The sequence below is a fragment of the Pinus tabuliformis genome, chromosome J (assembly GCF_031772625.1).
Source record: "Pinus tabuliformis cultivar Carrire ecotype Pingquan chromosome J, CPIR1, whole genome shotgun sequence".
NCBI lineage: Eukaryota > Viridiplantae > Streptophyta > Pinopsida > Pinales > Pinaceae > Pinus > Pinus tabuliformis.
In genome coordinates, this window is record NC_142295.1 from 724,204,552 (window position 1) to 724,348,730 (window position 144,179).

Below are 144,179 nucleotides of genomic sequence, written 5' to 3' on the forward strand. Positions count from 1 at the left end.
CAACATACTTCCTCTAGTTTAACAAGAGCTTCCTCTTTGCCCGATCTCTTTTAATTTCCATGTCCAAAATATAGTTTGCAGCACCAAGATCTTTCATGTCGAATTTGAAGGACAATTGGGTCTTCAAATCCTAGATAATTTCTTTGTCATTTCGAACTAGCAACATGTCATCCACATACAAGACTAGATAAATAACCCAGTCACCAATTAATTTAAAATACACACAATGATCTGATTTTCTTCTGGTGAAGCAAAGTCCCTGTATAAATGTATCAAAGTTCTTATACCACATTTGTTTAGCCCATACAAAGACTTCTTTAACTTTCATACCAGTTATTTCTTACCCTTCACCGCAAAGCCTTCAGGTTGCTTCATGTAGATCTCCTCTTCTAGATCCCCGTGAATAAATTTTGTTGTCACATCCATCTGTTCTACCTCAAAATCAAAAGCAACAGTAACATATAAAAGTAATCTAATAGAATCTACCTTGGCAACAGGAGAAAAGATATCACCAAAATCAATTCCCGGCACTTGGGAATAACCTTTTGCTACCAACCGAGCTTTGTATTTATCCACCTTTCCTTCTGTCTTTGTCTTCTTCTTGAACACCCATTTTTTGCCAATGGGTTTCCTTCCAGCCGGAAACTCCACCAGATCCCAAGCCTAATTTTTGTGTAAAGATGCCATTTCATCAACCATGGCCTCTTTCCAGAGTTATCCATCCTCTGAATCTACTAATTCCTTTACAGTTATAGGATCATCATCAGTAATAGATAAAGAAAAATTTGAATAGATAAAAGATGGACTATACCTTTTTGGTTTCCCTCTTTCTCGAACTAATCTTCTCACAACTAGAGTTTGTGGCTCTTCATCTTCTGATTGCTCTTCTGATGTAGAGTCTAATTATTCCTCCTTTAGCTCAAACTCTATCTTCTCAGGTTCCTTTGATGGGAATTCATGTTTAATAACATTTTTCACATCTCTGAACACCACATCTCGGTTGTATACAACCTTCCTTGTTACTGGTTTCCAAAGCTTATAACCCTTAAACCATCTTTATACCCAATAAAGATGCACTTTTCAGATTTACTATCCAACTTTGTTCTTTTCTCCTTTGGAACATGTACATATGCATCACGTCAAAATACCCTCAGATTTGAAAGAGAGGGCTTCTTACCAGTCCATACCTCTTGTGGAGTCTTATCCTCCAATGCTGATGAAGGTGATCTGTTGACCAGGTAACATGCTGTCTCCACCGCCTCTGCCGAGTTTTCCTGTCCTAACCCGACACCAATGAGCATGCTTCTTGCCCTTTCCATCAACGTCTTGTTCATTCTTTCTGCAACCCATTTTGTTCAGGTGTGTATGGAGTAGTCTTTTGTCATGCTATACCACACTTACAGAATTCTTCAAATTCCTTGCTGCAAAACTCTCCACTGTTATTTGTCCTCAGCACCTTTATCTTCTTCTCAGTCTGGTTTTCCATAAGAGCCTTAAATTCTTTAAACCTGTCAAAGACTTCAGATTTATTCTTGAGGAAATATATCCATGTATTCCTTGAGAAGCCATCTATAAAGGATACGTAGTACATAGACTTACCTAGTGATGGAAACTTCACAGGTCCAAACACATCATTGTGCATGAGCTCTAATATCTATTTCGCCCTCTTACCACCAGAGGGGAAACTCACCTGATTCTACTTCCCATATACATAATTTTCACAAAAATAAAAATCGAGAGAGCTATTAGTCATACCTTCTACCATACCTTTACCATGAAGTATTCGAAGGCCCTTTGTTGGGCGCGGGATCCCCTAAGGAAAGTTTTGGGGCTTAAAGCCCAATTTTTGGTAAAAAGTTGTAAGTCCAATGTAAAGACTCTGCATTTTGTGGGTGCGGAGCATGAAGTTGTAAATGAATCATAGGGTTGTCTGCCCTCAATTTTGTAATGTAATGTCAGCTTCAGAGATCTACCCATGGTTCATGGACCATAGGATTGTATAAATAGAGTGAGGCTCTAAGTAGTTGAGAAAATAGAATTAGAAGGAGTGATTATGGAATAGAAGGATAGTGGAAGATCTAAGCATAGAGGTGAGTCTTTGGGTCGTAGAGTAGGAGAAGGCTTTGCAACTAAGTGCATAGAGGCCTAGTAGTCTGCAGCTGAGTGCGCGTACCCTCGAGTCTGTAACAGTTGAAGCATTAATAAAGAGAAGTTTTACATCAATTCTATGTATTTATTTGATGTTTTATGTATCGAATATATTGGGTATAAATTGCATTTCTGTTGTCTATATGGTGTGCGAACATATCTTATTGTGTTGATTAAGTAAATGTGAGATAAGGTATCTGTTTACGTGAAGTTAACTGACAATTGTAAGAAGATAAGTAAGATACGCGATGTGAATTGGGGAAATAGCGTAAATCACTACCCTAGCAACAAAAAATCATCTCAGCCCCTTGTTAGGGCTACGTGAAAGGCGATCCTAACAGATTGTGAAGGTCTCACAGTTCAGGACAGTGTATGAAGCAACCTGCATGAAGGTAGGCACAGTTGGATTAAATTGACCCCTCAGACATCTCCAGGGTGCAAAAACTTGGTTCCAGCATCCCCCCATACTATTTTGAGTGAGAGTTCAGTCCATGCAACATGGGCTAATACCGAAAGGGCCAATAGTGTATGGATTTGTTTGGCTAATTAACTCCGAACCTGGGTCAGGCCCCCTCAAGCCAACAAATTATTGTATTTCCGGGACCAGAATCTACATAGAGATGTTTGATGTTGTATCATTGGAATCCAACTAAGAAGGAAATTGAAGGTTGATTGGACAGAAGGATGTATGAGTTCGCAGCACAAGAGAATGGGAACCTGCGACTGAAAAAAGAAGAGTGGTTAGACTACTACCTATACATAGATATCCACAAAATCTTCTTCGCATCTTTTCCTACTGAGTTGTACGAGTGGATCGCGAAGCTAGCAGATAGCCAAGGAAGGTGGAAACTCGACAATCCTATTGTGTGGACCCCAAAGTTAGTGCGAAGTTTGGAAGCATCGGAAGATAAGATCGTGTGCACCGTTGATCATTGGCTCGATTGGATTATAGGAGGATTCATTACTTAGTTCGCGGTTGACACCTCAGTTAGCTACAACAAGGCAGAGCGATGCTTTCTCAAGGGACCGCGAGGTAAGTACGTAAAGTATCTGAATACTTGGATTAAAATGTTATTGTGTGAAAAGAGGGTTATGCAATTACCTTGATGTTCAGGGCTACGTGAAGTGGAAAAACTTACAGGAACAAAGGAAATAAGGGACCAGAAACTATCCCCTTGATTTCACCTCCACAAGGGGATGAGGACAAACTCGCGAAGGTCTCATCGTGAAGTGAAATCCATCTGATAAGGCAAAGAATTCCATGAATACCACCCCCACCCACACCACCACTAGCTTCACTGCCTTCACCTCCATCTTCACCCGTACTGCCTCCGCCACCACCGCGAGTCAAAATGGCAAGCACGATAAAGTTGTCTATTTTCAAGGGATTGGGAAATGAGGATCCAGACCAATTTTGGTTTGTGGTAAGAGCCGTATGGGAAGCACATGGAGTTATAGATGACAATATAAAGAAAGCGACACTGGTTAGCATCCTCTAGGACCGCGTGCTGACCTGGTATATTAAACACTCCAATGATAATCCAAATGCGTGAATCACGGATATCCAAGCAGCGCTAAATAGAGAGTTTAGCAGGTCAAAGTCTGAAGCACAGTCGATCATTGGATTCAAAGAAATCATGATACTACTGGGCGAGACTCCTTGGGAGTTGGATCAGAGGTTGAAGTGTATGATTCGAAAAGCTAATATGAAACTAACGGATGGACAACACCGCTAATGGTTTGTAGCATCTCTAATGCCACACTTAAGGAGCGCGCTATCATAGCAGAAGCTAACGAACCAGGCAGAGGCCTTAGAGATTGCGATGAGGCTTCATGAGACCCCAATGTAATATCCTAACTTGGGAGTTTAGCGGATCCATGCGCAGTTGAAAAATTTATGCCTGGAGATGCAGAGTCTAAAACAGGACAGAACAGTTCGACTAGAAGTGCGCGAATAAGTGTGGTGTGTAAAATGCAAGGGGTAGGGTCATGATAAGGACCACTGCCCAGTGTTCAAAAATTACCTCGTGGGAGGAGGACCAATGTTGTTAAGGTTGGAAGCACAGGTAGGACCTAGTGCGGTGCCTGCTTTGTGGTGGCGATTTTTCAAATAGGAGGGAAACACGCTATAGACAACTGCCATATGTTACAGAAGTATACACAAAGTTCACAGCAATTGTTCTGTAACTATTGTAGGTCAGTGGGACACGATGAGCACACTTGTAGGAGCTATGAGTTGATGATGCATAGAAATCCCACCTATAGAGTTCAGGCCGAATCGCGACCCCTAGACCAGAATGCAGGAGTGGTGCGAACCATATTTCAGGGGCGTGGATGAGGCCGAGGTGGAGGAGGACCTAGAAGAGGTCATGGTCAGTTGATATGCTACAACGCAGAGGGCCAGGACATTATGCCTGTGATTGTATGAATCCAATGCAACCCTCATGTTTATATTGCACCTTGTTTGATCATGAGACGGAAGATTGTCCTACGCTGATAGCTAGGATATGTGACAAAGGAGTTCTACCACCTCCCCCAAATCAGAACCTACAGATGATGAGGTCTAAGCCACGCGAGGAAGATCCAAATGTAAACTTTGTGCTCCAAAGTGGAATCGTGACAGGAGATGACAAAGGAAAACAACCCGAAGATAGTACTTGGGTTTGCGAAGCTCCAGCAAAAGAAGCAGAGTTTGATTTGGATCGTGCTCAGGAGAACTTCATGGAAGCTAAGAAGAGCTTCACTGATGCCTCCACTTCAGGAAGCAAAGATAGACCAGAGTCGGAGATGGACCCATCTATGCTCACGACGTTCCTGGAAACACGCATGAAGTTATTACATGATAGTAAGGATGTAAAGGATTACAGGAACTCATTAACTGATGCTCTGGGACTGTGCCAAGAGAACCACGCATAGTTCAAAGGATTGGAAAGCATAAGACAACGATGGGAAGAGAAATGAGGTTAACCATGCAGATTGGATAATATGAGATGGACCAAGTAATTCTGGATTTAGGATCAGACGTGAATGTTCTGCCGAAGAAGACATGGGAGTGCATGGGGAGGCCTACGCTGTAGTGGTATCCTATTTAGCTACGAATGGTGAACCAGCAAAAAATAATACCCATGGGGAGATTGTAGGGAATTGCTATGGATATTGAGGGAGTAAGTGCGCTAGCAGACTTTGAAGTGATAGAGATTGTTGATGACAACAATCCCTACCCCGTGCTCTTAGGAATTGATTGGGTCACTGACATGAACAGGGTGATTAATCTGAAGAAGTGCAAGATGATTTTTGAGAAGAAGAAGTCACTACGCGTAGTTATTCCTCTGGACCCTGCTGAAGGATTGCGTTATATAGAGCCGGTGTGATACTATGAAAGCGATGATGATTTGGACTACATTTATAAGATAACAACATGAAACCAGGACTGGGTGAATTCCACTGTGGATGGGCAACTTGCATGGGAGTGCGAGAGCTCTTGTACTTCTAATTCGAATGAGGAAACAGAGCGATATCAGAATCGGTTACATGAGGTGACTACACTGAATTGTAATATGATGACAAGGTCACTGTGCTGCATATCGATAAAAGTAAGAGACTTGCCTACTTATGATGGGATAAGTGAGGTAGATACCTTCTTGGATAGATTTGAAAGAGAAGTGTCGGAAAATCAACGCTTCCAGGCTTTGAATTGGGTACTGAACGCTATGCCCAAGAGGTGGTGGGGTACGCATAAAGGGAGATTTGAGAACTGGCGCAAATGCAGGAGAATGATGTGCACATGTTTTGGGAAGCCTAAGATGTGACTAACAGACAAGTATGATGGACGTGATGATCCGTGCGTACATCTAGCTAGGTGGATACAGGCATATGGAAAACAACCTATGCGGATGCACATGAACTCCGCGTTGAGAGGTATGGTCAACAAGTGTGTGTTGGGGGGACATATATATGGTTGGCCCTTAAGGTTGGATAAATAACATGTGGGAAGAAAAATCATGAAGAAGGTTATCCATGCGAAAGCATTCGATAAGGTGTGCAACGCACTGGACAAGGTATGCAACGTGTAACGAAGTGATTGGGACCTGCGCGCACCTAGAGAGATGTCTTTTCGGCTGGGTGATGGAATAGAATCTGTAATGCCTATGGAGTCTATCATGTCTAGACTGCATAGACTCCACATGGCTAACAGACCATGGATCCTTGGAAGAAAGGCTCGCATCGTTGGAAGCACTCATAGAAGAATGGTTGGGACTTGATAAGGAGATCCAATAGGGTGATCTCAAGCTCGAAGAACTCATGAATGAAAGAGTTTGGTTGAGGGAGAAAAGTGCCATGGTGGAAGTGGAAGTCAAGAAGATTGAGGAAGGAATAAAGAAGGAATTTCTTGATAGGAAGACCATAGTGACAAAGCAGGATGAGCTCGATTACATTGACAGACTTGGGGACCACCGCCGAAAGTTTCTCAGTTTGCTGGATGGGATGGGACCGTATGTTATTAAGGAAATCATAGATGGTGGCGTAGTGCAGTTGGTAAAGTTAAAAGTCAAACTCTTCCTAGGAAAAGTCAATGGTAGTCGTTTGAAGATATACACAAGTGGCCCAGCCACTTGTTAGGATATTCCGACACATAGGATATAGTTAAGTTCAACTTGGTCTAGTATAGAGTTAGGTTAGAGTTAGGTAAAGTGTGTTTCTTTATCGTTGTACATTTTGTAACTTACAATCCGACGGTCACGATATGTAGTGATCCGACGGTTCACTCTCACCTCGGTATTACCGACACTTGATCCGTGGCTTGACACCCGATTGGTCCATGAGTTCTATTTAAAGCGCATGGAGGGTCATTGTTCGGGTAATCCGTGCATGAGAGAAGCTTATGTAAATTTTCATTCTTTGATTAATAAATTGTCTGTACCCACGTTGGGACAGGCCGTGGACTGTTTCCCTCCTTGCACTCTGAGGGTTTTAACCACGTCAAAAATACTGGTGTATTGATTTGAGATCTGGTTGTGAGCGGTGTCCTCTTGGTATTCTTTCTGAGGAACTTACCCTGTAAATTCCTACATGGTATCAGAGCTATTTGAGGGCCGCGTCCGTTGGTGATCCAAATCTGAAGCCGGTAGAACTGCATGCGGCTGTCGTTTCCTAGATCTGCTGTTTCTGACTGCTTTCGGGCCGAGAGGACTGCTCTGTTGCGTTCAGAGCATCTGTTTCAGTGAGGAACCCCTTTCGTTTCACGCGAAAAGGTTTCCGGTAGCCCTAGCTGCGTCATTTTTCAGATCGGGAGGTATACAGTGTTTTTTTTTGCAGTTTACTGTCATTTTCTCTCTGCTTATTTCGGTTTCGGTTTATTTAGCCTTTTTTTTTTTCCGGATCTATACCTTTCATTTCTGCGTATGCTCTTTGCCCTGCGAATCTGTGCGATCTGGGCAAATCAGAAACAGAAAGAAAGGATTTTTCTCATGCGTATGCTCTTTTCCCTGCACCTTAGTGTGATCTCGGAAAATCAGAAACATTGAGAAAAATATTTAGTTTTTCGGCTAAAAGCTAACTTTGAGATTTTTTTTTTTTAAATTTCTAGTTTTTTGGCTAAAGCTAACTTCGAGCCGTAAGGTTCGTTTTTCTTTGGATATTCGTGTTGGGTTTTGTGTTTTGTGTTTTGTAGGGGAAAAGAGTCTTCCCAAGGCAAGCACGCAAATCGAGGCCCCCCCCCCTCTCTCTCTCTCTCTCTCTCTCTCTCTCTCTCAAATATTTTGTATAGATCAATTGGTTCAAAGACCTTTTAAGAGAGTAGAGGTCTTGGGTTCAAGTCTCCATTTTGTGGGGGCGGATTTTTTCATTCCCGCACATTCGCGCACTTTGCCGGCAACGTCAACAATTTTTTTTCAAAAAGCCATAACTTCTTCATCCGGAAGCCTTTTTCAGAGCCGTTTTTTTTAAAACCGCCTATTTTTTCGAGATCTATCCATTGGACCACTTACTTTCAGCATCTTCAGCTTTAGTTGTTTTTCAAAAAATGGAAAGTCCATGCCAAGTCATTCTTGACAGCACTAACTACTTCCAATGGGTAGCCTACATGGGAGATTTACTTAGAAGTAAAGGTCTCTTCAGAATAGCCACAGACCAAGAGAAGAAACCCAAAGATGAAGACAAGGCCGAAAAATGGGAAAATCGACAAGATCAAGCACGTGGTTTGATAGGAATGTCTGTTTCTCCTGATCTTAGATTCCACATTGCAGAAATTGAAACTCCTCATGAAGCATTAGAAAAACTTGCTAAAGTTTTTGGGATTAAAAATGAAATTAGAGCCCATCAACTTGAGAATGAGTTGCTTACTTTGGATCCTAATAATTTTTCTTGCATTGAAGATTTCTTGTCCAAATTCAAGACCCTTAGATATCTCTTGGAAGGTGTTAAAGTTAAGAAAGAAGATGGTAACCTTATTTATTCCATCCTTACTAAGTTGGGACCAGCCTACTCTGTATTTGTTTCCACTTTCCATTCTACCAGGGAAGCTTTCATTTGTCAAGGCAAAGACTACAAGCCCCCTTCCTTTGACTCCTTTTGTGATTCCTTAATAAGAGAACAAGAAAAACTCTTACACCTTGGTCTTCTTAATCTTGGAAACTCTTCCTCGAAAGCGTTAGCCGCCCAGCAGCAACCAAATTCAAAGAATCCTAAGAAGTCTTATCCTCAAAGGAATGGTCCTAAACCAACTCAGCCTCAAGATGAAAGATCATTTCAGCAATATGACAAGACCAATAAAAACAAATGGAAGAAGACTGACAGACATTGTAACTTTTGTAATCGAGATGGCCACTTAGAATCTAAATGCTTTAAGAAGATGGAAGCCTTGGAAGCCGCAATGAAGAAACATAACATCCATCTGGAGCCTACTTCAACTTCAACTTCCGGAACGGCATTTTCTGCATGTCATCGTCAATCATCTCAGTCTGGTTATGCATTAAATGTATCTTCTTCTTCTTCTCATTCTCATGAGTGGCTCATTGATTCTGGAGCCTCTTGTCACATGGCCAAAAACCAAGCCATGTTTTCTTCTTTAAATGATTGTAACACCAAAAATATATATGTTGGTGATGATAGATCTCTTAATGTTGTAGGGACTGGAACTGTTCATCTAGACAATGGTCAGTTCAATGATGTATTATGTGTTCCAAACTTATCCTGCAACCTTCTATCTGTCTATCAGATAACTCATTCAGGTGAAGGTAAAATTGTTGAATTTTCACCTCATGATGTTGTAATCAAGGATCTAAAAGATCCTAAACAGATTCTAGCTACTGGTCTTGCTGATGATTCCAAAAGGTTGTATAAGTTTCACAACTTTGGGTCATCCCATCTTCCCTCAGTATTTGTTGCTCATAATGATGAAGTGAGCAAACTTTGGCATGAGCGGTATGGTCACTTAAACTATCGCTCCCTTCAGCATCTATGTAAAGAAAACATGGTGACAGGTCTTCCTATGGTATCTTGCAAAGATGGTGTTTGTTCCGGATGTGTACTCGGAAAACATCATCGGGACAGTTTTGACAAACGTGCCTCTTGGCACGCCTCAGCCCCTTTACAGCTTGTGCACAGTGATTTATGTGGTCCTCTTCCTGTTGCTTCATTCTCTGGCTGCAAGTACTTCTTAACTTTCATTGATGATTTCTCCAGACGCACTTGGGTATACTTCTTAAAACTCAAGAGCGAAGTATTTACCACCTTTTTGGCCTTCAAAGCATTCGTTGAAAAACAATCTGGACATCAAATTCTTAAGCTAAGAACTGATAATGGTGGAGAATATGTTAAAAATGCATTCATCAACTTTTGCACCGAAAATGGAATTCAAATGCAACATACTGTTCCATACACTCCACAACAAAATGGTGTAGCTGAAAGGAAAAATCGCACCTTAAAGGAAATGGCTAATTGTATGCTGCAATCTAAAGGACTCAGTCTTAGTTTTTGGGCCGAAGCAATTAATTGTGCAAATTATATAATCAATCGCACTCCTACTAAGGTTCTAGAGAATATCACTCCAGAAGAAGCCTGGAGTTCCATTAAACCAGATGTAAGTCACTTTCGTGTGTTTGGAAGTGAAGCATGGGCCCATATTCCAGATGAAAAGCATAAAGCCTTAGAACCTAAGAGTGAGAAATGTACTTTTGTTGGATATTCTGAAGATGTAAAAGGCTATAGACTTATTCCATTTAAGTCCCAAAATGTTATCATTAGAAGAGATGTAAAATTTGATGAAAATAAATCGGCCTGCGAGCCTAGTCCGGCGGATGTGCCACCTCTTCCTATCTCTTCTATCTTTGAAAACATTTCTTCTTCTGATGATGAAAGCGAGGATGATAATCCTTCCCCACCTTCTCAGGATCCTCAACTTCCAAGATGGGTCCGTGCTACTCGGGATGCAGCAGGTGATCTTGCCGGTGATCCTACAGATCAGCGACGTACACGTTCTCAGTTTGAAAGAGCCTCTTCTTTACTGGCTCAAGCTCCAGTAAATCATGATCCTGACACTTTTGCAGAAGCTTCAGGCCATCCACATTGGGAAACAGCTATGAATGAAGAATATCATTCATTGATGACAAATGATACATGGGATCTTGTTCCTCTACCAAAGGGACGCAAACTTGTTAGATGCAAATGGGTTTACAGAACCAAGTATGGACCAGATGGGAAAGTTGATAAACATAAAGCTCGTCTAGTTGCTAAGGGCTTTTCACAGGTTGAAGGCATTGACTACACTGAAACCTTCTCTCCAGTTGCCAAAATGAACTCTATCCGCCTTGTTCTTTCCCTTGCTGCCTCTTTAAAATGGGAAGTCCATCAAATGGATGTTAAATCTGCCTTCTTGCATGGTGACTTGCAGGAAGAAATCTATATGGAACAACCCATTGGCTTCATACAAACAGACTCCAGCCTCGTTTGTCGACTTAAGAAATCCCTTTATGGCCTCAAGCAAGCTCCTCGAGCTTGGTATGCCAAAATGGATAGCTTTCTTTTAGAATCTGGCTTTTCTAGGTGTCATTCTGACAATACTGTCTACACCAAGAAAGTGGGCAACTCTCTCATCATCCTTGTTCTTTATGTTGATGATCTTATTCTTACTGGTAGTGATCCCAACCTTATAAACCATGTGAAGTCCAGCCTTAAAAAGAAATTTGAAATGACAGACTTAGGACACTTACACTATTTTCTCGGTCTTCAAGTCTTGCAATCCCAAGAGGGTATTTTCCTTTCCCAGTCCAAGTATGCTTGTGATATTCTTCGTCATTTTCACATGGAAGACTGTAAGCCAGCCACTTCTCCCTTTCAGTCTGGAGTCAAACTTTCAGTCTCTTGTACTTCTCCTGAAGTTGATGCTACCTTATACCGTCAACTTGTCGGAAAACTCTTGTATTTAACCCATACTCGTCCTGATCTTTCCTTTGCTGTTGGCGTTGTTGCTCGTTTTATGCAAAACCCCCGTGAAAGTCATTGGAAAGCAGCTAAAAGAATACTTCGTTATGTTCGAGGTACAGTACAGTTTGGGATTCATTACAGTGCCAAAGCAGCTCCTCTGTTAGTTGGTTTCACTGATTCTGATTGGGCTGGTGACCTTGATGATCGGAAGTCTACTGCCGGTTATGTCTTCACTCTTGGTTCAGGACCTATTACATGGGCTTGTAAGAAACAGGCTGCCATTTCTCTTTCATCAGCAGAAGCAGAGTATCGTGGTGCCGTGGAAGCTAGTAAGGAAGCCTTGTGGCTTCGTCAGATCCTATCAGAGTTTGGCTTTGAGCAGCAGCATCCAACCACACTTTGGTGTGATAATCAAAGTGCCATTCAGCTATGCAAAGATCCAGTCCAGCATCAGCGCAGCAAACACATTGAACTACACATGCACTTCATCAGAAAGCTCATTCATGACCATGTTCTTGAAGTGCAATATTGTCCAACAGATGATCAGGTTGCAGACATCTTCACAAAGGCTCTCACAGAGGCGAAGTTCACTAAACTTCGATATATGCTTGGAGTTCAGGAAGTTGTCACTAAGGGGGGATAGGCTCTAGTGCCTCCTTCCTTCTCCTATTGTGTCATATTTGTAAATCCTTCAATCCTATCCCAAGTTGTTCTTAAGGGGGGATGTTAGGATATTCCGACACATAGGATATAGTTAAGTTCAACTTGGTCTAGTATAGAGTTAGGTTAGAGTTAGGTAAAGTGTGTTTCTTTACCGTTGTACATTTTGTAACTTACAATCCGACGGTCACGATATGTAGTGATCCGACGGTTCACTCTCACCTCGGTATTACCGACACTTGATCCGTGGCTTGACACCCGATTGGTCCATGAGTTCTATTTAAAGCGCATGGAGGGTCATTGTTCGGGTAATCCGTGCATGAGAGAAGCTTATGTAAATTTTCATTCTTTGATTAATAAATTGTCTGTACCCACGTTGGGACAGGCCGTGGACTGTTTCCCTCCTTGCACTCTGAGGGTTTTAACCACGTCAAAAATACTGGTGTATTGATTTGAGATCTGGTTGTGAGCGGTGTCCTCTTGGTATTCTTTCTGAGGAACTTACCCTGTAAATTCCTACACCACTTGACTAGCCGAAGGAAGGATAGTCTTAGCGCTCCAGGCAGCTAAAAGGAGGCGCGAGACTATAAACTACTCTGCCTGAGAGTTGTGGGATGTTAGGACTGCGTGCAGTAGCGAGGTGTCATAGGGTCTGTGATAGCGTAAGGGTAGTTGTGCTAAAGCATGGGTTGGTTGGAAAGTGAACGTTATAGTCACTATTCATAATGTGATGCTTGGTTTGAGACCAAATGGAGTAGGCGACAGGCATTTAAGGCAAACTTTATGGGCTAGATTTGGGAAAATCTACTGCCAAGGGAGCATTAATGGATCGAAAGTGGGGGGAATAGTCGAATTCAAATTCAAAAGGCGTTATAAATTACAGAGGATTGTTCAACAAACAACACTTGTCCATTTGAGAACTGAGCTATTGCGCATCCAGAGATTTATGAACCCAGATCTGTTTGATCTTTTGAAGTCGAAGGTGTTGTTTGAAAACTTACCTGAGTCGTTAAGAGATTTGTGGAACAACAACATGACAACGTCTTAAGAAGCCATGGATATTGGAGAGATGACTGTTAAAGAGGCCGCGCAAGTCATGACGATAGGCGATGCCCCAGATAGCATCAGGATAGTCACAAAAATCCCTAAATCGCTGCGCACGCCAAGACCCAAGAAAGACAAGTAGACTATGGTTCCAGTGCGCATCTCCCTAGAAACCCGCTGAGAACTAAATTTACCATGGAAGAAAAAGGGAAGGTGATGAATTTGGATGTTGATGGGGAGGAGGAATATCTTGAGGAAATACTGGTGGAAGAGGAGGACGAAGAAATGGAGGAAGAAACCCACGGTGTGGATCCTCTAACCAGGTTGCCCGCATTTGTTCCTCCACGGAAGGGGAAAGCAAGGGTGTCAAAGGACCTAGATGAGAGCAAGAGCTCTCTGCAGACTTCGTTGCTACTCGATGATATCGTTTTTGATGGAGTGCACTTGGGATAGGTGCCAGTTCTAAAATTTCAAGACTAGGATGTCGTGGACCATGCGAAATTCCCACATCTGGTGACCACGCAGCTAATGTGGCTGAAGAAAAATACAATGACGAGAGTCATAGAGTTGGAACCACACAAGTGGTTGTGAGGAGTAGAGAAAGCAGGGTTGTTAAACCTGCTCTAGGTGCCGCATTACCATCGTGCCCTAGTGACTATCTTTGTCATTAGGAAGCTGCTCTACCTGGTGCATGATGGGCGTTTGTGGTGAGAGGAGACCATCCCCATCACGAACCACCTAATTCACAAAATTACCCAGCTCCCTTACAAAGGGGAGGATCCAGTAAGCATATCCGAGGGTAAAAGTGATGATTTGGCTATCACGGAGGCCATGAAGAAAAGGTTCAAGATGGAGAAGAAAAAGAGAGGGTATGTGATCTCTAGTATCAATAACACTGCGTTCAAAGTCATGACATAGATATTGGCCAGAAAAGTAATGTGGAAGTGTTGCGCGGATGAGGTGCCGTGCCGGTGGTTTCACTTTCCGTGCAGTGTGCAAAGGGGGTCCAATTTAACTGGGCCAATTACTTGTGCTGAGAATTCCAGGAAAATTGTTGTGAAGCACAGGAACAAGGGAAGACTTTCCACTATGCATGGCTTTTGTTGTCCATAGTGCTGGTGGCTTAGGAATTGCCTGAGGACAGCCAGTTGCCAATGATTGCGAAGGATCTTCCGGAGGCAGCGAAGTACACTTCGCTGTGGGCAACTAAAGATGTGCAAAGGATCAGAGACAACATGATATTCTGGGTGTTCATGGAGATGAACATCAGAATGGGGATTAATCGGAAGCTGCGGTTATCGCCCACTGTGTATAACAGTTTGCAGAGCTTCGTGGAGTTCAAGGTAGACTTCCATCATGTATATATCAGGGCATGCAAGGACCCCACAAAAAAACGGAATGATCTACCTTACCTGGCCACAGACGATGTCATATTCACCGTGCTTGAGTTGTGGCCACTGGAGTGGTGCGATCCCACCATATCTGCAGTGGAATCAGAGAAGTCTGCTACACAGAGGAAGAAGGAGGAGGCAAAACTATGGATGGCGTAGTTGGTAGAGAAGAGGAGGAATGAAGCAGTAGCAGCTAAGGTGTAGGAGGCATGCAACACTGTGAAGGCGGAAGAAGAGCAACAACAAGCAGCTGAGAAGGACCACGAGGGAGAAAAGTCACCTTCGCCCACACATGAGATAGATCTAGAGGAAGGTGGTGCGGACCCGCAAACAACATCCACACAACTAAAACGATAATGCTTGAGAGGGCAGGTGGGGCCGTGAAATAAGTCAAAAGCCTCCAAGACTTCTTTCAACCCGATCACCCTCACTGAGGTGGATCTCCATGACATAGGGGAGACAGTGTGGGATGTCACCCCGGAGGCCCTCCAGCAGGTCACGGAGGAAAACTAGATGGTGTTAGGGGCCCTCTGGACACAGATACAGGAGTTGCAGGTGTGCACTCCTCAGGCTGGTACTTTGTCAACCAGCCTCGCAGTAGTTACGACCGTGGCTAAGGAAATGGTACACGATCACATGACCAACACCATAGTGCTGCCAGAGGGTGCACTGGTATAGAAAATGAGGCCAACAGGTCTATGGTCAGTGCGCTGAAGGGAGTTGGGATAAACATGGTTGTGCTCCCTTGGGAGATGCTCTATGTTTTGCAGGATGGAGTGACTGTAGAACTACGGGCTAGGGAGGGCCGCGCACTCCAGGTGATGAGAAAGCAACGTATTAATATAAAATAATTAAGCCTACAACATGATGAAGTCATGACACAAAATAGAAAGCTAGTGCAGGTGGTTGAGGAAGGCTTCTAGATGGTCCCTGAGTTGGCCATCTCAACTGAGGAACCAACAGAGGCGCGCATCCAAAGAGTAGCAGCAGGGGTGCGCGAGGATAAAGAATAAATGGCTAAGGTTAAGCTAGAGTTGAACCTTCAGATAGCTGAGCTTCAATTGAAGGCGCAACCTTCAAATCTGCCTGAGGTGAAGGAACCGCGCACCAGCAGCATTACAGCAGGAATAACGGAGATCAGCAGTGGAGTGAAGGACTGCACCAAACTGTTTGAAGATTCGTTCGAGGTCCTCACCACTCTGTAGGAGGACTCGAACATACAATGCTTAGAAACAGAGGCGTGTGAGCTGTAGCAACAATGTGATGAAATAAAACGGACCACACAAATGGTGGCCCTTACACAGAGGCTCGCGCGGATGCAGTAGGAAAAAGCGCTGAAGGAGTAGGTAGACGTTGTGCGACATAAGGAAGTTGTCTTGAAGGTGCGCATACAACCATGGATCGATGAGGTGTTCATCATTACAACCTCGATTAAAGCCAAGCTCATGCAAATGTAGGGAACGCAGGAACAAGTGCAGGGCAACAGTTCAACTACAACAGTCTTTGAACAACACGTCCAGGAAGTACAACAGGAAACTGCTCAGTGCGCTGTCGATCTTGTAGCAGTCCAGGAAGAGTTGGGAGGTCTCCACACGGAGATCTCTGCACCGACATAGTGGCTCGAGGGCAAGTCACAATGTTTGTGTTGGGGGCCTATTGGGCGCGGGATCCCCCAAGGAAAGTTTTGGGGCTTACAACCTAGTTTTTGGTTAAGAGTTGTAAATCCAATGTAAAGACTCCGCATTTTGTGGGCGGGGAGTGCGAAGTTTTAAATGAGTCATAGGGTTGTCTACCCTCAATTTTGTAATGTAATGTTGGCTTTAGAGATCTACCCATGGTCCGCAGACCATGTGATTGTATAAATAGAGCGAGGCTTTAAGTAGTTGAGAAAATAGAATTAGAAGGAATGATGATGGAATACAAGGATAGTGGAAGATCTAAGCATAGAGTCGAGTCTTTGGGTCGTAGAGTAGGAGAAGTTTCTGCAGCTGAGTGCGCAGTGGCCTAGTAGTCCGTAGCTGAGTGTGCGGACCCCTGCAGCCGAGTGCGCAGGGCGAGTTGAGTCTATAACAGTTGAAGCATTAATAAAGAGAAGTTTTACATCAATTTTGTGTATTTATTTGTTGTTTTCTGTATCAAATATATTGGATATAAATTTCATTTATTTTGTCTATATGGTGCGCAAACATATCTAATTATGTTGATTAAGTAAATGTGAGATAAGGTATCTGTTTACATGAAGTTAACTAACAATTGTAAGAAGATAAGTAAGATACGTTGTGTAACTTGGGGAAATAGCATAGATCGCTACCCTAGCAGCACAAAAGCATCTCAGCCCCTAGTTAGGGCTGTGTGAAAGGCAATCCTAACAGATCGCGAAGGTCTCGCAGGTCAGTGCAATGCACAAAGTGACCTGTGAGAAGGTAGGCACAATTGGATTAAATTGACCCCTTAGACATATCCAGGGTGCAGAAAATTGGTTCCAGGATCGCCCCATACTACTTCGGATGAGACTTCAATCCGCGCAACACGGGCTGATGTCGAAAGGGATAGTAGTGTAGGGATTTTTTTGGCTAATTAACTCTAAACCTCAGTCAGGCCCCCTCAAGCCAACACCCTTCTCTCCAATATTTCCAAGCCTTTGATGCCATAGCATGGTGTTTTCTCTAGAAACCACTAGATTTTCTGCTCCACTTTCAGGAAACACATAACTGTTGCACCCATCAATAAGAGTGCTACCTTGCAGCTTGTACAAGGTTCCAATCCGAACTCCCCACATCAGTACCAATGATCCCCAAACCATCTTGCAGGTATCTTTCTCGAACACTGTTTTTACACCTTCATCATCTAGCTTGCTTACAAAAATCAGATTTCTGGCCAATGTAGGAATATGCAGAACACTCGGAAGTGTTATAACCCTTCCACCTTGCAACTTCATCTTTACTTTTCCATGACCAACAATTCTAGCCTTCCTATCATCCCCTAAGAAGACCTCACCACCATCATATTTCTCATACTCGTAGAACCACTCTCTATGGGGAGTGAAGTGAAAGGATGCACCTAAGTCAGTCAACCATACCTCATGATCTACATGTGTAATTGAAGAAGCCAAGTGTTACACTGTAATTTGTCACTATCTTCACTCCAGTCCTTCTACTGTGTCATGTGTCCAAGTCAACCATGCTCAAATGCTCTCTTGTGCTGCCAACAGACCCATTTTTCCTAAGTTATCTGCCTCATCGCGTCTATGGACTAAATATACGTGCTGACAGGTTCTCATAAATAGTCCAGCTACGCTGCCATCATGGAAGTACATCTAATTCCCACGATGGCCCGATTTCATGCTCCAGCGCAAGGTCACTTGTTATCTTTAGTGATGATCTGACTAGCTACATTTCTCACTTGTGATGTCAGTGCTAGATCCCAGTTATCCACCCGCGATGATCCAGATTGGGTGAATTTGTTCCAACAGTCGGCCTTCCAGATGACTCCAGACCTGGTTGTTGGCATAGTTTGTATCGCCCTCCTTTCTTTGGCATGGAAGTTCCATCAATTGTGCTACCTTCCTTTGGGATAAGCTCACTCTTCCACCTTTCATGGAGACTCCTTCTCCTATTTAAACTCTCACCATTGCTATGCATTGCTCGTTTCTGATAGTTGGCTAGTTGAGTAGTGTTGTTAGTGTTTGTGGGTTTGCTAGATAGTTGGTGCGAGTGTGACAAGTGTGGGATTGTTGATAGCTTGTGGAAGGTTGTGAAGTGCCCTTAATCTTGTGTAAAACTTATGAGTGAGAGAGACTTGTATCTTGGGAGATCCATCTTCAAAGAGTGAATGCTTGAGGAACATGCTGGCTGGATCCCTCTGAGAAGGCTTGTGACATCAAGACTTTGGTTGTAAGCTTACTCTTATTTCATTATTAATACAATCAATGATGTTTTCCTATGTCTTGTATGTAATTTACTTGATAGCTCCTGACTTCTTGACTTTGTGAGTAAACAGATCATTGTAGTTTCCGGTTACGTGCTTTGTTGTATTTCCTTTGCATTGTTTCAGGTTGATCATTCATTAGGAGAAGGAAACGGAAGCTGGAGTAGCGCAACGGAACTCCATCGACCATTGGTTGAGGTAGGCCTCCAACTATGACTGTTTAAGGAAAACAATTGTTGATCTGTCCTTGTTTGTGACTAGACCCACTCTAGGGCTAGAGGGGTTTCCTCTGTCCTCAGAGGGAACACTTTCCTGCATCACACCAAGTATACATCCCCACCTTCATCTGAGGTGGTTTTCACCTCTACAGAAGGAGCATCATCAGATCCCTTTCCTTTGTCAGGAGCTTTAGATTTATAGTCCCTTTTGTAGTTCCCTTCATTTCCGCATTTCCAACACACCTTTACAGGTTTTCCTAGAGATTTAGATCTCCCTCTAGATTTAGATCTCCCACTCGATGACTTATTTTTGTTTCTATTCTGGGACCGTCCTCATACAGACAAGGCATCACCATTTTTGTTGTCCATATTTTTTCGTCTCATCTCCTCCATCAGCAAGGATGAGACTATTTCATCAAACTACAAGGCAATTGCATTGCTACCTATTTCCATAACCAAACTATCCCAAAAATCTGGTAGAGAACACAACAAACCAATGCACTTATCTTCATCTAAAATTTTAATATCAACATATAATAACTGACTTACAATAGTATTAAATGCGTTCATATGCTTTGTCACCGAGTCCCCATCTTTCATCCTCAGGTTATACATCTTTTTCCATAGGAACAATTTATTCACCATAGACTTAGATTGGTACAAAGTTCCTAACTTGACCCACAAAGCCTTAGTCATGGCTTCCCCTGGTACATTCAACAATAGTGAATTTGAGACACATAATTGTATTGTGCTCTTTTCCTTCTGATCCAACTTCTTCCATTCATCAAACGCTCCCGTTGGTTTATTACCCGAATCTACCACAATCCACTGATCTTTATCTACCAATAGATCCTCCATCTTGAGTTTCCATAACTCAAAACTCTGACCATTAAATTTCTCGATCTCTATCTTTCCACTGCTCACCATCTTCTTTCACCACTAGAATCGATCCCCCAGATCTCCCGCTGAATAGGGTCTACCACAGGCCTAAGCGAAACCCCTCAGCGAAAAAGGCATCCCCTTGAAGCCAAAACAACTCTGAAACCAAATTTAGGTTTTAACCACATACAGAAATTACCTGCATATGAATTCTAAAAAATAGAAAATAAACAAAGGCGAGAGCATAACACAGAAAACAATATACACAGAGATTTTCCCTTGGATCCCAAAACCAGGACTACCAACTTGATTTTTCATTATTTTTTTTTCAATGTTACAATACATATATATACATGCCAAAGCATCCAATACCATGGGCTGAAAACCATCGTGCCCAAAACCATGTGCGAAAACCATGCACAAAACCATAGGTAGGTTCGCCCTACCTAGTATAGGGTCCAGTCCTTTTTCCCCGGGGCGCTACCTTGGACCCTGTAGAGGGGGGCTGTTTTCCCCCCTAAAACCCCCTAGACAAGGGGGGTTGCCAACCCCCCTGTGACCCCCTCACTGCGCAATTGGCGCAATGAAAGGGGGGCTCCGGGCCCCCCTCTAACCCCCCGATTAACTAGGGGACATAGTCATGGAAAGAATATAACACAACCCAACAGTTTACTTGTTGTCCTATGTGAATGATGGCGTAAAGGTTGATTTTCTTCCACGATTTCTAATTGATTTTATTATAAAAATAAATAAACAAAAAGAGGTTAATCTAGGCAAAAGAATTACCAAGTAACTGTGAACTGCAATATACCGCCTCAGAGGAGTCAAGGACTTAACATACGTGCAGGTAATATCCTCGAATGTTGTTTTTAGTGTATCATAGTATACAATGCGTCCAACTCAATTACCTATCGATGGATAGAAACCTAATGTAGTCCTCTCAAATATACCTAAAAGTACGTGAGGCCCAATCCGTGTTAGCACTGTCTAATGCGAAACCGTAGAGTGAGAGCATTCCCTTATACTTTTCGTACTATAATACCAGCCAATATACCCGAAAGTACGTGGACGAGCTACGATATACTTACATACATGGAATGAGGTATCATACTCGGAATGTATCACAGATCATTAGCGACATCTGCTATGTTTAACGATGTTGGAACACGTCTCTAGCCTAGACCTCTAAATGTTATGCGTTAAGTTACAATGCTCCATTAGGTTAATTGAGATAAATTTTATTTGATCTTGTTTAAAAATTTTCCTTTCATGTTCACCACGTGATGTTTTTGAAACTCCTAGAATGCAACTAAGATGGGAAACACTCTTTTCATTTGATTTAAACAATGAAAACCATAACTAAAAAGGATAGAGAAATTAGAATATTTAAACAAAGAGCATACAACACATCTAATGCAACTTTTCCTATACCATTCCTACAAGCACATACAAACTTCTAAATGCATTATGCATGTTTTCCTTTTCATTCCTTTAATGTTTAGATGAACATAAAGAAACTAAATTCACAAATGATCAATCAATACTTTTCACAAGAAACAAAGACTTTATGGCAATTTCTTTTTTATAAAAGTAAAGACTAATCAATGTAAGATTACTTTGGGATTGATTCGACAATGATAAAGAAATCATAAAGAAAAATTGAACAAACAAAGCCAAAGTGGGCATGGTAAAGAAATGCTAATTTTGACTTCAGGGACAAAGAAACATTGACCATTCAACAAATAATATGTGAAAGAGTTTGGAAAAAATCAAGCAAAAGGATGGGTTTTTGACTTGACAGGGACCATCGCAGCCCTGGGTGGGAGACAATGCATTGCATAGCACTATCTCTAGGCTAAGGCTGCTCTGCAATGCACTATGTCAAGAATAAAAATGCGTTGATGCTAGAGAGCACTATCAACACACAAATAAGCACACATTTTGACCAAACAAGCTTCAAAATGTCTGAATATAGGTAAATGAACTCAAGAAAAGTCTACTGGTGCTGCTAAGACAAGGGATAACTACCAGGAATGATGGTCGTTCCCTAGTATGGTCACCAATTTGTTATACGAAATTTATAACTATGGATAAGTATATCTTCCCTAAGTGGGTAGTTACACTTAGAACAATTGAAGTAAAGATGTTTAACATTTTCCTACAATAAACAGATAAGATTAAAAAACCTACTTGTGATCATTCACTTCCTTTGATCTTCTTTGAGTTGCTGCTGTCGCTCCCGCTCAAACTAAATTCGCTCAATTAGTACCTACCAACATAAATGGAAGACGACAACAATCAAAGAATATGATCTATTTATTGTAAACAAAGGGAAACAACAACATTTTAACATACATTCATCATAGATATAGACAAAAGTATTGGTAAAGGAACAAACAACTTTATTTATTGATAGAAGAAGAAGTTACACCCAATGTGGTTCGATCTCGTGTCACTCATCCAGCTTAGTCCAAACCATCATCACACCAATAGCAACATCAATCCAACAAAATAACATTACTTTGATAATGATTTCAAGTATCTAAACCAACAGTATTTCTCTATAATATCCAAGCTCTCTGGCTCTATGATGGGAGGCCAATTTATAGATGAATGAAAGTGGTTTTGTCATTAATATTGCATTGAATAGTTTTCCATAATTGGATGATTAGTTTCCATGTTCAAAGGGATGAGAGGATAGAGGATTAGATAATCCAAGGCTATCCTAGGTCGAGTTCATCTTGATAGGATAGGAGCTGGGTTCCTTCTAGAAGGCTCTAGAAAGGAGGAATATACTCAGGATCCAATGAACATTTTGAGGATTGTTGCCCAACGTAGGCTTGAGTGGGCTTAGGCACTCTACAAAACAGCCTTGAATGGGGCTACCCGCTCTGCAGAGCACTTACCCCTGACCAGGGGTGCGCTGATGACCCAAGGAAGCACTTCAATAGGGTTTGAAGTTAGGAAACTCTCATGGATGAAAGCACTCAATGAGGTGGCATATAGAAACTAACTTAGAATTTGATAGACCCTATTTACACTGATTTGATCGTTGAGAGTGATGTGCCCAAATAGACCTATAACAAGGATTCAGAAAATGGGAACACATCCGTGCAAAATCGTGTCATGCATGTGACAATAGTGAGATGCAAACAAAAACTGAAACGATGCTTCTACAAGAAAATATACATTAAAACGACAACAAGCGTTCAATAAAACCAAGAAAACTACGTTCATACAAAGCGAAATATGAAAAGTGAGAGAAAAGTAGCAAATGACATGGAAAGGAGACTTACTCGGAAACAACTGATCTGAATGTGCCGAAGACTCCTAGATGTGTTGTGGTATGTTAGAGCTCCAAGATTGATGTGGGGAATGAGATATGCAACATCGAATAAATAAGTTTGAGGCTTATGACGCACATGCCACAAATTTGGGAAAAAGCGACACTTGGAGGGAAGTTTCTAAAACGATCTTTGCATGTAACCTCTAACTACTAAAAATAGATCCCTAAAATTTAGGTATGTTTTTTGCATGTTGTTTTTGTTATTTCGGGAAAAATTAACCCATGCATGCAAATCAGGATTGCTCAGTCCCGAAGGGAACTGGTCAACTTGAAGGCACATGCAGTAGTTTACAAACCTGGGAAAGGGATTTGCGTAGTTCGTGGGCTCGTGTCCCTCAGGCATTACGCAATTTCTAGGGTCATCTGATCTAGGTGGATTTTGGTGGCCACCCACCTATCCCACTTGGACCCCCACAACTATCTCTTTTAGTTTTTTAGTTTTCGTAATTGTAGCACAATTTACTATTTTTAGCAGTTTTTTGGTCTTGAACTTCCGGAGCTGTTTTGAGGCCATAAACGACGTTTTTTGTGAAATATGGGAGCAACATGGGTCCATGGACTGATGTTTGTCTTCCCAAAGTTTTAGTGCTCGAATAGATATTTCTAACAAGCTATTGTACATGTCAAATGAATAGAGGGTGCCAAAGTTACGACCCAGGGAAGTTGATGTACCAACTTACCCAAAATAGGACCCACAATTTGGTGTTTCTTCTTCTAGGGTTAGGTTTTGGGATGTTAAGGGTTTTCCATTGTTTCTCAACAATAAATAGGCCTTCGAGCCTCATTGTAACACAATTCAGAGGCATGTAGCCGCCACATCTCTTCTAAGGGATAAGCTACCATCACCCTAGCTGGTTTATATCCATTTCTGTTTGTAAGCATATTTCAGTATTTTACATTAATGAAATGACGTATTATTTCCATTGCATCTCTGTGTTTATGGTTATCTCTGTAATTTATTGTGTTCCTGTTTAAATCTGGATCAGTGGTGGAGCTAGTTATCGTCGGGTTGGAAAGACGCCTAGCCCGTAAGCAGGGGCTATCCCCTGTTCACTTCGATGACCTATACTTAATTAGGATTTGTCACGCGCGATATGCCGACGACTTACCACTGGGAATCGTGGGTACCGTAGAGCTCATAAGAGGAATCCAGAAACGTATCACCCACTTCCTACAATCCGGCCCGAACCTTGAGGTAGGCTCTGCAGGATCAACTTACATAGCTGCACGGAGTACGGTAGAATCCCCCGGTACGGTCATTCGGGAAGTCCCTTCGAGGGCGACTCCCATACAATTCTTGCGAGAGCTGGAGAAGCGCCGGAGAGCAAAGCACCGTATCCATATCACAGCTTCCCACCTACGCTCCGCCATCCATTCCAAGTTGGAGGACCTAGGGAGGAGTATCCCGATCCAACAGCTGACGAAGGGGATGGAAACAGGGAGTCTACAGGACGCGGTTCAACTAGCGGAGACTCTTGGAACAGCTGGAGTAATAAGTCCCCGAGTGAGCGTGGGCGTATTATGGGAGACCGTCAAGCACATCCGGCGAAGATTAGGGGAAATCTCGTGCCGGAGCAACGTGCCATCAGACGTTCAACAGGCAGTCTCACGATCAGGCAAATCGTTGAGCGTCTGGGAGTTGTCATTGTATACTCCCAGAGAAGCGCTGGGGGGTGAGTGATCTTCTTTTTCTCTGTTTTTCTTTGCATGTCGCCAACAAGGTCAGGATATAGGGAGTTAGGTCTTGAATTGGTCAAACTTTTGCAAGACCAGCCTTGAAATTCAAGATGGCCTCCCATGGCGAATGAAAATAAAGATGAGGGGGAAAGAGATCCTACCAAAATCTTGCTCGAAGAATCCCTTGAGCGGTAAAGGAACACGATGATGGATAACTTTTCCCAGATCCTTCAGCGGCTACCTAGAGGTGACACATTTGCTTCCAACAACTACTCGAGAAACGTACACCCTTTAAGGTACAAGTTAATTTTGAAATCCCCATATTCGAGGGTAAAATAGACGTAGATGTCGTAGATAAATGGTTAAATATGCTAGAAGGGTATTTTTTTATTCATGATTTTTCTAGTCGGGAAAAGATTATTTACGATCTTCTCAAAGCAGCCCCCCACGTCAAGGACTGGTGGGAACCTACTGCAAGTAGAAGGATGAAAGTACAGGCTCACTATTTTCGGTCGCACCCACTTGGAATTCATTCCGGGATGCCATCAAGGAGCAGTACTACCCTGTCAAAAGCTACGAGGACAAATACATAAAGTGGACCACGCTGCGGTAGGGAAGGGACCAAGATGTGCTGGAGTTCATGAAAATTTTTCATACCCTTCACACAGAGTAGGGTATCAAGGACTCTGAGCTGCATTTGCTACTCAAATACCATAGCTGCCTACATAAGTACATCTAGGAAGAGATGGAGTTCCTGAACATCTCCTCTCTCGGCGCAGCGTACCGATACGCTATCAAAATCGAGTAGAAGTTCAAGCAGAAGAAGTAAGAATTTGGATCTGCAAATCTGAAGACCAAAGGACAAAGCCAAAGAAGGGTGACCCAAGACAACCCATCGAAGCCACAAGAAAAGAAAAACACCACGAAGTCGAAGAAGGACATAGGAAAGTGGTGTGAGTTCCATAAGAGCCCCACTCATAGCACAAGTGAGTGTCGGACCAAGCAGTCGCTGGTGGCCGAGTTAAAGGCTTCATAATTAGATGCATGTTTTGACCCAGAGTCAGGACCCGACAAGGGGAATGGAAAATGGAAGCAAATCATTGATGTGGAGCCCAACGCTACTGTTGCAACCACCAAGATCTAGAAGAATGAGCACGAAGACCCAGAGGAGGGGGAGCATCTTTTCCACTCACAAATGTGGGTGAAGGGTTCGCCACTATAATTCATTGTCGACAGTGGTAGCCAAAAGAACCTCATTTCAGCAGAGGTAGTGAAGTGGTTGGGCATATCGACTGCACCACACCTGCAGCCGTACAGTAATCGGTGGCTACACCAAGGGAAAGATATTCGAGTTCGCCAGCAGTGCGCCTTCCCTACAGCCTCAAACCCTTCACAGATGAGGTATTGTGTGATGTTACACCTCTGGATGTTTGTGATGTATTATTAGGCCAACCATACTTGTGGAGGTGACATGCTGTGTATGAGTCAAGGCCTCGTGTTTTTATTATTTCTTTGGGTAATTCATTATACAGGATACCAGAGGTAGCCCCACCTACCGCCACCTCTTTGATCGCTGCTAAGAAAGGCAACAAGCTCATCTCACAAACTATGAAATTTATTTTCTGTCTGGTTCACTCCCAAAGTAAGGGGAAGATCGTTGCCACATCCATGACCCCCACAAAGGGTTCCTCCACACAGCAGCAACAAAAAAAGGATACGGTTATTACAGAACATAGGAACAACTTCTCCTCACCCATAGGGGTACCACATAAGTTTGAAGTGGGCAAAAAAGTTTGGTTACATCTGCAGAAAGAACGCCTTACAAGAGCCCATCAGAAGCTCAGACCACTCTGACATGGTCCTTACAACATTACCAAGGCTGTGGGAAATAATGATTTGGAGCACATCATTCCTCTATTCCTTTTCTTGCACTAAGTGTTCAATGTGGAGCACCCTCGACCATGCTTCCCACCATTACTGGACACATCCGTGATTGCAGAACAGCGCACTAGGGACCAAGTTCAGGAGATGGAGGAACTCAATGCAATGGGGACCATTGCTTCTAAGGAGGGAGGAATGATCCACGTGGATGTTGGTGGCCACCCAACTATCCCACTTGGACCCCCACAATTGTCTCTTTCAGTTTTTTAGTTTCCATAATTGTAGCACAATTTACTATTTTTAGCAGTTTTTCGGGTCCTAAACTTCTAGAGCCGCTTTGAGGCCCTAAACGACGTTTTTTTTTGGAAATCTGGGAGCAACATGGGTCCATGGACAAATTTTTCTCTTTCAAAAGTTGTAGTGCTCGGATATATCTTTCTAACGAGCTATTGTACACGTCAAATGAAGATTGGGTGCCAAAGTTACGACCTCGGGAAGTTGATGTACCAACGTACCCAAAACGGGGCCAACAATTTGGTGTTTCATCTTCTAGGGTTAGGTTTTGGGATGTTAAGGGTTTTCCATTTTTTCTCAACAATAAATAGGCCTTTGAGCCTCATTGTAACACAGTTCAAAGGCATGTAGCTGCCACATCTCTTCTCAGAGATAAGCTACCATCACCCTAGCTAGTTTATTTCCATTTCTATTTGTAAGCATATTTCAATATTTTACCTTAATGAAATGAAGTATCATTTTTGCTACATCTCTATGTTTATCCTTATCTCTGTAATTTGTTATGTTACTATTTAAATCTGGATCATCAGCAGGTCACTGCCTCCCAAAATTATGCAATTTATGGCTTGAAGCCCGGTGTTGAGCTAGATTGTGCAATTTTGGAGCCCAACAGGATTGCACAACTTCTAGAGGTAAGGCTAGTTCCCCTCTAGAATTGCACAATTTTCTGAGTGAACATTTCAACCCGAAAATTACCTAAATCTGGAATGGCAGCCTTTGATGGGAGATAATCAAGTTGACATGCACAAGCTAGCAAGCCACTAAACCTTAGTTGAAGCCTATGTACTTGACAGTGAAAGACATGGTGCTAAGGATGGTTGGTAGGGAGGCTCCAAAATGAAGCTAAGGAAAAATTTTGGAGGGTGGTTGTAGCCACTACAACACTTGGCAACACACTGGTAGACTCCAGCTCTCTGCACGAAACTTGCCTCATGAAAAGCAAGTCTAATACCTGCAGAAGTATTGTTCAGTTCTTTGATCATCTTGACTCCTGCACTAGCTTAATTGAAAGATGTGGCATATGCCATGCTATTGGTTGGTCAACATATATTCCAAGCCAAGTCAACACAATTGTTTCGATAGTGATGAAGGGTATATTGGTACACAATAAATATGATAGTCAGAGTTTAAGTTTCATCTATGGTGTTGCTTCACTACCAGTAGGCTCGGACAATACGCCGACAGAGTCATGCAAGAACACAAGCATCGCTCCACGACCAACGAGCTTGGTCAGTACCCCAACGGAGTTACTTGCATCACCCCTTTATGCAAGAAGCCTTTCTCTTCTTTCGCCTTATTCTTTTTTCATGTTTCAAAAATTTTCACATTTTCATTTTTCATTTTTCATTTTTCATAATTGTGAATAACACTTATTCATTTCAGAGGGGGAAGAGGGATCCCAACTTATTGAGAGTAGAAGAGGTTGTTCCTTCAGAGAAGTATTTTATGTATACCTCTGACATACTTGTTAAGTTTTCCCCCCTCACCTTACTCTACTTGACTGAGCTAACAATGGTTAACCTAAAACCATTGACTAGAGTAGGTGATACTAGTTAGCACGCAAGCATTGTGTTTTCATCAAGGTTCACTTCGAACATCACATATTTTCCATTGGCATATCATGGAATGAATATAACCAGTTCTACATACAGAGATAAGACAACAAATAACCAAGTATTGATAACTGTACAAGTCCTCTTGCACTTTACCCTCGCTTGTTTCAAGAGTCATACATGGTTTCATGCGAAAGTAGCCTACAAATGTAAACAAGCAAAAAAAAGCCTAAAAGAGGAATGAGCAGAAGCAAATGTGAAAGCAAAGCGAGTAAGAAAACAATCAAGAAAGAAAACATAAACACAAGGCAAGAAGAAAACATGCATGTAAGAAAAGAAGACAAGAATAAAACACTACTCCTACTCCTAAGCTAATGGTACATGGACCTGTACACGTGAAGTGATATTTCCAATGCAGCCATCGGTGCATTTGTTGACCCATGTCGGTGAAGGCATGGTTCGTGAACAACATAGTTGCATGAACTAGCAAACATGAAAGATAAAACAATGAAGACAAACACACTCTGAGTCTAAATGCATCGACAAAACATAGATGAGTGTAAGTGCATGACATGAAATCCGTGGACTTACCATGGTGTTGTGCGACACTGCGTGCAGATGTTAAGCATATGCATTCTCTTGACTATGACATGCAAGAAAACAAGAGAAACAAAGAAAACTTGTGTCACGCACGTGTGCTTGCTGCATAAGATTCCTCCAATGCATGAGCTATGGGATCATGTAGTTCGAGTGGAGGAAGCGAAATATGTGTGTAGGATTGATCTTCAATGCATACAAATGAGTGATGAGGAGCCTTAGGTGTTTCAACAATTTCCTGACCAAAAGTGAAACCCACCTAAGGACTGTGAGGACCTGACATAACCATCGGCTCAGGCTGAAGTGCCTCGACACTCTACAGGGTTCTGACTTCATCGATAGATAGACCATCATAAATAGGTGGCTTGGAAATATCAACAATGACAAAATCAACATCGTGATTGAATATGGGAATAAAGAGATCACAAAAACTATGCGCATAAGAATCAATGATTTCGTTGGCATCCTCATGATCAGATAAATCAAACAGAGGGGTAGATGAGAAGCAAGAGTGTTCACACTCTGCGTTTCCAAAAAAAGAAGATGAAAAATCAAGTGGATTTTCAATGCAGTATTTGTTCTCTCCACTATCGAATGATGGACTGACATCCGTGTGTTTTGTGAATGATCAATAATAGGTGCATCCATTGATGGGGATGCACAAGGGAAATCAGAGATAGAAAAATCACCAAAGATGTCAAGAAAAAGCAGAGGAGGCATAGACAAAAGGAGATCATCCTTCACCGTGGGTTGATGTTCAGGTTCCCAGTCATACTCATCATGAATGATAGTGTAGGTTGGTTGTGCAACACCAACTCTGTCGATGGCTTGATCCTCATTCACAATAAGTGTAGAGTCTAGAATGGAAGAACACAAGAAAATGCAATCTGGAGGATCAACAGAACACGAAGATTGAGGCTGTGGTAACAAATTCATGTGACAACCCATGGGCTTCGCAACAAAATTTGCGTGAAAATTGACAGAAGTGATGTTGGGAGGATTTGACAGCTGAACACATGTGTGTGCATGTTCTCCCACATCACTTTGTGGTGGTGAAGTTGTTTGATGAGGGTATGGTGGACAGTCACTTGTGACAGCGTTTGTGTTTGTCGGTGATTGCATGGCTCCATCACTGAAGTATGCTGAGCGGGGTTTGAACTTAAAATTCATCTTGGGATTGACTGATTTGTTAAGACAATGTTCGAATCTGTCCCAAAGATGAGAAACTTCATCTGGCCTTTTGGAGCTTAAAACTGCAATACACGAAAGTGCTGCCAAAAATCCATGGGTGATTCTTGCAAAGTCTTCCATTGTTTTAACAATTTTTTGTCAAGAGTTTCTGAATCAAAATGAGGGAAAGTGGATATAATGAGATCACAGAAGTGGTCAAGTGATTTCATGCTTTCAGGTGGTCGGCTACTACACCATCGTTGTGGGGATTCACAAAGTGTGCGTGAAAGAAACAAGTTGGCCTCTTCATCAGAGAAGTCATCTCCATCATCAATAAATACATAGAAGTCTTGCAAGTACTCAGACCAGGCCACTTCGCCTTCTCCATAATACGTGAATTCCAACATGAGATCAAAAAAATCCCTCGTGATGTCGAGATGTTCAGCATTAGAGAAACATTGTCGAGAGTTGAGTCTAACAGTATCCATGATAGATATGCGAAGATTCAAAACAGGATGGGAGGAAAAAACTTATCATCTAGCCCTCCTTCTAGTGCAAGAAATGTTGACGGTGTTGGACCCACCAACATGTCAGGGGATCCCCCCAGTAAGAAGTCCCAGCTAGACCTCCTATTGTTTGGTGTAGGAGTCCTAGCAGTGGGTTGTAGAGTATCACCTTGACCGCGGTTGCGCGCAGAGGAAAGCAGGATGTCCTTGTTGGTAGCAAGGGTGTGACCAATGCAACAAGCCAAGGAAGGTATATGACGGGTTCTAACGCACAGGAAGCGGAATGAGTGCACCCCTTGGAAACTTGCCAAAACATATGGCTTGGAAGGAAACACACGAGAAAATATATATCACAAGCTGGAAGGTAGGTGAACCAATGATCGAATGTGATGGTTAAACCAACGACACATCTCAATAACATTCATACATACATATATAGAAAGAGTCCATATATATATGTGTAAGAAAACAACTACATACATCATTAGAGTAACCAAGACAACTGAAATAAAATAATAAAATATGCATGAAATATGCTAGCTGTGTTATATTAAGAGTGAAATATCCAATCATATAGTAAAACCATGACCAACCACTAGTTCCAACAGCAAAATGTTACAGTCACTATCGCCTGCTCCTCCAAAGAGACGTACTAGCTCTGCACTGTGGAGAAGCCAAGGCTCATTACAATACACTGAAATATTTCTTTAAGATACACCTATAGGAAGCTTGGATCCCAAAAGCCTATACAATGAGTTATGAGGTTCTATAAATAGCAAAGGGTGGGGTGACCCTTAACATTCCCCTTTGTGACTCTTCACCTACCTTCATGACTCTTCAACTACTACATGACTGTTACATTCAACTATCAAAACTTGGTCTTTCACTTTCAAAAGATGTTACATTACAATATGCACATGTACCCATGCGAGACAAAATAGGCTTGAGAAAACCATGCAAGACACTACTTACAACTCAAACAACTGTGGGAAGACCAACTCTTCGACATCCTCTTGATGGTCAACGATAGCGAACTAATGCCAAGCTTGGTATTCCGTGATGGTGTCTGCGTGCTCAATGGTGACATCCTTCTGAAAGAAAACTCTTTCCTTTGTTGCATCTAGGTACACTAATCTAGAACCTCTGTCCAATTCATCTGCTAACATGTGCATCATACCCTTGAGTGTAGCCGAAAGAGAAGCATATTGATGCACAGTGTCTGTTTTGATCTCTAAGTCTGCATTGGTGGCTACACACATCAACTTGTCAAAGTATGTGTCCAACTCTGTTCAGACTTGGATCTTTGAATTTTCTTCGGTGAGTGTGCCAATAGATGGGATCGTGTGCATGCACACAACAACATCCATGCTTCTGAACACCCTTGCATGCAAAGCCTGAAAGCTGGTGATGAGCTGCGGGAGTTCCTCATTACTTTGGATCTGACTCCTGATGTGTGCCTTCAAATCTACTTCCCTGGGCTTCATCATCTTTTGCAAGTGCAATTGGGCTCCTTTGTACCTCATTGTCAATGTCTGCATGTGGTCAAAAACAGTGTGTAAATTTGACAAGATGCGTGCTCTCCTAGCACAATATTGCTGTGAACCGTTGGGATGGACAACTTCTTAATGAACGATGCCGAATCTGGAAAACAAAATTCGCATGACTGTTTCAAGGGATGATACCTCATCCATATCACTCTCTTCAACTCTGATATGGTGGATGATGTAACCTATTATCCTCCTTTCTTGGCCGCTTGTAATTCCTTGGCCATGCACGCATTCTCTACTATCAAGAATCGAACACTCAAGTTGGTGGCCTTGACATATTCTCTAGTAGCTTCAGCCAATGTTGTTGGATGCTTGCGCACATCAGATACGATCACTCGTTCTTCAAACTATGCAGGATATGTGTGGACATCTGGAGTAGGAACTCCGTGTGGCTACAAAAATCTATGTTGCGACTCGTCGAAAGATATGTTGTGCATCTCTGCTTCTGGATTGTCTTCAATGATATCTGTGTCTTCTTTATTGCTTGCCACTTGCTTTGATTTCAGATCCAGTGAAGCTATTGGAGCGACCTCTCAGTTATAAGGAAAAAGGTCAATATCCTATTTGGACTTCGACTGCACCACATATTTATCCATATGCTCTAGCATCTGTTCAATTTCTTGAGCTAAGTCCTGCTCCTGCAACTGCTCACCCTATCCAATCTGTGTCAGCTGCTTGAATGAGTCTATAAACTATATGGGCATAGTATCTTTGATCTGTACATGTTGCGCCTCCTACTGTGTCTATCCTTGCTATGCTTTCTTCTCTATTCTGCGTAGCTCCTGTTCTTCCCAAAGTTGCTGCTTCAACTCTTGCAACTCCTTTTCTGTTACCTCCATCCTTCATTTATCTCTTTTCCTTTGTGCTTTCCTCTTGTCACATTATCGCCTCTTAGCCTCATTCTCTAAAGATGCTTTCATCATGAGTGGATATGCCTTGAAATTGCGTCTTTTTTCTGCCTCTACACTGTCAACAACCTTTCTTTTGCCTTTGTCATGCACAGGTCTATTACCCTCTTTTGTTGATGATGATGGTGCTCTCTGAGATGCTGCTACGCTAACCATTCCACAACTATGCCGACTGGTTCATTGAGCCTGAAGAAGTTGTGACATTATCTCCATGGGTATTCCTCAGGTGAATTACATGCCCCTTGGATCCAAGAAATTTCACTCTCGCACAGTGGTATTTTACAAAGCAATGTGGGTCATATGGATTGAAAATTCTGGTGCCGAAAGTGAACCTTTTGAAATCTTCCATCTCGGCGTCAACGTGCTTGAGATTTTGTATTCCATACAACTCGATCCGCAAGGGAAGAGTGAGAAAAGGTGCCTTCTTCTTCCTGTGCAGTCTATTTGGCAACCCTATCGAGATGTGATATGACACCTCTTGCATGACGAGCTTGTCCATGGAAAACTTCGGTAAAACATGCGGAGGCTCCTCCACACTGTACATTTATATGAAGGTGCCAAGGGGTGAGGCATACCAATCTGCTATGTCAATCAATGCCTCCCTCACTTCTTGTGACAAGCAAGGTGGATCCTTCTCAAATATCATTTTGTACACCGGGGTGACAAAGTGGTCTGATAAATGTGTGATGACTACACGGAAGCTGCATTTGGACAACAATCTGCAATAAGTGCGCACAGAGGTTTCCGAAGGTGTCCATGCCCATTTCAAACCTGGGAAATGATTATGGGAATAGATTGCATCCAGAATGTAAGTGGACATGTATATCTCTCCTTGTTGACCTTTGGGCGTATACCGGGCTCCTGACACCTATTCTTTCAACCTGAGAGCCAACATGTCGGACCAATTGCATGGCCTTCCATCGCTGGCCAGTTGGTCCAACACAATCACCCAGCTCTGTAAGAAGGTCTTTATGCTCTCTTGGCCATATAAGTGGCATGAAAATATGACCGAGTAATGATATGCCTTCCGCAGTATCTTCATCTTGTAAACCAGACTGGGTGTTGTCCTGAACTTGGCTAACTCTTTCACCCAACTCTTCAAGATATCTTTGGAGTTTTTGTTGCTGCGTGTGCTGAAGGGTTTCTTCATTGTGATCACCGGCTGTGGAAAGTGGTACATTTCCTGATAGTCCTTCTCCCTAAAGGTAGGAAGCTCTATCCCATTGACATTGCTCAACATCATCATCTTAGGATCAGTGTGCGAGACAATCCAATATATCATGTTCGCACATGAAAATGTTGGATTCCTGCATGCAATCCGGTACAAGACATATTTGTGGATGTTGACATAGACCCTGCAGTCTTCTAGATATTCCTCAAATGTGTCTGAGAATGTATCGTTGATGTCTTTCCATTTAATCTTGATGTTTCTGCCTATGCACATCTTGGTGTCTTTGTAAACAGGTAGGCCCATAGACAATTGTTCAACTGCATCTCCAGTTTCACTTCCAACCTTGTCCTTTGACCCTGCTCTCTTGGAGGCCATTGTACTTGTACTGCTGAGAGACATACGAACACCTGATATAGTTGGAGACATAGGGAAACTCATGGAAAGAAATTTTTCAGTTGAAAACCAAAATATATTTGAGGACTGACATGCAACAGACCCGGGTGACTGGCAGTAAAGATTGCACAATTTTCATCGGGAGGCTAGGAGACTGACTGCAAAAACTATGCAAAGCATTATCCGGGCTGTCAGGAGGCTAATTGAATACTGGAACTATGCAAAGCACAGTCCAGCCTACTTGTTGAGGACTGATACTGCACAATGTGCAATTTGAGTCAGTAACGACATGCATGCCCAGAGACTCCATTGTGCAATTTTCTGGGTCAGTAGGGCACTGCCTCCCAGAATTATGCAATGTAATCCTAGAGGTCAGTGCTAGGCCAAATTTGCATAATTTTTGGAGGGAATGCAGAGCCTTCACTTCGAGAAATGTGCATTTCCATCTGGGTAAGGCAAGGTCCAGGCCAAGAAAGCCTAGACTTGCCAATAGGCAATTGAAAACATGAAAAGGTTTGGATGCATGGTGAGACTGAGTGTAAGCAAGAGTGAATGATCATGCATGAAAACAGTGAATACATGATTCAAAAAATGGGAACGCATTCATGTGTGTGAAACGAGTTGCCGCAACGACGAATATCCATGCAAAATAATGTCATGCATGCGACAACAGTGAGATGCAAACAAAAACTGAAACAATGCTTCTACAAGCTAATATACATTAAAATGACAATATGCATTCAACAAAACCAAGCAAACAACATTCATACAAAGTGAAATATGAAAAGCGATAGAAAAGAAACAAATGACATGAAAGGAAGACTTACCCAGAAACAATTGAGCTGAATGTGTTGAAGACTCCTAGATGTTTGTGGGATGTCAGAGCTCCAAGATCAATGTGAGGAATGATCTCTGTAGCATCAAATAAATAATTTTAAGGTTTATAGCGCGCGTGCCACAAATCTGGGGAAAAGCGACACTTGGAGGGAAGTTTCTAAAATGATCTTTGCATGTAACCTCTAACTGCTAAAAATAGATCCCTAAAATTTCAGGATGATTTTTGCATGTTTCTTTTTGTTATTTTGGGAAAAAGAAACCCATGCATGCAAATCAGAATTGCTCAGTCCTGGAGGGAACTGATCAACCTGAAGGCACATGCAGTAGTTTGCAAGCCTAAGAAAGGGATTTGCGCAATTTTTGCGCTGAGTAGGGTTGGTTGTCCCTCAGGCATTGCAAAATTTATGGGGTCAGCAGATCACTAACTCCCAGAATTGCGCAATTCATGGGCTGAAGCCCGGTGATGAGTAGGATTGGGCAATTTTCTGAGGGAGGGCTGCCTTGGTGGATTACGCATTTTTGGAGCCCAATAGGCAACCCAACAGGATTGTGCATTTTTGGAGCCCAATAGGCAACCCAATAGGATTGCGCAATTTTTGGAGGGAAGGATGGTTCCCCTCCAAAATTTCATAATTTTCTGAGTGAACATGTCAGCCAAAAAGTTACCTAAGTCCAGAATGGTAACCTGTGATGGGAGACAAGCAAGTTGACATGCACAAGCTAGCAAGCCACTTAAACTTAGATGTAGCCTATGTACTTGACATTGCAAGACATTTTATTAAGGATAGTTTATAGGGAGGCTCCAAAATGAGGCTAAGGAAAAATTTTGGAGGGTGGTTGTAGCCACTACAACAACATGGTAGGGACTATAGGGCATGCCAACACATGCTATGAGAGTTCTATGCTATGCTAGGGCCCGCCAACGTGTGCTTGGGTGTCTTAGTCATAGAAAGATGTTCTAGGTATAAAGCGGTTACAAGACATGTGAGGTGACAAGGAATGTTAGTGTGTGACAAAACATGTAAAGGTGTGCCAAGAGTGTTGAGGAGTGCCAGGTCTCTCTCATTAAAATAATTGATAGATCTTGATTATGTATTAAATAATATAGTTCTTACACACACTAGTGGAACTTTATATAAAGGGAATTTGTTAGATAATAAACCTAATAAAGGTGATTCATGTATTGAATCATAGGAAAATATATTCTCATTACTTGAGGGAATTGATACACACTAATTCCCTCTTAACAAATTGACTAACTCTAACCACTATGGGATTGGACACGTAATGAAAAATACTCCACAACAATGGTCTTAAATCGTTATCTTTTGACAAAAAATATAGTAAAATGCACATAGCGTCATAAAAAACTCATTGGAATGATCAATGATGACAAACATTTTTTGACTGTCAACAAAAGTAACCAAAAAGAGCATTGGTGAGGGTCAATAAAAGATCATCACTAGAAGTGTCACCAAAGAGAGAATTAGTGATGGGCCTTTAACAATCCTCACCAAAAGTGTCATTGAAAATGAGTTTGGTGAAAAACCTTAAAGGACCTCACCAATGACCTTTTTTGTTGTAGTGATAACTTGTACTTGTTATTATGTGTCTTTGATGGTTGTCATATAATGGTTATTATTCTAGTTATATGTTGGTTATAAGCATGGTTCCATAACAGGTTCTAGCTATGGCTATTGATATGCTTTGATTAGTTGATGAATGGTTAATGAATGCATGAGCTACCAAATGTTATTGTAGATATTATGAGATGGAATTAGACCTTCTTAGTGATTCTCATATAAGTTTCAGATCCCTATGTCCATATATGCGTTCATGACCTGCAGATTACATGTTCACCATATGTTTAATGAAATGACTGTCATGGTTTGGCATGGTTAGGTCAAGTCCTTGATCAAGTTTTGTATGAATGGATTTGTCCTGATGTTATTTATCATTCTAGAAAGTTTCAATGAGTTTTGGGTAGTGGTCTAGAGACTAGCCTAAAATGGTGGCTAAGAATCTGGACCACTCCCTCTAAACTGGACGTTTTGGGCCATAGCCAAACCCTATAGGATTATGCATGTAGTCAGAGGCCCATAACCACATTTAGGCCTTGTCATGCATGAGACGATGGGCCCAAGTCACTAAAAAAGAAATCAAACTCATGGTTTTGGCACTTGGAGTGGTTGTTTAGTTCTTAGGTATCCTGTAACTCCCAAGGAAGGTCATTAAAGTTCCATTTTATTGACTCCACTTCCTTAAATGTACTTAGGAGGTTGGATCATGTCATATTAGTACTCATATCATGTTTACCTTGGTAGGCCAGTTAAAGTGGGTAAATGTGGGAGGGGTGGTTACAGAGTGGTATCAAAGTGGGTTCCTTTCTCTTTCGGTGATATCTGATACCACATAGTGGTATCCATTAGAGAAATTTTGAGGTCTACACTAGACCTCCTAAGGAATATTATAAAATAATAGTGGAAATAATAAAATAAGATTAGATTACCTCATCAATTTTAGAGGTAAAAAAGAAAAAAACTACATTTTCAACTCATATTTTTAACTTATCTCCCTACGATTTTACTCAAATTTCAATCGGGAGTTGGATGAAAAAAATAGTTTTTCATCCAAGAAGTACCCATGTTGCATACTTTTGATGGAAACTACTAAATGAAAAATGTGAGACACATGAAAAATGTGATTGCAATAATTTTTTTTCATGTATTTCACATTTTTCATGTAGTAGGGTCCATTAAAAGTATGCAACATGGGTACTCCTTGGATGCACAGTTAAATTCTACATCCAAAGAGAGCTCTTGCTCGTAATTTGAGCCATTAGGGGAATTTTGAGGTCTAAAATGGGCCTCCTAGGAAAAATGTACAACCAGAATAAACTTTATGAGAACCAATAGGATTCAAGATGATGATGTCAACCATGGGGGATGATTCACCATTTTTGGAGTAAAAAAAGTAAAAAGAGTAAAAAATAATAAAATAATAAAACTGCTTTTTTCAACTCATATTTTCAACTTATCTCCTTAAGGTTTTACTCAAATTTTGAGCAGGAGTACTCATTGGATGCAAAATTTAATTCCTCATCCAAGGAGTACCCATGTTACATACTTTTGATAGACCCTCCTACGCGAAAAATGAGAAATATGTGAAAAATTGTGATTGAAATCATGTTTTTCATGTGTTTCTCATTTTTCATGTAGTAGGGTCCATCGAAAGTATACAACATGGGTACTCCTTGGATGAGAAATCCAATTATGCATCCAACAAGTGTTTTCGCTCGAAATTTGAGTAAACCCATTAGGAGATAAGTTGCAAACACGAGTTGAAAAAATAGTTTTTTATTTTTTCCCTCTAAAATTTGATGATGTAATGTAATCTTATTTTATTATTTCCATTATTATTTTATAATTTCCTTACAAGTCCCATTTTAGACCTCAAAATTCCCCTAATGAAAATCATAGGGAGATAAGTTGAAAATACGAGTTGAAAAACTAATTTTTTTAATTTTTTTATCCTTTTACCTTTTTACTCCAAAAATGGTGAATAATCCCCAATGGTTGACATCATCATATTGAATCCTATTGGTTCTTATAAAGTTGATTTTTGTTGTACATTTTTTTTTGAGGTGTTAGGTGTGGAGCCTGATTATCTTTTGTATTCAAAGGTTTCAGGCGAATGTATACCTCAGGAAGACTGTACAACCCTCCACGCGGGGGGTGCGGAGGGGACTTGTCCCCCTCGCGGGGGTCCGGGGGGGCTAATCCCCCTTGGCTAGGGGGTCCAGGGGCCAGCGGTCCCTTGGCGGGGGTTCGGGGGCAGTGCCCCCGAATCCAAAAATAGATGTAAAATTGCCTTGTAAAAGTCTAGTAATTTCTAATCAATCTGGGCCGTTCATTAGGCGGATGATCTGATGGTAGAAGTTATGTTTAATTTAGGGTTTCTTGCCCTAGAAGGAAACCCATCACTATATATGAGGGAATTGTATTGCGCCTATGTAGATCTGTATTCTGAGTGAGGAAGAGAGAGGAGATTGAGAGCGAAGAGGGTGTTACAGCGGATCTGCTGTAGGTTGTATCTCTTCAGTTTCCTAGATAATATAATAAAAGAAGGACTGGCTGTTTCTCCATGGACGTAGCCCAAACTGGGTGAACCATGTATATCTATGTCTCTCTTGTTTTATGCGTTTTCTGTGTTTATATTTATGCAATATTTTTATGTGTTCCATTGCTTCGTAACATATAATTTTCTAACATGAGGCCCATTTTTTACGTCAAAATTTCGCTAATGAAAGCGGGTTCTATTCTCTTTGGGTGATATTTGATAGCACATAGTGGTATGAAAGCGGGTTCTGTTCTCTTTGAGTGATATCTGATACTAGAGAGTGGTATCAAAGCATGGTTCAATGCTTGGACTGAATGGGTAGAATGTGTTTGTCATGCATGCCTTTCATTGTCTATAGGGTATTTATGTATGCATTTTCATGGTTATGGTTGTCATGCATGAGTTCATTGTATGTAGTTAGTATTATCATGCATGATGTCAGTATATTGATATGATTAAGTATATACATTTATCTTGCTAATATGGACTAATTTTGCAGATGAGATAGCCTCCCCTGAACTTCCCTTAGGTATGTTGATTATGTTTGTATTTGGTTTATCTGACATGGTATGTTTGCAGGAAGAAGAAGATCAAGGATGACTAGCAAAATGGTGGATTATAGTTCTTGAGACTCTCCTTACATATCAAATGAGCAACACAGAGATGAGTACTCTTTGAACATAGTAGACACCTTGAGAATTTTAAAGGAAGAAATCTAAAGTTTCAAGGAAGATAATGACATAATCATTTAGTCATAGGAAAGGCTTTCTAGGGCACAAACGAAACATTAGAGGTCAATGCAATTATCTTTCAGAGTTTGTTAGATCTGCAAAGACAGGGATAACCATTGACCGGTTATGGACAAGAGGACAAGACTAATGGGGCATATGGTAGCAGGTATCATGGTGGGTACATTTCAGACAAGGATGACACAATTCAAGATGGAATGTTCTTGGACACACCTGATAGGAGAGGTGATGGATATGGGTTATACTCTAGTTCTAGTTCATACATGTATCATGGTCATCATTGTTATCATTGTTATAAGAGGAGGGAGAGGGGATATTTTTCGTATGAGTTATACAAAGCCAAGCCACCTACATTTGATGGAGAGTTGAAGAAGCTATAAGATGTTGAGGAATGGTTGCTTGGAATGAAGAAGTTATTTGAGTTGCATGACTATACAGAGAACATGAAGGTCGAGATAGATATTTTCAATCTCAAAAGGAAAGCACATATCTAGTGGGAATATGTGAAGCATGTCATAGAAATTAGGACAAAGGATTTGAGTTGGCATGAATTCAAGAGACTCTTTAAGAATAAATATATTTCAGAGATGTACTACGGCAGAAATTCTAAGGAGTTTTATGAGCTAAAGATGGGAACTATGATAATTGAGTAGGATATGACTAAGTTCCTAGAGTTATTGAGGTATGTTCCTTACCTCATGGATGAGGAGACAAACATTCAGATATTTATTAGTGGATTTCCATTAAAATGTAAGGATTGGATTGAGTATGATGAGACTCGGTTGCTGGAGGAAGTCATTGGGAAGTTCAAGCACTATTATGAGAAATAGAAGCATAGGACCCATTCCAAGCAAGGTTGGAAATGGAATGACAAGGCTAAAGGTAAATGGCCGTAAAGTGGGCAAGACCCCATGATGTAGGTGAGAAAGAGAATGTTTCTCCTTACAATATGTTTATTGTAGTTGAGAAGGGAAATGGATCTCAGCTTGAAGAGTAGCAGAACATTGGTAGTGGGCCTTTGTAGTGTTGAATATGTGGAAAGGATCATCGCAAGAAGTATTGTTGGTTGTATCAGGGTGGTATGTATCAAATCTACAGTGCTAAGGAGGTGAAAATAATTGGGGATGTTGGACAAAGCATTCCTCAGATCTATGCCACATTTGATAACAAGCAGGAGGATCACCAGGCATCCATCATTTAGGTTGAAGGTAAGCTCTGTGATCGAGTTGTTTCTATTTTGATTGACCCTGGATCTAATTATAGTTATGTTAATCCTAACCTGGTGGATAAGTGTGGTTTGAGAAAAAAAGTTCATGCAGAGTCTTGGTTGGTGCAGTTGGAGACAGGTACTAAGAAAAGAGCTCATCATTGGGTAAGAGATTGTGCATTTGAGCTAAGTGGTATGCCTACATTCAGCGCATCTGAACGTGTTTCGATTGGGATCATAAAATATGCTTCTAGGTATGGATTGGTTGTACCTTCAGGACTAAGGTGGATTGTTATGAGAAGGCTATTGAGTTCTTGGATGATGATGGAGAGAAGAGAATATTACAGGGAAAGAAGAAGCCTACATCAGTGAGAATGGTTATAGCTATGTAGGCAAAGCGCAATTGTAGGAATGGGTGTGTTTCGTTTATAGTGCATGTTTCTAGTGATGAAGGTAAGGATGTTGAGGATGCATAAGACTTGAAGAGGTATCCAATTTTATAGTAGTTTCAGAATGTACTCCCAATAGATATTTCAAAGTTTCCTCCTCATAAGGAAGTGGAATTTTCTATTGCATTGGTACTAGGAGTGTTGGCATTATGACACAGGTTTGGCACTATGGCACAGGTGTTGTCCTTGATGGCAACTCACTCAAAGGGTAGATCACATTTCAGGATCTCAGAATGAAAGAAAATGAGGTATATGCAGGTTCCTCTTAACGAAATCGCGTATACACGCAGGATTACCGACCAAAAGAAGCATATACGTATGCATGCACTTTCATGCAAAGAAAAGTGTGTACATGTGGTAAATCTTATGTTTGGTCCATGGTATTTAGTCTAACATATTTGAACCTATGGTTTTGATCCTTGGTATTGCATCCAAAGTGTTGAACCCAGGTATTGGGTCCCTAGTATTGGTTCTCAATGGTTTTGGACCATGGTTTGAGTAAGGCCTAAGACTATAAAAAGGGAAGGAGATCATTTGGCAAGGGTATTGACTTAACCATTGAATATCTTATGAAGAGCAAGATCTAGAATACTGGTCATTGGGTTATGGTGCATAACTAGATCTGAATCAAGGAGGAACCTGAGCGCAAGGAGAAGGATAAGTTCTATTGATGGGTCAAGATCTTAAGGTGGCTTGAAGAGAAGTATCTTTGTGTAATTTTGATATGTTATATTTGGCGCATGACTTGATCTATAAATATGATAATATGGGTATAACTGATGTCTGAATAAGTGAAAAGGGTAAATTATCTTTTATAGATCTGTACGCAGGTTTAGCATAGCAGAAGTGCGTATACACGCTGGTTCACTAACTTAAAATAGCGTATACGCTGGTTGGTATTGATACAGAAGCATATGCACACAGTTTCCTCATATTAAAGTAGCGTTGTTGTGGGGAAAAATGCCTATGCAGGACGATCCTATCCACCTAAGGTGTGACAGTGCCTTAGCAACAAACAGAAACAGCTATTCTAGTATTCTTCCTTTATGAATTAAGAATGAAGAGAGAAGGATGGACTAACCGGTGTCTTCCGTTTGTCCCTCGATCCGGTTTCTCTTCTCTTTGAGAGTTCCCAGCTACTTGCCTTCTCGCTCGCCCAGCTTCAACAGGTTTCTGCAAGATCACAAGAAGAGAACACTACACAAAGACATAGATTCATATTCATAACTAGTTCAGGATTAGAAATAAACTAAACAAACTAATGCAATCATACATCAAAGATACATCAGTATATAGGAGAAACCAAGATAGCTTTATTGATGAATAACAAGGTTCAGGAGGAGATACAACCAAGAGGGCTCCAATCCAACATCTACCTCCCAGCGAATGAAATTCCTATCTTCACCTCCCTTCAAAGCATTAAGCACCCAATGATTCCAATCTCAAACCAACAGCAATTATTTGCAATAACAAAATTCCAGCCTCTAGATCTCATGGAGAAGAGATCCATATATAGATGTTTGGAGTGAGGATGAGTCAGCTTGTGATCTGACTAGTGTCCTCTCTCTCTGTCAGTTCTTACTTCCACTTGGAGACTAAGAGCCTCTTACTCATCACTTAGTCGAACTCAGTAAGGCAAGTGTCATGGAGGAAGATTCTGGAAGCTTCCACAGTCTTGACACCTCTCACAAGAGACCCTGACATTTGTCATTTCCCGCTCAGCGCGCCCTGGTATTGCTTCCACCTGCGTTGCAATGCAACTAGCCAGTGTAGCCTCTGCATTTCAACGCAGGCAGCTAGTGGAGCTTCTGAATTGATCCTGAATTGACTTGTTTTTGAGCAGTTTCTGGTGGAGAACTTCTGTGAATTGCTGTGGTTTGTTAGCCTTGTTCCTCTAGGGGTAGGAACAACATGTTTAGGAACTTTGGATCCCTTGGATTATGGACATTTCATGCTTATAGCTGTAAGGCACAAAAATGTCTATAACAATTGCCCCCTAAAGTATGAGGCCGTTTATCGGGTGAAATGCTTTATTAGGAGGATCCGAAGTTCTTTCATTGCTGGGAGGAGACCTGTAATACAATACAATACAATACATTATTTTCATACTTTTTTCATGATCTAGCCGAGGCGGGCATTCCCATGCTCATCTTTATAAATTCATTTTCATGTACATATAACAGACAATCGTCTCATGATAGACTGATGATTATGAAAGAGCCATCATCCTTTTGGTAGGATGATTATCTATGCTGCAAAGCTGTACATTTCCATGTCTTTATTTTCTGAATATATATCGCAGCCCGGATGGATGAAACTAGATCCGGGGTCTTCAATCTCGTCCGATCTTCACTCTAAGTACAAGTCGATCCATGTGAGAATTGCTCTGAAGTCGAACATGGAAAGACATCGCTTGATTACCAGTCAATGATGTAAACTGTTAACAAGCGCGAGAGGAATCACCGATAATGAAGATGACCCTCAAGGTACTACAGTACAATTCACGTGGTGTGAATAGAGGACTTGGCGTCGAACACCATGCAAAATATTTCGGTCGAAGGTCATTGATGTATACCTGTCGCCGGAAGTGAGAAACTTGCCATTGAGGCATGCAAGCTTCAAAGTACTGAAGGGGGTGTTCCTAGATCAACTTCTTGGGTAATGAGCTGATGTCGACAAGAAGCGATCTGTCAAAGGAGGGCCTTAATGAATCCCACATCGATGACACGGAACAGAGCTAATGATTTTGATGGAGGTGAAAACGATCTGATGACATATGATTCAGGGTGGCGGTCATGAAAGAGTATAATGTATGGTAGTGGATGGGACACAGGTGACTTCTCTGAACGACTTCTGTTGAACATATGGCGACACTGATGCGATGGATTGGTAGCATTACCCCAAGTATGGATGGTATGGCGAGACCATGGTGATGTGACCGGTGAATGAAACAACCCAACCCGATTGTGGTACGGAGGAAAAGTGTCATGTTCAAGAGCGACTTGCTACCATCAAAGTTTTCTTGAGTTTCTCCCAATTTTCCCCCAGTCATTGCTGACCAGTACCTCTTTATTTTTGTCAAGCTTGAGGAGGATAACATATGCTTGTTCTATAACCCATCGCTATGTTTTAACGAGCCTAGCGATAGTGAAACTCGTTCTCGTCTAAAGACAAGTTTGTCGCTATTTAATGCATTTAACGAGTCTAATGACAAGGATAACTCGGTCCTTTTCATTTTTAGAGATTCTAAAAAGGTACATAAAGTTAACTCCAAAAGTCCTTTTTCGTCATCTAATCCCTTAAGTCCAAAAAAGTATAAAACAATACAGAAGGGATGGATTTTCGATATCTTTAACGAGCCGAACAAAACAAGCGCTCGATCGTTTTGTGCAATAATCCCTCAAGTCCAAAAAGATTAAAATCTCGAGGAGGGATAGCTCTTTCGGTCACTTTATTGAGCTGGAAGGCCAAAACTCGACAATCTTTTCATATTTTACGAGTCAGATGAAAAGAGCTTAAAGAAGACTCGTCTTTTGAGGAACAAGTGATAAAAAGGGGTAGCAGCTGATTCCAGGGAAGGATTGGAATTTCCAAATCACGGTAGTGTCACAAGGATGGCTAGTGAAATCACTCTTCGCAACTGTTCCTCAAAATGGGTAAACAATCATATGGAGGTGAATGATCGGCCAATGGAAAAGTGGAGGTGATGGGAAAACACGACCAAGGCTTTAATGGCTGATGTCGCTACATTCACGGTGGTTATTTACCGGAATAGTTCATTTTTTAACGAGCTTAAACGCGGGTGGAAACATTTTCTCGGTCTTATGTTTATTTTTTAACGAGCATGAACTATGCGCTAAAACTGCTCGGATCTTGCGTTTATTTTTTAACGAGCATGAACTGTATGCTAAAACTGCTCGATGGTGGTCTTGTTTTGGATTTTTACCATAAATAGCTTTGTTCTTTCAACAGATAGTACTGTATCTTCGACTGCTTCATCAAACGAGTTAGAAATAAACAATATTTGTTTGAAAATGAGATTGACACACTAATATTTTACTTTGAACTACGTGAAAAGCAATTAAAAAGTTTTTTTACCTCTCATTTTACCATTTCATTTGCACTTGGTTTGTTGAAGCTTTGGAGGTGTCTCTTCCTCTTCGATTTTCATCAGCTGATTTCGGGAGATTCTGTGGACGATTCTCGGCGCCGTCTGGACCAGGTAGGAGCTAAACCCTAGCTCTTTCTTTTCATGGTTTCCTTTTTGCATTCTGTGCCTCTTTTCCTGTTTTTCTGAGCCCCTGGGGTTTCATGAGCTCGTTTTCCTATCAATGCACCTTGTGCCTAGTGAAACCTGCGCTGAATGTTAGCCAGTATGAAGGCAGTTTGACATTCAACACAGGTGAACCACTCCTGCAGGTGCGTTGGGCGAAAAAGAGGAACTTGTTGCACATTTTTTGATGAAAATTTTGCCTGTTTTGCATCAAAATCAGGATCTTACTCCTTCTCTTGTTTATTTTGCAGGGATCTTTGAGCAAAATGACCCTTACATGGCAAGAACGAGAGCATGAAGAAGAGGACATGATTGCCCTACATGATCCAGTTACAGTGAACGCGCTGAGGAACTGTGGCTTGCTGAAGTTCTTCCGCATCTCTAGCATGAGACAGCAGATCAACCTACTGCAGTATTTGCTCGATGCTTGGGATCCCGACCACCAAGTTTTTCAGATTAGGGGCAAGTCCATCCCCTTGAAAACAGTGGACATCTATTTCTTGACTGGTTTGTCGAGGCGAGGTGCCCCCATCTCTTTGTCAGGTTCGGTCTAGGGGAGCGATTATGTGAGAGATTATGTCCACCAGTATTGTAGGGAAGTATCTCAGCCGAGTAAAGACGGCAAGATCGTCATCCGCAATGTCACCGACAAGACCCTCAGGGCTATCTTGTTTACTTTTGGTAGGATGACCGGTAGCGCTTCTCTTCATGTAGCCAACAGGTCCTATATGCAGCATGCCTTGGAATGCATCCAACCGAAATTGTTCAACTGGTGTGATGCAGTACTTCTGGTGATGAAAGAACAACTGACCAAGGTAAAGACCGGAATATTGAAGAACTTTGGGTTCGGTTCTATTTTGACCGCCTTTGCCTTGGAGAGGATACCACTGATGCAGCCTCAGTACATTGCACTTGACTTACCTTCTCCTACCGAACCACGTATGCATAGATGGGTTGTTCACATGTCTCGGCATGCAGGCCAGTCTCAGATTTCCTTTTCTGATACCTTCAGATGGTTCGATCGTCAGGAGATGGCTTATGCCGAGTATCCATATGCTGGCATGGATTTCCGGGGTGACCCGGATTTAGTACTGCCGGCTGGCGAGCAGTGGGGTGCTATTGGTAAAATCTCTGACCATATCACTGTTTATTGTTTTTGTTTATAATGTTCTTGTGCTTTATTCTATCAAGACTTTAATCAAACTCATGTGTACATGCAGATGTTGGTCCTGTTGGCCCAGTAGCCCGTCCGAGAGTGCCAGCTGTCACCCCAGCAGGAGAGGCTGTCGGGAGAGTTATTCTTCATGACCTTGATGTGGCTGAGACTCTTTCAGCTGTGCAGGAGCAGGTCGAGAGCCTTACTCTCGGTATTCCAGATGTGAGGATTGACGAGTTGCCGTTGCAGCTACAGCGGCATACTACTGGTGTGCCCAGACGATGGACTCGTCTCTTGCGCATGATTGCACAGGCCGTGACTTGCTATCACGAGCATCATTAGACTAGGGTGCCCCCTAGCATTTTGAGTTTTTGGGTCATATGACCGATTTTGTCTTGGTTACAGAACATTATATGTAAACCATAAACAGCTATATATATTTTTGATTTTCAGAGTTTTATTCTGGTTTATGTGATCCATATGTGAAACATTGATGATGCTTTTCTTTTTATCAATTTTGCAAATGTCTATCTAACACATAGTTTGCTAAAGAGTCGGTTAATGTGTTTAAGTTTCTGGAAATGTGTTGATATTGAATAAAATCAAATTGTCTTTCCAAAATCTTAACCCTTAGGAACTTGCGATAAATAGCTGGATTTCGGACAGAGTAGATACCAGTGAGTTGCAGTATTACGAGTTGTGAGTCTAGCCTGACGACTAGTCGGCGTATACCATGGGTGATGGCATCAGAGAGTAATCTTATCAATGCGCTATAATTAGCGATGTTATTCGTTGATTGACCAATACATACACCTCTGAAACTTACTAACTCGCCACTTGGATAAAAAATGGCCCAGGCTGCGGAGGATAGGTTCCACGAACTACGACTCGCTCTGTCGGCATATCCAACACACAGTTCCAATGGATTTGACATCTGTAATAAATGTAAAAAGTGGATTACTTAACCAAAATAAACACTTTAGCGAAAACAAAAATGTAACAAAAGCATACCGGTTACTATTAGGCATAGTAATGCTTGAGGTACAACCTGTTACGAGGTTGCGCCAGTGGAATTCCGTCATAATCCATTAACTCGTAGGCTCCTTTTGCTAATACCCTTTTAACAATATAGGGGCCCATCCATAAGGACTTAAATTTACTAGCTCCCAATTTATCGGATTCTTGGTCGTAAAGCAAGACCAAATCACCTTCTGAGAAGACACGGGGTTTGACATTCTTGTCGAACTGCGCCTTGACTCGTTTCTTATGGGCTTCGTTAGCCAATGCGGCGTCACGACGAGTTTCATCCAATTGGATTAACTCCAAGAAACGAGCCTCTTCTTCTGAAGTTCCGGGGAGGAGATCAATTGCGAGTTTAAGAGATGAGATTTCACACTGGATTGGTAGGATTGCTTCCAGGCCATACACCAGTTGGAAAGGTGTGAATCCAGTTGCATTCCTTACCGATGTTCGGTAGGCCCACAAAGCTGAGTACAGGATTAGGTGCCATCTTCTTTTGTGAACCCCAATCATCCTTTGCAGCATGCGCTTCAGGACTTTGTTGATCGCTTCAACTTGCCCGTTAGCTTGCGGATAATATGGGGTAGAGCTGTCGTGAGACAACCCTAGTTTGGTAGCTAATTCGACCATCATGTGGTTGCAAAAATGCGATCCATGATCTGTAACTATGGCCTGTGGTACGCCGAATCTGGCGACTACATGGTTGAAAAGAATAGGGCAGCTGTTTCACCAGTATTATCTAATGTAGGCATCGCCTCGGCCCATTTGGTAAAATAGTCAACCGCGACTATGATATACCCATGCCCCCGGTCGAGGTGGGGTTACATGTCATGAAATCGATGCCCCATTTGGCGAAAGGCCCCACAGCTACTATTGGCTGTAGCGGAGCGGGAGGTCTTCTGGTTTTGCTATCAAAAATCTGACAAGCATGGCAACTTCTGACTGCAGTTATGCAATCTTTGAACATGCTTGGCCAGAAGTATCCTGCTCGTAAGATTTTTTGTGTTGTAGCATAACTAGATTGATGCCCCCCACAGGCGCCTGAATGACACTCATTCAGGGCTTTTTCGGCTTCCTCATGGGTGAGGCACCTTCTCAGAACCGTATCGACACCACGACGGTAAAGTGTATCACCGACGATCATGTAGTCTTTTGCTTGGTATCGAATACGTTTTTGTTCTGAGTGGGAGGTGTTTGGCCGAAATCTTTGGGTTTGGAGATAAACGATTATATCTCCATACCACTCATCGCTTGTGGATATCAGAAACAAACTTTCGTCCACGATTGATTCTTGGGATGTTTCATCGTTGGATGACGATGGGAGATCGCATAATAATTCTGCGAAAACCAAAGCTTTCTTTGATTTGGATTTTACAAATTCCAGATCAAACTCTTGAAGGATCGCTATCCATTTTGAATATTTGCCCCCCAGCAACTGTCGCGACAATATATAAGTCATGGGGTTGCAATCTGATAGAATGGTAGTTTTCCGAAAGAGGACATAATGTCGAAATCTCTGTATCGCTTGAACAGCAGCGAGTGCTAGCTTTTCAACGTAAGAATATTTGCTTTCTGTATCATTTAAGTTTTTACTTAAATAATATATAGGATGTTCAATTCCATCGACTTCTTGAACTAAAACCATCGCAATGGTCGTATCCGCTGCAGCCAGATACAGGTTAAAATCTCTTTGGTAGTCCGGGGCATACATTAATGATGCTTTTACTAGAGAATCTTTCAGAGCGTCAAAGGAAGCTTGCGCCACCTGATCCCAGACAAAAGGTACATCCTTTTTCAAAAGACGAGTATAACCTTTAGCAAGTTCTGCGTAATTTGGAATGAATCTCCTCAGAAAGTTTGCTTTCCCTTGGAGTTTCTGAATCTGAAGCAAATTTGAAGGTGGAGGCAAATTTATGATTGCATGAACCTTACAGGGGTCGAGACGAATCCCGTCCGTGGAGACTATAAAGCCAAGTAAACGACCAGAACTGACGCAAAATACACATTTGTGTGGATTGAGTCATATTTTGTAGTGTCGGCAACGTAGAAATATCGCCCTTAAATGCTGCGGATGATCAATCCGCTTTTGCGAGTGAGCCGGAAGGTCGTCGAGATATGGTTGAATGATGTTCTTGATGTCGTGGAAAGCATAATTCATTGCCCTCTGAAACGTCGCCCCAACGTTCTTTAAACCAAAGGGTAATTTTCGATATGTGAATGTGCCCCACAGACAAATAAATGCAGTCTTTGACTGGTCCTGTGGGCGGATATTTATTTGATTATACCTGGAGAATCCATCCATAAATGAAAAGATTTCACATCCGGTGCATTCATCAATTATTTGGTCGATGAAGGGTGTAGGGTAGTTGTCTTTTGGACAAGCTTGATTTACATCCCTATAATCGACGCACACTCTAATTGTTCCTTGTTTTTTCATAACAGGGACAATATTCGATACCCAATCGGTTAGAGGAACCGGGTAGATGAAACCAGCATGGAGAAGTTTTTCAACTTCTGCCTTAATGGCAGCGGCTTTCTTGGGGTGCACCTGCCGAAGCCGTTGTCTTACTGGTTTGACATCAGGATACATCTTAATTTCATGTTCAACAATACTCGAGTCGATGCCTGGCATTTCATCATATGACCAAGCAAAGACATCTCTGAACTCGCAAAAAAGAGCGTTATATATTTCCAGTTCTGAAGGAGAACAACATTTGCCAACATAAATATTCTCTACAACATTTGTTTTGGTCGAGATATTTATGGCTATAGTCTCTTCAATATTGGATAGGTTCTGCTCGGAATCCACCGTATTTACAGTATTTGATAGGAATTCAAAGACTGAAGGATGATAAAGGTCATCCTGAGTATCTTCTTCACAATCCGGAAGAAGGGAACGATGGTGGCTATCATTCCATGGTGCCCCCTCAATCAACATTGATTGTATGATTCCTTCGTCGGTTCCATGCACTCGCGACCAAGGATCCAAGGGGGTACCATATTCTCTAGACCTATCTACCCAAACGCACGATGAGCGTTGATTTGGGTTCGCCTCCCAAGCTAGGAACATTGATTGCTACAATATTTCCGTTGGGCTTGGGGGCAAAACCATTGCATGATCCATGTTAATATCGTCTTCTGAAATCTTTTGTGCGGAAGATATCATGTTGCAGGCTCTTACCAACGCTACTTCTCCTATATAGATTGGAGGTTGAAGTGCGAAAGTTCCCATTAATGTGGGGTCTTTCAGTAGGCCTACTCCGATATTTTGAAGCGAATGGTTGCTGCCATGGATCATTGGAATGCTTCCCGTAACTTGAGAACCATTGGGGAGGAAGTTTTGTTGGTCGACGATTGTAATCCCTCCTTGGAAAGGGAATGCAATCTTTCTAAAATAGGTCGACACGACAGCTTCCATGGCATATATCCATGGTCTTCCTAGTAGGATGTTGTAGTCAAGGTTCCCATCAATGACTTCGACATCTATTTCTACTGTTTTCCCTCCTAGTTCAACTTTCAAGTTATTCAGGATACCATATGGGGTATACGATCATCCATCAAATGTTTTTAATGTTGTTGAAGATCGCGACAAGGTTGGAGATCCTAATTTTTTCCAGCAGCTCATCGACATAATACATGTGGATGCCCCCTCATAAATAATCGTTCGATGAATGGTTTTGTTGAGGGCTTTCACTTGAATAAGGAAAGCTAGTTGAGCTGGTAACTGAGGATCGTATCCTTTATGATCGAAGGATACAAGATTGGAATCCTTTGGGTCAACCCCACCGATAGCTGATAACAAAGCTTGCCTTTGGGATGGGCAATTTTGTAATACTTCAAGGGTCGACATAGCGGATGGCGATTGGGCCAAATCTTCCACTAGGTTATAATGTTGCGCTGCCCTAGCGCGAGGATTAAATGTCGACTTGTGTACTACTCCCTTTGGTGGTTTTATTGTTAATTCAGGAATTATTGGTGGTGTTACAACTTCTGTCGAAGTTGTTGTCGAACTACTTGGTTGATCTTTATCCTTGTTGTTCGACAGCTGTGGATTCCCGTAATCTTTGTTCCTTGTCGAGATCAAATCATCATTTTGTTGTTTTGAAACCGACAACATTAGCACTTGAGATGGGGAAGCATCTCCACTATCAACCAGATTCGTTCCTGGATTTGGAAATGGATCAGCTAACACTGCTGAGGTTTTCGAACTCTTAAAGAATTTCTTCAGCTCAGCTTTGTATGGACACTCCCTTGTCCGGTGATCCTCATCGCATATACTGCATGGATATTTCCTATTTCCAGGAGGGTTCGAAGAAGGTTCTTCAGGTGATGGCTCATCCTGTTTCTTCTTCTTCCCTTTGTTTTGTTTCTTCTTGCTTCCTGGTTGTTTGGTTTCTTTGCCCTTATCTGTCGATACGGCATTTACTTCCGAAGCAAGAATTTCGTCTTTTGCATTTTGATCTAAAACCTTACGGGCTTTCTTGGGTGTAGCCTTTGTCGATTTTGCGTTTGTCGTGCCAATCACGCCATCGCCGGCGTGAGAGTCATTGTTTGATTTAGGAGGAGGAGGAATTGATAATTCCGGTCTAGGGGCGTCAGGTATTTTGTCGTAGAGCATGCCAGACTGAGTATAGACTAAGTCTAGATATTGCACACGAGCGATAACTTGCTCTTCCGTTACGACTCCCCCCTTGGCCACATCTTCCGTGATGGTAGGAAGCAATGACTTTATAAACCATTCAGCTAACAGCTGATCAGGAACGTATGTTTTTACCATCCTACGACGACGTCGCCACTCATGTATATGATCAGATATGTGAGTGGCCGTTGTCTGTTTGAAGTTGGTAAGGATTTTCGTCCCCATTTCATACCTTATAGGTAATTGAAAATGGGTTAAAAAGGTAGTGGCTAAGGTGCTGAAATTGTCGAACGAAGCTCTAGGTAATTCAATATACCATTTAGCCGTTGGACCCGTTAACGTCCTCTGAAAGAGGCCAAGCCTTATCGAATCATCATTTAAGGTGTTTGACGAACACCATAGATGAAATGTCATCACGTGATTCGATGGATCTTCACTCGGATTTCCATTAAATTTAGGAATGTCTGATGGAAGTTTGTGTGGAATCGCTGGCCACCATGGGGCGTAAGAAATTGGATCGTTTGTTAACCGATGTAAATCAGGTAACTCTAGAGTTGCCACGAATGGTAACTGCTGGCTTAGGTTAGGTGAAGCATACCCAGGATACGATGGGATCGCTTGGGCAGTTGGTCTTTGCATACTAGCATAATGCAGCTGATGCTGGTATGACTGGTAAGGTTGGTGGACAAGACCATTATAAAATGGTTGATTTTGACCGTTTTGAATGTACGGTTGCCCACTATTTGCAAAGATCTGTTGCTCAGAACCTTGGTATACTTGTTGGAATTGTGGTTGTTGGTATTGCACCAGCCATGGTTGAGAAGCCATGTGCTGTTGCGCTATACTAACCGTTGGACCAAGGTGTGGGGTAATTGTACCTGTTTGGACCTGTGTCGCCCCACTAGTTGGCGATTGTGGTTGAGTCGCAGGGTCAAGGGGCTGTTGCATTACAACCTGAGAAATCTGAGGTTGACATACAATAGGCAACGTTTGAACTTGCGACACCGTCACAATCGCTGGTGTAGTTGGGATGTTCGACATAGGTACACACTGTTGCATCGAATACACAACCCTTGGTTGTTGAGGTAGCATAGGCACCCAACCACTTGAAGCAATTCCAGTGTAACCTGAACTTTGTTGTGAACTCCCGTATGGATAGCCTCCCAGAGGGGGTAATGAAAGGGCATACTGCCCCCCATACGGCGGTGACCCGGCGCTGAAGGGGATTGTTTGCCCTTGGGGACCGGATTGCCCAAATTGACCTCCAAACGGGTCAATTTGTCGAGTTTCAACATAAGAGTTGCCGGGTATTACTCCGGAAGAACAAACAGGAACAGACCATACTGTCGTAATAGCCCCTGAATGGGCTCCTTCCAGCGGTTGAGAGCTAGTTGGGACAGATGGTATGCCGACGAACATTGTTGGAGTGACGGCAGGGAGTTCTGCTGTAGTTGTGTCAGGTGCCACAGTCCTAGATGTTGACGGTTGTTCAGACATATTTAGTCTATCCAAGAGATTCCCTAGCGATTCTACAGGAACTTCCGCTGGTGGTAGACTAACTTCTGAAGAAGGATATAGAGTGACCCCGACTCCAAAGTGAGTTGGAGTACTTGTTGGAGGGTCTTCTACAATTTCTTCAATCGCAATCAGACCAGGTGGAAGAGGAAGACCGTCAGGTCCGTAAAATATTTCTAGTGCCGAAGAAGGGGTTGTATCGACAGCGACAGATGTTCGAAGAGCACCACTCTTCGGACCGGTTACTGATGGAACTGGTTCGATAACACAAGTGTTTACTCTCAAACTAGGATCAGTATCACTATCCCTCTGTGGCTGTTGAACTTCTTCTGTAGAGGCAGGGATTCCAGAAATGTTTGGAGTAACCGGAACCTCCGATGTCGTCGGAACACTTGTTCTAACTTTAAGAGGAGATTTGGAACCGGTTAAACGAGTTCGCTTTGTCCGTACTGGCTTCAATTTCGGAGACAAAGACGGTTGACTCGTAAGTCTCTGCGAACGACGGGGTTTCAATTGACTTTCTTCCACGATTGCGGATTACTCGATCAACTAAAATAAACTGGGGAGGTACGTTTCCAAATTGAATGAATTTTAGACGCTTTTAGACACAACTTGCTTTTTCAATTTTAAAGAGTCGAGAAAAAGCTAAAGATGACTCTAGTCTCCTTCGATGTTTTAACGAGCCCGAAGTGACAAATGCTCGGATGGACTTTTTCCGTTATAGAGTCTGAAAAAGGCCAAAAGGAACTGCTCTGGAGTTCTAGGTAGAGGGTGTGTCAAACTTTTCGCAAAACCGCAGAATACTTTTTAAGGTACGGGCGGTCAATCTTCCTGAATGCTGTGTTCAGTGCATTGCGATCAGTAGGGCGGCCGACACGGCTTCCTAAGGATAAAGGTTTTATGCCTATAGGGGTCTCCCAATATATACTCGACGGTACGTGGGAGCACAATCCGTACTGGCACTATCGTCCCTCAGGAGGAATCACCCACCATCAGCGAGATCGACAGTCACCAGGCTTTACGACGCCGGAACACGTCTCTAGCCTAGACCTCTATGCTGTGCGTTATGTTACAAAGCGTTATTAAGTTCATTCAGTTTATTTTATGTTGATCTTTCTTAGAAGTTTGCCTTTTGAGGTTCACCACGAGATGTATAGACAACTTCCTAAATGCAATCTAAAAGATGATAAGCAAACTTTATCTCTTTTTCAACAATGAAAATCCTAGCTACAAAGGGAAAAGAAAGACACCATCTTTTCTCAAAGAGAAATCAACACACTCTAAATGCACTTTTCCTAAATCAAGCATGCAAACTATCAAGATGCAAATGCACAATGCAAGTGTTTGTTTTCCGCTTCCTTAATATTGATGCCTAAAAGGAAAGCTTTTTGCACAACTTTGAATTTGCTTTTAAATGACAAATACAAACAAGTTTACTTTTTCAAAATCAGAAAGGGTAGAAGAGATTAAAACACTTGACGATTTTCGAAATGAATACTTGTTTTGACACTCAAAAGAGACAAACTCAAACCAAAAGCAAAAATGAATGTATAACCAACTGTAAACAGCCAATGAACTCTCTCCTAAGATCACAATCAACATATCTGAATCAAGGGCTACAGGATGACTATTTCACTCCTGCAATGGAAAACTGTAAATGATGCCACAAACACATAAAAACACTCACAGTCCTTTTGTACAAAAGGAGGCGGAATTAAAGTAGAGAAAAGGGTTATCAGACAGGTACCTATGCTGGTTACAGGTTGCAAAAATCAGAGATCAAAACAAGGCAAAACAGAGCAGAGAACCCCAGCTGCACAAGGCCTAACTGGATCAGCGCACCTATATAACAGGGAAATTGAATTTCAACGCAGGTAGCCTTCATGGGAACTGCGTTGAAATGTAAAGTCTCTTCACAGAGCCTGCGCTGAAGGAGAAACGAGAGTTCCTCACCGGGTTCTGGGTCACGGTTTGCTATTTAATCTACAGTTTCAGGCCAAATCAAAGCAAAAAGCAAGGTACAATCAAAGGGATGTTTTGAAGGAGGGCTAAGATCTATCACAAAGGATCATCAAATCATTTGTGAGTCCATTGTTCAGATCATAGACAAATCCAGTGATTGGATCAAAGCAGCAGTTGTCTACTTTGCATCTGAGAATAGCAGATGCAGTTCGATTGTTGCTGTTGAGTCTATGAAACAAACAATGATAGAAACACAAATAAAATGACTAAACAGATCTCCCCAGCGGAGTTGCCAATTTGTTGTGGGGAAAAATGCATATGCAGGACGATCCTATCCACCTAAGGTGTGACAGTGCCTTAGCAACAAACAGAAACAGCTATTCTAGTATTCTTCCTTTATGAATTAAGAATGAAGAGAGATGGATGGACTAATCGGTGTCTTCCGTTTGTCCCTCGATCCGGTTTCTCTTCTCTTTGAGAGTTCCCAGCTACTTGCCTTCTCGCTCGCCCAGCTTCAACAGGTTTCTGCAAGATCACAAGAAGAGAACACTACACAAAGACATAGATTCATATTCATAACTAGTTCAGGATTAGAAATAAACTAAACATACTAATGCAATCATACATCAAAGATACATCAGTATATAGGAGAAACCAAGATAGCTTTATTGATGAATAACAAGGTTTAGGAGGAGATACAACCAAGAGGGCTCCAATCCAGCATCTACCTCCCAGCGAATGAAATTCCTATCTTCACCTCCCTTCAAAGCATTAAGCACCCAATGATTCCAATCTCAAACCAACAACAATTCTTTGCAATAACAAAATTCCAGCCTCTAGATCTCATGGAGAAGAGATCCATATATAGATGTTTGGAGTGAGGATGAGTCAGCTTGTGATCTGACTAGTGTCCTCTCTCTCTGTCAGTTCTTACTTCCACTTGGAGACTAAGAGCCTCTTACTCATCACTTAGTCGAACTCAGCAAGGCAAGTGTCATGGAGGAAGATTCTGGAAGCTTCCACAGTCTTGACACCTCTCACAAGAGACCCTGACATTTGTCATTTCCCGCTCAGCGCACCCTGGTAGTGCTTCCACCTGCGTTGCAATGCAACTAGCCAGTGTAGCCTCTGCATTTCAACGTAGGTAGCTAGTGGAGCTTCTGAATTGATCCTGAATTGACTTGTTTTTGAGCAGTTTCTGGTGGAGAACTTCTGTGAATTGCTGTGGTTTGTTAGCCTTGTTCCTCTAGGGGTAGGAACAACATGTTTAGGGACTTTGGATCCCTTGGATTATGGACATTTCATGCTTATAGCTGTAAGGCACAAAAATGTCTATAATAAGCGTAAATCTCATGAAATATGTTTTAGCTGCTTTTGTTTATTGCTACAGTGTTCTGGGTTCAAAATTAGTGTCTGCTTACCGGTACTATTTTTTTTGGTTACAACATTCTGAGAAGTTATTGGTTGATTCAGTATTTGTTTGTACAAAGGAGATTGGTTGATGTAGATATACTTGATGTTTTATTGATATTCATGGACACAGTCTGAAAATTTATGAAATGTGGTCCCTGGAAGAAAAGAGAAGGTTGTAGCCTTCTGTAGGTCAACACGTACATACTAGTATCTCAGCTAGTACAAGACCTAAGGGGGTTGTGGCTCCCTTCCAAGAGAAGATGGAGAACAAGAGAAGGTTGTAGCCTTCTGTAGGTAGCAGCCTGCATACTGGTATAAGACTGCACCAGTACATAATCATTGTAAAAGGAAGTTTCTAATTTAAAAGAAGATAGAGACTAATTGCAGCAGGTGGTTTTCACCCACATTGGGTTTCCACCTTACATCTTGGTGTTCATGTGTGTTGATTATGTGTGATGATTTTCTCTACTTTACTGATCATATGGTTAATAATGTTCTGATGTACTCATTAAGAAGCAACTAACTGATTTATAAGTTTGCTGAATATACGCTGGTTTCATTATACACCATTGTGTATACACGCGGTTTTCCTTAGATGAAGTAGCGTATATGAATCTGAATATGGAAATGAAAAAGTTATATTGATTAGATAATACTGATTCACCCCCCCCCCCCCCAGTATTATTTCCAACAATTGGTATCAGAGTAGGTCCTTCAGAAGAAGCTTGATCGCTTGAAGGAAGATCTATCATCATTAGCAACTACGAAAAAGAAGCATCAATCAGGCCACCAATTTTTGATGGGAGCAACTTCGTCTATTGGAAGGTAAGAATCACTGCCTATCTTCAATCTCTTGGTATAGAAGTTTGGGATATTGTGGAAATAGGATACACATTTCCATTAGCAACTCCTATAGATACGATTGGTAAGAAGCAGTATGAAACAAATGCAAAGGCTGTCAATACTCTATTAGGGAGCCTATCTCAATCAGAATTCGTCAAGGTTATGCAGCTTAAAACCGCAAAAGAAATATGGGACAAGATCATTATGAGATATGAAGGAGATGAACAGGTAAAACGAGCAAAACTACAAACTCTCAGAATTCAATATGAAAATCTCAGAATGCACAATGATGAAAGCATGGCTAACTATTTCCTACGTATAGATGAGATTGTTAATTGTATGAAAAACTTGGGTGAAGAAATAAAATAAGTTGTTTTGGTTGAAAAGGTTCTAAGATATTTGTCTCCTAAGTTTGATTCAAAATTTTCTGCCATAGAAGAAAAACAGAATCTACAGAGAATTACCATGTCACAGCTGCACGGAATTTTGACTGCTTACGAAATGAGAAAAGGGGGACCATTAGATAGGAGAGAAGCTGCATTGAAAGCCTTAGGAAAAGGAGATTACAATGAGTCAGGACATATGTCAGAAGAAGAGGAAGAATCAAATTTTGTCAAGAACCTTCAATGGGGAACTGGAAGATTCAAAGGTAAGTTGCCTTTCAAATGCTTTTCTTGTGGAAGAGCTGGTCATTATGCTACCAAGTGTCCTCATAAAGATAAAATTGAGAAAGGTAAGGAACCAGTTAGATGGAATAGAAAACAAAATGTAAGTAAGAAGAGTTATTATACACATGAAGATAGTGATGGATATTCAAATAGTGATGAAGGTGAACAACGTAATGATTATAGACTTTTGATGTCTTTTGAAGATGATGATTTCTTGGATGCTATAGATGAAGAAGGTATCTATGAAGAAATTTCTAAAATCAAAATTTGGTTAGAGGAAAAGAATATGATTATAGATACTTTGACATTCTAACTTGTTGAAAGAGAAAAACACAATGAAAAGTTAGAATGTGAAATTGTGGGACTTAGAAAAGATATTGAGAAATCAAAAGCTCTTAATCTTAGATTTGCTAAAGGATCTGAAACTTTATATGAGATTATCAAAGTGCAGCGTTCTCCTCTAATCAAGACAGGTCTTGGATATATTGAAGAAGTGTCTCAAGCACAGAAGCCATCCACCTCCAAAAGTTATCTTGATGCAGCAAGAAAAAGTGATCAGGTTGATAATCGATAGCAAAAGCATAATGCAGATCACCAAGTAAATCAGGGACAATTTGCTTAAAGAATGAACAAAGATTACCAAGTAAATCGAGGGCAACCTACTTCAAGGATGAACAGAAGCTTCAACCAACCACAGGTAAATCATTCTCAATTTGCCTCAAGAATGGATGTCAATGGAAACTACAATCATTTGTTTGGTAGGTTTGATAATCACAAAAATTTCTTCAATGGCCAATGTTTCTCTTGTCATAACTTTGGTCACAAAGCTGCTCAATGTGTTGCCTAAAAGACCATCATGACTAGAGAAGCTAAAAAACAAAGGAGTATGTCTGGGATCATGAAAAGGACCTACAATAACTTTTCTGCTCTTGAGAATGAAGTAGAATGTTCTATTTGTAACAACTTTGGTCATGAAGATTCTGAATGCAGGAGTAGGTTTCGACAAACAACTCAGAAGGAGCAAGTTTCATTGAATTCTAAAACATGGAGAAAGAAAGAATTGCAACCAAAAAGATGTGGGATTGCCTTATATGCGGAAGGACAGGAAAATTAGTGGTACATCGACAGTGGATGCTGGAAACATATGACAGGTGATAAAGAAAAAATTCAGTCATATAGTGCTTAGAAAAGGAAAAGAATGTCTCATTTGGAAATGAAACCCTTGCACTCATAAAAGGTAAAGGTTCTGTGCTTTTGAAAGAAAAGGTCAAGGTTGGAAATGTTATGTATGTTGATGGCTTGAAGCATAATATATTAAGTGTCAGTCAAATGTGTGATCAAGTAAATGAAGTAATATTTTGATCAAATGGATGCATCTTTCGTGAGATTCATATAGGAGAAATAGTGATCAAAGGCATAATAACTTTAAATAATTTATACATACTCAAGGGAGGACAACAACAATGCTTTCTAAGCAAGAATGATGAACACTGGCTATGGCATAGAAGATTAGGGCATCTAAGCTTCTCTTAGATAAGGAAAGCATGCAAATATCAGGCAGTTCATGATCTCCCTGACATCAGAATTCCAGACAATACAATATGCAAATCATGTCAGTTTGGTAAGCAAACCAGAACTAATTTTCCTGAGAAGGAAGGATCAGCTAGTATGCCACTTGAACTTGTCCATACTGATGTATGTGGTCAATTTAGGAAAAGGTCACCTCGAGGAGAAGAATATTTTATATTGTTCATTGATGACTTTTCCAGGATGTGTTGGATAGGACTTATGAAGCATAAAGACGAAGCTTTCGATAAGTTCAAAGCATTCAAAGCCTTGGTTGAAAACGAGTCAGATCGGAGAATCAAATGCCTCAGGTCTGATCGAGGAGGGGAATTTACCTTGGATGAATTTTTTGATTTTTGTGAAGAACATGGAATAAGAAGGGAATTCTCTACTGCAAGGACCCCTCAGCAAAATGGAGTAGTGGAAAGGATGAACAGAACGGTTCAACAAATGGCTCGTGCTATGCTTGATGAGTCTGGAACTCCCACAACCTTCTGGGGTGAAGCCGCATTTGCTGCAGTTACTATTCTCAACAAGACAAACGTCTGGGTAAACAACACTCAGACTCCTCATGAACTTTGGTATGGTAAGACTCCCACAGTTAAATACTTCAAAATTTTTGGAAGCAAATGCTACATCAAAAAGACTGATGAAAACCTTGGCAAGTTTGAACCTAGAGCAGATGAAGGCATTCTCCTTGGTTACTCTCCTCACAGCAAAGCATATAAGTGTTACAATAAAAGACTTGGAAAAATTGTTGAAAGTATTGATGTAGTGGTTGATGAAGAAGGGAACACTCCTAGGAAAGTAAAATCTGAAGATTTCGAAGATGATGAAGATTATCCTTCAACATCAAATCAAATTCATGATGAAGAAGAACCCCATGAGGCACCAGAAGAACATATAAGAATAGAAGAAAAGACTCCATCTAGGTACATTCAAAAGAATCATCCAGAAACCCAAATTTTGGGGCAAAAAGAGGCAGGTGTACAAAGAAGAAGAACCATTTCAGAAGCTTCAAGTTATCTAGCATTACTCTCCTCCACTGAACCACAACATGTAAGAGAGGCATGCAAAGATGAATGTTGGGTAAAGGCCATGGAGGAAGAACTTGAGTAGATTGAAAAGAATAACACTTGGGAGTTGGTTCCTAGACCAAAAGATACGAATGTCATAGGAACGAAATGGATATTAAAAAATAAGCTAAATGAAAATGGAAATGTGATTAGAAACAAGGCTAGACTTGTTTGTAAAGGGTATGCTCAACAAGAAGGTATAGACTTTCAAGAAAATTTTGCACAAGTTGCTAGACTTGAGGCCATAAGAATGTTCTTTGCTCTTTCCAGCTTTCAGAAGTTCAAAGCATTTCAAATGGATGAAGTCTACCTTCTTGAATGGAGACTTGGATGAAGAAGTATATATTGAACAACCAGATGGGTTTATTCTTGGAAATGATCCAAAACTTGTATGCAGACTCAAAAAGGCTCTCTATGGCCTTAAACGGGCTCCAAGGGCTTGGTATTATCGGTTGGATAAGTACCTCCATCAACAAGGTTTTATAAAAGGATCAATAGATAGCAATATATATATATACAAATTGACAATGATAAGTTGCTAATACTTGTTGTGTATGTTAATGATATCATCTTTGGTAGTAATGAAGAAGACATGAGTCAAACTTTGCCTTGGTGATGCAAAAAGAATTTGAAATGTCCCTGCTTCGTGAACTCACATATTTTCTTGGTTTACAAGTCCAACAAAACAAAGACGACATTTTTCTATCAAAAACCAAGTATCTCAAGTAGATCTTGAATAAATATGGGATGGAGGATTCGAAACCAGTGTGTACACCTATGGTAACAGGATGTAGCCTCAGCGCAAATGATGAATCAGCAGCAGTACATCAACCAACCTATAGATCCATGATTGGTAGTCTGCTCTATATAACAGGTACCTGACCAGACATTATGCATGCAGTGGGAATAGTTGGAAGGTTTCAGGAAAATCCAAAGGAAACTCATCTTCAAGAAGTTAAGAGAATTTTCAAGTATCTTCAAGGAACTCAAAACTATGTCTTATGGTATCCTAGAGATATAGATCTCACACTTCATGCATATACAGATGCAGATTGGGCAGGAAGCATGGATGATAGAAAAAAGCACTAGTGTTGTTGCATTCTTTATGGGTTCCAGATTAGTATCCTGGTTCAGTAAGAAACAAGGTTCAATTGTATTATCGACAACTGAAGCAGAATATGTGGTTGCTGCATCTTGATGCACACAACTCCTTTGGATGATGCAAACATTGCAAGACCTTGAAATTACTTGTACTCCACCTATCTCCATTTTTTGTGATAATACACGTGCAATCAGTATTTCAAAGAATCCTATCATGCATTCAAAGACTAAGCACATACCTATCAAGTATCATTTTCTCCGGGAACAAGTGCTTGAACAAAAGGTTAAATTGGAGTATGTTCCCTCTAAGGAACAAGTTGCTGATATACTCACCAAACCACTGCCCAGGGAGACATTTGAATACCTCAGACAGAAGCTGGGGGTAGTTGATGCATCATCTTGCTGCTGAATCTTGTCTGTTTCAGAGAAAAGTGGTTGTACGCGAGTTTCATGAGGAGGATCTGCGTACATACACCGGTTTATGAAGATACAGTCATGTATATGTTGGTTTAAAGACAAACAGTGGGCCAGGCTCAGGATGAAAAGAGTCTGATATGGGTCTGGCAGAGACCATCTAGCACAGGTTTAGGGGGAGCATATATTCTTCTAATAATGCATTGTTGGCATTATCTTAGAAGATCTTGGTTCACATTCACAGTTGTTTTGATTTCAGGTGGAACAGGTGCAGAGGGAGAACATGGTTGCTGGTTTGAATGATGATTGACAGATGTTGTTGGTGATAGTTGTTGATAACTATCAATGTCTTGTTGTAGCTATTTCATCTCTATGTCATGTATTTCTTTTCTTATCAAGGTCATGTAACGACCTATCTTGGTTTCCCCACTAAGCCTGGGATGAATGAAGTAATGTTCTTGTTTTTATCATGAGTAAATTCTTGGTGTATCCCCACTTGGTTGGGTAGATGAGTCAATCCCCACTTGGTTGGGAGATGGATGTATGTATGAGTCTTTGGTGGTAGGAAGGTCATTTATAATGTATAAAGTCATGTTTCTTTTGTATAACATCATCTTGCAGACATTGCCTACAGTCAGGGGAATCTTGGACAGCACAGTAGAGCAGAGAATTCAACATGTATTCAAGGGGAGCATAACCCTTTGCCCTTGATGTCAAACGGGGAGAATGATGTTGATTGACTTGGGGTTGCCATCAAGTCCAAAGGGGGAGATTGTTGGCATTATGACACAAGTTTGGCACTATGGCACAGGTTTTGTCCTTGATGGCAACTCACTCAAAGGGTAGATCACAGTTCAGGCTCTCAGAATGAAAGAAAATGAGGTATATGCAGGTTCCTCTTAACAAAAGCGTGTATAGACACGGGATTACCGATCAAAAGAAGCATATACATATGCATGCACTTTCATGCAAAGAAAAGTGCGTACATGTGGGAAATCTTATGTTTGGTCCATGGTATTTAGTCCGACATATTTGAACCTATGGTTTTGATCCTTGGTATTGCATCCAAAGTGTTGAACCCAGGTATTGGGTCCCTAGTATTGGTTCTCAATGGTTTTGGACCATGATTTGAGTAAGGCCTAAGACTATAAAAAGGGAAGGAGATCATTTGGCAAGGGTATTGACTTAAGCATTGAATATCTTATGAAGAGCAAGATCTAGAATACTGGTCATTGGGTTATGGTGCATAACTAGATTTGAATCAAGGAGGAACCTAAGCGCAAGGAGAAGGATAAGTTCTATTGATGGGTCAAGATCTTAAGGCAGCTTGAAGAGAAGTATCTTTGTGTAATTTTGATCTGTTATATTTGGCACATGACTTGATCTATAAATATGATAATTTGGGTATAACTGATGTATGAATAAGTGAAAAGGGTAAATTATCTTTTATATATCTGTACACAAGTTCAGCGCAGCAGAGGCACATATACACGCTTGTTCACTAACTTAAAACAACGTATATGTCGGTTTTCCTTGATACAGAAGCGTATGCATGCAGGTTCCTCATATTAAAGTAGTGTACATCTCATGAAATATGTTTTAGCTGCTTCTGTTTATTGTTGCAGTGTTCTGGGTTCAAAATTGGTGTGTTGTTACTGGTACTTTTTTTTTTTGTTACAGCATTCTGAGAAGTTATTGGTTGATTTAGTATTTGTTTGTACAAAGGAGATTGGTTGATGTAGATATACTTGATTTTTGATTGATATTCAGGGATCCAGTCTGAAAATTTATGAAACATGGTCCCTGGAAGAAAAGAGAAGGTTGTAGCCTTCTGTAGGTCAGCACCTACGTACTAGTATCTCAGCTAGTACAAGAGCTAAGGGGGTTGTAGCTCCCTTCCAAGAGAAGATGGAGAACAAGAGAAGGTTGTAGCCTTCTACAAGTAGCAGCTTGCGTACTGGTATAAGACTGCACCAGTACAGAATCATTGTAAAGGAAGTTTCTAATTTAAAAGAAGACAGAGACAAATTGCAGCAGGTGGTTTTCACCCACATTGGGTTTTCACCCACATTGGGTTTCCACCCTACATCTTGGTGTTCATGTGTGTTGATTATGTGTGATGATTTTCTCTACTTTACTGTTCCTGTTTACTGATCATATGGTTAATAATGTTCTGATACACTCATTAAGAAGAAACTAACTGATTTATAAGTTTACTGAATATACGCTAGTTGCATTATACACCATTGCGTATACACGCGGTTTTCCTTAACTGAAGTATCGTATATGAATCTAAATATGGAAATGAAAAAGTTATATTGATTAGATAATACTGATTCACCACCCCCCTCTCAATATTATTTCCAACAAGGAGCAGCACTAACATCAAAGGTACCTTACAGGATGAGCACTCTGAAGCTAGTGGAATTGAAGTTGCAGTTGAAGGAAATGCTTGAAAATGGATACATTAGGCCAAGTGTGTTGCCTTGGGCTGGAACAGTGTTGTTTGTGAAGAAGAAGCGTGGTACTCTTAGGCTGTGCATTGATTACAGGTAGTTGAACAGGGTGACGATCAAGAACATGTATCTGTTGCCGAGGATCCATGACTTGCCTCATTAGTTGAAGGGAGAAACAATGTTCCCGAGGATTGATTTGAGATCAGGATATCCTGAGGTATGCATCAAAGAAGAGGACATCTACAAGATTGCTTTCCAAACTAGGTATAGGAATTATGTGTTTGTTCTGGTTTCTTTTGGTTTAATTAATGCTGCAACTATTTTCATGTGTTTGATGAATAGTGTATTGCATCCTTATCTTGACAAGTTTGTGATAGTATTCATTGATGACATGTTGATATATTCTAAGAATGAGAAATTTCATGTCGAACACTCAACAATAGTATTAAGATTTCTAAGAGAGCATCAATTTTATTCCAAGCTTAGTAGTGTATTTTCTTTCAGACAAAGGTACATTACTTGGGGCATGTTTTTTCCAAGGAAGGGATAACATTGGAACAAGAAACGATTAAAGCTATTATGGAGTGGGAAGCTCCTAGGAATGTGGGTGAGGTCAGATCATTCATGGCATTAGCAGTAATTAGAGGAGGTTGATTAGGAAATTCTCACGAATTTCCTATCTTATCACATAATTGTAGAGGAAATGAAATAAATTTGAATGGACAAAGGAATGTGCAACTAATTTTGAGCAGTTGAAGTAGCTGCTTACAAACACTCTCATTCTAAAGGTTGCAGATCTAGATAAAGAGTTTGTGGTGTGTACATATGCTTGCAAGAGAGGACATGGTGGAGTCCTAGTCTAAGAAGGATAAGTGGTATGCAACAAGTCAAGGAAACTGAATGAGCATGAGAAAAAAAAATTGAAGCATGATCTTGAGTTGGAAATGATCATTCATGCATTGAAGATGTGGAGGCATTATCTTCTTGGCAGGAGGTTTGTGTTGATGAGTGATCACAGTGAGCTGAGATATTTGTTCGACTAACCAAATCTAAATTCTACGCAAGCTAGATGGTTGTCCACACTTAGTTTGACTTTGAGATTAGGTACATTAATGGTAAGGAGAAAAGGGTTGCATATGCTCTTAGCAGGAGAGTGCTAGTGAATCAAATTGAAACTATGAGTTCATATGGGACAAATTTACAAGATCAGATCTTGCAGGTAGGATAACAGGATGACAGGTACTGATAATTTGAGCTCAGATTACAACAACATGGTATAAGTGATCAGGATGTGGATTATCATCTCATGACAAATGGTTTGGTGAGATTTATGGACATGATCTATGTGTTGGAAAACAATGAGCTTTAGAAGCTTACCTTAAGGGAATTTCATGTCAATCCATATTCAGGTCATCCAAGATATTAGAAGAATCTAACAACTGTGGAGAAGTTATACTACTGGTCAAATCTAAATAAAGAAGTAGATGAGTTCATTGTAAGGTGTTTGGATTGTCAATAGGTAAAAGAAAAGTGTAAGCATCTAGGTGGTCTATTGTAGTCGATTCTAGTTCCAGAGTGAAAAATGGAGGCCATTTATATGGATTTAATCATGGGTTTTCCAAGGACATCTAGACAGCATGATTCCATCATGGTTGTGGTTTATAGGTTGACTAAGGTAGATCACTTCGCTCCCGTGAAGTCTACTAATTTAGCTAGTGAGGTAGATAAGGTCTTCATTAGGGAGATAGTGAGATTTCATGGTATTCCTAAGAAGATTGTGTTAGACAGAGATGCCGAGTTCACTTCTAGGTTTTTGAAGGAGTTATTTGCAAGTTTGGGTACCGAGATGGCCTTGAGTACGACTTATCATCCATATAAAAATGGACAAACAAATAGGGTCATGTTGAAGCCTCAAAAATCGTTGCTACAACATGGGGGAAAACAACCCAGTCTAGACCTTGGTTAGAAACTCCTTTTCCGTTTGGTGTAGTGGCTCCGACTGGGGATAATTGGACCAGTTTCCCAAAAGAGATTTTGATAGTGTTGATTGGGTGATATATGATGTAACGGGGGAATGATTAAGCTAAGTGTAATCTAATCTAAACTATTAAACACATGCATATATCCTAGTTTGAACACTATTAAACTATAACTATGCCTGGGAATAAAGTAAAGTATGTGATCTACAATAATGTCCTATAGAATTTGGTAATAAAGATCATTCAACTACAATAAGAAGTGAAATCGTCTAACAATAATCATTTTGGATAAATCGTTAGCCAAAACGATTGTGAAGGATATATCACATATAGAATCGTTCATGTATTTAGCATATAGTTAAAGGCCACACCATACAAAAGTGCAATAATTCTAACCGTAATTCGAACTTTCATACATAAAACAATTGAAGACAATTTGTTGCTTGATACATAAACAAAATAGAATCATAATATAAAAGTACCATATATGATTAGTTCTTCTCATGTGTTTCAGCAATATCAACCTAATTCCAATCAATCCAACATTATCTAAGAGTATGAAAGTGCAATTTCAGTAGATCATGCCATATATTCAAAAGAAAATAGATCTTGTTCCATTCATTCCATCAGAGCCTCCTCAAAGGTATAGAAGTGCATGTTTTGAAGAAAGTTTCTAATAAAATTTATGGACCCCTCTCTAAATGCATGAGAGGGGCTTAAATACTAAACTATAGGTCCTAAGATAGATTATTACAAAAAAATAGTTGAGGAGGTTTAAATGACCTTCCTCAGATTAGGCTAAATGAAACTAAAATAGAAATAAAACAAAGTGACTAACTCCTTTGCATTCGATCCTTAAGATCATAGATATCCGTCATTGGCCTGACTGCGTTGGTTAGCCGATCACAGATTTCAATTGCCCGGCAAATATAGCGCCCATTAGTGTTGGCACCATTTTTTGTGTGGAGGTAGTTAATCATCGCAAGGTCATCCACTCGCTGTATGGTTTGAATAAGAATTTCCAGTATCCTTCCTAGTTCAACTTGCTCATTTTTCTGATCACCTCCTCTCTTTCCTTTGTCGCCTGTCTCCACTACTGCTCTAGTTGTTTGGCATTTGGAAGAAATATTGGTATAGATTCTACAACCAGGTTGGCACCATATAGATTTTTGTTAACGACTTCAATGATGTTGTTTGTTGCTGCTGCCATGACCATTGTTGCCCTTTCTACTTGCTTGAGCTGAGAATCCCAGTCTGCAAATATAATTTCTTTATGCAATCCCTCTAGTTTTGGAAAATTACCCTTCCTCCCATCTTCTGGTTCTTTCTAGGTGATAAAGTTAGAAATACTTTGATGGATTTTGTCATACTTAAGCCTCATGTCAACAACTTGGCATGTTAGCTTATCACTGATCTTGCAATAAGGGCTTATTTGGGAATTTTTTGGCATAGAAGTTCCTTTTCTTGCATTAGTTGGGAGTTAAGGCTGAGTGCTTATTTTATGAATTGATCGATTTGTAGACTATATTTATACTTATTTTTCATAGCTTGTATCTGTGCATCTCTTTATGCTAGGCTGGCTTGATGTTGTATTTTCATTTGTTCAAACTCCTGCTGAAGCTTGGCTACTTGTAATTCTGTCTATTGGTTAGATTTTTCCTGCTCTAATTGTTGTTCCAACAACAAAATATTTTGTTCATTTTCCCTTAGCAGCATTTGGACTTCTATTGCTTTACCAATAGTTGTCGTGGCATAGGATCTTGCAAATTGTGATAGTTTTGTAAGGTTCTCAGATGGGTCCATGGGTGAATCTTTCTGGACAATGTCCATTGGTTCATTATCGAGAGTGGTAATAGCTGCAACATCTAACTTTCTTTTCTTCCTCTGCCTTTTGATTAAAACTTTGTGGGTGGGGCTATAAAAAACATCTAATGGAGGAATTTCCTCAATTCTCAAAATAATTTCTGAAGTGCGGGTGGTAGAAATGAGCTCCACATCCTGAGTGCTTACAATTTTCTCCACTGTAATTACTTGAGTTGATTTGTTCTGTGGAGTCTGTATTTCAAATGATTCCTCTGTATGGAACTTCTTATTAAAATTCTCCCATTCTTTTTCTAAATCAATAATTGGGGGTTTTGTCGACTGAGTGGAAGTAGAGTGAATTTCAGCCTACTTCTTTGCCGAGGTTTGCTCAGATGTTTTCTCTGTAGTCTCGGTTGTGTCCCTTTCAGGCTCTTTGTTTTTATTGCCCCCATTTTGAGACTGCTGCTCTAAGTGTTCTGACTCATGAGTAAACTTCTCTTGGGACTCCGCTTCAGAATCTTCTTTGGAATTTCCTCTGGAGTTTTCCTCTAAGCTTACACTAGGAGTTGGCTCCCTTATTGGTTCAATCTGTAGTAGGTCCAATGGGACCTTTAATAATCTCCTATCCCTATATTCATGGAAGTCTTCAAGATCATCTGGGGAAAAAAGTAGTGATGATATATGCGTCACTTCTGAAAATGTCTCCTGTTGTAGGAAGATGTCATCGAAGGCATCTTCCTCATGGGTGAATGGTTTCACTTTCACCATAGTAGTGAAGTCTTTGGCAGTGCCATTTGGGTCATAATGTATTCTTGGGAATGTAGTCAATTTCAGAGATTTCATAATCTCTGCTTCTTTGCATGAATTTCCAAAATCGTGTAGTGAAAACTCACCACATTGCAACAGATATGTAAGCCAAATGGTCTTTTTCTGTTCCTTCAATCCTTTTCTCAACCCACCTTCCCCTGATGTTTGGTATGCTATCTCCCTGGCCATTAACTTGTCGGGGATATAGTATGGGAGGACATGTGGTGAAGCAATGCTCCAAAATACTCTGATATATGTAAATGTATCCTCCCCAAACCATCTAGATACAGGTAGGATATCTACTTCAACTTCTCTAGAAAACCTAGGGGCATTTCTGTTGTAGACTTGTTTATGGATAGGTAGCATAACTCCTTGAACATTTTTGAAAAAATGGGGGTGAAACTAAGACTCCCACATACTTTTATGATATATATGGATAGGAAGTGGGTCTTACACAGTCCACTTCCATCCCATGATAGGAAATTTGGAGCCAAAACAGATTGCATCCATTATATAGGCACTCATGAAAAATGGAGGATAAACCCTTGAAGAGATACTCCTCTTTATCCTATACTCCATAATAGCTTTTGCAAAATTATCATAAAAAATTTGGGCCCAATTAATTATTGTTGCGTTTACGACTCCATCTATTGACGATAGCCATTCTGGGGAAAATTTAGTACTATTGGGATTGCCAAACATTCTACATAGCATGGCTATTGCAAAACTATGAGGGGGAGAGATAGATGTTGTAGAATACATACCCATCTTATCCTTTTTTATCTTGCCTTAGCTTTCTCTTCAGGTTTGCATGACTTCTACTGCGTCTTTATTCTCCTTAGCAAATTTCTCGAGGAACTGTTTATTATAGAGATTCTGTGGCTCTGGTAGATTGTACATAAGTCGTAGGCTGTTTCGTGAAAATGATCCCATAATCTCCTGCCTGCTATTCTTGAATTCTCTGTTCGAGATGTCCACCTGATCAATTATCCATTTAACCATATCTGTATATGGAATTATCTTCGGTCTTGCGGCTATGCGATGTGGAAATGAGCATGCTGTCTCAAAGAAGGAGGCGTCGGAGGAAACATGACCATCAACTGTGGCCTTTGTTACTAGAGGTCTTGGTTTTTCCTCTTCTAACAAATCATACATGGCCTCCCATGTTGAGGTTCCTCCATCTCTGTTGCATGTAGTATTAGAGAATAGAGGGATTGTTTCTGATTTTTTGATGCGGCTGCCTTTCCCCTCTTTTCCTTTGCTCCCAACGACTCTTGTTGTGGATTGTTCTTGAAAATGGAACAAGGCAGAAGCTATCAGATAGACCGAAGTAAAAATGAACATAAGAATGAATGTTATAAATAACCTTAAAAAGGAGACAAGAAAGGAGTTTTTATTAAACACGAGTGAGAAGATAACATATCACATCGAGAAAATTGTCAAATGTAAATGCCATTAACCCATACTAAATGCCCACTAATGGTAACTTATCCCTAGACTTATTTCTCATTAATTTTTTGCATCGTGAGTCGGGAAAGAAACTTATTAGGGTGGCAAGCTTTTTAACTGTGAAAAATGTTAATTTTGTGATTGCAATGCAATATCGCAAATCGCATTATCACATTTCATGTGTGCGCTTTCTTTAACATTCCTTTAGTTTCTACGAGATGTAAAATGCGGGATGTTCTTTATTGTTTTCAAAGCATGACTTGTTCGATAAGATTTCCTTTATAAAGCCTTTTTTTAATTGCGCTGCGTACTTGAGTGTGTTTTATAACATAGTTGGCAATCGGGTTCGAGCTTCTATCACATTTCACAATATCACATGGTTGGTAAGGTTTCAGACCTTTCCTAAGGGTTTCCAATGTGATGCAATAAGGGTGACCATGTCATCGCAATATCACATATCGCATGGTTAAAGATACTTTATGAGGGTGCACCTTTTGTAAGTGGTGATATGCGATGTGGGATTTATCTTAATAAGAAATGCCTTAGGACTTAATTCAAATGAAAAAGCCTGATAGTTTCGAGGTTAAGTGTGATAATCCCTTTTGATCATTTTTCACAAGTTTTTGGTCGTTAACAAGGCTTTTGACACGTTTGATCGTGCGATATGTGAAAAGGCAAGCATTTGCTATCTTTTCAAAGGGGTTTATCTTGATATCTTGTTTTATTCTAAAAATAACAAGAAAATGCCTAAATGTTAAATTTATTATTTGCAAGGATTTTTTAAGGGTCCCCATTTATTATTATAATATTTGCTATTATTTAACAAATGGGGGGCTTGTTGAATAGCACAACAGGTCAATAGAATTTTGCAAGACAATGAGGATGCATGTTATGCACCAATAGAGGAGGTGGGAGTATTTTCTATTGCTTGATTTTTCTTACAATAATGGATATCAGGAGTCACTAAGGATGAGTCTGTTTGAGGCACTGTATGGGTAGAGTTGTAATGCTCCTATAAGCTAGAGTGATCCAGTGAACGTGGTACTGATTTGATCCGGATTTGAACAGGAATGGAACAAATCACATATATAACCATAAATACAAAGATGTAGTAGAAATAACACTTCATCTCATTAATATCAAATACTGAAATATGCTTACAAACATAATGGAAATAAGACTAGGTCGGGTGATGGTAGCTTATCTCTGAGAAGAGATGTGCCGGATACATGCCTCTGAACTATGTTACAGTGAGGCACAAAGGTCATCTATTATTGAGAAACAATGGAAAACCCTAAACATCCAAAAAACTAACCCTCGGAGATGAAGCGCCAAACTATGGGCCCCATTTGGATAAATTGGTACATCAACTTCCTGGGGTTGTAACTTTGGCATACGATCTCTGTTTGACGTGCACAATACCCTGTTAGAAAGATCTATCCAAGGAAAACAAATTTTATATGAACTAGATTGGTCAAAATCCCACGTTGGCTCCATTTTTCCCAAAAAACGTTGTTTAGCGCCTCCAAATGGCTCCAAAAGTTCAGGACCTGAAAAACTGCTAAAAATTGTAAATTGTGCTGCAAATAAGGAAACAAAAAAAATGAAAGAAACAATGGTGGAGGTCTAAGTGGAATAGGCAGGTGGCCACCAATATCCACCTAGATTGTTTCTCCCCACTTAGGAAGCAATGGTCCCCATTACGTTGAGTTCCTCCATGAGATGAGGAAACTTCTGTTGAACTTGGTCCCTAGTGAGCCACTTGCCCTAGTGAAGGAGTTGGCCTGCTTTGACAACTCGATATAGTTGGATTGATCTGGATTTAAACAGAAACACAAAAAATTATAGATATAACCATAAATACAAAGATGTATCAGAATTAATACTTCATTTCATTAATGTAAAATACTGAAATATGCTTACAAATAGAAATGGAAATAAACTAGCTAGGGTGATGGTAGCTTATCTCTTAGAAGAGATGTGGCAGTTACATTCCTTTGCACTATCTTACAATGAGGCTCTAAGGCCTATTTATTCTTGAGAAACAATGGAAAACCCTAATCATCCAAAACCCTAACCCTAGGAGATGAACTGCCAAACTATGTGCCTCGTTTCGAGTAAATTGGTACATCAACTTCCTGGGGTCGTAACAATGGCATACAATCTCCATTTGATGCACACTATACCTTGTTAGAAAGATCTATCCAAGTACTACAACTTTGGGATGAGCATCATCGGTCCATGGACCTATCTTTCTCCCTATTTTCCCAAAAAAAAACGTTGTTTAGGGCCTTAAAACGGCTCCGTAATTTCAGGACCCGAAAAATTGCTAAAAATGGTAAATTGTGCTACAATTAAGGAAACTAAGAAAACAGAAAGAGATAGTTGTGGGGGTCCAAGTGGGATAGGCAGGTGGCCACCAAAATCCACCAAGATTATGAATCCTTTGATGTCAGGTGTTCTTGATCTGTGTTTCCATGATCCGATCGGTTGTGGCTTGTTCCATGAAATCTGGCTTTAACTCTGTAGGTGTGAGTTGTTCTACAATGTCTGATGTGTCAAGCAACAGTAGGAAGTATGGTTGAAGGCAATCCACATTGAACATTGGGTGTAGGCCAAGGAATTGGGGAATGCTGAGCTCAAATGCATTGTCTCCCACAACCTTGGTAATAGTGTAACGACCATATCGGAGCGGTCTGAGTTTCTGATAGGATTTGGTAAGGTATTCCTTCTGAAAATGAAACTAGACTTTATTGCCCACCTAAAACTTTTGTGGAACCCAATGTTGATCATGTAGCTGCTTGTACTTGGAATTTAATTTCTCCAGAATGTCATGGACCTACTGGTAGATATGTTTGATGTGCTCAATGAAGTTGTTTACATTATCGGCTTCTGACTAGACATGAGTTGAATATGGCTGAGTAGCTACAAATGGTATGGCCACATCAATGGGACATAATGGCTCCAATCCTAAGCCCACCTGAAAAGGGCTATGGTGAGTCGAGCTGTGGAGAGCCCAGTTATAGCTGTGTTGGACATAGGGGAGGCTCTTATCCCATGTTCATGGATGTTTTGTGTTGTACATGTGCAGAAAGTGTACGATCATCCTGTTGATGACCTTTGTCTAGCCAACAGTTTTGGGATGGAAAGATGTGGACTTAGTGAGCTTGGTGTCTAGCATTGACCAGAAACTGGACCAAAATGTACTGAGGAACTTAATGTCCTGATCTGAGATGATAGACTGCGGGATCCCAAAGTGTACCCACACACATTCAAAGAAGAGTTTAGCAGTGGCTTCTATTGTGATATTTGTCTTGCAAGTCATCATAATGGCCATCTTCAAGAATCTGTTGACAACCATAAAAATACAGTCATTACCATGCTTAGTAGAAGGAAGTACTAACATGTAATCCATGGAAATGGATTCCCAAGGTCGACTAGGGGTAGGCAGCGAAGTATAGAGGCCTTGCTTCTTGATGGTCGTTTTGGCACTGGCACAAGCAGTGCAGGATCTGATGTACTTCCGGAAATCCTGCCAAAGATTCGGTCAATAGAAATACTTCTGCAATACTGCCACCATTTTCTCGACCCCAAAATGCCCACCGACCTAACTGTAGTGCGCTTCCCAAATCATCTTGGCTCGCTTGCTTGAAGGAAAACAAAGGTGTCCTAGGTGGCATAGTAGGGCATCCTAGAGGTGAAAATATAGAACTTGATGACCCTCCAAGAGCGTCCGTGTGGCAAAATTCTGGGTCACGTTTGTAGAGAAGTGGCCAATCAGAAGTCTCATGCCCACAAGACTTGAGCACAGTGGTTAACGCCATGATCGGTAGTTAGTTGACGTAGTTTGCAACATTATTGGTGGTACCCTTCTTATACTTGATATTCAAATGCAATGTTGTAGGTATGTGGACCACTTCTGATGACGATCATTCTGCAACTTCCCTTGTGTCTGTATGAACTGCAGGGGTTGGTGGTTTGTGTGGATGATTGTTTCCTTCCCCAAAATGTGATGCTTCCATTGTCAGCATGCTTGCATAATGGAATACATCTTTTTTTCATAAGTGAGATACTTGTGGACTGGGTCTGAAAGTGTCTCATTGTGATATGCCACTGGATGCCCCTGTTGAGTAAGGAATGCCCTAATAACATAGTTAGAGGAATCCTTATCGATCTCAAATAACTGTTGCAAGTCTCACAAAGTGAGCACTGGTGTAGACCAGAGGTGATATTTCAACTCTGTGAATGCCTTTTTTTGATATTCAGAACAAAATATTTTTTCTTTCGCTCCTCCATTGGTGACTTTACTCAAGGGCCAAGTGATATGATAGAATCCCAAGATGAGCCTGTGGTAGAAATTGGCAAGACCCAAAAAATTGCGGAGCTCTGTCAAAGTGGTTGGGGCTGGCCAATCCTGAATGACTTGGATCTTGGATGGATCCACATGAAACCCCCGTTCATCAATAATGTATCCCAGATATTGAAACTAGGTCATACCAAAAGTGCATTTCTCCAAATTGGCACACAATTTTTGTTTTTGTAGTGTTTGGAGAACCTGTTGGATGTGGTGGAGGTGCTCTTCCAAACTCTGGCTGAAGATTGGGATGTCATCCAAGTATACCACTACAAATGAGTTGGTGAATGGCCACAAGATGTCATCATCAGCCTCATGAAGATTGAAGGAGAATTCGTCAACCCGAAAGGCATAACCAACCATTTGAAAAGGCTCACCTTGGCGTTCAATGCAGTCTTCCACACATCAGAGGGTTTGATTGGTACCTGGTGATATCTAGACTTCAAGTTGATCTTTCTGAAATACTTTTCCCCCTTGAGTTGGTTCAGAAGGTCATCAATCCATGGGATCGAGTACCTATTACGAACAATGATCTTGTTCAATGCTCAATAGTCAATAAAGAGTCTCCAACTCCCATCCTTCTTCTGTACCAATAAGATTTGGCTCCCACAGGGCGATGAACTCAATTGGATGTGACATTTCTATAACAACTCCTGAATTTGCCTCTTCATTTCGTCATTCTCCAAAATGGATCATCGATAGATTGGCCTAGAGGGAAATGGCACAGCTGGGGTCAGATCGATGGAGTGCTTCTCTTGACAATGCAGAGACACCCCTGCGGGGGAGGTGAATATGTCCTCGTACTCCTCCATGACCTTGTCCATCTGTTGTTTTCGTTCAGAGGGGCCTAGTCTAGAGGTCGTGGCCACTGTCTTCTTCTTTCCCTTAGGGTGTATCATCAGGAAAACAAATTTCCCGGTTTTTGAAATGAGCTTACTGCATTATTCTGCAGTAACCAAAGAGATGGCGGTAGGCGATGCTACCTTCGGCGTCCTGTACAACTTATTTACCAAAGTAATAATAATAGCACGAGGCCTTGATTCATACACAACATGTCACTTCCACAAGTATGGTTGGCCTAATATAATACATCACAAACATCAAGGGGAGCAATGTAACATAATACCTCATCTATGATGGGATTGATGCTATATGGAAGGTGACACTGCTGACTCACACGAAGATCCCATCCTTGGTGAAGCCACCCAATGGTGTACAATTTTGGGTGTGCTATGGTTGGTAAGCCCAGCTGCTTCGCGACCTCTGCTGAAATGAGGTTATTTTGGCTCTCGCTACCAATAATGAACTATAGCGGGGAACCCTTTACCCACATTTGGGGGTGGAAGAGGTGCTCCTCCTCCTCTGGATCTTCAGGTTCCTCCTTCTGGATCTTCATGGTGGCAACGATGGCATTGGGATCTACATTGATAATATGCTTCCCTTTTTCATTCCCCTTATCGGGTTTTGACTCAGAGTCGGGACATGCATCTCATTTTGAAGCCTTCAGCTTGGCCACTAGTGACTACTTGGCCCGACACTCACTTGTGTTGTGAGTGGAGCTCTTACGGAACTCACACCACTTTCCTGTGTCCTTCTTCGGCTTCGAGGTGTTGTTCCTTTTTTGTGGCTTTGGAAGGTTGTCCTAGGCTGCCTCACCATAGTTTTTTCCTTTGTTATGCGGTTTGGGGAAACCTTTCCCTTGCTTCAGATTCGCAGAGCCAAACTCTCGCTTCTTCTGTTAAAACTTCTGCTCGATCTTGAGGGCATATCAGTACGTCATTCTAAGCGAGGAGATGTCCAAGAACTCCATCTCATCCTGGATGTACCTGTGTAGGAAGCCACGGGTACATGATTACCAAACGTGTCTAAGAATCCTTGATACCCAAGTTCATGTGAAGGGTATGAAAAACATTGGTAAACTCCGACACATCTTGGTCCCTTCCTTGCCGTAGTGTTTTCCACTTTACGTATTTATCCTCATAGCTCCCAATAGGGTATTACTACTCCTTGATGGAATCCTGTAACAAATTCTAAGTGAGTGCGGATGAAAAAAGTGAGGTCGTACTTTAATCCTTCTGCTCACAGTAGGTTTCCCACCAATCCTTGATGTGGGGGATGGATTTGAGAAGAGCAAAATTAATATTTTCTCGGCTGGAAAAATCATGAACAAACAAATTTCCTTCTAGTATATTTAACCATTTATCTATGGTGTTTGCATTTATTTGGTCCTCAAATATGGGAATTTCAAAGTTTACTTGTACCTTAAAAGGAGTGGAGGCGTTCAGAATGACTGTTGGATGTGGATGCGCCGTCGGTGGGAAAACGTTGAAGGATCTGGGCTATGTTATCCATCATCGCATTCCTTTGTTTCTCAAGGGCCTCCCCGAGCAATATTTTTATAGGATCTCCTGCCCCCTCATCTTTCTTTTCTTCCCCCATGGGTGGCCGTCGGGGTTTGCGAGGTTGATCCTACAAAGGTTCAACCAGATCGAGCCCTAACTCCTTATCCCAACCTCGTTGGGGACATTCAAAGAAAAACAGAGAAAGAGCATATCGATCTAATACCACTGATCCAGATTTAAAAAAGAATGCAACAAATCATAGATACAACCATAAATACAAATATGCAGTAGAAATTGTTGGAAATAATACTGAGGGGGGGGGGTGAATCAGTATTATCAGATCAATATAACTTTTCACTTTCCATATTAAGATTCATATGTGATGCAACAAGTATATATCCAGTAAACATATGATTCAGTTAGTTGATCTCTAATGAGTGCATCAGAACATTATTAACCATATGAGCAGTAAACCGGAGCAGTAAAATAGAACAAATCATCACACACAAGAAGCACACATGAACACCATGATGTAAGGTGGAAACCCAATGTGGGTGAAAACCACTTGCTGCAAGTTGTCTTAATCTTATTTAATAAGAAATACCTTTTACAATAGTTCTGTACTGGTGCAGACTTATACCAGTGCACAGGCTTCTACCTGCAGAAGGCTACAACCTTCTCTCGTTCTCTAGACTCTCGTGGAAGGGAGCTACAACCCCCATAGTTCTTGTACTAGCTGATCCATTTACTAGTATGCAGGTTGCTACCTGATACAATGCTCCAAAGTTTTCAACTGCTACTGGAAGGGAGCTACCACCCCCTTAGCTCTTGTACTAGCTAAGATACTAGTACGTAGGCGCTGGCCTACAATCTTCTCTCCTCCAGGTACCACGTTTCATACATTTTCAGACTGGATACACCTGAAGCACAACACATAATCTGAAAGGCCACGTTTCATCCAATTTTCATACTGGACCCATTAATATCATTGAAGCACATAATCAATCAATCTTCTGAATCACCCAAACACCAGATCAATACATATACAAGGATAATATGTGTGTTAGCAACCCGATCTAGTTCATTAGATCACATAAATATGAGTCATTATGATCCTGATCCATTACTAGATCTCATCCATCAACACAATCAATCAAACTGAATATGTAGAATACTGACACCATTAAACAGTAATCAGAGCACATCAACAACTTGAACCACCTGTAACTTTAAACATCATAGCTCAAATGGTATTCGCTACTACAATGAACAAAACCTGCATACATACGCTCTTTCACCAAAGCCAACCCGCGTATAGATCTATAAATATTCAATCATGACTTGCAGCGATTTCAAACTTAAGTTATACCCAGTTCAGATCATTACAAGCATTAGTATACAGATCTAGAATAAGCATAATCAACTATATAGAGATAGTTCATTTCAAACCATTTGATCCCGATCTATCCTTAGATCTTGTTCTCCATCAACCGGTGAGTTCCCTCTTTAGCTCAGATCCAGATTTGCACCATAACCCAATCACAGTATTCCAGATCTAGCACTTTATCAGATATTCAATAATTCAGATGATGCTTTGCCAAATGATCTCCTTCCTCTTTTATAGTCTTAGGCCTTTCACAATACCACGGTCCAAAACCATAATAACACAATACCACAGACTCAATACTTGGAATCAACACTTTTGGATGCAATACCACGGACCAAAACTATAGGATCAAAAACTGTTGGACTAATACCATGAACCAACCATGAAAGTGCGTGAGATCAACACTTTTGGATGCAATACCACGGACCAAAACCATAGGATCAAAAACTGTCGGAATAATACCATGAACCAATCATGAAAGTGCGTGAACTTTTCTCTTACATGAAGGGAACTTTTCTTTGCATGAAAGTGCGTGAACTTTTCTCTACATGAAAGAAACTTTTCTTTGCATGAAAGTGCGTGAACTTTTCTCTACATGAAAGAAACTTTTCTCTGCATGAAAGTGCGTGAACTTTTCTCTACATGAAAGAAACTTTTATCTTCATGAAAGTGCGTGAACTTTTCTCTACATGAAAGAAACTTTTATCTTCATGAAAGTGCGTGAACTTTTCTCTACATGAAAGAAACTTTTATCTTCATGAAAGTGCGTGAAATTTTCTCTACATGAAAGAAACTTTTATCTTCATGAAAGTGCGTGAACTTTGAAAATAACTTTGCTGCACTATAATTTATCATCTATGTGATTTGCCATCAAGGACAACACTTGTCTCATAATGCCAACAATCTCCCCCTTTGGTCTTGATGGCAAAGCTAACTTGTCATACTGAGAACTGTCATCTGATTCCTTTGAGTTGTCTGGCATCCCATGCATTCTGTCACATCTGATATCTCTTCCGTAGATTCATCTAGATATATATAAGTGAGTTGATCTTCTACGAGATGGTTGCCATCAAGTACAACACATGCATCATAATTCCAACAATCTCCCCCTTTGGACTTGATGGCAACAATACCAAATCACTCTCCCCCTTTGACATCAAGGGCAAAGGGCGGACCAAGATATTCTCTTCCTTTGCTATCCATACTCCCCCTGAGTACCTGCTGAAATCTCTGAATGAGCACCCCCTTTGTATATGCCATGGTGCACCAATCTTTCCATGCTCTTTCTGAGAACATGTTGAAATCTCTGCTCTGCTGAAATACGCTGTTCATGCTCCCCCTGACTGTAAGAAAGGTCTGCAAAAATATGTTCTACAAGAAGAACATGACTCTATACATCATAAATGACCTTCCTATCACCAAAGACTCATACATACATCTATCTCCCATCAAAATGGTGATATACCAAAAGTTTACATATGATAACATAAGAGAATAACATCATTCATCCCAGGCATAGTGGGGAAACCAACATAGGCCGTTACATGACCTACAGAGATCTCATCAAATGACCACAATAGATAGAGACACACTATTACATCATGAGTCTTGATATGACCTTTACATCGAATGATATACATGACATTTATAACAGAGACCAAACACCTAAATAAGATCATGATAAACATCAGCAACAACACTGTATGATCTGCTCCATAGCATCTGTCAATAACAACTAGACCAACAACTTGTATTAGTGCATGAATCATCAAGGTATGTCCATATCAACTCATCCTTTTGAACAGAATTCTATATATACAAAATCATTCACATTCTTATCATATGTGAGAAACACCATAGCCATCCAGATCTGCATGAACCAAGTATCATCAATTGGGAATATCTGCATCAATCAACATATGTACGAAACAACCTATCATCATATAGGTAAGAACTCATCATCATCATGTCTCCAACAATGCAACTTTGAATAATCATGCATGTATCTAGCCAACAATCCTCATCCATATATGTGCCAAGAAAAATAGGAATCGAACATCATAACTGTAAAATCTGATCTTTATGCATATGACGACAACAACATATGAGTGACTCATCATCAAGTAAAGAAGATGTGAATTCAAGCTATGTACTTCTCCTTATCCTTATGAAGATCACCATGTAAGAACCATTAGAGAAACAACCACAAATCTGATCTAAATATCAACTATGTAACCCCATGAATCATCTGAACAACTCATAACCATATCATAGCAAGATGAATCATTTATCCATATAAGCATCATCACCAAGGACTATTAACCATAATGCCAACAATGCATTAAAAGCATATGCTCCCCCTAAACCTGTGCCATCTTGTTTACAGTCAGATCTGATCATGCATATCAGCAAGAAGTATCAAGACATCATCATTATCAAGTTAGAAACAAAACACTTCTAACCGTCAAGTCATTTCCACATATCATCAGCAAATTGTAACCATTATCAAATAGCGCAAATAATAAACCGAATCATAACTGATCCTTTTCCTGAACCTGTCCCTACTGCCTTTCCTCAAACAATCATATACGTGACTATGCCATAACCAACTCACATATATACGCGACTTCTCTTTAAGAAACTTGCATATGAGATTTAGGACACTGAAGTTTTACACTTCCAGCTCCCTTTGATCCTATTATGTCTGATGTTGTGCTGTGCCGCCTCTTTCTAACTGTATTTCTTTCTTCTTCCACATCTTCAAGTGTGATGATGATGTTTTCTCCTTTTGGTATGGTGCCCATACTTTGTTCCTGCATTCCTTAGCTATATGTCCAAGCTTGTTACATGTGTAACATCTCATATTTCTTCTATAGCAATCAACAACTCTGTGACCAAACATATTGCAAGAAAAACAATATCCATTAAAGTACCTTGAATGTGATGATCTTTTTGCATGACGGTCTTGAAACCTTCTTCTTCTACATCTGGATGCAACATGTCCAAGATTATGACATACATAACATTAAACATTATTCATAGGAGGAGTAAAAGATTTTCTTTGAATAATTTCTTTCCTTGGTTGATGATGAGATTGACCTTTCATCTCCTTATTGAGCATTTCAGATTTTGCAGTAGAGTCCCTTGTCTTACTTTCTGAACTAGATTCACCTTCAATAGATTCATGAAAACCAAGACCAGTTTTGATAGCATGAGACCTTTTGCTATTAAGAATATCATCCAAACTTTAGTACTATCTTGAAATCGTAACAGTTTATCCTTTTCTTCTAATTTATCTTTTAGAATATTTACCTCAACTTGATGTTGCTCTTCCTTTTCAAGATACTGCTTCTTCACATTTTCTTCAGCATTTCTTTCTTCTTCCAACTGACGTCTTAGTTCAAGAACTTCATTTTCATGAGCTTGGAGTAGTTCTTTATTCTTCTTCTTTGATTCTTCAAGATCTTCTTTTAGCGAGCAGATCGTCGCTTCAAGACTTTCATAGTAACTGGATCTATCTCTGAGTTTCTTGATGGTTGTGCTTCTTTCATTGACTTCATCTCTTAGTGATGTTACTTCATCCTGCAACTTTTGATATTTGTCCTTGAATAACTTCCTTACCTTTTTTCCTTCCTCTAGTTGAGCTTTTAGTTTGGCAACTTCTTCTTTGAAGACACATTCCCTTTTGTTCAATAGATCTTGTTGATCTCTAATTTTGTCTGTAAGCCTTTTAAACTCTGCCTCTATTTGATATCTTTCTTGCTCACCCATAAAAGAAAATTCCGTTGTTTCACTATCACTTTCATCTTTTCCAAATGGATAGATAGCTAGAACATCATAGGATAACAAATTCATACCTAATAGTTCATCTTCATTCTGAAATGATTTTGAATTTAAAGTGCTTCTTCCACATAATCCCCAATCGATTCTCCCACTATCATAGTTCTTCTGAGATGTCTTCTTCTGCCTAGGCACTTTCTTCTTAAGCTTCTTTCCCATTGTTCCACATATCTCCTTCAAGCGATCAAGCTTCTACAAAATGACCTGGCTCTGATACCAATTGTTGGAAATAATACTGAGGGGGGGGTGAATCAGTATTATCAGATCAATATAACTTTTCACTTTCCATATTAAGATTCATATGTGATGCAACAAGTATATATCCAGTAAACATATGATTCAGTTAGTTGATCTCTAATGAGTGCATCAGAACATTATTAACCATATGAGAAGTAAACTGGAGCAGTAAAATAGAACAGATCATCACACACAAGAAGCACACATGAACACCATGATGTAAGGTGGAAACCCAATGTGGGTGAAAACCACCTGCTGCAAGTCGTCTCAATCTTCTTTAATAAGAAATACCTTTTACAATAGTTTTGTATTGGTGCAGACTTATACCAGTACACAGGCTTCTACCTACAAAAGGCTACAACCTTCTCTCGTTCTCCAGACTCTCGTGGAAGGGAGCTACAACCCCCATAGTTCTTGTACTAGCCGATCCATTTACTAGTACGGAGGCTGCTACCTGATACAATGCTCCAAAGTTTTCAATTGCTACTGGAAGGGAGCTAAGACCCCCTTAGCTCTTGTACTAGCTACGATACTAGTACGTAGGCGCCGGCCTATAATCTTCTCTCCTCCAGGTACCACGTTTCATACATTTTCAGACTGGATACACCTGAAGCACAACACATAATATGAAAGGCCACGTTTCATCCAATTTTCATACTGGACCCATTAATATCATTGAAGCACATAATCAATCAATCTTCTGAATCACCCAAACACCAGATCAATACATATACAAGGATAATATGTGTGTTAGCAACCCGATCTAGTCCATTAGATCACATAAATATGAGTCATTATGATCCTGATCCATTACTAGATCTCATCCATCAACACAATCAATGAAATTGAATATGTAGAATATTGACACCATTAAACAGTCATCATAACACATCAGCAACCTGAACCACTTGTAACTTTAAACATCATAGCTCAAATGGTATTCGCTACTACAATGAACAAAACGTGCATACATACGTGATTTCACCAAAGCCAACCCACGTACAGATCTATAAATATTTAATCATGACTTGCAGCGATTTCAAACTTAAGTTATACCCAGTTCAGATCATTACAAGCGTTAGTATACAGATCTAGAATAAGCATAATCAACTATATAGAGATAGTTCATTTCAAACCATTTGATCCCGATCTATCCTTAGATCTTGTTCTCCATCAACCGGTGAGGTCCCTCTTTAGCTCAGATCCAGATCTTCACCATAACCCAATCACAGTATTCCAGATCTAGCACTTTATCAGATATTCAATAATTCAGATGATGCTTTGCCAAATGATCTCCTTCCTCTTTTATAGTCTTAGGCCTTTCACAATACCACGGTACAAAACCATAATAACACAATACCACGGACCCAATACTTGGGATCAACACTTTTGGATGCAATACCATGGACCAAAACCATAGGATCAAAAACTGTCAGACTAATACCATGAACCAACCATGAAAGTGCGTGAGATCAACACTTTTGGATGCAATACAACGGACCAAAACCATAGGATCAAAAACTATCAGACTAATACCATGAACCAATCATGAAAGTGCGTGAACTTTTCTCTTGCATGAAGGGAACTTTTCTCTGCATGAAAGTGTGTGAACTTTTCTCTACATGAAAGAAACTTTTCTCTGCATGAAAGTGCATGAACGTTTCTCTACATGAAAGAAACTTTTCTTTGCATGAAAGTGCGTGAACTTTTCTCTACATGAAAGAAACTTTTATCTTCATGAAAGTGTGTGAACTTTTCTCTACATGAAAGAAACTTTTATCTTCATGAAAGTGCGTGAACTTTTCTCTACATGAAAGAAACTTTTATCTTCATGAAAGTGCGTGAACTTTGAAAATAACTTTGCTGCACTATAATGTATCATCTGTGTGATTTGCCATCAAGGATAACACTTGTCTCATAATGCCAACAGAAATAACACTTCATTTCATTAATATCAAATACTGAAATATGCTTACAAACAAAATGGAAATAAGACTAGCTCGGGCTATGGTAACTTATCTCTGAGAAGAGATGTGGTGGCTACATGCCTATGAACTATGTTACAATGAGGCTCAAAGGCCTATTTATTATTGAGAAACAATGGAAAACCATAAACATTCAAAAACCTAACCCTAGGAGATGAATTGCCAAACTATTGGCCCTGTTTGGGTAAATTGGTACATCAACTTCCTAGGGTCATAACCTTTGCATATGATCTTCATTTTATGTGCACAATACCTCGTTAGAAAGATATATCTGAGGAATACAACTTTTCCATGACCAACATTAAATAATAAGAGATGATGGTCCAATTTTTCCAAAAAAAAACTTTGTTTAGGGCCTCAAAACGGCTCCGGAAGTCTAGGACCTAAAAATTTGCCAAAAATAGTAAATTGTGATACAAATAAGGAAACCGAAAAACCGAAAGAAGCAATGGTGAAGGTCTAAGTAGAATAGGTGGGTGGCCACCAATATCCACCTGGATCATTCCTCCCCACTTAGGAAGAAATGGTCCCCATTGCATTGATTTCCTCCAAGAGATGAGGAAACTTCTACTAAACTTGGTCCCTCATAAGCCACTTGCCCTAGTGAAGGAGTTGGCCTACTTTGACAACTAGATATAGTTGGATCCTTTGTTGTCAGGTGTTCTTGATTTTTGTTTCCATGATCTGATCATTTGAGGCTTACTCCATGCAATCTGGATTTAACTGTGTAGGAGTGAGTTGTTCTACAATGTCTGATGTTTTCATCAATGGTGGGAAGTATGTTCGAAGGCAGTCCACATTGAACACTGGGTGCATACCAAGGAATGGGGGAACGTTGAGCTCAAATTCATTATTTCCCACAGTCTTGGTAATGGTGTAAGGACCATATCTGAGTGGTCTGAGTTTCCAATAGGCTTCGATAAGGTGTTCCTTTTGCAAATGCAACCAGGCTTTGTCGCCCACCTGAAACTTCTGTGGCACTTGATGTTGATCATGTCGCTGCTTGTACTTGGAATTTGATTTATCTAGAATGTCATGGACCTGCTGGTAGATATGTTGGATTTTCTCAATGAAGTTGTTTGCCTTATTGACTTTCAAACTGGACATGAGCCGAATCTGCTTGAGTAGCTACAAATGGTATGGCCACATCAATGGGACATAGTGGGTGGAATCCCAAGCCCACCTAAAAGGGCTGTGGCCAGTCGAGCTGTGGAGAGCCTGGTTATAGTTGTGCTAGACATAGGGGAGGATCGCATCCCATGTGTGTGGATGTTTTGAGTTGTACATGCACATAATGTGTACAATCATTCTGTTGACAATCTCTATCTGGCCATCAGTTTGGGGATGGAAAGTTGTGGACTTAGTGAGCTTGGTGTCCAACATTGACCAGAGGCTAGACCAAAATGTATTGAGGAAATTGTTGTCCCGGTCTAAGATGGTAGACTGTGGGATCCCAAAGTGTATCCACACACATTCAAAGAAGAGTTTAGTAGTGGCTTATACTTCGATATTCGTCTTGCAAGCCACCATAATGTCCATCTTTGGGAATCTGTTAACGATCACGAAAACACAGTTGTTTCCATGCTTAGTAGAAGGAAAGTCTGACATGCAATCCATGGAGATGGATTCCCAAGGTCAACTAGGGGTAGGCAGCGGAGTATAGAGGTCTTGATTCTTGATGGTCAGTTTGGAAATCACATAGGTAGTGTAGGATCTAATGTACTTCCCAACATCCTATCGAAGATTCGACCAATATAAATAATTCTACAATACTGCCAACATTTTCTCGACCCTGAAATGACTAGAAACCCGACTGTAGTACGCTTCCCAAACCATCTTGGCTCGCTCTCTTGAAGGAAACAAAAGTGTCCCAGGTGGCATAGCAAGGTAGCCTGGAGGTGAAAATCTGAAACTTGCTAGCCCTCCAAGAGCGTCTGGTACGTGTGGCCAAATTTTAGGTCATTTTTGTAGAGAAGTGTCAATCAGAAGTCTCGTGCCCACAAGAGTTGAGCACAATGGTTAACACCATGATCGGTGGTCGGTTGAGGTAGTATGCAACATTATTGGTGTTGCCCTTCTTATACTTGAGATTCGAATGGAACTATGGCAGGTATGTGGATCACTTCTGATGGCGATCAGTCTACAACTTCCCTTGCATCTGTATTAATTGCAAGGGCCGGTGGTTTGTGTGGATGACCGTTTCCTTCCCCAAAATGTAATTCTTCCACTGTCGGCAGGCCTGCACAATGGAATACATCTCTTTGTCTTAAGTGGGATACTTCTAAACTGTGTCTGAACGTGTCTCACTGTGATATGCCACTGGATTCCCCTGTTGAGTAAGGACTGCCCAATTAGCATAGTCAGAGGCATCTGTCTCAATCTCAAATGGCTACTGCAAGTCTGGTAAAGTGAGCACTAGTGTAGAGCAAAGGCGATGTTTCAACTCCTTAAATGCCTTCTGTTGAGATTCGGACCAAAATAAGTTTTCTTTCACTCCTCCCTTGGTGACTTGACTCAAAGGCCAAGTGATATGAGAGAATCATAACATGAACTTGCGGTAGAAATTGGCAAGACCCAAAAAGTTGCAAAGCTCTGTCAGAGTGGTTGGGGATACCCAATCTCGAATGCTTTGGATCTTGGATGGATCCACATGCACACCCCATTCTTCAATAATGTATCCTAGATACTGAACCTGTGTCATGCCAAAAGTGCATTTCTCCAAATTGGCACACAACTTGTGTTTTTGCAATGTTTGGAGAACTTGTCGAATGTGGTGGAGGTGCACTTCCTAACTCTAGCTAAAGATTAGGATGTCATCCAAGTATACCACTACAAATGAGTTGGTGAATGGCCACAATATGTCATCCATCAACCTCATGAAGGTTGTAGAAGCATTCGTCAACCCAAAAGGCATAACCAACCATTCGAAAAGGCCCTCCTTGGATTTGAAGGCAGTATTCCACACATCGGAGGGTTCAATTGATACCTGGTGATATCCGGACTTCAAGTCGATCTTGCTAAAATATTCCACCCCCCCCTGAGTTGGTCCAAAAGGTCATCAATCTGTGGGATCGGGTACTTATTCTGGATAGTGATCTTGTTCAACACTCGATAGTCAATATAGAGTCTCCAAGTCCCATCCTTCTTTGGTATCAACACGATTGGGCTCCCACAGGGTGATGAAATTGGCCAGATGTGACCTTTCTACAGCAACTCCTAAATTTGCCTCTTGATTTCTTTGTTCTCCAGAATGGATCACCGATATATTTTCCCATTGGGAAATGGTGCATCTAGGGTTAGATCAATGGTGTGCTTCACTTGACAGTGTAGAGGCACCCCTGCGGGGGAGGTGAAGATGTCCTTTTACTCCTCCACGACCTTGTCCATCTGTTGTTTTCATGTGGAGGGGGCCTGTCTGGAGGTCATGGCCACTGTCTCCTTCTTTCCTTGAGGGTGTATCATCAAGAAAATAAATTTCCTCATTTTTAAAATGAGCTTACTACATTGTTTTGCAGTAACCAAAGAGATGGTGGTAGGCGGTGCTACCTCTGGTATCCTATACAACTTATTTCCCAAAGTAACAATAACAACACGAGGCCTTGACTCATACATAACATGTCACTTCCACAAGTATGGTTGGTCTAATAATACATCACAAACATCAAGGGGGTAACATCACATAATACCTCATCCGTGAAGGGCTTGATGCTATATGGAAGGCGACACTACTAGCTCACACGAAGATCCATCCTTGGTGAAGCCTCTCGATGGTGTACGGTTGAGGGTGTTTTATGGTTGGTAAGCCTAGCCACTTCATGACCTCTGCCGAAATGAGGTTCTTTTGGCTCCCATTTTCGACAATGAACTGTAGCGGGGAGCCCTTTACCCACATCTGGGAATGGAAGAGGCACTCCTCCTCCTCTGGATCTTTGGGTTCGTCATTCTAGATATTCGTGGTGGAAACTGGCATTGGTCTCTGCATCCATAATATTCTTCCATTTGTCATTGCCCTTGTCGGGTTCTGACTCAGATTCAAAACATTCATCTGATTCCAAAGCCTTCAGCTTGGCCATCAATGACTACTTGGATCGACACTCACTTGTGTTGTGAGTGGAGCTCTTATGGAACTCACACCACTTTCCTGTGTCCTTCTTTGGCTTCGCGGTGTTATTATTTGCTTATGGCTTTGGTGGTTTGTCCTAGGTTGTCCCGCCCTCACTTTGTCCTTTGTTCTGTGGTTTGGGTACACCTTTCCCTTGCTTCGGATTCAGAGATCCAAAGTCTCGCTTCTTTTTTTAAACTTCTACTCGATCTTGACGGTGTATTGGTATGCTGTTCCGAGTGAGGAGATGTCAAGGAACTCCATCTCTTCCTAGATGTACCTATGTAGGTAACTGCGGTACTTGAGTACCAAATGTTTCTCAGAATCTTTGATACCCAACTTTGTGTGAAGGGTATGAAAAACATTGGTAAACTTCGTCACATCTTGGTCCCTTCCTTGCCACAGCGTTGTCCACTTTATGTATTTATCCTCATAGCTCCTGACAGGATAGTAATGCTCCTTGATGGCATCCCAAAACAAATTCCAAGTTGGTGTGGCTGAAAAAAGTGAGGTCATACTTTCATCCTTATGCACACAATAGGTTTCCCACCAGTCATTGACATGGGGGGCGGCTTTGAGAAGAGAAAAAGTAATACTTTCTTGAATGGAAAAATCATGAACACAAAAATATCCTTCTAGAAGATTTAACTGTTTATCTATGACATCTGCATCTATTTGGCCCTCAAATATGTGAATTTCAAGGTTTAATTGTACCCTAAAAGGAGTGTGTTGGGACTCACAATTGACCTATTTTTGACCTTATCTTTTGCCGTATTATTATCCTTTTGTAGTCATAAGTTGAAAGCTTTTATTTTACAATGACATAATGACCCCAAGGTATGAAGTAACCTCCCGCATATCTATGTTTAATTGTTTATTTCATATTCGTGAATATCTTTATACTTATCCTTGGAAACGCTGACTAAATTGTCAAGTAATTGCCTTAAGCTTGCAGGAATTATAATGTATAGTTTCTGTAACACCAAAAACAGCAACTACGCAGTTGCTGTAACACCAGAAATAGCAACTACGCAGTTGCTGCAACACCAGAAGCAGCAACTCCGTAGTTGCTACAGTCAGCAACAGCAATCACCTAAAGCAAGCTATTTTGTAACAACCGCGAATAACAGATGGCAACTATTTAAAGAACCTTGACATGGCATAATCAAGCGGAGATCTAAAGCAAGAAGAACACAGTCAGCATGGCCTAAATCAGGAACAGCATGGGGAAATGGCAAAGGAATATGAAGATCCCGAGAAGACGGTCGAAGTCAGTTACCCGCTATGTAACAGCTAGAACTCAAGAAATAATGTATTATCATACTGTTGTAACAACGTTTTGAATTGCTTATTTTTTATAAGATGGGTTAACTGAATGGGCTGTAATACTTTATTGTAATAGATGTCTCCTCTATAAAGAGGAGACATCTACATGAAAAAGGGATTAGTCAGTGTCTATGGTCAGTTTGTAAGAAGAGATTCTGAGAACATCAGCAAGTCTAGACTCTATTGTATTTAATCTTTTTGGCAGATGAATATAAAACTGTTTTGAGCACTTAATCCAGTCTTCGTTTTCCTGGGGAATCTTGTGAGAGGGACTGGGCCCACCTTCCTCATAAGATTCGCCCATTTACTTTCTTGTCAAGTGTGTAAGTGTGCAATAGTTTCTTTTTGGTACTCTGCTTGGATTTGATAGCATTGCCTCTGGTATTCTCTGTTTTGATAGTACTCTGTTTCATTAATCATTTGAGTTTGTTTCTCACCGGTGAATGAGAGTGCAGTGTGCATTAGTAAATCTGATTACAGGGGCAGGTGCTGAACGTCCCCACTTGGAGGATAGGGTCCTGATCCTCTGCCAACAGAGCGTCCATCATTCCGCTTTCCAGATTTGTAGTTTTAATTAATTGCTTTTACTTTAACAAGTACTGTAATGACATAGCGTAAGAATCACGTATACTACAGCTTTTCAATGCTTTTAGATTTTGAGTACATACAGTACGCAGTAGCCTTTGGAATAAAAAGACTTTCCCTGGTTGACAATTAATGTGGTACTTGAATGTTTAATTCATAAACAATTCAACTAGCCAAAATTTTGGCGCCGTTGCCGGGGAAGGCAACTAAAGAATTCTAAAAGCATTAATGGTTTCTTTGTGAAAATAATAGGTGTATGAGAGGACGCAAGAAACCTAATTTTACAGGCGGCAAAGGAGGAAGGAAGACTTACATTGACGAAATCATCTCTAAGGCCGAAGCATCACAGAGGACGAGTTCCCGGAGATCCCAGATCCAATACTCCTCACAAACAGACCAACAGACGGAGGAAGTAATAGGACCTGAAAGGAAGCTGGAAGCACCAGAATACACTGAGGAACCGATAGAGGAACCTGAAGAAACAGAAGACACAGAAGATAAAGCGAGTGATTCAGGGAAAAGACCGATGGAGGATAACAGAACAGAAGGGAGAGGGGAAAACTCACTCTCTACCCTGGAGTTCCCTATTGGGGAGCTCCCGAGAGGAACAACCCCCATGAAAAATATTCCACTCTCGGCATTACCCAATTTTCATGGGTTATCCTCCGAAGACCCGGACGAATTCCTCTTTGAATTCGACATACTGTGTAGAAGCTATGATTACATAAGTCCTAATCAGAAGTTGAAATTGTTTCCAGCAACACTAAAAGGGAATGCATTGAGGTGGTTTATGAGCTTAGGAGCTCAGGCAATCACCACCTGGGACCAGATGAAAGAGGGATTTCTGGCTAAGTATCAAGACTACTGCCGGACAAGAGAAAGAAAGGAAGAATTGTTTAAAATGGTCCAGAAAGAGGACAAAAATTTGGAAGATTTCGTGGAAAGATTACAGTATAATCTGCAGCGGTCTGATCATCCTAATATGAGCAAAGACATTTTGAAGACCATACTACTGAAAGGGGTAAGAGATGATTGCCTGGACATGCTGAACATGCTTGGAAAAGGGGACATTTCTAAAGAACCCTTTGACGAAATTATTAGGCTCTGTATGCGGTGTTCAAGGGGAGCGATAGGCAGATCAAAAAGCAGAGATAATGTGTATTCAAGGGTTCAGAAGTCAGCCAGTGGAGGAGCAACAAGAGCTGAGATAGGTAACTTATTAGAAGAATTTAAGACTGAAATGCTAAGTTCCTTTGCTTCAAAAATTGATGCTCTGCAGGTCAAGAAGAAACAGGCAGAAGCAGAAGCTGCTCTGGCAATTTTCTGTTCAAAATGCAGAGAAAAACATCCACTTAGAGAATGCCCACTGGATAGGATGCCTATATGCACAATCTGCGAGAAGGATCATGAAACACAGCAATGCCCCTCTCTGCCTGGAATCAAAGCAGCACTGCAGACAACTGAAGAAGAAGCTGAAGCAGTGTACCTAATGACACAGAGGAGGCAATGGCCGCAAAGACAAGGTACGAGCTCTAATACAACATTCAATTGTTGGAATAATAATTCTCCTTTTTACCCACCCATGAATCAAATGCAATACCCACCCTTCAACACAATGAACTTTCCACTTATGCAGCAACCAAATATTCCTTTTCCTGACCCTACTATGTGGAATCCTTGGGCTCCCCAGCAACCATACTTTAATCAATGGAACCCAAACTGGGCAGCTCAACAGATACCCTTCCCTCAACAACAACAATCTCTTTCCTTACCATCTAACAATCCTCCGAATAATCAGGCAATGAGACCACAGCTGCCTGTACAACCTAACCCCAATCCAAATAATAATAAAACCCTGCAAGTTATTGACATTCAAAATCAGCCTATCTCTCCCCTGCAATGTAATGATATTCACCTTCGCTCAGGGAGAATAGTCGAACCTATTATAGATGATATTACGGACTCTGACAAAGAAGAGGCTAGAAAAGAGAAACCAGCTAACCATAGTGCTGAAACAGCAGAATCAGCACCTAACAATAATGACCAAACAGTAGATCCACCATTCCCTGAAAGGCTGACTCTCACTAAAACACCTGAACAACCTACCTTCAATCTTTTAGGAGAGTTACAGAACTTGTATGTCAAAATCCCATTATTGCAAGCACTAAGGGATGTTCCTATATATGCTAGAACTATTAGAGACATTTGTGTAAAGAAACCTAGAAGGAAGGCTAAAGACCCCCTCACAGTTCATGTGATGGGGGAATTAACTGCCTTAATGACTGAAAAAGATTATCCTGTGAAGTATGGTGACCCTGGTCACCCTACAGTAACAGTCCAGGTCGGAAAAACCTTTATCTCTAAAGTCTTAGTAGACTTAGGAGCTGCAATAAATATCATGACACTCGAAACAGCTCAATTGCTCCAGCTAAAAAACTTTATCAGGGAAACTCCTACTATCTTAGAATTAGCTGACCGTTCTACGATCAAACCTGAAGGGGTCATTGAAGACCTTATAATCTCTGTAGAATCCTGGAACTACCCGGTTGACTTTGTGGTCTTACAAACTAAAACAAAGTTGGGGGGTCATCCGTTGATTCTAGGGAGACCTTGGTTGGCTAAAGCAGATGCTTTCATCAGCTGTAGATCTGGATCAATGACCATCTCCAATGGACAAGAGACTAAACATCTGACCCTCTATCCTCATGCCACTCCCATGATTAACAGTGACAATTCCATATGGGTAGACTATGAGGATGAGGAAACCCAACCGATATTAACTATTGGGCAATCTTTGACTTTTAAAAACTCCACCGAAGATGAACTAATTAGCAGTTTTATTTCTGAACCCTCTTCGGTTAATCCAGAAACATTTAATCACTTCACTGCAATCCTAGAACCTGAATCCCAACAGAATATGAAAGATGAAAACTTATGCCAGACAACATTAGGCAACTCTTCCAAGAGCACAACAGTTGAAATTGAACCTGGTAAAACGCTGAATATAAATCCTGATTTGACTAATGATGAAAAACAGAAATTAATAAAGTTACTCCAAGCAAACAAAGAGGCATTTGCATGGGACTACACAAACATGAAAGGGATCTCCCCTGAATTATGTACTCACCGTATATACATTAAGGAGGGATCCCAGCCAGTCTGTCAACCCCAGCGAAGAATGAACCCTAACCTCAGAGAAATTGTGAAGGAGGAACTCCAAAAACTTTTAAATGCAGGATTCATATATCCAATATCTGACAGTGAGTGGGTTTCTCCACTCGTAATTATACCAAAGAAGAATGGGAAATGGCGAGTATGTGTAGACTATAGATCATTAAATAAAGCAACCCAGAAAGATCATTTCCCTTTACCTTTTATTGATCAAGTATTGGATAATTTAGCAGGTAAAAAATTCTTCTCATTCTTGGATGGGTTTAGTGGATACAACCAAATCAGGATTGCACCCCAGGATCAGGACAAAACCATATTTACCAGCCCATGGGGAACCTTTGCCTATAGAGTACTTCCATTTGGGTTGTGTAATGCTCCAGCGACATTTCAGAGAGCGGTGACAGGAATCTTTTCTGATATGTTAAACGATTCATTAGAAATATTCATGGATGACTTTACTCCTTATGGAGTGACCTTTGAAGATGCTCTGCAAAACCTTGAAAAAGTGCTTAAGCGGTGCATAGAAGCACACCTCGCTTTAAGCACTGAAAAGTGCCACATGATGATGAATCAGGGAATTGTATTAGGTCATTTCATTTCATTTTTAGGAATCCAAGTTGACCCAGCTAAGATTCAGGTGATTCAGAACCTTCCTATCCCCAAAACACAAACGGAGGTGAGAAGTTTTTTAGGACATGCCGGATACTACAGAAGATTTATTAAGGATTTTTCTAAAATAGCTTCTCCTTTGTTTGTGTTATTAATGAAAAATGCTGAATTCAAGTGGACTGATGACTGTGACAATGCATTCAATAAACTTAAGCATCAGTTGTCCACAGCTCCTATTTTGAGAGGACCTGATTGGGCATTACCCTTTCATATTTCCTCTGATGCCTCAGATACGGCAATTGGAGCTGTCCTGGGACAGGAAGAAAACAATCTCCCCTATGCTATCTATTTCATCAGCAAAAACATGACACCAGCTGAGTTAAATTATACAGTAACTGAGAAAGAATTTTTAGCAGTTATTTATGCTATTAATAAATTTCGGCATTATATTACTGGCTATACTACCTTTGTGCATACTGACCACTCGGCCATCAAGTATTTAATGAACAAATCAATTACAAATGCTCGAGTCACCAGGTGGTTATTACTATTACAGGAATTTGATATCACAATTGTAGATAGGCCGGGAAAAGAAAATGTAGTTGCTGATTTTCTTTCTCGTTTAAAAACTGATGAAAATGTTCCAGTAGATGATTCTTTTCCTGATGAGTATCTATTTGCAGTATCTGCTCACTCACCTTGGTATGCAGACATTGCCAATTATCTAGTTGCAGGAAAATTACCATCACACCTATCACACAGGGAAAGAAGGAAGATCATCCAGCAAAGTGCTAGGTACAGCTGGATAAGCGGGTGTCTGTTCCACACAGGAATAGATCAAGAAATCAGGAGATGCGTTGGGGAAGACAAGATTTATGACATACTGAAATCTTGTCACGATGGTCCTTGTGGAGGACATTTTGCAGATAAAAGAATAGCTCACAAGGTACTTAGAATGGGTTATTACTGGCCATCACTTTTTAAAGATGCTAGAAAATATGTGAAGGCTTGTGACAGCTGTCAGAGAATGGGCCAGCCCAACCATAGGGATGAAATGCCACTCAACCCCCAGGTAACTCTCGAACCCTTTGAGAAATGGGCATTAGATTTCGTAGGTCCCATTAATCCTCCATCTAATCAAAGAGTTTATATTTTAGTATGCACAGATTACATGACTAAATGGGTAGAGGCCAAAGCACTCATTAAAGCTAATGAAGAAGTAGTACTAACATTTTTATTTGAGGAAATCTTTGTTAGATTTGGACTACCCAGAGAATTAGTCACTGATGGAGGACCTCCTTTCAATTCTCACGGTTTCAAAGATACGCTTCAAAAATATCATATCAAGCATAAGATGACCACACCTTACCACCCCCAAGCAAATGGGCAGGTGGAAAGCACAAATAAGGTCATAGAAGCTATCTTAACAAAGACAATAAAGGAGAATAGAAGGGACTGGTTCCAACGCTTGCCCGAGGCTCTTTGGGCCTACAGAACCACTTGGAGAAACACAACAGGATTTTCACCCTATGAATTGGTTTTTGGAAAGAATGCTATTTTTCCTGTAGAGTTTGAAATTAAAACCTTAAGAACTGCCTTAGCTTTTAACCTTGATTTAACTGATGCACAGACAGCCAGGTTGTAGCAGTTGCAGGAATTGGACGAGAAAAGACTGGATGTCGTCCATCAAACAACTATGATACAACAACAAAGGAGCAGATGGCATGACAGAACCATTAAGCAAAAGTAGTTCCAGAAAGGTAACTCGGCTCTACTTTACGATTCACGTTTCGAGAACTTTCAAGGGAAGCTGAGAACAAGATGGCTAGGGCCGTACGAAGTGGATACTGTTTTCCCGAATGGAACGGTTAGACTATTAACAATTGATGGAAGCAGAACACCACTGTTAGTGAATGGCTACCGACTTCGGTTATATCAGCGGCCGGTTTCCAAAGAGGACTTTAAAGCCACTTGCATGGCAATAAAACAGTATTCTTTTCCAAGGGAACTTGCTGTCCCTCAAAACACTTGAATTTCTATTATTTATGTAATTTTTAGGATTAGACATTTTTTTTAGAAACTGATAAATCCTGCCAAGGATTGCGATATTACATTTCGGTATTTTGCAGATGTTAGCATGGGGAAGTAGCTGAGAACAAAAGTCTCGAAAGGAATTACTGTGTGGACTCCGAATTCCTATTGCTGCAACACCATTCCCCGTTGCTGCAACACCATTTCCCGTTGCTGCAACACTATTCCCCGTTGCTGCAACACTATTCCCCGTTGCTGCAACACCATTTCCCGTTGCTGCAACACCATTTCCCGTTGCTGCAACACTATTCCCCGTTGCTGCAACACCATTTCCCGTTGCTGCAACACCATTCCCCGTTGCTGCAACACCATTTCCCATTGTCACAACACTATTCCTGTTGCTGTAACACTAGTTCCATTATTCCATCACATTCCCCGTTTTCACAAACGTTTTCCCTTAATCCCTGTTGCCCCAACGGTAATTTCCTGTTGCTGCAACACCAGTCCCGGTGCCACGATATTGCTTCCCGATCACGAAATATCCTTCCCTCACAAAATATACCACCTCTCGCGATGATTACAGCACCTTACTGTCACTTCCCATCATTATCATTACAAATCACCCATATTCCCGTGCTTTCAGATCCGCGGTAATCATTATAATTTGACAGCGGATGAGAAAAGACTTTTTGACGCAGCGATCAAAAAGGTAAAGTACGAAGGTACGCACGTTTATGAATGAGAATTAGATAATAGATAAGCGGAAAAAGGTTGATAGGTCCATCAAATGATTGCATTCCCAATCATATCATTTACACGTAGGAAGGGGGGGGATTACCGAAGCAATTCCCATAATGACAAACCACGCCAACCACTGCCACCCTTAATGCTCCCGGTTGTATGTAAAAACTATGGCATGTTACCATTTGTGATGTATACTCTGAGTTGAAATCGGTAGCTCGGCTCTGAATTCTGAAGATTTACCGAGACAAAAGCCATGGGAGGAACCCTCATTACTCATGAACCAGGCACGACAGCAGTCCTGGAACTCTTTCCGGAAATTTACCAAATTTTCTTGCAAGCTTGATGGATAGAGTATTTCAGGAGACTTTCGGACTTTGATGAGCAGCAAGTCCTGGAATTCACATGCAATTTGATAGAAGGATTCTCTGTCGTCCAAGGAATTCAAGTTCCGGTCACGGAAGAAATCATAGCTGAAGTCACCGGACTCCCAGCCACTGGTACACGGTGGTTCAGCAGAAAGCACCTGATTCTGAATGCACAGCAAGACTTTCTCCGACCAAGCGAGGAAGTAGAAACCAAGGGCAAAGGTGTAGCATTGCGGTCGTTACCTCAACCATGGCCAAAAGTCGCTGAATTCGTCAAACAATATTTGACATGCGAAGGTCGTTACCAGGTAATCTACCAGCACGACTTCGTCCTGTTAAATCATTTAAGAAATGGTCAATTATTGAACATGCCATATTATTTGCCGGGTTGTCTTAAAAATATGGCACGATATGCTATGAAAGCGAAGCATCCAGTTCTCTCCCTAAAACACCATCGCTTAATCCAATTGCTGATTAACAAAGCTCTTGATCTAAACATCCCTCCACCCCCCATCAATCTCCATCTGGAGGAAAGAATTCCATAGCCTGTGCAGGAAAGTCCTCATCAAGAAGAGGAAACTTCTCGTCAAGCTGAGGACACACCTCAGCGAGACCAAGAGCCTCCTCAACAAACGGACGACATCCCTGAACAAACCCCTTTGGAAAACCCTCAGCAAACAGAGCATATTCCCGAACAACCCCAGCAAATACCCCTGCATGTTACAGAGAATGAACAAGCAGCAGCGGAATTAACCACGTCTCTCAAAAGAACCAATTCTCCCGCTCCCATACTCAGTATTTCTACTGATGATTCCGACGATAATATCCCAATTACGCAGCTTAAACGAAAAATGCAGCAGGCAAAGAAAACCCCAGCAAAAAGAAGAAGAACGAGGGTTTCAACCAAAGCACCTACCACCCCGACTACTGTTCTGACCTTAAGGGCCAGCAGGAAGAGAAAAACACCTCAATTCCCTGCCTCTCTACCAAAACGAAAATCGGCAGTAGTTGGATCCCCTAATTCCTCCAGCTCACCACCCATTGCTTTAAAAATCCGCACTCCAGCCACTCCTCGAAACCCCTCTCCCTCACCCACAGAGGCTGAGATGCAGAGCGTTCATAGCTTCGTGGCATCATATCTTAAGACAGCTGATACACAAGAACCAGCTATCGACACCCAGAATGATAGTGAGCAAGTGGCTGCAACACAAGAAACAGCCACTACCCCAGGTGACACACAAGAACCACCTGTGGGGAATATTGATCAAATTGACATAGCAGAACCTCTTCCCCCACTGGAATCTACTGTCTCACAGGATCAGCCTACTATACCCGCCCTGCAAGAAGAAATTGAGTTTCTGAAATCTCAGATTCAGGATTACCAGGAAGAGATAATAAGGGTCAAGGAAGCATATCAGAAAGAATTCAGCCTGCATGTTTTAGCAAGAGTAGCGTCTGCAGCAGAGAAAAGCAAAGATAACGAATATAAGTGTACAAATTGTGGTGAGATATATGCTCAGGCAGGATATAAGGTAGTACAAGAACCAATAAAGGAAGCCTCCGATGCTGAAAATGAAACAAAGGAGTCTGCTGATGCTGAAGTAGAAATCCCACAATTCTCTGCTGAAATAGAGAGACTTGTTGCTACACAAGAACCAACAGGATCTGCAGAAGAAATGCAGGCAGAAAGACCTGTTGCTACACAAGAACCAACAGGATCTTCAGAGGAAGTGCAGACAGAGAAACCTGTTGTTACACAAGAACCAACAGGATCTTCAGAAAAAGTGCAGTCAGAAAGAACTGTTGATACACAAGAACCAACAGGATCTTCAGAAGAAGTGCAGTCAGTGAAACCTATTGCTACACAAGAACCAACAGGTCATCCAGAGAACATGCAGGACCAAGATCAAGAACTTACTGACACACAAGAACCAGTAAGTTCATCTGAAAATGCACAAGATCAAGAACTTACTGACACACAAGAACCAGTAAGTTCACCTGAAATTGCACAAGATCAAGGACTTACTGACACACAAGAACCAGTGAGTACATATGAAACTGCACAAGACCAGGAGCTTACTGACACACAAGAACCAGTAAGTTCCTCAGAGACTGCACAGGAACAAACAGAGGAGCTTCCCGACACTATGCAGGAAGAAAAGAAAGAGGAAAATAAGGATTCACCCCGGCCTACCCAATCTACTATGAAAGAAGAAGCTTCACAAGAACCAGGAAATGAAGAAAGAAACACTGAAGGTGCTATGGAACAAGAAGAAGATATAGAAGAAAATGAGGAAAAAGGTACAGACTCACCCCGGCATACCCAGAGCATTATGGAGGAGGAAGAAAAAGATACAGACTCATCATGGCCTACCCAGATTGTTATAGAAGAAGATATAGGAGAAAATGAAGAAAAACTGGACTCACCTAGCCCTATTCAAGTTGCTAAGGAGCTTGAAGAAGAAGAAAAAGATACAGATTCATCACGACCTACCCAGATTATTATGGAGGAAGAGCAAATAGTTTCAGAAGGTAATAAAGAAGAATTGAATTCGTCCAGCAAGAAGCAAGGAGAAGATGAAGAAAAAGAGACAGATTCACCCTGGTCCACCAAAATCAATTTGGAGCAAAATGGATTAGTCCAACAGGAGGAAGAAACTCTGGTCAGAGATGAAGAGAGAGATGCCGGATCATCCCAGCCCACTTCAACAGAGCAGATGATTCTGATTGATGCCTGTATGCAAACAGAGCTTCCCACTGTTAGTGATGCATGTATAGAAACAAAAAGTTTTCAGGAATTAAAAGGTAGATGGTGGAGAGAATATCAGCAGTCTCAAGGCAAAGCATTCGAACAACAAAAGGGGACCTGGTTTGATCATGCTTATAAGAACTGGGAAGCACTGGAACAGTGTAGGGCCCAGTCTAAAGAAATCAAGGAACTGAAACACAGAATGTCCCAGATGTTTGAGTTATGTCAAAGGATGCTTGCCACAAGGAAACCCTCTTTTAACTATGCTACATTTTTAAGGGAAAGACTTGCATTCATTCAGCTGAAGGCTATCAAAGAGGGGAGGCCTCATCAAGTGGTCACAGCAGATCAGTTTATGCAGACCTTTGCGGAGGCACCCAAAAGCGACCAAAACCTGCTATGTGAATTATACCTCCACAACGAGGCCGTGTCTGAAGAAACGAACATGAATATGATACCGGTAGTGGGTGACATACAATTGAGAGCCTTCATCTCCTTTTTGGCTAATCAACTTACCTGGCAAAATGCCTATGTCTCAGGCCTCCAAAACGAACAGAATTGTCTTCTGTGGATTCGAGCTAAACCACAAAACGCTGCCACTTTCATTTCACAACACTTAAAAATGATAAGCAATTCTGATATGAAGGATCATGTTATGAGACTGCAAACAGAGGTCCTAACAGACTGTCAGCAGTATGTAAAGACCAAAGCATCCTTGGCTGTTAAAGCAAATAAACTGTTTTGGGATAACTGCCCCGCAGAAAGGCAGGAATATCACCCGTATAACCCATCAAATATGCAAGTAGCGCTTTCAAGGGTACCTCGGTATGTTGAATGCATGCAGCGTTGTGCTGAAAATTGGATGGGTTATAAATTTAAATTCCCACTTTTATGGTTGTCTGGTGATCAGTATAAGGGCCAGTTTGGACTTTCTAACAGAGAAGAGGCAGCAGCATGGAAGCATATACGAACTGTTTGTGGTTTCAGAGACAAGTTTGATGTTACTCCCTACAGCTATTGTCTTAGTAATCTGCATTGTTCGTCCCAGTTCTCCGACTCAGACTCAGAGTAGCCATTGCATGGGGACATGCAATCTCTTCAGTTGGGGGGGATGTTGGGACTCAAAATTGACCTATTTTTGACCTTATCTTTTGCCGTATTATTATCCTTTTGCAGTCATAAGTTGAAAGCTTTTATTTTACAATGACATAATGACCCCAAGGTATGAAGTAACCTCCCGCATATCTATGTTTAATTGTTTATTTCATATTCGTGAATATCTTTATACTTATCCTTGGAAACGCTGACTAAATTGTCAAGTAATTGACTTAAGCTTGCAGGAATTATAATGTATAGTTGCTGTAACACCAAAAACAGCAACTACGCAGTTGCTGTAACACCAGAAACAGCAACTACGCAGTTGCTGCAACACCAGAAGCAGCAACTCCGTAGTTGCTACAGTCAGCAACAGCAATCACCTAAAGCAAGCTATTTTGTAACAGCCGCGAATAACAGATGGCAACTATTTAAAGAACCTTGACGTGGCATAATCAAGCGGAGATCTAAAGCAAGAAGAACACAGTTAGCATGGCCTAAATCAGGAACAGCATGGGGAAATGGCAAAGGAATATGAAGATCCCGAGAAGACGGTCGAAGTCAGTTACCCACTGTGTAACAGCTAGAACTCAAGAAAGAATGTATTATCATACTGTTGTAACAACGTTCTGAATTGCTTATTTTTGATAAGATGGGTTAACTGAATGGGCTGTAATACTTTATTGTAATAGATGTCTCCTCTATAAAGAGGAGACATCTACATGAAAAAGGGATTAGTCAGTGTCTATGTTCAGTTTGTAAGAAGAGATTCTGAGAACATCAGCAAGTCTGGACTCTATTGTATTTAATCTTTTTGGCAGATGAATATAAAACTATTTTGAGCACTTAATCCAGTCTTCGTTTTCCTGGGGAATCTTGTGAGAGGGACTGGGCCCACCTTCCTCACAAGATTTGCCCATTTACTTTCTTGTCAAGTGTGTAAGTGTGCAATAGTTTCTTTTTGGTACTCTGTTTGGATTTGATAGCATTGCCTCTGGTATTCTCTGTTTTTCTAGTACTCTGTTTCATTAATCATTTGAGTTTGTTTCTCACCGGTGAATGAGAGTGCAATGTGCATTAGTAAATCTGATTACAGGGGCAGGTGCTGAACGTCCCCACTTGGAGGATAGGGTCCTGATCCTCTGCCAACAGAGCGTCCATCATTCCGCTTTCCAGATTTGTAGTTTTAATTAATTGCTTTTACTTTAACAAGTACTGTAATGACATAGCGTAAGAATCACGTATACTACAGCTTTTCAATGCTTTTAGATTTTGAGTACATACAGTACGCAGTAGCCTTTGGAATAAAAAGACTTTCCCTGGTTGACAATTAATGTGGTACTTGAATGTTTAATTCATAAACAATTCAACTAGCCAACAGAGTGGAGCCTCAAGAGTGACTGCTAGATGTGGATGCACCGCTGGTGGGAAACCGTTGAAGGATCTGGGCTAAGTTATCCATCATCGCATTCCTTTGTTTCTCGAGGGCCTCCTCAAGCAATATTTTGATAGATCTCCTATCACCTCGTGTTTCTTTTCTTCCCCCATGGGTGGTCGTCGGGGTTTGTGAGGCTGAACTTGCAAAGGTTCTACCAGATCGAGCCCTAACCCCTTATATCCCGAGCTTGTTGCATACATGCAAAGAAAAATAGAGAAAGAGAAAACCGCTCTGATACCACCGATCCAGATTTAAACAGGAACACAAAAAATCACAAATATAACCATAAATACAAAGATGCAGTAGAAATAACACTACATTTCATTAATGTCAAATACTGAAATGTGCTTACAAACAGAATGGAAATAAGACTAGTTTGGGCTATGGTAGCTTATCTGTAAGAAGAGATGTGGTAGCTACATGCCTCTAAATTGTGTCACAATGAGGCTCAAAGGCCTATTTATTATTGAGAAACAATGGAAAACCCTAAACATCCAAAACCTAACCCTAGGAGATGAAGCACCAAACTATGGGCACCGTTTGGGTAAATTGGTACATCAACTTCCTGGGGTCGTAACTTTGGCATATGATCTCTGTTTGATGCACACAATACCTCGTTAGAAAGATCTATCTGAGGACTACAACTTTTTAATGATAAAAATTGGTCAATAGCCCATATCGGTCCTAATATTCCAGAAAAACTTCGTTTAGGGCCTCAAAATGGCTCTGGAAGTCCAGGACCTGAAAACTGCCAAAAATAGTAAATTGTGCTACAAATAAGGAAACTGAAAAATAGAAAGAAAAAATGGTGGGGGTCCAAGTGGAATAGGATGGTGGCCACCAATATCCACTTAGATCATTCCTCCCCTATTAGGAAGCAATGGTTCCCATTACATTGAGTTCCTCCCTGTGATGAGGAAACTTCTGCTAAACTTGGTCCCTCGTGAGCCACTTGCCCTGGTGAAGGAGTTGGCCTGCTTTGACAACTCGATATAGTTGGATCCTTTGCTATCAGGTGTTATTGATCTGTGTATCAATTATCCTATCAATTGTGGCTTGCTCCATGCAATCTGGATTTAACTCTGTAGGTGTGAGTTGTTTTGCAATGTCTGATGTGTCCAACAACGGTGGGAAGTATGGTCGAAGGCGGTCCACATTGAACATTGGGTGCATGCCAAGGAATGTGAGAATGCTAAACTCAAATGCATTGTCTCCCATAGCCTTGGTAATGGTGTAAGGACCTGTTGTGGCCAACAACAACCCCCTTCTTATTTAGTGTTATTCCTAATACTAAATAAGTGGGGAACCTTAGTTAAAAATTTAAAAATCAATTAGTGCTTAAATTTCCTTTCCCAATAAAACCTACCATCATAAACTTAGGAAGACCCCCTTGAAAAATCTAAAAATCTAAGTTCTATGATAAAGTAAGACAAAAGCTTTCCTTAGGAAATATCGCGTCGCAAAAGGATAACATGATACCTCCTTACAAGTTGAATTCCAACATTGCGAGATCGCGATACGTGATAATAAACAAATATCGCATCGCATACATCAAGCGCAACTTACATTGAAACACCTTAAATTGTCGATAGCATATTACAAATCACATTTCGCAGAAAACAGATTAACAAAGATTGTCATATATCACGTTCCTGCGATCTGCAATATTGCAATATTGTGATATGGCGATATTGCAGTTTTGCGATAAAGCGGCAATACAATATTGCGATTGCGATTTCGTGATACAACGACAATACGATAATGTGATATAGCGAGCTATCAACTCTGCGATGTTATGATTTTGCGATGTTGTGATCTGCAAGATTGCGAAGCAAATTGCAAAATCGCTTCATCGCAGATCTTTCGGGCGCGTGGTTCAAAAAAGTATTTTCCATAAACTGACACCTGGTTATGCGCTTTAATGCTAATAAATGAGTTAGTTGCCAGTTATTAATGGAATATGGTTTCGTGTTTATCAAAAAATCATTTCACGTAAGGTGGTATATTTTATGCATCTTTGGCATTTAAAACTTTCCCATCACCCTTCCTTATCATTATTCTCACTTCACTTGTAAATTGCAAGAACGAAGAACAGAGAACGATACAAAGAAGTACGCAGGATATTATGGGAAAGAAAAGCAAAGCTCCGAGTTCTGTAGAGAAAGAAATGGCGCCATTGTATATAGACACAGCCTGTAACAAAGATGCTGGTATAGCTACGTGGGAAGGCATGTATAATCTACTTGAGGAGGAGAATCCTAGAGTAATGGAAGTTACTGCTACAGTGGGTTCACATAGTTCTTTTGAGGCATCCATCACAGAGCTAGCTTGTTCATTCTTAAACTGGATAGCAGCAAGGCCCAAAATTCTCCCATACACGGACATGGTTAAATGGATACTGGACAATGTCGATATCAGAAATAGACAGTTTAAAACTCAGGGTCAAGGACTCATTGGCTCATTCGTTGCACAGGATTTAAAGCTCATGTATCATTTACCAAAGCCACAGGCAACTTATAACAAGCAGTTTATGGAGAAATTCGCAAAAGAAAATCAAGACCTGGCAGAAACCACTAAAGACTGGTCGAGGAGGGACGAACCATTGAAGAAAGATAAACATGGTATGTATAGTACTAGTTCTCTCACCTCCCCATATTGCTTTTCTACTGCCATGCTCTGTAGACTATTTGGAATGCCAGATATTAACAAATTTTCATCTGAATGGCTACTGTTATTGGATGCCACCATGGATGCCACTATTGTAGATTGGGCTAAAATATTGTCTGATAACCTAATCATGACCATTATAAATTACCGGTCTAAAAGAACTGTTTCTCAGAGAATTTATCCCCCTTTTTACCTATCTACGTATGTGATGGATGTGATATGTTATGTTTCTAAGTTTCCTATTATGTGTTGGAAATGGACAACTCAAGACCCCTTACCCATTCATATCTATCATAAGGAATTGTGGGACTCAAAGTTCGCTCCGCACTTCTACCAGATTTGTCATGGAATCATGCTGCCCTTGTACAGAATGTTGTTTGATAAAGATGATCCAAGATGCTCTCCTGAAGCAGAAGTAGACATACTCCTTGTCGCGAGATGGTTTGGGGAGGAATTGTTTAATTATGTCAAGGTATTCGGAAGTTCTACTTCCTCTCACATCCTACCTTTGTATGTCCCTAATAAACTCATGGCCCGAGAAATTGCTTATCAAACCTGTGGAGAAGGAGGTTTGACTAAAGATTTGAAAGACAAAAAGAAGGCTATCTGGCCACAATTTCCTGTAGTTTGTGGGGCCTTTTCACTATTTGATGTAGGCCATGCATACATAGAAGTAAAAAATATAATGTGTTTACAGTTATTCAAATTTTCAGGAAGATCGTTCGACCCTCATGATGTTGCTAAGAATTTCACTACTGCAGTCAAGATAAAGGTGTTTTCTGGAGAAGATGATTTATTCGATGACATATTCCAACATAAAAGCACACTTGAAGAAATTTTTCATGCAGCCCAAGTGAAATTCTCTCTAGAAGAATTTCAACAGTTCAAAATATACAGGGAAAGAAGGTTAGCCAGTATTCCTTTGGAAAAACTACGTCTAGAACCTGTAAGGGAACCAACTCCAAGTGTTAGTCTTAGTGGAATTTCAGGCACAAATGGATCTAAATCCAAGTCTGGAAAAGAAACATCTGAACATTCTAAGAGATCTGAAAGTGAACAGGATAAGAGCGAAGGGTTAGTAAAGGATACTGCCCAGTTAACAGAACTTCTACAGCAACAGGTTTTTACCTCCCCGCAAAGAGATCCTCCCCCTCTCGTCGTTTAGCCATCGTCAGTCACAATCGAACTAGATAAATAATGTGAAACCTTCAATGACTTGATCAATCTTGAAGGACAAACCATAAAGACACTTGTGAGCAATGCACAGGCAACAAAAGAAGTAGTCACAAGAACAGTTAGCAATGTCTCAGATATGGAGCATATTCCTATTGCCCCATACTCTGAGCTTATGCTCAAAATATAAGAAATTGCTCCTCTTGATATATTTTATAGCCCACAGCACAAAGCAGTAGTGAGAAGATAGAGGAAGAAAAGGAAATTGGAAAACGTGCTCTCTCATGACGCAGAACAATTAGACGTCCTGTGGCAAGATCCCACTACCGATCCCACTGAGAATCTCACCAAACTATCTCAGATCACAGGAGCGTATGCCTCTGTGACTATTGATAAAGCATCTGAGGTACATCAACTGCTAAAAGAAAAGGAAGACCAGATACAAGTTTTGCAACAACAGTTGCAACAAGCCAACACCAACAATGAAGCACAAAAACAACTTGAAAGATTACAGCAGGACTTCCAACAAATGCAGATAGGTTATCAGAAAAGTTTGAATGAGAAAGAAAAGAAGTTACAGGATTTACAGGAGATGCACAAGGATAATCCTAAACTTACAGAATTTATCACAGAATCCATTTCCTTGAATGAACAATTACTACAGCAGCAGGAAGCATTTTGCCAAAAAATATCACAATGGAAATATTATTGTGAAATAAGTGATAAAACCACTAATCAAGTTGTAGATTTACGAAGTGATTATGATTTAGTTGATAAACGGGTTACTGAATATTTGGCCTGGCAAGAAACAAATGAGGGAAAAAGAGCAGGTGCACTAAGGATCAATGAAAATCACAAAGAAATGCTCTTTAACAAATGGGACTAACAAATCAAGGAGGCAAAGCAAGCAGCAGAAGGAGCAACCATGGAAGCAAACAATATTATTGATTGTGTAAATGAAAATTTTCACAGGGCAAATTTGATCGCAGAAACCACTCCAAGCTATTTACCTAACGTACAACAACTAGAAATAGATTGGAGGCAGAAAGCTCAAGAAAAGGCAGAAGCAATCCAAGGGTTAACCAAGTTGAACTGGGATTATTATTGGGCATACTTGGTAAAGCCACATAGCCAATGGATGACTCTCAAGTGTATCATCAATTCGAACGAAAATATGGAGCCAGCTCTTGCTGATTCTGTTTTCTCAGCTCAGCTAAAATCGGAAGTCGACTAGCTGACTCTTCTTAAACAGATGCTGAATGTGTGCGATTTCAAGGAGAAGATACATAAATAGTCTTAATTTTAGATGCAATTTTAGTTTTAACTTTGTTTTATTTTTCCTGAAATGAGGACGGTCATTTAAACTGCATCCTACATTTTTGTAATAAGTTATTTTTAGATTTAGTTAGTAGTATTTAAACCTTTCTCATGCATTTAGAGAAAGGTCCTGAAATTTGTCAAAAACTTATCCCCAAGACATGCACTTTTGTACCCTCTAAGGAGGTTTTGATGAATGAATGGAATAGGATTTATGGATATTTGCATTTGATATCTGCTACTGATGTTGCACTTTTTTACTCTTAGTGGATGTTAGATCAAGAAGAGATAAATCATTATCGCTTGAAGCTCATGAGTAGGACTAGTTATAAATGGTACTTCTATCTCTTAACTATTTCTGCCTTTGTGTTAAAGTGATATTCATGTTCAGTTGTTTATATATTGATGTATGAATGCCTGAGTTATCATTTGGCACTTTTGTACGGTGATAGCTATTTATTTATGCTTAATGTATGAATAGCTTATTATGCTTTTTCACAACTGTTTCATCTAACTTTTTATACGAAGTGGTTCATCTTTATTGAATTATTTTCTCATAACAGTTGAATGATCTTTATTACTAGTTGTTATTTGAAATCATTTTAGATCGCATAATAGAAAGATTACACCCCAGGTTAGTGTAGACTTAGATATTTTCGCTTATTAGAATACAATTTCTATATTATTAGATTAGAGTTAGAGTAAAGTATTCTATTTAGAAACTGTTAGAAAGAGAAATATCAATCCTTCACACACACACATAAATTGGGAAACTGGTCCCATATCCCCAGTCGAACCCACTATACCAAACGTAAAAGGAGCTGCTAACCAAGGTCTAGGCTGGGTGGGTATCCCCCTTGTTGTAGACCCGATTTTCAGGGCTTCAACATATTTGTCGCTAGAAGGATGGCCCCGAATTGTGAATGGCAAGCAAATCTAAATCTAAATACCATTCTGAGAGTAAATCACCCTCACCATCTCCCCCGAATTCTCCATTGCATTTAGAATCTTTAAATCCAGAGTCAGAAGTCGTTGGAGCAATAGCCACTGCCACAAAACCTGACATTTCAGAACAATCTACTATTGAACCTCCTGAAGTTGAATCTTTGATTCACATACTTCAACAATTTTCTATATCTCTTCAAAAATCTGATAAATTTCAAGGCAGCGTGACTTCGCAATATAACCCTGCTCATCCTCTTACCAGATTAAAGAGCGAAAAGTTTGGTGTTCAGCCAACTCAGTTGCCTCTACCTAAAAGAAAGAGAGCAAGGAAGTCTCCTAAAGGGTCCGATAGCGAGACTCTTTCATCATCATCATCCATCTCAACCTCTTCACCGCAAAGTCAACCATCCACTCCTCCACTTCAGATCATTTTCCATCAGCCCACTGGAACTTCCGTAACTCCTTCTCAACCATCTGGAGTCATAATATCCTCATCTTCTCAATCGCAGGGATCATCTTCTACACTTTCCTCTGTTAGTAGTTTAGTGATGGCCCAATCTCCATGGAATAACCCAGGGGCAGTCTTAATGCCTGCACCCTTGAGTTAGCTACTAGCCCATCCTGAAAAATGGTTGCCTAAGTTTAATCTTGAGGCAGGCATGCTAGCGGAAGAACATATAAATAACATTATGCTATCCATAAATCTCAATGGAGTTACCAACGAAGACACTGTTGTTCGACTTTTTTCTCATACTCTACAAGGAACAACCGAATCATGGTATTTCTCATTACCATCTAGATCTATTACTAGTTGGGACATCTTCCAAGAACAATTCCTGACCAAGTTCGGTGATGACGAGTCTACGGCAACACTGATCAACAAATTTTATAACCTTAGGGCCGAGTCAAGAGAACCTATCAAAGATTTCAATTTACGTTCCAATAAAATTTTAAACAAAATTCCTACTGCTTCCCAGCCTAGTGAAGAAGTGCGAAGTGAATGGTACATCACTGCTTTACCATCAAACATAGCAATCTTTGTTGATAGGGCTAAAAAAAACCCTTAGTTGAAAATATGAAAGAAGCGATAGCAATAGAGAAATGTATTATGGCCCTAGAAAAGAAAAATGCCTTAGAGGAACGAAAATCTAAGAAGGTTTCTTTCAAAGAAGATCCCAAGAAAAAACAATCAAAAGATCCATTCGATTTAGAAGGGTTACAAAAAGTTTTGAAGACCATGTCTAACGAGATGGTCGACATTAAGAAACAAGTGGCAGAAACTTCTTCTAAAAATCCATACAGGCCTTTTAAAAGAAATCCTTCAACCGATTCCAAACCCCCTAACACAATTACAAATGTTGAATCAGAAGAAGAAGAAGAGGAAATCGCTACTGAAGAACATACCGATGAAGAAGAAGTTGTAGAGTTACAAGGTATGTGGGATTTCATCCTCCCAGATGAAGAGGATCAAGAGGCATTCCTGGTTAGTACTCGCAGTAGAAATCAACTTGATCCTCCTCAACCTACACCTAAGCCAAAGAGCACAAGCTTGATGACAAAGGATAAAGTCGCAACCAAGAAAACATCACCTAAAGCGACTCAAACCAGCCCAGTCCAAACAGACACATCAACTCCATCTAAAACGCTAATCATTTCGGATGAAATGGAGTATAATATCATAGAAGACATGAAAAAGACTAGGGCCAATATTACGTTTTTTGAATTGAGCAAGTTAAAACACCAGCAAAAGGTACTTTTGAAAGAATTACATGCTGTACCAGTTGCACCTTTACCAACCGCTATAATCTCTCAAGCTTCCCATGACATGGGAGGACCTCCAACTAATATGATGAATAAGGTTGATCCAAACGATATCACCTTAATTGGAGGAAGATCAAGATCTCATACTCCCCCATTTCTCCTTACTTATGAAATTTTTAATAAAAACGTGCATAATTTCTTAGTGGATTCTGGAGCTTCATCGAATATTTTACCAAGATCAATATGTGCAAAATTGAACGTTCAACCACAGAAATCCGTTGTGCGCATAGTCCAACTAGATCGTTCGCAATTCGAAGTGATTGGTGAATTAAATCAGGTTACCATAAGGTTGTCATCCAACCCAAAGGTATGTCAAGTGATCAACATTTTAGTTGCTGATATTCCGAAATTTTATGGCTTAATTCTTAGCAAAGATTGGTCAGAAAAACTTCATGGATACTTTGCAACTGACTGGTCCCACATGTGGCTCCCTTATAATGGTAAACCAAACCAAATAAAAGTTGAGCATGAACGACATCAGAAATACATAGTAATAGAACTCGAGGGAGAAAATGAACCAGTAGCATATAATTCTAACATCATTGGCAACTATTTAGTAGATTCTTTCCTAGGAAATTTTAATGCTCATACTTCACCTTATTTAGAACATTCTGTTTTATCTCAAGTAGAAAATTTCTCTCAAACAAATAGTTCTAAATGTATTAATTTTATAGATAGTCCTGTAAATAAATCTTTGTTTTGGAAACTATTTTTTGATGGTTCTAAGTCTAATGAAGGAGCAGGAGCAGGATGCGTGTTAATAAGCCCAAAGAGAGATAAAACTATGCTAACTTGCAGACTCGAATTTGATTGCACCAACAATACTGCAGAATACGAGGCTTTAATCCAAGGGTTATACAAAGCAATCGGATTAGACGTCAAATATCTTCAAGTTTTCGAAGATTCTGAAATTGTAATCAGACAGGTATGTAATACTATACACTATTTATCAGGTCATTTGAAACATTACAAATCCCTAGTTCAAGATCTGACTGAGCACTTTATAGCATTTAATATTTCATCAATTCCCAGACTCCAGAATGCTAGCGAAAACCTCTTAGCCAACGTAGCTTCCAAGCTCATTCCTTCAGAAGATTTTAGCCCTGACCGATTTTCAAATGAGTTAATTTTTAGACCATCCATTCCTGATAACATTACCAATTGGAGGATTTTCAACGACGATCCTGATATCGTGAGTTTCCTCACATCTGAAGGATCCTACACCAATCAAATAATTGACGAAGACCAACATGACCAATAATTGCAACAGGATGGTACTATCAATGCTATACCTAAATTAGTAGTCAAATTAGAAGACCTTTATGATTTGAAAGATCGATTCAAAAGATCTACCAATTCAAAACTCGAAAGTTCAACTTTGAATTATGAATTAGTAAATCTAGGAATTGATGTCAAACCGCAGAATATCAACCTAGGCCTTGGCCTATCCCCTGAAGAAAAAGTAGCGTATATTCGTCTCTTGAAGCAATACAAAAGTGTCTTTGCTTGGAATTACGATGAACTCAAAACATACGACACCCCCATCATCCAACATATTATTCCAATGATCGATAATGAAAAACCTGTCCAACAAAAGTTGAGAAAAATCCATCCCAATTTAGAAAACCAGATCAAAACTGAACTCAATAAGTTATTGAAAGCCAAAATAATTTTTCCCGTTAGACATTCTGAATGGGTCTCCAATATGGTACCTGTAAGAAAGAAAAATGAGGATATTAGAATCTGCATTGACTTTCGAAATCTTAACAAGGCCTGCCAAAAGGATAATTTTCCTTTGCCCCCCATGGAACAAATACTGCAGGCAGTTGCGGGCTCAGAATTAATTTCATTCTTGGATGGATTCTCAGGATGCAATCAAGTGTTGGTACATCCCGACGATCAAATAAAAACTACATTCAAAACTAAATGGGGTACATACGCATATCAAAAGATGCCATTTGGTTTGATTAACGTGGGTGCCAAATTTCAAAGAGCCATGGACATCGCATTCAAGGGGTTAGTTAATAAATCAGTGGTAATCTATTTGGATGATATAACTGTGTATTCCAAGAAACGAAACAACCATCTTAGAGATTTAAAACAAATCTTCCAACATTGTTTAAGGTATGGAATTTCACTTAACCCGAAAAAATTCTTTTTCGCATTAAGTGAAGGAAAACTTCTCGGATTCATAGTGTCAAAATCTAGAATTCACATTGATCCTGACAAAATCAAGGAGATCTCCGCAGTACCCCTATCTTACAACAAGAAAGCCATGCAATCTTTCCTTGGCCAGATTAACTTTGTAAAGAGATTTGTTCCAGACTTTTCAAGAATCGTGTCTCCTTTACAAGCAATGATTAAAAAAAATGCAACCTTTAAATGGGGCCAAGATGAACATGAGGCATTCAATCTGATCAAACAAGCAATTATTAATGCTCCATCTTTAGCAACTCCAAATTTTTCCGACCCTTTTATTTTTTATACATTTTCCTCGGATAGATCATATGCCGTGATACTCACTCAAGCAAATCAAGAAAAGGCGGAAGCCCCAATTGCTTTTTTCAATTCCAATTTACAAGGAGCTGAGTTGAATTATTCATATGCGGAGAAACAAGCTTATGCTGTTTTCAAAGAAATTAAATATTTTAGACCTTTTTTACTCAAAACACATACCAAAATCATAGTACCATTTCCAGCGATAAGAAATCTTCTAGTACAGAAGGATGTGGGTGAGAAAAGGGCCAACTGGGTTAATGCCTTACAGGAATATGACATAGAAATCAAACCAGCAAGTATTGTAAAAGGTCAAGGCTTTTGTAAAATGTTGGCAGGAGCATCGCTAATGTCCAAAAATCCATTTGCAGAGCTACAAGTGTACGAGGTAAGCCTAAATGATGTTGAGTCAATATACGGTGATATTATTTATTATCTAAATAATGGATATGCTCCTTCAAACCTCGATCATACCAAGAAAAGAGGTCTAAGGTTAAAAGCTAAACAATATCAGCTTGTGAATGATGTTCTTTTTAGAATAAATTATGATTCTGTTCTCCTTAGATGTCTTGAGAAATCTGAAGCTGAAAAAGTCTTGCAGGAACTCCACGATGGGCCAGCAGGTGGACACTATGCTGGAGATGCAACTGCTCACAAGATTTTACGCGCAGGCTATTACTGGCCCACATTATTTAAAGATGCGCATAATTACGTAAGGAAATGTCAAGTCTGTCAAACCGCTGCCAGGAGACAAAAGAAACCATCCTTGCCACTGCAACCAGTTAACATTGAACAACCTTTCGATCAGTGGGGATTGGATGTAATAGGTGAGATCATTCCTCACTCTTCTAAACAACATAGATATATCCTTACAACAACAGATTACTTTACTAAATGGGTAGAAGTAGTTCCACTCAAGACAGCTAATGCTGAAAATATCATTGAGTTCATAGATCGGTTCATAATCACCAGGTTTGGGTTGCCTTCCGCTTTAATGTTTGATAATGCATCATATTTTTCTGGTAATGCAATGACTGAATTTTCACTCAAAAGGGGTTTCAAGCTTAAATACTCTGCCAATTATTACCCACAAGGGAATGGGTTAGCTGAATCTACAAATAAAAATTTAATCAAAATCATTAAGCGAACCATTGACCAAAATCATAAAAAATGGCATAAGTCTTTAATATATGCTTTATGGGCTGATCGAATAACACAGAAAGTCTCCATTGGCACTTCTCCCTTTAATTTAGTTTATGGGAAAGAGGTGGTTCTTCCAACACATTTGGCAATTCCCTCTTTAGCCTTAGTTTAGTATATTGATGAAGCACCAACTTCTTCCTTACAACTAAGGCAGCTGGAATTAATTAAGTTAGAAGAACAATGAGAACAAGCTAAGATAACTCACGCTCATCACCAAGCATTAGTGAAAGCCTCTTTTGATTCCAATATGATATCTAGAAAAGATTTTCAGATTGGAGACCTAGTTTTAAAATGGCACAAAGCTCATGAGGAAAAAGGGAAACATACAAAGTTTCAAAGAATATGGTTGGGTCCTTTTCAAATCATAGAAGTCATAGGTCTGTCTACTTTCATGTTACAAGATTTAACAGGGAAAAGAGATCCTTTACTTGTTAATGGTCAGATCCTTAAAAAATATTTTCCATAGAAGATCATTCTTCTATTTTTGTAGAGTAGTTGTTTTTATTTTCATAATAAAATCGGTTGTAAATGGTTACATTTGAGATTCACGAAAAAGACACAAATTCTCTTTTAGATTTTGTTTTTTCACTTGTATAAATAGAATTCTTTCTGAAAAATTAATCATTACTATTGAAAGATACAGTTAAATACTATAGGCCTAGAAATGATATTAGTTTCGACTTTATAAATTTTGATGAAAATCTACTTTTAATTAGAAATTGTTTTCTTTCAGTCAAATGAAAAGTATCAATAATAAAATAAAGATTCTCTGTAGAAAAGCTCTTTCCAAAAACTCTATCATTGTCGTCCAGAGCTATCTTAAGGAATCAATGACTTCCTCCCCACCTAGGAAACTACAATATTCAGAGAATGATCCAAAGACACACTTTAACTTAAAGAGTAAGAGGTCTCATCACGAGCCGACTTATCATGATCATAGATATTATAGCTTGCTGACTTTGCCAATACTGCATACCACAATACGGCAATGACTCAAGATTGCTAAAATCAAAAGACAAGGGGTCTCATCACGAGCTAGCTTGTTCAGCAAAGTTAATAGATCAGCGAATGACTGTGTCATGAATTGGCTACCAAACCAAGACATTGTTCTTTAAGGATAAAAAGAAAATGAAAGCAAAAAGTGTGGAAATGGATGTTTCTTTGAAAAGTTGTAAATTTCTCTAAGTAGGATACAAGATCATTGCTGGATAACAGGTAACCCTGTCGAAGCTATAAATGCTTGCTGGCAGCAGAGGCTCTACCTACGACCAATGAGCATATTTAACACTGATTTACAGAGAAGACTTTGTTTTTATCTTTATAAACCAAGTAATGACTGATGTAGATACAAGGGATAGCTTAAGGGAGTAAATAATCAAAGTTGAAAATAGAAGAAACAAAATATCATTGATAGGTAAAAGCATAATGTACTTAATCTTTCTATAGTAAAGTTTAATTTTATGGAAAATTTTCTGTTTCGGAAGTTTTGAAAATTCAAAAGAATAGCAAAGATAACTGGTTCTACCAAGTGAATCGCCAATTATTGTGGCCAGCAACAAACCCCTTCTTATTTAGTGTTATTCCTAATACTAAATAAGTGGGGACCTTTAGTTAAAAATTTAAAAATCAATTAGTGCTTAAATTTCCTTTCCCAATAAAACCTACCATCATAAACTTAGGAAGACCCCCTTGAAAAATCTAAAAATCTAAGTTCTATGATAAAGTAAGACAAAAGCTTTCCTTAGGAAATATCGTGTTGCAAAAGGATAACATGATACCTCCTTACAAGTCGAATTCCAACATTGCGAGATCGCGATACATGATAATAAACAAATATCGCATCGCATACATCAAGCACAACTTACATTGAAACACCTTAAATTGCTGATAGCATATCGCAAATCGCATTTCGCAGAAAACAGATTAACAAAGATTGTCATATATACGTTCCTGCGATCTGTAATATTGCAATATTGCGATATGGCGATATTGCAGTTTTGCGATAAAGCGGCAATACAATATTGCGATAATGCGATATTGTGATTTCGTGATACAACGACAATACGATAATGTGATATAGCGAGCTATCAACTCTACGATGTTATGATTTTGCAATGTTGTGATCTGCGATATTGCGAAGCAAATCGCAAAATCACAAAATCGCAGATCTTTCGAGCGCGTGGTTCAAAAAAGTATTTTCCATAAACTGACACCTGGTTATGCACTTTAATGCTAATAAATGAGTTAGTTGCTAGTTATTAATGGAATATGGTTTCGTGTTTATCGAAAAATCATTTCACGTAAGGTGGTATATTTTATGCATCTTTGGCATTTAAAACTTTCACATCACCATTCCTTATCATTATTCTCACTTCACTTGTAAATAGCAGGAACAAAGAACAAAGAACGATACAAAGCAGTACGCAGGATATTATGGGAAAGAAAATCAAAGCTTCGAGTTCTGAAGAGAAAGAAATGTCACCATTGTATACAGACACAACCTGTAATAGAGACACTGGTATAACTACGTGGGAAGGCATGTATAATCTACTTGAGGAGGAGAATCCTAGCGTAATGGAAGTTACTACTACAGCGGGTTCATGTAGTTCTTCTGAGGCATCCATCACAGAGCTAGCTTGTTCATTCTTACACCGGATAGTAGCAAGGCCCAAAATTCTCCCATACACGGACATGGTTAAATGGATACTGGACAACATCAATATCAGAAATAGACAGTTTAAAACTCAGGTTCAAGGACTCATTGGCTCATTCGTTGCACAGTATTTAAAGCTCATGTATCATTTACCAGAGCCACAAGCAACTTATAACAAGCAGTTTATGGGGAAATTCACAAAATAAAATCAAGACCTAGCAGAAACCACTAAAGACTGGTCGAGGAGGGATGAACCGCTGAAGAAAGATAAACATGGTATGTATAGTGCTGGTTCTCTCACCTCCCCGTATTGCTTTGATGCTGCCATGCTCTGTAGACTGTTTGGAATGCCAGATATTAAAAAAAATTCATCTGAATGGCTATCATTATTGGATGCCACTATTGTAGATTGGGCTAAAATATTGTCTGATAACCTAGTCATGGCCATTATAAATTACCGGTCTAAAAGAAATGTTTCTTAGAGAATTTATCCCCCTTTTTACCTATCTGCATATGTGATGGATGCGATATGTTATGTTTCTAAGTTTCCTGTTATGGGTCGGAAATGGAAAACTCAAGTTACACATTCATATCTATCATAAGGAATTGTGGGACTCAAAGTTCGCTCTGCACTTCTACCAGATTTTTCATGGAATCATGCTGCCCTTGTACAGAATGTTGTTCGATAAAGATGCTCCAAGATGCTCTCCTGAAGCAGAAGTAGACATACTCCCTGTCGCGAGATGGTTTGGGGAGGAATTGTTTACTTATGTCAGGGTATTCAAAAGTTCTACTTCCCCTCACGTCCTACCTTTGTATGTCCCTGATAAACTCATGGCCTGAGAAATTGCTTATCAAACCTGTGGAGAAGGAGTTTTGACTAAAGATTTGAAAGACAAAAAGAAGGCTATCTGGCCACAATTTCCTGTAGCCTGTGGGGCCTTTTCACTATTTGATGTAGGCCATGCATTCACAGAAGTAAAAAATATAACGTGTTTACAGTTATTCAAATTTTCAGGAAGACCGTTCGACCCTCATGATGTTGCTAAGAATTTCACTACTGCAGTCAAGATAAAGGTGTTTTCTAGAGAATATGATTTATTCGATGACATATTCCAACAGAAAAGCATAATTGAAGAAATTCTGCATGCAGCCCAAATGCAATTCTCTCCAGAAGAATTTCAACAGTTCAAAATATACAGGGAAAGAAGGTTAGCCAGTATTCCTTTGGAAAAACTATGCCTAGAACCCATAAGGGAACCAACTCCAAGTGTTAGTCTTAGTGGAATTTCAGGCACAAACGGATATAAATCCAAGTCTGGAAAAGAAACATCTGAACATTCTAAGAGATCTGAAAGTGAACAGGATAAGAGCGAAGGGTTAGTAAAGGATACTTCCCAGTCAATGGAACTTCTACAGCAACAGGTTTTTACCTCCCCGCAAAGAGATCCTCCCCCTCTCGTCATTCAACCATCGTCAGTCACAACCGAAATAGATAAATAATGTGAAACCTTCAATGACTTGATCAATCTTGAAGGACAAACCATAAAGACACCTGTGAGCAATGCACAGGCAACAAAAGAAGTAGTCACAAGAACAGTTAGCAATGTCTTAGATATGGAGCATATTCCTATTGCCCCATCCTCTGAGCTTATGCTCAAAATAGAAGAAATTCCTCCTCTTGATGTATTTTATAGCCCACAACACAAAGCAGTAGTGAGAAGACAGAGGAAGAAATGGAAATTGGAAAACATGCTCTCTCATGACGCAGAACAATTAGACGTCTGTGGCAAGATCCCACTACCGATCCCACTGTGAATCTCACCAAACTATCTCAGATCGTAGGAGGGCATGCCTCTCTGACTATTGATAAAGCATCTGAGGTACAACAACTACTAAAAGAAAAGGAAGACCAGATACAAGTTTTTCAACAACAGTTGCAACAAGCCAACGCCAACAATGAAGCACAGAAACAGCTTGAAAGATTACAACAGGACTTCCAACAAATGCAGATAGGTTATCAGAAAAGTTTGAATGAGAAAGAAAATAAGTTACAGGATTTACAGGAGATGCAAAAGGATAATCCTAAACTTACAGAATTTATCACGGAATCCATTTCCTTGAATCAACAATTACTACAACAACAGGAAGCATTGGGCCAAAAAATATCACAGTGGAAATATTATTGTGAAATAAGTGATAAAACCACTAATCAAGTTGTAGATTTACGAAGTGATTATGATTTAGTTGATAAATGGGTTACTGAATATTTGTCCTGGCAAGAAACAGATGAGGGAAAAAGAGCAGGTGCACCAAGGATCAATGAAGATCACAAAGAAATTCTCTTTAACAAATGTGACGAACAAATCAGGGAGGCAGAGCAAGCAGCAGAAGGAGTAGCCAATGCAGCAAACAATATTATTGATTGTGTAAATGAAATTTGCACAAGGAAAATTTGATTGTAGAAACCACTCTAGGCTATTTACCTAACGTACAACAACTACAAAAAGATTGGAGGCAGAAAGATCAAGAAATGGCAGAAGAAATCCAAGGGTTAACCAAGTTGAATTGGGATTATTACTGGGCATACTTGGTAAAGCCACATAGCCAATGGATGACTCTCAAGTGTATCATCAATTCGGCTGAAAATATGGTGCCAGCTCTTGCCGATTCTTTTTTCTTAGCTCAGCTAAAATCGGAAGTCGGCCAGCCGACTCTTCTTAAATAGATGCTGAATGCGTGCGATTTCAAGGAGCAGATACAGAAGTAGTTCTAATTTTAGATTCAATTTTAGTTTTAATTTTGTTTTATTTTTCCTTAAATGAGGATGGTCATTTAAACTGCATCCTACATTTTTGTAATAAGTTATTTTTAGATTTAGTTAGCAGTATTTAAACCCTTCTCATGCATTTAGAGAAGGGTCCTGAAATTTGTCAAAAACTTATCCCCAGAACATGCACTTTTGTACCCTCTGAGGACATTTTGATGAATGAATGGAACAGTATTTATTGATATTTGCATTTGATATCTGCTACTGATGTTGCACTTTTTTACTCTTAGTGGATGTTAGATCAAGAAGAGATAAATCATTATTGCTTGAAGCTCATGAGTAGGGCTAGTTATAAATGGTACTTCTATCTCTTAACTATTTCTGCCTTTGTGTTAAAGTGACATTCATGTTCAGTTGTTTATATATTGATGTATGAATTCCTGAGTTATCATTGGGCACTTTTGTACGGTGATAGCTATTTATTTATGCTTAATGTATGAATAGCTTATTATGCGATATGTTTTTCGCAACTGTTTCGTCTAACTTTTTATACGAAGTGGTTCATCTTTATTGAATTCTTTTCTCATAACAGTTGAATGATCTTTATTACCAATTGTTATTTGAAATCATTTTAGATCGCATAACAGAAATATTACACCCCAGGTTAGTACAGACTTAGATATTTCTGCTTATCAGAATACAATTTCTATATTATTAGATTAGAGTTAGAGTAAAAGTATTCTATTTAGAAACTGTTATAAAGAGAAATATCAATCCTTCACACACACACATAAATTGGGAAACTGGTCCCATATCCCCAGTCAGACCCATTATACCAAATGGAAGAGGAGCTGCTAACCAAGGTTCGGACCGGGTGGGTATCCCCCTTGTTGTAGACCCGATTTTCGGGGCTTCAACAGGACCATATCAGAGTGGTCTGATTTTTCGATAGGCTCCAATAATGCATTCCTTCTGCAAATACAACCAGAATTTTTCGCCCACCTAAAACTTGTGTGGCACCTGATGTTGATCATGTCCCTGCTTGTACTTGGAATTTGAGTTATCTAGAATGTCATGGACCTGCTAGTGGATATGTTGGATGTGCTCAATGAAGTTGTTTCCCTTATCGGCTTCTGACTGGACATGATCTGAATCTACCTGAGTAGCTGCAAATGGTATGACCACATCAATGGAACATAGCGGCTGGAATCCCAAGCCCACTTGAAAAGGGCCATGGCTAGTCAAGATGTGGAGATCCTGGTATAGCTGTGTTGAACATAGGGGAGTCTCTCATCCCATATGTGTGGATGTTTTGATTTGTACATGTGCAGAATATGTATGATCATCCTATTTATGACCTTTGTCTGGCCATTAGCTTGGAGATCGAAAGTTGTGGACTTAGTGAGCTCGGTGTCCAGCATCGACCAGAGACTAGACCAAAATGTACTGAGGAACCTAATGTCCCTATCTAAGATGATAGACTGTGGGATTCCAAAGTGTACCCACACATGTTCAAAGAAGAGTTTAGCAGTGGCTTCTGGTGTGATATTCTTCTTGCAGGTCACCATAATGGTCATCTTCGAGAATTTGTTGACAACCACAAAAACATAGTCATTGCCATGCTTAGTATAAGGAAGGCCCGACATGTAATCCATGGAGATGGATTCCTAATGTCGACTAGGGTTAGGCAACAAAGTATAGATGCCTTTCTTCTTGATGGTGGGTTTGATAATGGCACAGGCAATGCAGGATCTGATGTACTTCCCGACATCCTATTGAAGATTTGGCCAGTAGAAATACTTTTACAGTACTGCAACCATTTTCTCGGCCCTGAAATGCCCAATGGCTTGACTGTAGTGCGATTACAAAATCATCTTGGCTCGCTCGCTTGAAGGAAATAAAAGGTGTCCCAGGTGGCATAGCAAGGCATCCTGGAGGTGAGAATATGGAACTTGCTGACCCTCTAAGAGTTTCTGGTATGTGTGGTCGAATTTTGGGTCGCTTTTGTAGAGAAGTGGCCAATTAGAAGTCTCATGCGCACAAGAGTTGAGCACAGTGGTTAACGCCATGATCGGTGGTTACATGAGGTAGTCTGCAACATTATTCATGCTGCCCTTCTTATAATTGATATTCAAATGGAACTGTTGTAGGTAAGTGGACCACTTGTGACAACGATTATTCTGTAACCTAATTTTCATCTATGTGAACTATAGGGGTCGGTGGTCTCTGTGGATGACTGTTTCCTTCCTTAAAATATAATTCTTCCATTGTCAGCAGTCCTACACAATGGAATACATCTCTTTGTCATAAGTGGGATACTTTCGGAATGTGTCTGAAAGTGTCTCACTATGATATGCCATTGGATGCCCCTATTGAGTAAGGACTGCCCCAATAGCATAGTTAGTGGCATCTCTCTAGATCTCAAATGATTATTGCAAGTATGGTAAAGTGAGCACTGGTGCACAACAGAGGTGATGTTTCAACTCTGCAAATGCCTTCTGTTGAGATTCATACCAAAATAATTTTTCTTTTGCTCCTCCCTTGGTGACTTGACTTAAGGGCCAACTGATATGAGAGAATCCCAACACAAACCTGCGATACAAATTGGCAAGACCCAAAAGGTTGTGGAGCTATGCTTGAGTGGTTGGGGTTGGCCAATCCCAAGTGACTTGGATTTTGGCTAGATCCACATGCACCCTCCATTCATCAATAATTTATCCCAGATACTGAACCTGGGTCATGAAAAAAGTGCATTTCTCCAAATTGGCACACAACTTGTCTTTCTGCATTGTTTGGAGAACCTATCGGATGTGGTGCATGTGCTCTTCCTAACTCTGGCTGAACATCAGGATGCCATCCAAGTATACCACTACAAATGAGTTGGTGAATGGTTGTAATATGTCATCCATCATGCTCCTGAAGGTTGCAAGAGCATTTTCCAACCCGAAAGACATAACCAACCATTTTAAAAGGCCCTCCTTGGATTTGAAGGCAGTCTTCCACACATCGGAGGGTTTTATTGGTACCTAGTGATATCTAGACTTAAAGTCAATCTTGCTAAAATATTTTCCCCCCTTGAGTTGGTCCAGAAGGTCATCAATCCATGGGATTGGGCACCTATTCTGAACAATGATCTTTTTTAGTGTCCAATAGTCAATACAGAGTCTCCAAGTCCCATTCTTCTTCTGTACCAACATGATTGGGCTCCCGTAGGGTGATGAACTCAACCGGATGTGACCTTTCTGCAGCAGTTCCTGAATCTACCTCTTGATTTACTCATTCTCCAGAACAGATCCCCGATAGATAATCCCATTGGGAAATGACGCACCTGGGCTCAGATTGATGGAGTGCTTCACTTGACAGTGCAGAGGTACCCCTGCGGGGGAGGTGATGATGTCCTCATGCTCCTCCACGACCTTGTCCATCTGTTGTTGTCGTGCGGAGGGGCATTGTATGGAGGTCGTGGCCATTGTCTTCTTCTTTCCCTAAGGGCGTATCATCAGGAAAACAAATTTCCCAGATTTTGAAATCATCTTACTGCATTGTTTTGAAGTAACCAAAGAGATGGTGGTAGGCAGTGCTACCTTCGATATCCTGTACAACTTATTTCCCAAAGTAACATCAACAATGTGAGGCCTTGACTCATACACAACATTTCACTTCCACAAGTATGGTTGGCCTAATAATACATCACAAACATCAATGGGAGAAATGTCACATAATACCCCATCCGTGAAGGGCTTGATGCTTTATGGAAGGTGACACTACTGGCTCACGTGAAGATCTCGTCCTTGGTGAAGCCGCCCAATGGTGTACGGCTATGGGTCTGCTATGGTCAGTAAGCCCAGCCGCTTCATGACCTATACTGAAATGTGGTTCTTTTGGCTCCTATTGTCGACAATGAATTGTAGAGGGGAACCCTTTACCCACATCTAGGAGTGGAAGAGGCGCTCCTCCTCCTCTAGTTCTTCGGGTTCCTCCTTCTGGATCTCCATGGTGGCAACAGTGGAATTGGGCTTCTCATTGATAATCTGCTTCCCTTTGTCATTCCCCTTGTTGGGTTCTAACTCAGAGTTAGAACATGCGTCTAATTCTGAAGCCGTTAGCTCGGCCACCAGTCACTGCTTGGACCGACACTCACTTGTGTTGTGAGTGGAGCTCTTATGGAACTCACACCACTTTCTCGTGTCCTTCTTTGGATTCATAATGTTGTTCTATGATTGCAGCTTTGGTGGGTTGTCCTGGGTCGCCCCGCCCTGACTTTGTCCTTTGTTTTGCAATATGGGGACACCTTTCCCTTGCTTCGGATTCACAGATCCAAAGTCTCGCTTCTTTTATTTAAACTTCTGCTCGATCTTTACGGCGTATTGGTATGTTGTTCCGAGCAAGGAGACGTCCAAGAACTCCATCTCTTCCTGGATGTACCTGTGTAGGCAGTCGCGGTACTTGAGTACCAAATGTTTCTCAGAATCCTTGATACCCAACTTCATGCGAAGGGTATGAAAAACATTGGTAAAATATGGCACGTCTTGATCCCTTACCTGCTACAGCATTTCCCACTTTATTTATTTATCCTCATAGCTCCTGATAGGGTAGTACTACTCCTTGATGGCATCCCAGAATGAATTCCGAGTAGGCGTGGCCAAAAAAAGTGAGGTCATACATTCATCCTTCTGCTCACAGTAGGTTTCCCACCAGTCCTTGACGTGGGGGGCATCTTTGGGAAGAGAAAAAGTAATCTTTTCTCGATTGAAAAAATCATGAATAGAAAAATATCCTTCTAGCAGATTTAACCATTTATCCACGGCATCTACATCTATTTGGCCCTCAAATATGGGAATGTCAAAGTTTATTGTTACCTTAAAAGGAGTAGAGCCTCCAAATTGATGACAGAATGTGGATGCACTGCCGGTGGGAAACCGTTGAAGGATTAGGGAAAAGTTATCCATCATTTCATTCTTTTTTTTCTCAAGGGCCTCCTTGAGCAATATTTTGATAGGATCTCCTACCCCCTCGTCTTTATTTTCTTCCCCCATGGGCGGCCGTCGGGGGTTGTGAGGCTAATCTTGCAAAGGTTCAACCAGATCGAGCCCTAACTCCTTATATCCGGACCTCTTTGGGGACATGCAAAGAAAAACAAAGAAAGAGTAGGCCGCTCTGATACCACTGATTTGGATTTAAACAGGAACATAACAAATCGTAGATATAACCATAAATACAAATATGGAATAGAAATAAAACTTTGTTTCATTAATACCAAATATTGAAATATGTTTACAAACAAAAATGAAATAAGACTAGCTTGGGCGATGGTAGGTTATCTTTGAGAAGATATGTGGCGGCTACATGACTATGAACAGTGTTGCAATGAGGATCAAAGGCCTATTTATTATAGAGAAACAAAGGAAAACCATAAACATCCAAAAACCTTAGCGTACGAGATGAAGCACTAAACTATGGGCCCCGTTTGGGTAAATTGATACATCAAATTCCTGGGGTCGTAACTTTGGCATACAATCTCCGTTTGATGCGCACAATACCTCGTTAGAAAGATCTATCCGAGGACTACAACTTTTGCATGACCAATCTCATTATATAATCCTTGTTGGTCCTAGGTTTCCCAAAAAAATTCTTTTAGGGCCTCAAAACCTCTTTGGAAGTTTAGGACCTGAAAAACTGCCAAAACTAGTAAATTGTGCTACAAATAAGGAAACTGAAAGAAACAATGGTGGGGGTCCAAGTGGAATAGGAGGGTGGCCACCATTATCCACCTGGATCATGATTGGACTAAACATGTTGGTAGAGATGGAACAGGAAATGTAGGTTATCAAGAAGAATCTAAAGGCATCACATGTTAGATAGAAGAGCTATGCATACAAGTATGGGGATTTAAGGAGTTTAAGTTTTGGGATAATTTGTAATTGTGCATCAAGCCCAAGAAAAGCTCCTTGAGGATGAGGTCATGTTCCAAGTTGACACTGACAGTGAAATTCCATGATGTTTTCCATGTTTCATTACTTAAAATAATGTGAAGCATGTTGATCATGTAATTGACTGGTCTACATTGCAGGTGGAGCTAGAAGGAGAATTATAGTCAGAACCTCAGTGCATATTGCAGTGAAAACAACTCATGCTATAGAACCAAGCAATAGAGGAAGTTAAAGTGTTTTGGAAGCACTTTGGGTGATGAAGCTACATGGGAGATGGTTGATCAGATGCAAGCTATGTGTCCTTCATTATTTTCTAGTTAAGGAAAATGATTTTTGTCTATGTACATATCTATGTATGGTTGTTATTGTAAATACCACAATGATATGTGTTATAAAGCTCCAATAGGTGGTATTATTGTCATGTTGTAATGTTTGCGATATTTCTTTTGGTTTTCAATGGTCTTGTTGGTCATAGGGGTCATAAAACATTGAGGGAAGTTTTCCCCTGAGGGGGAATGGTGTGTAACAACCCTAGGTTAAAAGTTCATGTATTAAAGTTAATAAAGGAAAAAATAAGACCAAGATCACGGGACACTTATTCCAATTTGAATGTTGGGCAAACAATCCTAGTGGGCATCAGTTGTTTATTATGGCTAAGGAAATTGGAAAAGGCATTGGTAAAGGATTTGGAAAGGAAAAGAGGCATTAATTGGCATTTTATTTATGAAAATGAAGTAAAATAGGAGAAAATGGAGATGAAAGGTCACATGTTTGCATGAGATGGAAATTGAAGGAAATTGAAGAAAATACAAGCCTCAATGATAACAAGGGTTCTCAGGATCAGTTGACAGTGTTTGTTGGTTTAGATTTTTTCAGTTCTTAGAGCTCTCTCTATTTTCTCATACTATTACACACTTAGAGAATACTTGGAGAAATCTATCATTGGAGAAAATAAATTAAAGGAAGGACAATGGAAGAAAAGTAAGGATAAGGAGAGCAAGGGACAAGCAAGGAAAAGCTGGATCAATCAACTTTATTAGGAAGACTTGCATGTAGCAAGTTACATGTCTGATTTCCTAGTTCTTTGTGAATTTAGGGTACATGCATTTGTGTGTTTGGTTCTCTTGCCATCATTGACATGGGTTTTGATGGGTGTGACAACGTTTTCAACCTTGCCTTGCCATTTCCGGATAACCATCATGTGATGGGGTTCTTTTATTTGGTTTTGTTTTGGATTGCCAGATGGTTTTGGAACTGGGGGAGGTGGTCTGAGGGAAATTCCCAAGGTTTGGGGACGGAGGTGGTTTAATCTCTAGGAATCCCTCAACAAGTGGGTGGAGATAAGAAAATTCCTTAAGGTAATGGTAAAGAAATTATGAGGCATCCAATCAAGGACGAGTTTTGGTAGGATCACAGTAGTCTGAGGGTGTAGGTGGTTTAATCTTTTGGAAGCCCTGGTTTTTTCATGTATTGGTTTTCTTATGTGATATCTTGACCGATTTTGGTGAGATCAAAGGAGAATAAGGGTGAATGTGGTTTAATTGGCTGAAAGCCCTGGTTGGTTATATATTGAGTCCCATATTCATGCTTGGAATATGGAATGGGGGTGATTTTCTGAAAGAAATATTTGGTTAAGCCCAATCTATGGTCAGGTGGTACATGGAATTCCTTGACTTTTTTGGCTTTTGCACATGTTATTAAGAGTTGTTTTCCTATTGTAATTTATGGGTACTTTTACTTGTTATTATTTAGCTTTGATGGTTGTTATATCATGGTTATTATTCTGGTTATATGTTGGTTTTAAGCATGGTTACATAACAGGTTCTAGCTATGGCTATTGGTATTTTTTGATTAGTTGATGAATGGTTAATGAATGCATGAGTTAACAAATTTTATTGCAACTATTATGAGAGGGAATTATACCTTCTTGTTGATCCTCATATAAGATTCATACTGCTATGTTCATATATGCATTCATGACCAGTACATTACATGTTCACCATATGTTTGACGAAATTATTATCATGGTTAGGTGATGTTAGGTCAAGTCCTTGATCAATTTTTGTATGAATGGTTTTTTCCTGATGTTATTTATCATTCTGAAAAGTCTCACTGAGTTCAGGGTAATGGTTTGGAGGCTAGCTTGAAATGGTGGCTCAGATTCCAAGACCGATACCTCTGAACTAGAAGTTTTCGCCATAGCCACACCCTTACAGGCTTATGCATGTGGCTCGAGGCCCATAGCCATATGGAGGCTTTTTCATGCATGTGGTTGTGGGCCTTGGTGACTAGAAAAGAAATCCAGCTCAGGGTTTGGGCACTGGGAGTGGTTGTTTATCTCCTAGGTGTCCTGTAACTCTTGAGGAAGGCCAGTAAAGTTCCATTTTGTCAACTCCACTTCCTTAACTAGTACTTAAGAGGTTGGGTCATCTCATAGTAGCCTTAAGCTCATGTTTACCCTGGAAGGCCAATTAAAGTGGGTAAATGTGGGAGTGGTGGTTATAGAGTGGTATTAGAGCAGGTTTCGTTCTCTTTGGGTGATATCTAATACCACAAAGTGGTATCCATTAGAGAAATTTTGAGGTCTAAAATGGGGATCAAAAGGAATATTATAATATAACAGTGGAAATAGTAAAATAATATTTCATTACCTCATCAAGTTTTAGAGGGGAAAAAGAAAAAACTATGTTTTTTTCATCCAAGGAGTACCCATGTTGCATACTTATGATGGATCCTACTGAATGAAAATTTTGAAATACATGAAAAACGTGATTGCAATCATCTTTTTTAATGTATTTCACATTTTTCTTGTAGTAGGGTCTATCGAAAGTATGAAACATGTGTACTTCTTGGATGCAAAATTAAATTCTACATCCAATGGGTGCTCCAGCTCATAATTTGAGCTATATCATAGAGATATAATTTGAAAATACGAGTTGAAAAAGTAGTTTTTTTTTTGTATCTTTTTATATTTCTACCTTTTTACTCAAAAAATGGTGAATCATCCTCCATGGTTGACATCATCATATTGATTACTTTGGTTCTTATAAAGTTTTTTTTTGTACATTTTTGTTTTGAGGACTATTTTTTACCTCAATATTTCTCTAATAAGAGCGGGTTCCATTCTCTTTGGGTGATATTTGATACCACAAAGTAGTATTAGAGTGGGTTCCATTCTCTTTGGGTGATATCTGATACCAAAGAGTGGTATCCGAGTAGGTTTCATTCTCTGTGGGTGATATCCGATACCACAAAGTGGTATCAGAGTGACTTTTGTTCTCTTTGGGTGATATCTGATATGACAGAATGGTATTAGAGCATGGTTCAATACTTGGATTGAATGGGAAAATTGTGCTTTTCATGCATACATGTCAGTGTCTATATGGTTGTTATGCATGCATTTCAATTGTTATGGTTGTTATGTATGAGGTTATTTTATGCAGTTAGTATTACCATGCATGATGTCAGTATATTGATATGATTATGTAGATACATGTATCATGCTAATATGGACTGATTTTGTAGATGAGATAGCCTTCCCTGAACTTCACTGAGGTATATTGGTTATGTTTGTATTTGGTTTATCTAACATGGCATGTTTGTGAGAAGAGGAATATCAAAGATGACTAGCAAAATGATGGATTACAATTCATAAGCCTCTCATTACAAAACAAATGATTAGTACAGAGATGAGTACTCTCCAGACATAATAGACACCTTGAGAAGTTTTAAGGATGAAATATGAAGTTGCAAGAAAGATAACAACAATATCATTCGGTCACTGGAAATGATTTCCAGGGCATCAAAGAAATAAACAAAGGGAAATGGAATTATCCTTCAGAGTTTTTTAGATTTGCAGAGACCAGGAAATCCAACGATTAGTTATGGATAGGAGGACAAGGCTAATGGGGCATATGGTAGCAGGTCTCATGGTGGACATAGGTTTGACAAGGATGACATAGTCTGAGATGGTAGGTTATCAGATACACCTGATAGGAGAGGCAGTGGATATAGGTTCTACTCTAGTTCTGGTTCACATAGGTATCATGGTTATCATCGCTATCATCCTTACAAGAGTGAAGGGATATTTGTCGGATGAATTAAATAAATCCAAGTCACCTACATTCGATGGAGAGTTGAAGAAATCAGAAGATGCAGAGGAATGGTTTCTTGGAATGAAGAAGTTCTTTGAGTTGCATGACTATATAGAGAACATGAAGGTTGGGATAGCTATTTTCAGTTTCAAAGGGGAAGAAGATATTTAGTGGGAATATGTGAAGCATGTTAGAGACATCAGGATAGAGGATTTGAGTTGGAATGAAATCAAGAGACTATTTAGGAAGAAATATTTGTCAGAGAGTTACTACGATGGAAAATCCAAGGAGTTATATGACCCAAACATAGTACCTATGATATATGCAGAGTACCTGACTAAGTTCTTGGATTTTTTGAGGTATGTTCCTTACCTACAGGATGAGAAGATTTTTTTTTAGAGATTTATCAGTGGAATGCCATTAACATTTAAGGATCGGATTGAGTATGATGAGCCTCAGTCATTGGAGGAAGTCACTGCGAAGTTGAAGCACTATTATAAGAAATTGAAGTGTAAGACCAAGTCCAAGAAAGGTTTGAAATGGAATGACAAGACTAAAGGTAAATGGCCACCGAAGTGGCAAGACCCTAGGATGTAGGTGAGAAAGAGAATGTTTCTCCTTACAAGAAGTTTAATGTAGTTGAGAAGGGAAATGGACCCCAGCTTGGGGAGAAACAAAACATAGGTAGTGGGCCTTTGTAGTGCTGGATATGTGGCAAGGATCATTGCAAGAAGGATTGTCCATTGTATTAGGGTGGTAGGCCTCATATCTATAGTGCTCAAGAGGTGCAAACAATTGGGGATGCTGGAATAAAATTCCTCATATCTACATTTCATTTGATAAGAAGTAGGCAGATCACCAAGCATCCATCATTTAGATGGAAGGTAAGATCTGTGATCGAGTGATTTCTATTTTGATTGACCCTAGATCTAATTATAATTATGTTAATCCTGACTTGGTGGATAAGTGTGTTTTGAGAAAAGAAGTGCATGTGAAATCTTGGTTGGTGGAGTTGGCTATAGGTACTAAGAAAAGAGTTCATCACTGGGTAACAACTTGTGCATTTGAGCTAAGTGGTATATCTACACAACCACATTTGAATGCGCTTCCATTAGGATCATACAATATGCTTCTGGGTATGGATTTGTTGTACCTTCATAGGACTAAGGTGGATTGTTATGAGAAGGCTATTGAGTGTTTGGATGATGATGGAGAGAAGAAAATATTGCAGGGTAAGAAGAAGTCTACATTGGTGAGAGTGGATACATCTATGCAAGAAAAGCACAGTTACAGGAAAGGGTGTGTATTATTTGCTATGCATGTTTCATTTGATAAAGGTAAGGATGTTGAGGATGCAGATGTCTTGAAGAGATATCCAATTTTAAAAAAATTTAAGGATGTATTCCCTAAGATATTTTGAAGGTTCCTGGTCATAGGTAAGTGGAATTTTCTATTGAGTTGGTACTAGGAGAAACACCAACATCAAAGGTGCCTTACAGGATGAGCACTCCTGAGCTAGTGGAATTGAAGTTTTAGTTGATGGAAATGCTTGACAATGGATACATTAGGCCAAGTGTGTTGCCTTGGGGTGAAAAAATATTATTTGTGAAGAAGAAGGATGGTACTCTTAGGTTGTGCATTGATTATAAACAGCTAAACAAGGTGACGATCAAGAATAAGTATCTGTTGTTAAGGATAGATGACTTTTTTGATCAGTTGAAGGGAGCAACAATGTTCTCGAGGATTGATTTGAGATCAGGATATCATCAGGTACGCATCAAAGAAAAGGACATTTACAAGACTTATTTTCGGACCAAGTATGGGAATTATAAGTTTGTTGTGGTTTCTTTTGGTTTGACTAATTCTCTAGCTACTTTCATGCATTGTTTGATGAATATTGTGTTGCATCCTTATCTGGACAAGTTTGTGATAGTGTTCATTGATGACATATTGATATATTCTAAGAATGAGGAACAACATGTTGAACACTTAGTAGCATTATTGATATTTCTAAGAGAGCATTAGTTGAGATTTGTTTCAGGAATAGGTACATTACTTGGGGCATATTGTTTCCATGGAAGTCACAGTGGAAGACTCATAAAAGATTAGAGCTATTATGGAGTGGGAAGCTCCTAGGAATGTGGATGAGGTTGGATCATTCATGGCGTTAACAAGCTATTACAGGAGGTTCACGAGGAACTTATCATGGATTGTCTATCCTATCACATAATTGCATAGGAAAGGAAAGAAATTTGAATGGACAAAGGAATGTGCAGCCATTTTTGAGCAATTGAAACAGTTTCTTACAAACGCTCCAGTTATAAATATTACAGATCTAGATAAAGAGTTTGTGATGTGTATAGATGATTTCAAGAGAGGACTTGGTGGATTCCTTATGCAAGAAGGATAAGTGGTATGCTATGATTCAAGGAAACTAAATGAGCATTAGTGTAACTATGTGACACATGATCTTGAGTTGGCAATGATCATTCATGCATTGAAGATGTGGAGGCACTATTTTCTTGGCAGGAGGTTTGTGTTGATGAGTGATCACAGTGGACTGAGACATTTATTCCACTAACCTCATATAAATGCTAGGAAAGCTATATGGTTGGCCACACTTAGTGAGTTTGAATTTGATATTAGGTACAATAAGGGTAAGGAGAAGAAGGTTGCAAATGATCTTAGTAGGAGAGTGCTATGAGTTCATATGGGATAGATATATAGGATCAGGTCTTGCATGTGGAACAATACGATGATAGGAACCAATAACTCAAGCTCATATTACAATTGTAGGGTACAGGTAATTAGGATGTGTATTATCATCTCACAGAAAATGGTTTAGTGAGACTTAGGGACAAGATCTATGTGTTGGACAATAGTGATATCAAGAATATTATCTTGAGGGAATTTCATGTCCAGCCATATTAAAGTCATCCAAGATATTAGAAGAATCTAATAGCTATGAAGAAGTTCTACTACTTTTTGAATCTGAAGAAAGAGATAGCTGAGTTCATTGCAAGGTGTTTGGATTGTCAACGGGTAAAAGCATAGTGTAAGAATCCAGGTGGTCTATTACAGCCGATTCCAATTCCAGAGTAGAAATGGGAGGTAATTTATATGGATTTCATCATAGGTTTGTCAAGGACATCTAGAAAAAATGATTCCATCATGATTGTGGTTGATAGGTTGAACAAGGTAGATCACTAGTTCCAGTGCAGTGTACTAATTCAGCTAGTGAGGTAGCTCAGGTATTCATCAGAGAGCTAATGGGATTGCTTGGTATTTATAAGAAGATTGTGTCAGATAGATATTTCAAGTTCACTTCGAGTTTTTGGAATGAGTTATTTGCAAGTTTGGGTACAAAGTTGGGCTTCAGTATGCCTTATCATCCATAGATAGATGGATAGATAAAGAGGTTCAACAAGATTATGGAAGACATGCCACGAATGTATGTTATGCACCAATAGAGGAGGTGGGAGGAGTATCTTCATTTGGTTTAATTTACTTACAATAATGGATCTCAGAAGTCACTGAGGATGAGTCAGTTTTAGGAACCGTATGGGTGGAGTTGTAACACTCCTATCAGCTAGATTGATCCAATGAACATGGTATTGATTAGATCAGACATGTTGGCAAAGATGGAATAGGAAATGTAGGTTATCAGGAGGAATCTAAAGGAAAAACATGAAAATTAGAAGAGCTGTGCAGATCAAAACATGGATTTTAATGAGTTTCAAGTTGGGGAGCATGTGTACTTACACATCAAGCCCAAGAAGAGCTCCTTGAGGATGGGGTCATGTGCCAATTTGGCACCTTAGTGTTGTGTGCCTTTCGAGATCCTTGTGATGATTGGAGGGGTTCCCTATAGACTTGCACTATCATTGACAGTGAAATTCCATGATCTTTTCCATGTTTCTTTGCTTAAAAGATATGTCAAGGATGTTGATCGTGTAATTGACTAGTCTGTATTGTAGGTGGAGCCAGAAGGAGAATTGTACCAGAAACAACTCATGCTTTGGAACTGAATAATAGAGAACACTAAAGTGTAGTGGAAGCACTTTGGGCCCGATGAAACTACATGGGAGATGGATGATTAGGTGTAGGCTATGTATCCTTCATTATTTACTGGTTGAGGCAAAGAATTTTTGTATATGTACATATCTATGTATGGTTTTTATTGTAAATACCATAATGAGTTGTGTTATAAAGATCCAATAAGGGGTATGATTGTCATGTTGTCATGTTTGTGATGTTGGTTTTTCTTTTCAGTAGGTTTTTCATTGTAAATACTTCATCGAGCTAAGTTATAAAGCTTCATAAGTAGTACGTTTTGGTTTTCAATAGTCTTGCTAGTCATAGGTGTCACAGAACACCAAGGACAATATTCCCCTAAGGGGGAGGGGTTTATAACAGACCCAAGTTAAAATTTCATGTAATAAAGTTAATAAATGGAAAAATAAGGCCAAGGTCATAAGACATGTATTCCAAGTTGAATGTTGAAATAAACATCCTAGTGGGAATCACTTTTTGTTTATTATGGCTAAGGAAATTGGCAAAGACATTGGAAAAGGCTTTGGAAAGGCAAAGAGGCATTAATTCACTTTTTATTATGAAAATAAAGGAAATAAAATAGAAAAGGGAGATGAAAGGTCACAAGTTTTCATGAGAGGTAAAGTGAAGGAACTTGAAGAAAATAGAGGCCTCAATGATAAAAAAGCTTTTGAGGATTAGTTCATAGATTTTTCTGGTTTAGATTTTGTCAATTCATTTTTGGAGCTCTCTCTATTCTCTCATACTTTTGGGCACTTTGAGCATTCTTGGAGCACTCTAGAATTTGAGAAAGGAAAGAAAAGGAAGGACAAGGGAAGAAAAAGAAGGACAGGTAGAGCAGCGACAAGCAAGGAAAATTTGGATCAAGCAGCTTCAATATGAAGACTTGCAGGTAACAGGTTGCATGTGTGATTTCTTAGCTGGTTTATGAATGCATGGTACATGAATTTGTGTAGTTCTTTCTCTTGCTATCATTGGCATTGGTTTTGTGGGATGTGAATATGGTTTCAACCTTGCCTTTCCATTTCCAGATAGCCAAGGTGTGATGGGGTTCTTTAATTCAGTTGGGATTTGGATTACCATATGGTTTTGGAACCAAGTGGGCTAGTCTCAGGAAAACTCCAAAAGGTTGGGGGTGGAGGTGGTTTAATCTCCGGGAATTCCTCAACATGTGTGTGGAGATAGGAAAATTCCACAATGCATCCAATCTTGTTTTGGGCTTAGTGATCTCTTGACTAGTTTTGGCGAGATCACGGTAGTTGGAGGGTGGAGGTGGTTTAATCTTTGGGAAGCCCTAGTTGTTTATGTATTACTTTTCCTATGTGATCTTTTGACTTGTTTTGGAGAGATCGCAGGAGCATGAGGGTGGAGGTGGTTTAATTTACAGGAAGCCCTAGTTGGAAATATCTTGAGTCCCACATTCATGCTTGGAATATGGCACGAGGGTGATAGGTTGAAAGAAAGATTTGGTTCAGCCAAATCTACGGTCGGGTGGTATGTGGAAGTTCCTGACTTGGTTGGATTTTGCATATGTTATTAAGAGCTCTTTTCCTTTTGTAATTTATGAGTACTCGTATGTGTTATTATGTGGCTTTAATGGTTGTTCTATCATGGTTATTATTCTAATTATATGCTGGTTATAACCATGGTTCCATAACAAGTTCTAACTATGGATCTTGATAGGTTTTGACTAGTTGATGAATGGTTAATGAATGCATGAGATAAAAAAATGTTATTGTAGCTATTATGAGAGGGCATTAGACCTTCTTGGTTTTTCTAAGATAAGTTTCAGACCCCTATGTTCAGATATGCATTGATGACCTCTAGATTACACGTTCACCATGTGTTTGAAGAAATGAATGTCATGGTTAGTCATGGTCAGGTAAATTTTTTGATCAATTTTTGTATGAATGCCTATATCTTGATATTATTTATCATTCTAGAAACTCTCACTGAGTTCTGGGCAGTGGTTTGGAGGCTAGCCTGAAATGGTGGCTCAAAATCCGGAAATGCTCCCTCTGAACCAGAATGTTTGGGCCATAGTCACACCCTTATAGGCTTATTCATGTAGTTGGAGGCCCATAACTACATGGAGGTCTTTCATGCATACGAATGTGGGCCCAGGTCACTAAAAAATAAATCCAACTCAGGTTTTGGGCACTAGGAGTGGTTTTTTAGCTCCTGGATGTCCTGTAACTCCTAAGGAAGGTGAGTAAAGTTCCAATTTATCAACTCCAGTTCCTTAACTATACTTAGATGTTGGTCCATGCCATAGTAGCCCTCAGCTCATGTTTACCCTAGCAGGCTAGTTAAAGCGGGTAAATGTGGGAGGATTGGTTATGCTTCCCTTCTTCAACAAGATTTCTTCTTACACCTATCAAATATAGGTTTCTTTTTCCAAGAAGAGAAAGAATTTTATTATGCATTTCATACTGCAACTTGACCATCTACATTAATTCATCCTTTATGAGTATTGTTTCCATACTAGAGGGAATATATACTAGTCATGTCATAATTCTCCTTCGAAAATGATGGTTCTTATAGGATATTGATGATCCCTCTTTGCAAAATGACTACTTCTAACATTATGTGAGAAAATGTTTGGATGAACTATAATATGAAATATGATCCCATTCTTCTGATTCTCGTAAGCTATACAATTTCTACCAAAACAACTTAATTATGTATACTCTAATTCCTATACTATCATATGCTTCTTTCTATGATGCCATGCTTTAAAAAAGTCAAGACTCTTCTAGAGAATGAAATAATGCATACTATTCTTCTTTCTACTTAATAAAAGAAAGATAAATTTCATAAAGAACCTAGTAGGGATGGAGCTTCCTTCAATAATAAAGATCCTTGGGATCTCCTCCTTTCGGCTTCTTCCAAGGTTCTCCCTTTTATTAAGCTATGTTAGCTTCACTTATTTCCTTTATTTTGTTGTTCATCTTATTTGTGCAATCCCTCTTAAAGTTTCCATACTCATTGCATCCAAACCATTTAATCTTGGACATATCTAGCTTTCTTTTGGACTTTTCAAACTTCCCTTTCTTCATCTTCTTGGACCTTACAATAATGGCTTGAGACCTTTCAATTGATTCATTGTCATCCTTTGCCTTGATCCTATATTCTTCCAAGATACATTGATCCCATAACTCATCAAAAGTTGTAGTATCCTTCTTAGAGTAGATACTAGTTGCTAAGCTACTCCAATCAGATGGTAGAGAATTTAATATACAAGTAGTCATTTCAGAATTAGAAATAACTTCCCCAAGCCCTTGCAACTAGTCCCTTATTTGTGAGATCTTCATAAGATATGTTTCCATGTATTTGTCCTTTGACTACCTTATTCTATATAATTGATTCCTCGAGGATATATTTTGACCTGTTGTACTTATAGAGTACAAATTTATGAACTTATCATACATAGCCTTGGATGTCTTCAAATAAACAACAAAGGGAATAAGATGATCCTTAATACATTCAACAATTATCCTTTATGCCCTCACTTATCCCAATTTGTATTTTTCTAATTCTTGAGTCTTCTCTTTGGCTGGTTCAAAACATCACCAATAACATATTCCATGACTTCATTTTTTGTGAATGCCATGTTAATCTTGTTCTTCCATGTTAGGAAGTTTCCTAATCCAACGAGCTTGTTTCTTTCCTTGAAAAAAATTAGTCATGTGATATGTATATTGAGAAATACAAGACAATATGATACTTACTTGTCAACCAATATTTCTCCCTTTTGATGAAGTCTCCAACTAAATTGTTGCTTTCAAGACCTTCAAAGGGAATTCAGAGATGTCTTAGAATGATGAATTCTAGGATCCTTTCAACAATAGTGTCTTCAAATAGTTTCAATGAGATGATGATCCTAAGATTATTTGATGCTTCCTTTTCTTCAAGATGACACACTAGCTTATTTTTCCTTCCTTCAATGAGAGCTTTATCGTTCTTCAAATGATGAGATATTTGATGAAAGCTTGATTTAGTAACCTACCTTCTAGGTCAATAGGTATTCTTCTTCTTTCCTTGCTTCCTTATGCAAATGATCCCCTTGATAAGCAATCCATTTTTATGTAAGAAAAAAACATAGTTACCGATCAAATAGGAACTATTACTTCAAAACGGGTACTCAAGCCCAAAAATCCCAAAAAAACATGTAAAAAGAACCCAAAAATAAAATGTGCTGATTTTGCATCACCAATTTTTTTTTAGAGTAAATTTTCAATATTTTTTTAAAAATAACAGTAAAAAACAATAAAAGCCATTTTATTTGGTGCAAAAAACACCTTGAAATCGAAAAGTGTTGATGCCAGAATAACGTCTTTTTTTCAGGGTACATTTTCAACATTTTTTAATAACGGCGTTAAAAATAAAATAGCATGACTCTGAAAAAAATTAAATTTCCAACTATTTTCAAGCATGACATTAGCGATAAAATATCACGTCTTTGAAAAACCTTAAATTTCCAATGATTTTTAAGCATGCCATTAAATTTAAAATACCACTTCTTTGAAAAACCTTAAAATTCCAACAATTTTCAAGCATGGTGCTAAGAAAAAATATTTATAATTGTTTTCAACAATAACATTAAAGATAAAATATCACGACTTAGAAAAACATTAAAATATTGACAATTTTTCAACTATGGAATTAAAACCAAAGATTATGACTACAAAATAATCTTAAGTTTTCAAAATATTTCAAGCACGACATTATGGAAAAAAATTATGACTAGAAAAACTTTAAAAATGAACACTTGAATGAACGAGTTATTATACCAAGAGTATTTTTTTTTAAATGTTAAATGTATAGCGATTTTAAAGTCTTAGCCTAAGACAACTTGATACATTGCAAAAAAAAAAATCAACTATCAAATTGCACATAATGGGATTGGGTTGCTAGACAAACATCGACACAGTCCCTACAAAATATATATATATATATATATATATATATATATATATATATGAAAACAAAAATCAAATATTGAAAAAAATAAATAAAACATAATAACAAGTAATAAAACATAGAAAACATGACAAAAAACTAAAATATAAAAAATATATAGAAATGCAAAATTTCAAATATTGAAAAAAAAAAACCAATATAAAAAAACACAAAAATACAAAAGAAAACAAAAATTCAAATATTGAAAAAAAATACAAATAAAAATAATAACAAGTAATAAAACATAAAAAAAACATGACGAAAAAATCAAATATAAAAAATATAGTAATGACATAAAAAACTGTAAAATGTAAAAAACCTAACCATACCATGTAAAATTTTAAAAAAAAAAGAAAAAGGAAAAAAAAAAGACTAAAATAAAATAGAAACCAAATAAAAAAATAAAAATTACAAAAATAAAAAAAATAAAAGATAAGAAAAATAAAATAAAAATTACAAAAATAAATACAACATTAAAAAAAAGGAAAACTAAAAAAATTAAAAAAATTCCCTTGCCACCCCTGGCACAATGGCCAGGGGTGGCAAGGGACAATTCATGAAAAAATAAATTAAATATAAATAATAAAAAAATGCAAAAAAAAAACCAGAATTAACTTGTAAAAATGAAAATTTTAAATAAAACAAAAAATAAATAAAAATAAAAAATATATATAATTTAAGAATAAATAAATAAAAACCAAAATAAAAACCATTTTTTAAAGTTAAAAATAAAAAATAAAAACATAAAAAAAATAAAAATAAAAACATCATTTAAATAAAGGGTTGAATAATTGCCAAAAGGAAAAAAAAAAAAAAAAAAAAACAATTAAAAGGTTAAAATTAAAATAAATTAAAAATTAAAAAATTTTAATTTTAAAAATTTTAAAAGAAAATTATATTATAAAATTTAACTTATAAAAAAACAAAAAAAATAAAAATATTTAAATTAAAACAAATAAAAAATAAAAAATAAATAAAAATAAAAAACCAAAAACTAAAATTATATTAAAAAATTCAAGACAATTAAAAAAATAAAATAAAATTAAAAATATTCGAATAACTTTAAAATTAAAATAAAGAAAAAACAAATAAAAAAGTATTCAAATTTAAAAATTAAAAAAAAAAGAAATAAAAAATAAAAACATAAAAAAACTATTAAAAAAAAAAAGCAATTTTTTTTAATTAAAATAATCCCCGGGCGGGTAAAAAAAAAATTAAAAAATATTGAAATTAAAAAAAAAAACCATTAAAAAAGATCTATATAAAAAAAACAATTATTTTTTTTTTATCAAAATAACCACCCCCACACGCTCCCCCATCTCTTCGCTCCCCCACCTCAACCCCCCTCCTCCCCTCTCCTCCCCCTACTCCTCCACCCCCCACCCCACCGCCTCCCACCCACTCGCTCCCCCTCCACTCCCCAACCCTAGCCCACCTCCTCCCTCTCCCCTCCCACTCTTCCACTCCCCACCCACCCCCTCCATCCCCTCGACCCTCCCCTCTCCCTCCCCTTCCTCCCTCCATCTCGACCGTTCGCCCCCGCTCCTCACCCTGCCCTCCCCCCTGGCCTTGGCCTAGCTAGCGGCCAAGAGGCCGTAGGACGATTCCCGGAATCAGCCTATGGCTTTTTGGTCACTGGTTGGGGCCAGGGCGGCGGGCGAGAAGGTCTAGGTGAGGGGGAGGGGTGGTGGAGGAGCAGGGGTCGGGGTAGGGGGGGGGGGAGGGGTAGTGTAAGGACCTGCGGTCCAAGTCATAACCACCGATTCGAAGTGCGACGTGATTGGAGCGAACGAGTTAACAAATGGCAGAGTGAAACACTTGAGCGTGTGTGCGAAAGTGTTAGAACAGTCATGTATGTTTATATGGAACAAGCTGGGCGTTTGTTCGAACAAAGCCGACGATGGAGGATTGCAATTCAGGCGTTGGTTGATAGGCCAACCGAATGAATTGGCAAAACGACGAGTTGGCTGAGCAACAAAACACAAGTCGGCCATGGGTGGCACGACCGCCCATCAAGCATGCATATAGGTGTGCGATGGATGGGGAGAAGGGCATCGAATCAAATCATTCAACAAGTAATTCAGATGTGGAGCATTCGGTGATACAAGGAGGAAGTGCGAAATAGGTGAAGGTCGCAGCAAGGAGGCATAGCTCTTATGTGCCGCTCTTGGGCAACGCTACATGGTGATATGCACAGGTCTTGGGTATCGGGTTAAGGTGCAGGTAGGAAGGCGCCTGCTGTTCGGTGTGACACGGGTGACTCAGGTGACTTGGGTAGGTTTCCCGCCCGTCGTGCAAGAGGAAACATGGTGGTGTCTCAGGTGACTCGGGTAGGTCACCCACCCATTGTGCAAGAGGAAACATGGTGGTGACTCGGGTGACTCAGGGGAGGTTGCCTACCCATCGTGCAAGGGTGAATGAAGTTCGGTTGAGGAGTGTGGTTGGCGGCCGTGCGAGGGTGCACCCACCAACTCGGGCAAGGAACTCGGTTGGCACACGAAGGTGTGACATGTTGTAAAATTGGCTAAGTATGAAACTTGGTGTTTCGCAAGTATACTTGTAAATATTTGAAAGTTGAATAATATATTGAATTCGCACAGACTCATTGTTTAGGGAGTTGCTCCTCCCTTCATATTGTTGCAATTTTCTTGTTATTTATAATTGCTGTGGATAATGAATGTGTATGGGTGTTCATTGGTATAAAGGAATAATAATAATACTTGGTTGAGAAACACAAACTAAGTAGGCAAGTGGTTAGGCGTAGTCCATGAACATAAGTATTGGTGAAAAGAAAGTGTTCGGTGGTGCCGCACCTCGCTATAAGCGGTTGAAAGACTACCGCAGGCCTAGGGGCATGATAGGTGGTATCAGAGTAGGTTCACAGTGGGTGAAGCTGATGTATGAAGAAGAGTTGATACACACCTTGACAGGTGGTATCAGAGCTAGACTGAAAACTTGATGAGAAGTTTTGCAGGTTCACAGTGGGGAAGCTGGTGAATGTGGAGAAGGCTGAAATGGTGAAGGTGGTAGATGAACCTATGAAAGATGAATCTAGCCATAATACAGGTGAAGCTCTCCAGTACGAAGTGTTGGAATAGGTGAGCAGATGGAGTTCTGACAGGGTTTCGATGAAGGCTGAGAATATGAAGATTCGGGAAAGTTGTTTGAAGCTGAGGAAGGAACTTGAAGAACACAAGGCCCAATGTGGAAGTACGAAGGATGGTGAACTCAGGAAAATTGACAAGGAGATCTGACAGAATGGTCTTGATCTTCAAGAGCTCTTGAATAAAAGAGCTCGGTTGAGGAAGAAAAGTGCCATGGTGGAGACCGAAATCAAGTAGATTAAGGAGGAGATAAAGAAGAAACTTCTTGGTAAGAAGGTTGTTGTAATTGAGCAAGATGAGCTCGACTACATTGACAGGCTAGGGACTCACTACTGTAACAATCCAGAGGACGTTCAGAAGCTTAGTTCCATGAAGGTAGTCAATGGGCACTTGGTTG

The 144,179-nt window shown here is 39.9% G+C and overlaps 1 protein-coding gene across 1 annotated transcript; it reads left to right on the top strand.

Moving 5' to 3' along the window:
• Window positions 1–15,022: 15,022 nt before the first annotated feature.
• On the top strand, window positions 15,023–108,426 carry LOC149228789 (uncharacterized). The gene is made up of 3 exons (XM_089380862.1): window positions 15,023–15,038; window positions 24,023–24,709; window positions 107,975–108,426. The coding sequence occupies exons 1-3, from the start codon at window positions 15,023–15,025 to the stop codon at window positions 108,424–108,426; spliced, it is 1,155 nt and encodes a 384-aa protein (XP_089236988.1).
• The last annotated feature ends 35,753 nt before the right edge of the window (window positions 108,427–144,179 follow it).

Bases quoted from the DNA above. Each gene is read 5' to 3' on its own strand.
- LOC149228789 (XM_089380862.1), top strand. The intron at 24,710-107,974 runs GTGAGTGATCTT...TCAAATTTTCAG, and splicing joins TCCCAGAGAAGCGCTGGGGG to GAAGATCGTTCGACCCTCAT.